The 124243-nt window shown below is 51.7% G+C and overlaps 3 protein-coding genes and 1 long non-coding RNA gene across 13 annotated transcripts; 3 read left to right on the top strand and 1 right to left on the bottom strand.

The window, feature by feature from the left end:
* Positions 1–58874: 58874 nt before the first annotated feature.
* CXCR5 (C-X-C motif chemokine receptor 5) lies at positions 58875–70142 on the top strand. Its single transcript, XM_045797612.2, has 2 exons — positions 58875–59047; positions 67667–70142. Exons 1-2 carry the CDS (start codon positions 58991–58993, stop codon positions 68732–68734), a joined length of 1125 nt encoding a protein of 374 aa, XP_045653568.1. The 5' UTR covers positions 58875–58990; the 3' UTR covers positions 68735–70142.
* Positions 70143–70283: 141 nt separating this feature from the next.
* Positions 70284–98348, bottom strand: BCL9L (BCL9 like). 4 transcript variants are annotated; one of them, XM_045797937.2, is made up of 10 exons: positions 97598–98348; positions 91166–91223; positions 82666–82767; positions 81016–81401; positions 80227–80346; positions 77469–77679; positions 77221–77305; positions 74831–77120; positions 74108–74389; positions 70284–73674 (listed from the first exon to the last, which is right to left on the bottom strand). In XM_045797937.2, exons 3-10 carry the CDS (start codon positions 82689–82691, stop codon positions 72581–72583), a joined length of 4494 nt encoding a protein of 1497 aa, XP_045653893.2. In that variant the 5' UTR covers positions 82692–82767; positions 91166–91223; positions 97598–98348; the 3' UTR covers positions 70284–72580. The 4 variants fall into 4 exon arrangements, with proteins under 4 accessions (XP_045653893.2, XP_045653897.2, XP_045653895.2 ...); XM_045797941.2 differs by lacking the exon at positions 82666–82767; XM_045797939.2 differs by lacking the exon at positions 91166–91223.
* Positions 98349–101120: 2772 nt separating this feature from the next.
* Positions 101121–113706, top strand: LOC123792635 (uncharacterized). Of its 6 annotated transcripts, none has more exons than XR_006779747.2 (6): positions 101121–101280; positions 102886–102988; positions 105263–105499; positions 106006–106129; positions 110299–110345; positions 111133–113706. It is a non-coding gene; the product is annotated as an uncharacterized LOC123792635 (long non-coding RNA). The 6 variants fall into 6 exon arrangements; XR_015726997.1 differs by lacking the exon at positions 101121–101280 and adding an exon at positions 101991–102769; XR_015726999.1 differs by lacking the exon at positions 102886–102988 and having other exon boundaries at positions 101123–101280; positions 105267–105499.
* A 4670-nt stretch (positions 113707–118376) lies between these two features.
* On the top strand, positions 118377–123043 carry UPK2 (uroplakin 2). 2 transcript variants are annotated; one of them, XM_087868374.1, is made up of 5 exons: positions 118377–120617; positions 121092–121226; positions 121413–121551; positions 121787–121857; positions 122206–123043. In XM_087868374.1, exons 1-5 carry the CDS (start codon positions 120542–120544, stop codon positions 122340–122342), a joined length of 558 nt encoding a protein of 185 aa, XP_087724500.1. In that variant the 5' UTR covers positions 118377–120541; the 3' UTR covers positions 122343–123043. The 2 variants fall into 2 exon arrangements, with proteins under 2 accessions (XP_087724500.1, XP_087724499.1); XM_087868373.1 differs by lacking the exon at positions 118377–120617 and having other exon boundaries at positions 120831–121551.
* Positions 123044–124243: the final 1200 nt, after the last annotated feature.

Genomic DNA, 124243 nt, shown 5'->3' with positions numbered 1-124243 from the left:
CCCCCAGTGACGGAGACTCGAAGGGGAAATACGGGTTCCTTTCTGAGTGGGGAGGAGGGCGAGCTTTTTCACAGCTGAGGAGAAATGAGTGGGGAATGGTGGCCTGGAAGAGTCCACCCTGCCTTCGATCCCCGCAAGTGGAAAGCGGGGGTTGTGACCAGAGGAAGAGCTGCTTGCTCCCGAGCAAGGACGCGTTCCGAGAACGAGGCGTCCGGGTCGCGGCTCGGGGACGGGGAGAGCTGACCTGACGTCCCCCGCGGGCCGCGGAGGCTGCTGCAGGACCGCGGGGGGGCGGGGGGGGGGGGCGCGGCCGAGCCCCTCCGGGCGGGCCTCGGTCCTGGAAGGCGCGGAACTAGTGGCCCGGAGGCGCCGGCGCGCGCCCAGGAGTGGGGGCCGGAAGAGGGGCGACGGGACGGGAGGGTGGGGGCCCGGGGCTGCGACCTTCCCGGCCCCGGAGGACCAGCCTCCCAGACAAGGCGGGGGGAGCCGGCCTCCCCGACAGGAAGGGAAAGCTGCTGAGGAGTCACTTCTCATGGAAATAGGAACCAGAAGGCAGCCGAGGGCGATTCTTTCTCCGGCCTGATACTCACTAGAAAGCTACTTCTGTGTGTATCTGTAATCTGTCCCCATTAAGTACTTGTCATGTCCTAAAGTCTCCGCTATCCTTAACAGAAGTATCGGGAGCGCTGTTTGGTCCCAGGTAAGACAAAAAATCCGAAGCTAGGAAGCTGGCCAGGTCAAGGGAAAAGAAAAACCTGGATCTCACCCAGCTGAGAGACTGACTGTACAGGACAATGGCCACACCGTGTGTGACAACACAACTCCGACCCCCCAATCTCTGCGGCAACCGGACCGGGGCAGCCAGACCACGGCCTCCGCGGGGCTCGGCCCAGAAGGAGCAACACTCTGCTCATTGACTGCCAGCTTCCCCAATTTTTGCCCCTGCTTCCAACGCGGGGCCAATCAGAGAAAGCCAAATATGTTGCCCAAACCAATCACATCACACGCCCCGCTTTTAGTTAGCCTGCCTCCTGCTTCCTCATGCCAACAACCTCCAACCAGAGCGTGCCTCGAGACTTCCTGTTCGCACCGTCTGCCTTTGGAGTCTCTAACCAAACTAAGTGAAGGTGGCCGGCTCCCTTGCTTCGCGAGCTCTGAATAAACAGCCTGTTCTTGCTTGGTCGTCTTGGTTTGTTTCCACACAGCCAATGGAAAGGTGGTAGAAAAGTGTGAAAAGCCTGTTTTTGAGACTATCAAGAAGGTTCCGCTTACAATTTTTTAAATTCTAAACTTGTAGCATGTCATCGCCCACCCGGATTTTTTTACACCACCACTCACGTAAGGGAATAACCCTGCACCTTGTGCGCATCCTAGAGAGAGGATGGCTAAGTTGTTAACAAATTGTTAAAATGTGAGGCCTTGTTTGCCTCAGTCTTTCCAAGTAGTAGGAATGTGAGGGGAAGGAGGGTAGGAAGTAAGTGGGAGGGAGAGGAGCCTAAGGATTTAAAGCGGGCCACTGCCTGGTGGTGGGTTTCTTTGCCTAGGCCACTCAAGAAATGAGACGAGGCAGAGGAAAGGGGTTTGCGTTCACAAATAAGTGAATATCTTCAAAAGGGGCCTGATTGAAATCATGACCAAAAACAAAAGGAAGGAGGAAATATGAAATACTGGTTCCCACTCTCACCTAGGAATCCTGCCAGGGCTAAAACCTTTAATCCCGCATAATGTTCTTGCAAGACACTCAGATATCCTTACAACTTAGCCCTTTGCAGTTTTCTGGTGAGAAGCATAGATGGTGCAGAATTAAGCTATGAATCCTCAGATCTTTCTATGGGGTTCAATTTAAGTGGTTGGTATGTTCAATCCCAGTATCTCAATACATGTTTTTCCTTCTTAGTTCAAACAGATTAACGAGGATCATAGAAAATATGACACTTTAGGAATACAGATGAATTCTTTGATAATGTACACAGTATCTTTATATTTATGAATTATATTTAAAAATATCACACAGGGGCACCGACTCTTGATTTTGGCTCAGGTCATGATATCAGCGTTATGAGATGGAGCCCTGCATTGGGCTCCGTGCTGGGTGCGGAGCCTGCTTAGGATTCTCCCTCTCCCTCTGCCCCACTTTTCCCCCCACCCCTGCTCTGCCCCTCTCTTTAAAAAAAATCACACAATTCTAATCCTTTGGCTTTTTAGTTAATATTGAATATAATAGTTTGGATGATCTGTGGTAAATATGGCTTCTGGAGGGTGTGTTGTTCCCAGGGAGGTCACCTATTAATTGTAGTAAAGCACTTCCCAAGATGTATTGGTCATTTCTATTTTGTTTTTAGTCACCCGCTCTTCCCTGGTACCCTACTTTTTGGGTTTTGAACTATGAAGCTGTTAGCTAAAATGTTGGGCCTGCATTGCTGGCAGGCTCCTAGAGAACTGGTCTGTAGGAAAGATATTTTTAAAAAGAAAAAAGATTCATGCATAGAATTGAGGTTTTCAGCATCTCTGTTTAAAATACAACAGAATTTTTTTTTTTTTGGTAAGTCCTGAACTGCGACTAGAAAATGCTATTTGGAATTTGATCACAATAATGGGTCCTCCCAGCAAATATTGTTTGCCAGTCTCATGTCCTGTCCTCATTTACCTAAAAATAACCAGAAGGGAAAAAAATCACAGGTTAATTTATACTTGATTTCATTTAAACTTCCATTTAAAATATTTAGAATCTAGAATTCCAAGTAATTTCAACCTGGAATATATACATCTGTGATACTATCTTAAAAACCCCAAATGTTTTCAACATGCTAAAATGGATTTCACACTTTTAGCTTTCTATGAGTTTTTTTTTTTAAAGGAAACATGATAGTTGGGTTTTTTTTTAACTCAAACTACTTCATTCCTTAGAAGGAAAAAGATTTGTCCATACCATATCCTCAATAACATGTTTATATCACACCTGCCCAAGCTTTATAGTACAGCGTTTCTCTCTTTCATGGTTTGCAGGATAATATTTTGATTTTCCAAAAGAAGGTTCAACAGATAAACTTTTCCAAATATGCTTAAAGCAACATCTGGTAGTCGCTAACCAAGACTAAAAGCTAATGAGCCCAAGATGCCAAGTACCATTTTCTTTGGACCCATCGCAGGTAAAAATTGCTGCTTTAATGTATACACCTGAAGGAAATGAAGCAGCATCAGCCTACTGAGGGCTCAGCAAAGCGATCCTCAGAGAGGCACAAGTACTACACAGAAGTTAATGCATACTAAGCAGATGTCTTTAATCACCGAGAGACCACACCAGGCACATTTTGTTGGAATAAATGTTCCACTTCCAGAATAAACTGAAGTTGAAAAGTAGGAAAGCAATATTACAAACAGAGAGGGAAGTGGGTGGGTTAAACACATTTTCCCCAAACTGCCAGCTTTAGTTGCAGAATTCATATTCCCTTTGACAGAAAAAATCTCTCCATTCCCAGGGTACCACCACCAGCTAGCTCAGCTCACCAGATTTCTTTTGGTCTCGTTAGGTTCCAGCATTGTTCTGGTCACCACCCAGAGAATCCTAGCTATTCATTTTGCCTCTACGGTTCTCCTAAAATTACGGTGCACCAACAATTTTAACTTACTGATTAATTTGAAAATAATGTGTGGCTAGGAAGACACTGAAATCTGAAGACCAGTTCTTTAGGTATAAATTTAATTTGGTCGACTCAGATCAAGAAAGAACTTACACCATTCCATCTATGATGCCTTGATCCCCTTGGGTACTTTCTGAATTAGTGCAGGGGTGATCGCTGACAGGTAACGTTGATGGGGGGGTCCATGGCAAACTGTGGAATTGTCATGATATTGGTATGTGTACAATGTCTCCTTTGTACCCAGGACCTTGTAACAAAATTATGTTTCTTTTTTTTTTTTTAAAGATTTTATTTATTTATTTGACAGAGATAGAGATGGCCAGCGAGAAAGGGAACACAAGCAGGGGGAGTGGGAGAGGAAGAAGCAGGCTCATAGCAGAAGAGCCTGATGTGGGGCTCGATCTCGTAACGCCGGGATCACGCCCTGAGCTAAAGGCAGACGCTTAACCGCTGAGCCACCCAGGCGCCCCCAAAATTATGTTTCTGAATAACCTTCTCTCTCTTTTTTAAATTTATCTATTTATTTTAGAGTTAGAGCTTGCACGTGTGGGGAGAGGGGCAGAGAGAGAGAGAATCCTCAAGCAGACTCCCCACTGAGCAAGGAGCCCAACACGAGGCTCGATCCCATGACCTATGAGCTCAGGGCCTGTGCCAGACGTCCAACTGACTGTACCATGAGGCGCCCCTGAATAACCTTCTCTTGCAGGGGTAGCAACAATCATGACAAGTGTCCCACCGTGATTTCCTGCCACTAGTCAACTTGCAGAACCTTTTATTGGTCTTTGAAAATAGATTGTGATCTTAGGTATGAGCTCTGGAAAGATACCTGATAGTGAAAGAGTGGGTAATCTCCTCAGTCCTGAGTGCCAAGGTTGGATTAAGTACCATCTGTGGCTACCAGGACAAGACAGGGAACACGGGGAGAAAACAGCATATCAGTATGGAAGTCTCCCTGGTGACTTTACCTGCTTGATGAAGTAGAACCATTGCTCTTCATCATGTCAGGCACCCCCTACATAACCCTTTAATGTCTCCTGGTTCCTTTTTCCACCTGGAGTCTGTACTCCATTGACAGATTGGGACTGCCAGAAATGTGCCCACCCAATTTGATTTCCCACTCTTCCTCCAATCCATTTGGGGCTCTGGTCTCTTGATTGGAGACCCATCCCCTCACCTTCCCTTGAGAAACCCTCCCATTTTCTTTCCTCTGAGCCTATCTAAAACCCATTCAAAACCCAGTAGATTACCACAAACTCCTACCCTTCCAACCTTCCCACTCCCTTGCTCCTACCCAACCAGAGCTCAGGTTCCAGAGTCAGTCAGATATGGGTTCAAATCCCAGTTCTGCCACTTATTAACTCCATAAACTTGGGAACCTTTTTTTTTTTAAATATATATTTATTTAAGTCATCGCTACACCCAACATGGGCCTCCAATTCACAACCCCGAAATCAAGAATCACATGCTCTTCTGACTGAGCCAGCCAGGTTCCCCAGGAAACTTTTCTGGGCTTCTAAGCTTCATCTTCGCCATTTATAAGATGGGGATAATAGGACCCAGAGCTATGTAAGAGTGACTGAGAATTTGTATAAATCCCTTATTTTAGTAGTTGGTAGATAGCACTTAAAAACTTACTTGGTATTGCTATTATTATTTTATTAGATTTTGTCTGAATCTGTTCTTATTCTTTCTTTTTTAAGATTTTATTTATTCATCTGAGAGAGAGAGAGCAAACATGAGTGGGGGAGAGGGGCAGAGGGAGAAGCAGACTCCCCACTGAGCAGGGAGCCCAACACAGGGCTCGATCCCAGGCTTAGAGCCTTACCAACCTCAGATACACAAGCACCAAGCTCTAATCCCACAGCTTCTTCTCCAGGAGTGTTGGTGCTGGAGAGAGGCGTGTAACCAAGCTGATTGGCTCCACAACGAATTCCTGTCCCCACACCTCAGCTGAGCCCTTTCTGCAGCTCTGCAAGCCTTAACTGGGGGTTCCCAATCATGACTACTCATGAGCGTCAACACAGGCGCTTTAGGAAACACTGGGGCTGGGGCCCCAGCCCAGAGGAATGAAATCAGACTCCTTGGGGCTGGGGATCCAGCATCATTTCTTGTCTTGAGGCTCCCAAAAAGATCCTAATGTGCAGCCAAGGATGAGAACCACTAACTCTTATAGGACATTTTTTTCCCTACAGCAGCATTCCAGATCTCTTCTATCCATAGCCCACCTTCAAATCAAAGCCTTACCAAAGAAGCTTCATTAACTTTCCACCTCCCTCACACAGACTTCTGATTAGTCCCATCTTAGAGGAAGTATCACACCCCCTGTCTCAAGCTAACCGGGCCCTGACATCTATCCCTTTCTAAATAACATAGTCCATCGGTTACCACCTTTCCCTTACATTTTAATATCTCCCTCTCAGCTGGTTCTTCCCTTTAACCTGGATTCACCCCCAACTTTTTCTCCATTCTAAACAACAAACAAAAACAATCTTCCCTCACTCCTATTACCTGCAGCGTGGGAGATCAGGGAGGAACTAGCATTCACTGAGGGCCTCCTAGGGACAGGCATCAGGCTAGGTGACATCCGTTCTCGCTCTAGAATATTACTTCCGTTTCTGTTTTTCCGCTGTGACTGCCTTCTCATCCCAAACCCCACGAGTGGGAGGTTGGCCCTACTGACCTTCAGATCACTGCTGGGATAAGACTACTCTTGTGATTTTTTTTTCTTTTGTCTTTGAATTTCTTGGTCCATCTTATCATTCAAGTTTCAGATTAAATGTTACCTCCTTTGACATGCCTTCCCCTGACCGTGCTTTTTATTTATTTATTTATTTATTTTTAAAAGATTTTATTTATTTATTCGACAGAGATAGAGACAGCCAGTGAGAGAGGGAACACAAGCAGGGGGAGTGGGAAAGGAAGAAGCAGGCTCACAGCAGAGGAGCCTGATGTGGGGCTCGATCCCATAACGCCAGGATCACGCCCTGAGCCGAAGGCAGACGCTTAACCGCTATGCCACCCAGGCGCCCTGACCATGCTTTTTAAAGTAGTCCCCCCTACCTCACTCTTTCTTTACCCCATTAAGCTACCTGAAATTATTTTGTTTACGTGCTTATTGCCTGTGCCCTCCCTTGCAGCAAGCCCAGCTCAAATCCCCTTCTACCCTGGGGCTTCTCTAATTCATCCCAACTGTTCTTTTGTGTTCCCACCACTTCAAGGTCTTTCACTGCTAAAGTGATACAACCTGGGTTGTTCAGAACAGTTTGGGTTTATGCTTGGGTTTGTCCTCAGTAATTATTAATGGTGCTCTTGTTGATTCTCAAAAGTATCACAATTGGGACAATAAGTTATATAACCGCTGTATTTATAGCCCTGAATCATAGCCATTTGTACACATGCCTAATTTCTAAACTCATTGAGGACAGGAACAAAGTCATGTTCATATTTCTTTCACCAGTAACACCCAGTAAGGCACTTTGTATAAATGTAGTAGGAGCACAGAAAGTGTTTGTTGAATCGGATTGGATGATACATCAAAATGCGATCATGTATGTGAAGAGTCTGGTACAGTATCTAACACATAGTGTGTTAGGTTAAAAAAAGATTCAATTGATCTTACTTTTCCTTGCCCCAGATGACGCCACATGTCATGTCTTTAAACCTCTTTGTTTGTAGACTGTGCCACACAGTTTAGTCCCCAAGCACACTCTGGCTAGTTTGCTTTGAGTTTTTGTGGTCTTACTTCTGATTTCTGCTAGATTAGAAGCTCTTTGAAGACAAGTATCATGTCTTATAGCAGAACTAGGTCTTCTGTATAAATTGCTTGATATTGACATGCTCAGTACTAATTGTGTTATTTTGCAGGAAAGAGTGAAAGGATGACAATGATAGGAAATATTAGGTTACGTGTCCACAGTCGGTAGACCTAAAATCAAAAATTGTTGTCCCAACTTATAGATGCATGCCTCTTCCTCCAGCCAGCAAAAGTAGGAGCTCCAGATTCCTTTACTCCTAACATTTTCAGTAACTAAAAGGGCGTAGGTTCAAATGATCAAGTAGTGTTTATGCAAAAGCATAATGTCTTTTGGAAGTGAGGAAGAATGAAAACTATACATAGTGTTGAGATCTGACTTCGGAATAAATAGACCTGGGTTTAAATTCCTAAGCCATTTAGCCTCCTGAAACCTGTTTTCTCATCTGTAAAATCAGGATGATACATCTGCCTCTGGGGTGATTGTAAGAAGAGTAAAGGAGAAACATACGTAAAATGCTTAGCATAGGGCATGACTCATTGCAAGCCTCAGTGCTATTTATTTTTATAGTGTGCTGTCTGGCCTGTTTCGATGTTAAAGGTAGGGTGGCTAAAAATATAATTGTTATCAAATTTTCAGTTAAACCTTGTTTCGAATGTCAATGATGAACTATAATTCTTGTCCATTCATTCAACCACTATTCTTTTGTCCATTCACTCATTATTCATTCATTTATTCTATGCCAGGTACACAGTAAATGCTTATGAAATGCTGTTGAATAAATAATAGAGTGATAATAAGTAACTTGGGGGAAATTCAGATTTGAGGGGTGGCAGGGTGCCTGGGTGGCTCAGTTGGTGAAGGGTCTGACTCTTGGTTTTGGCTCAGGTCATGATCTCATGGTTGTGGGATCCAGCCCCGCGTAGGGCTCTGTGCTGAGTGCGGAGTCTGCTTCAGATTCCCCCTCCCTGTCACTCACACACTTTCTCTCTCTCTAATACATAAATAAATAAAATAAAATAAAATAAAATAAAACAAAATAAAAAAAGATTTGGTAGACGGGGATATGCCCAGGCCAAGATATCAGTCTGGATGACAAAACGTCCTGGGACTAGACCCAGGACATCACACTGGAGGCTGAAGCTGCAAATCCAGCCTCCTCACCTATGGAGAGCACAACCAGAAATACATAGCATTCCTTCAAGTCCTCTGCTACGTACGCACGGCCGATGACTGCCTCGTTCTTCATGGAAAAAAATCAAGGTCATGGCGCTCAGTGTTCCTCAGTTTCCCTTCCCCATTTCTAGACTCATCGTCCACAGACCTAGCCTTACCTTCTTCCCTGACACCTCTTCCCTCCAGTACCCCAGGTGGTGCGAAGCACTCCCACCTCGATGCCAACGCCGCGCAAATTTCTATTACTGTGCAAATCAATCGGTATCAGAGTTAATTTGGCTGTAGGCTCGCCTTCCACAGGGACTGGGTGTACCTGTGCCTTACTGTCCTCTGTATGCCCAACACCTAGGACATGGCCTGGCATCTGGGAGGTGCTCAGTAAATGGTTATTAAATGGGCTCCTGAGTCCACGGCACCTTCCCTTTTGTCTCCTCCTCAAAAATAATCCTGCCCAAAGGCCCACATATTATCTCAATCTCTGCTTCCTCATCTGAGATTTTCCCCTCATCTCCCGTATCCAGTCCATCACCAAGGCCTCTGGGTTCAACCTTTAAAATATTTCCTGTATCCGTCTCCTCCTTATTACCCAGTGCCTCCGTCTTCATCCACAGAGTTGCCTTTCCTTGGCCTGTTGACTGTTGCAGTGCCGAACCTAGGCCCCTTCTTTACCCCCTCTTGCATTACCCTAATCTGTTTTCCACACCGACTTACTGATACATTTTTAAACGTAAGTGAGAGCATCACTACCATCAATTTTTAATAGCTTCTCAAAGAGCTGAGAGTGCGCTCCACAGTCCCAGCCCTTGGTCGGCAAGAACCAGCGTGATCTGAATCCCGCCTACCTTTCCTACTTCGGCCCATACTGCCGTAGCCACCGCGGCCCTTGGGACTTCTTAGATAACCTAAACTTCTTTCCCACCTCAAGACTTCTGTACCTACTATTTTCTCTATCTGAAGCTCTCCCCCCACCTTCTCACACGGTGGGCTCCTTCTTATTCTTCATATCTCCAAGTAAATGTCATTCCTTAAAGACCTCCGCCCCTCACACAACCCCATCCTCCATCACAGGACCACCAGATCCCTTTTCTTCACAATCCTTATCATAGCTCTGTTCATTATTTCTTCATTGGCTGACTTGTTTACTGGTCACCTTCCCTGTTAGAATATAAGCTTCAGGAGAGCAGGGACCATGTAATATTTTATTCCCCCTTGTACCGCAAGGGCCTGGTATAGTCCCTAGAGCAGAGAGTACAACAAACAGAATTTGCAAGTGAATCCATGAATGAGTACCCTCATTATCTTTAATTGCAAACTGTCTAGTTCTTCTGATTCCTTTCTTTCAACTTGCAAATTGGTGTAAGGGTCCCCAGACTAAAGACAGGCTACCCTAGACTTTGTCTTCCCCCTGCAGCTGCTGCCCTGTTTCTTCTTTCCTGCGAAAGAGTAGATTATCTGTCTAGGCTTCATCAACTCCCACTTGATGAAACAGCTCTCATTAGTATCATCAATGACTCCTTTATCATTAAATCCAAAGACATACGTTCCAGTTCTCAGCCTACTTGACCTTTCCGTGGCCACATTTCCTCAATTTTGTTCTGCAAAACACTAGTCCCTTGAACTGCTCTGGTGAAAAAGTGTGTCATGGTCCTCCTATTAGACGCTTTTGTACTACCCCGTACTTCAACTCTATGGCATTTAGCGCAATGGCAGTTAATTAATTTGTTTAATTAGTTAATGTCTGACTTTCCTGAGGAATGTAAGTTCTTGAGGACAGGAATCCTGTCTACTCTATTACTGCATTAGCCCCATAATTCCAGCACATAAAAGATGCTTAATTTTTATCGAAATGAATGAATAAATGTGTTCCCCTTTGGGAAATTTGCAATGTGGATTAATATATTAAATGTAAAACCTTGAATGAAAGAAATGTGTTCAAATTTGTTCAGCACAGGATTTTTCAAGCTGGATTGCCCATAGCTCTCTTTGTTCTCTCACTCCCAGCAGAATACCACCAAACCTCCCAAGGGATTTTATAAAACACACATTAGAACGGGTCGCTCTCCAGCATTGGATATTGTTACACACTATTTCTCCTTTCTTTATTTCAGTATTTCTTTCTTTTTCAATTTCTTTCTGTTTCAATCCTTTCTTTCAATATTTTCCTTTCTTGGCTCTCAGGACTCTACTTTTCCTCCTTTTTCTTCCTTTTAGGATGATCTCACCCATAATCACGAGGTCAGCAGGCATTAGCGTGTGGACAAGCACTCAGATGCATAGCCCCCAGCCTTGTGTCCCCATCTAGTCAGTCTGTACTATTCTGGGTGTCTCATCAGCTCGTCATTCTGGCTGTGTCTGAACTCCTCAACCATCCTGCCCCTGTTGTCTTGTGTATCTTGTTTAATGGTATTACCAGCCATCTAAGCCAGACACTTAGAATGAAGTCTTACCCTTCATTCCTCCCATTATCTTACTCCTCTGAATTAAATTGATCATCTTTATTGCAGAAATACTGTTGGGGGGGCGCCTGGGTGGCGCAGTCATTAAGTGTCTGCCTTCGGCTCAGGGCGTGATCCCAGCGTTCTGGGATCGAGCCCCACATCAGGCTCCTCCGGTAGGAGGCTGCTTCTTCCTCTCTCACTCCCCCTGCTTGTGTTCCCTCTCTCACTGGCTGTCTCTCTCTGTCAAATAAATAAATAAAATCTAAAAAAAAAAAAAGAAAAAGAAATACTGTTGGGAACCTGGATGGCTCAGTTGGTTAAACATCTGCCTTCGGCTCAGGTTATGATCTCAGGGGCCTGGGATCCAGCCGGCATTGGGCCCCCTGCTCAGCAGGGAGCCTGCTTCTCCCTCTGCCCCTCCCTACCATGCCTGCCCATGCTCTTTCTCTCTCTCAAATAAACAAATAAAATCTTAAAAAAAAAAAAAGAAAAGAAATACTGTTTACAACTTAGCTTTTTGGTCTATACCCACTGCCATTATCTCAGTGTACACATTTATTATCCATTGCCTGCATTACTGCAACAGTCCTCAGAATGTCCTCTCATATCCAGTCTTTTCCCCATTCCAATCTACCCTTCACCCTGCTCTTAGAACTGGCTTTTTTTTTTCCCAATATTTTATTTATTTATTTGAGAGAGAAAGAGTGCACAAGTAGGAGAGGAGCAGAGGGAGAGGGACAAGCAGACTCCACACTGAGCATGGAGCCCTACATGGGGCTCAATCCCATGACCCTGAGATCATGACCCGAGCTGAAATGAAGAGTTGGACGCCCAACTGACTGAGCCACCCAGGTGCCCCAGACTGGCTTCTTCAGACAAATCTGTCCAAGTCACTCTCCGGCTTGAAGACCCTACTACTTCTAGTTTCCCACAGGGTGAAATCCAAACTTCATAGATTGGCATACAAGGTACCTTCTTCTCCTAGCCTCTCCAAACTCAGCTCCCACCTTCATTCTATCAATATTCTCTCTCCCTCCTCCTTCATGCCTCACCTGCAGAACGGCAGCTCAGTTTAATAAACAATAACCGGACATCCACCACGTGCCAGCAGTGATACCTGTCTCTGGGGAGTGAATATGAATGAAAGCAGATGGCTGACCTCAAGGAGTTCGCACTCTAGTAGTAGCAAAGATAGACATATTAATAAAATAATAATGCACTATATTTTTTGAAGATTTTATTTATTTATTAGAGAGAGACAGCGAGAGAGGGAACACAAGCAGGGGGAGTGGGAGAGGGAGAAGCAGGCTTCCCGCTGAGCAGGGAACCTGATGCGGCTTGATCCCAGGATCCTGGGGATCATGACCTGAGCTGAAGGCAGATGCTTAACGACTGAGCCACCCAGGTGCCCCATAATGATGCATTCTAACGAAAATATGTACTAAGGAGGAGGAGGAGGAGGAGGAGGAGGAGGAGGAGGAGGAGGAATGTACTAAGCCTGGAAGGATTAACGAGGAGGGAATAATTCATTCTGCAAGGGGGCAGGAGTGTGGTATTTCAAGGAAGATTTCAAGATGAAATTCTGAGCAGCATTGTGAAGGTTGAGTAGGGATTGATCAGAGGGGCCAAGATGGGAGAGTGTTACTGGCACAGTCAATAACAAGTGGACTAGGATGGGGAATGGGGTCCCCCAAGTAGCTTAGGTGGGTACACATGTGCTGGGGAGACAAGTGGCAATAACTGAGGCTGGAGAGCCAGTCAGGAGTCACTCTATAAACAGCCTGTATGTCGGGCATTAAAGTTTGCACATTATTCTATAGGTGAAGGGGAACCACTGAAGATTTTGAAGATGAGGGTGACTTAATGGGACATTAGGGCTATAACTCTGGAAGCCGGATAGAGATGGATTTTAGAGGGGCCGAGGAGATCAGTTAGGAGGGCTCTCATCATTTCTCACTTAGACTGTTGAAAACACCTCCTAACTGGTCTCCTTGGTCCCTCTAATCCATCCTCTACCTAGTGTAAGGGCTGAGGAAGAGAAAGCAGATTTGAAAGATCAATAGTAAGTTAAATGCCAAAACACAGAGATGGGTTGGATTTGGGAAAGAAGAGTGAAGAAGGGAGAAAGGATGATGTCCAGGTGTCTAGGTCTATGGACCTGAAGAGGTTGGAGGCAACACCCACGGTTAGAATCTAAATGGCAGATCAGGTTTCAAGGTGGAGATGGTAAGTAGTACTTAATCAGTTCAGGCTGCTATAATACAAAATGCCATAGACTGTGTGACTCATCAACAAGAGAAATTTATTTCTCACAAGTCTGGAGACCGGAAGTCTGAGATCAGGCTGCCAGCATAGTCAGATTCTGGTGACAGCTCTCCTCTGGGCTGTGACAACAGTTGACTTCTCATCGTATCCTCACATGGTGGGAAAGAAAGCTAGCATCTTTTTATAAGGAAGGACACTAATCCTGTTCATGAGGCTCTACCCTCATAACCCAATGACCCCCCCAAAGACCCCGCCCCCAAACACCATCACATTGGGAGTAGAGTTTCAACATATAATTTTGGGGAGACACAAACATTCAGTATATTGTAGGCATCCACCTGGAGATATGGAACTGGAGGGCAGGGGAGAGGTCAGAAGTGGAGATAGGAAAGATGTAGTCTCCACAAGGATGACAGTCAAATGGCAGGAGTGGATATCACCTCCCAGGAAAGGTGAATGGAACTGAGGCAGGAGGAGAAAGGATAAACTCAAGGAAAAGCACATTGCAGGGGCGGGTGGTCAGGCAGAGGAAGAGGATGTGGCAAAGAAGGCCTAGAAGAGACAGGTTGAGGACAGCAAGGAGAAAGTGGGGATCCAGCAGCCAAGGAGAGAAGGAACTTCAAGGAAGAAGTGGTGTCAAGAGTCACAAAGTCCAGTAAGATGAGGACTGAAAACTACCCTTGGGTGTGGCAACTTCAAGACCATTGCTCACCTTGGCCACAGCATCTTTGGTAGTGTGCTGGGCAGAATATAGATTTTAGTAGCATAACACTAATGTTTGTTGAATGCTTTTTATGAGCCAGGCATGTGCTAAGTGTTTTATGTGAATGATCTAATTTACTGCTCACAGCAACCCTCTGAAGTGCGGCAGGCACAGTCATCTCTTTTCACAGGCAAGGAAATTGATGCCTAAAGAAAGGAAACACTATGGGTTACTAATGGCAAGAGTCAGTTTGGATGTAAACCCAGCCATTCTGACAGCAAAATCTATACTCTTAATCACTATTCTTTATCCTATCTTTCAAATGAATGGAAAGCGAGGGACTGGGTATATACTCTTTCAAGAATCTTGGCTGAGTAGGGGAGAAAAATAGGGCAATACGGAGAAGGGAGAGCAGGGCTGACAATTATTTTAAAGGCATGGAAGGCTAGGGTGTGCTTATGTGCTCAGGGTAGATATGTAAAACTAGTGAGAGGACTAACGACTTATAAGGAAGTCATTTCTCCGCCTTTCCTGTAGGGAATGTGTTGTACCGCAGCACAGACTTAGAACTGTGCTTCTCGGGGCGCCTGGGTGGCACAGCGGTTAAGCGTCTGCCTTCGGCTCAGGGCGTGATCCCAGCGTTGTGGTCTTGAGGATACCTGTCTGGCGCAGTCGTGGGAGCATGCAAGTCTTAATCTCAGGGTCGTGAGTTCAAGCCCGACGTGGGCATGGAGCCCGCAAAAGCCCTGAGGCAAGGTGGAGTTTGGCAAATTTGAAGTAAAAGTAGTTCAGGTTGGCTGGAGGACAGAGGATGGAGAGAGGTGAGCAGGGGCTAGATCTTGAAGGGTCTCGTGGGCCAGCTAAAGAGTTTGTACTTTACCCCAGAGCAGTGGGAAGTCATGAAAGCAGGGGTCAAAAGCTCAGATGCCTTCAGGGAAAGGCAGGTGACCTAAATGACTGTGACCCAGGAAAGTGTGGTGGGGCCTGCAAAGTACTTGTACTGCAAGAGTATAAGCTCACCTGAAAGCATTCAATCCAAATTTTAAATCCTGTGAACTTGGGAAAGGATTTTATGCAGTGGAGTGTCATGATCACATTTGTATTTTATTTTTTATTAAAAAAAATTTTTTTTAAAGATTTTATTTACTTGTCAGAGAGAGAGAGCACCAGCAGGGGGAACAGCAGGCAGAGGGAGAAGCAGGCTCTCCACTGAGCAAGGAGCCAGATGCAGGACGGGATCCCAGCACCCTGGGATCATGACCTGAGCCGAAGGCAGACACTCAACCCACTAAGCCACCCAGGCGTCCCGATCACGTTTGTATTTTAGAAAAAGAAACTGGTGTGCATGGAATGGAGCTAGATTAGAGGCAGGAAGACCAGGAGGAGATCCAGAGGAGAAGTAAAGGTGTGAGCTAGGATCAAGTGTGGAGGGAAAGAAGTGGGAGATTCTAGATATGTTCAGGGGGAAGAATCGATGGGCCGTGGGCATAAATTTGATGTGAAGCTAAGGGAGAAGCCAAGATTTCCTTATTATGATTGTTATTGCTGTAATTGCAATGAGGATTCCATAGGACGCAAGTGAAAGAGATGACACAAAGGTCAATGGTAAGTGGAGCCAAATGGAAGGAAATACAAAGAAGTGAAAGGATGAGGGATTAAAAGAATATGTGACTCAAAAGAATGGCATTTGGATCTTTGGCCGCGGATGCCGAGTCATGGAGGCCATTAGAAGCCTGAAAGTTCACATTAGCGTTTCCAGTAAGATGCCAGATGAAGCATACATTTAAAAATTCCCCACCCTTTCAAAACTTCACTGAAATGACAGAAAAAGGACAAAGAGAACAGGAGAGGGGATGAATGGTAACTGTGTTAGCAGAACCTGGGAACCTGTATCCCAAACTATCAGAGAAAAAACCAAGAAGCAACTTATTTTCACCACAGAACTCTGAAAGGCTCAGGAACTGAGGGCACAGGAACCCCACGGTCGTGGGGCAAAGGGACTACATATAAGAGATTGGCTCAATCTTTTAACATGCAGTTAGGTACACAGACCCTCTCTCCAGACCTGCTCATCCCTTGTCCCTCATCCAAGCAGAAAGCAGGTAAAACAGATGAGACCTGAAGATACCACCTTTGGATGTTCCTCCATTGAAACAGCCTCGTCAGATCAGTAAAGTGCCCAAATGATAAGCCAACACTTCCCCTCCACCCCACACATGCACATAAACACCCAAGAATCACTAGGTAAATGAAGAATTCCTCTTATATGAAGGAGAGACCAAAATAAACAGGAAAAAAGTTAAACAGACTGGGTAGAAACCTAGTGCCTGTCTTCCTTCCTCCCTTCCCTTCCTCTTCATGAATTTAGTCCCAAAGCCACAAGCAAGGTAGATATCTATGTAGGGGTTGGTGTGTGTGTGCGGAGGGGTATCAGAGCAGCGTGAGCAGGACTTTGGTGCGATGAGGGTGGAGGGGGGTGACTCTGATGTGACCCAGGTGTGAGCTGTTGCAGCAGAAGTAGGGTGCCAAGGAATCCACACAGGTATTGAGCCCAAACAGGGTAAAGATGGTGCATGCAGTGAGGGTGGGGATGCCAGCCTGGCAGAGCATGAGAGGCCAGATGAGTCAAAGAGGCCATCGAACATTGAGCGGTAGAGCGCACTAGCCCCAAGCCTTGATGTCAGAGCTTGCGCAGCGCGGGCCGAGGCAGCCATACGGCTTGGGAGATCAGGGTCTGAGCAGAGTGAGGAGTCATCCCCACCATCAACATGGTATGTTGGAGCCCAAGTGGAGGGAAGATGGCATCTGGGGGGGGGGGGTTGTGCACGTGCGTGTGTGCGTACACTTGTATGTATACTATACACACATACACACGTTCCCTAGCTTTATCCACTGAAAGAACTTGGAGACAGCAATACTCCAACAGCGATGAACACCCCTAGTGCCCAAATCTTGGTCTCTAAGTACCATTCTCCACAAAAGAAACCAGGGACCCTTGGAGAAATGATTGATTTCAGGGCTGATATGGGGAAAGTACAACATAAACCTGGACCATCTTTCTGTGCAGGAAAGTAAAGACGTGCTTAAAGAATGGTCGAGACATGTCAAAAGGATGTCAGAGGAGTTAACCACCAACCAAATCTGAGCATCAAAATAAATGATAGTCCATGGTTATAATCCATTGAATAAAACAGGAATTTATACGTCCATAGTGATATAAATAAATGAATAAGTAAATAAATGGGGAGAAGAGACAAATTTTTCCTTACAATAGAATGGCAACTAATACATTTAGAAGGAATAATGAAAGTGGAAAGTCACCATTTGGCAGCCATTGGTCGAAAAAACTAAAATTACTGAGTAAAAGTTTGATGAGGAAGAGGATACTTGCATAATCTCAAATTACCTCCCCACATAATTCTTACTAATTATAAAGGGCAAAAGAATGACTTCACAACGGAGGAACCTAGCAAACACCATTGTAATCAAGTAATTAAAGTTAACATTCTCAATAATGGGACAAATTGAAATCAGTTACCACCTAATAGGAGGCAATAAAAAACACACACATCACTTCTATGCTATTCCTGCCCCCAAAATGCATAACCTCGAATTCAATCATGAGGAAACTCAAACTGAGGGACATTCTACAAAATAGTTGGCCTGTAAAAAAATTGTCAAGGTCCTGAAAGTCAAAGAACACAGAAATAATTGTTCCAGAGTAAAAGAAACCAAAGAGACACGACAATAAATGCAAAGTACAGTCCTGGATTGGATCCTGTTATTATAAAGGACAGTACTGGGACAATTGGAGAAATACGACTGGGGTCTGTGGACTAGATGGGGGTCATGTGTCAGTATTAATTTGTCGATTTCAATGATTTTATTAGGTAGAAGAATGTCCTCGTTTGAGAAAATTCACACTGGTACTGGAGATGATGGGTATCGTGTTGGCAATTTACTCTCAAATGATTCAGGAAAAAATTTCTTTAAACTATTCTTGCAATCTTTTGGAAATTTAAACTTCTCTCATAATAAAAAGAAAACTTAAATGAGAAATCTATCACTAATATCTCCAGAGAAATGAGAAGCTATCAAATGAGTGAAACAAGAATGCACTATAAAAAGAAACATTCACAAACAAGAAAGAACTCTTGCAAATTAAAAAGATGTTAGAGAGGGTACCTGGGTGGCTCAGTTGGTTAAACATCTGACTTCGGCTCAGGTCATGATCACAGGGTCCTGGGATCGAGCCCTGCGTCGGGCTCCCTGCTCAGTGGCAAGTCTGCTTCTCCCCCTCCTTCTCACCTGTGCTCTCTCACTATCTCTCTCTCTCTCAAATAAATAAATAGAATATTTTAGAAAAAAGACTCTCTCCCTTTCCCTCTGCCTCCCTCTCTACCCGCACCCCCTCCCCGTTCATGCTCTCTTTTCTCTCTAAAAAATTGATAGAGGGGCGCCTGGGTGGCACAGCAGTTAAGCGTCTGCCTTCAGCTCAGGGCGTGATCCCGGCGTTGTGGGATCGAGCCCCACATCAGGCTCCTCTGCTATGAGCCTGCTTCTTCCTCTCCCATTCCCCCTGCTTGTGTTCCCTCTCTCGCTGGCTGTCTCTATCTCTGTCGAATAAATAAATAAAATCTTAAAATAAATAAATAAATAAATAAATAAATAAATAAATAAATAAATAAATAAAAAATTGATAGAGATTTTGAAAAAGCACTCAAGAGACTGCAGCCATCTGAGGAAGGGTGGGGGACTCCCTGTGCCTTATCCTTGGGGAGCTTGAGCACCAGAAGGACCAAGGCTCCGTGGTGAAGGCTGACTTGTGTGGAAGAAAGTGGATCTACCCCTGTTAGAGCAACACATGTGGGAGCAGAGGAGGTACCCACAAGAGAGGGACAGCCGCCAGTAAGAAATGGCATTCTTAACAACCGTACCCCCCAACCTGCTCCTGAGGCCAAGCCCTCTGGAGATGAAGGAGCTGCTGTAGATTAGAAGACATCTTCAGCCCCCCGCACTCCCCCCCACCAGGAGCCTGCAGGAGGCCAAGCTGTGGGGCATTGGAGGCCGAGCCTTGAGTAGGAATATGGACGGTTCTGGAAGGTCCTCTGCATAAAGGCCCCAGTGGGGAAACCTTGAAAAAAAAAAATAATGAAGAGAAAGTTTGCAAAATAAAATTGAGGAACTCTTACAGAGAAGAAGACAGATAGAAAATAGAGGGATAAAACAAAACAAAATAAGCCCTAAGATAATTAGATTAGACCAGGAGATCCAGTATGTAAATAAAAGGTACTCAAGAAAAAGAGAACAGAAAAACCAGAGCTGAGGAAATCACCTAAGGAATACTTAAAGAACATTACCCAGAATTAAAGGATGTGAACTTCTGGATTGAAACAACCCATCCGGGGCGACACAGTGAATGAAAACAGACCCACAACAAGGTGCATCAGCAAGGAAGAAAGCCTGTAAAGAGAAAACGAGGTCTGGAAAGGAAAAAACAAAACTAATCTAAAATAGGCCACATAGGAATTTAAGAAACAAAACAGAGGGGCACAGGGGCAGGGAGGGAAAAATAACATAAGACAAAACTGGAGAGGGAGACAAACCATAAGAGACTCTTAACTCTAGGAAACAAAGTAAGGGTTGCTGGAGAGGAGGTGGGTGGGGGATGGGGTAACTGGGGGATGGGCATTAAGGAGGGCAGGTGATGTAATGAGTACTGGGTGTTATATCACTGAACTCTACCTCTGAAACTAATAATACATTATATGTTAATTAGTTGAATTTAAATAAAATAAAATAAATTTAAAATAAAATAGGCCACATAGGCTTAAGAATCAAAAAGGCTTTAGAACTATTAGCAGCCACACTGGGAGCTACAAGACAATGAAGGGACACCTTTAAGATTCGGATGGAGAATTATTTACAACCTAGAATCCCAAATATAGCCAAGCTGTCAACAAAGTATGAAAGCAAAGACATTTTGGGGGCACCCGGCTGACTCAGTGGAGCGTAGGACTCTTGATCTTGGGGTGTGAGTTCGAGCCCCACACTAGGTGTAGAGATTACTTAAAAATAAAATCTTTTTTTTTTAAAGATTTTATTTATTTATTCGACAGAGATAGAGACAGCCAGCGAGAGAGGGAACACAAGCAGGGGGAGTGGGAGAGGAAGAAGCACGCTCGTACCGGAGGAGCCTGATGTGGGGCTCGATCCCACAACGCCGGGATCGCACCCTGAGCCGAAGGCAGACGCTTAACCGCTGTGCCACCCAGGCGCCCCTAAAAATAAAATCTTAAAAAGAAAAGAAAGCAAAGACATTTTCGAGCGTGCAAGTTCTCCAAAAATTTATTGCCTAACTACACTTTGTCAGGAAGCTGCCGAGGGGCACTTCAGCAGCGATGAAGAAGTAGACCCAGGAGGAGAACACAGGATGAGAAGGTGCAACTCAGAACGGGGGTGGGGGGGGTGGGGGGGTGGGGGGGGGGAATCTCAGCGAGAAGTTGAAGGGACATCCTGGGAAGACAGCTGTGTGTCAGGGCCAGAGCAGCCAGTCTGGACCGGAGTGGGACAGGCAGCTCCCATGTCTGCAGAATGAAGGCAAGAGGGTCCTACCCAAAGTACCTAGTGCATCGAGTGAGGATTTCACAGCTGGGGGAGAGTTTGGGTCTGAATTAATCAGTACACAGAAAACAAAGCATTCAAACAAACAAACAAAAAGGGTAAGTATGAACTTTGGGAAAGCTAAAAGTTCTCCAAGAAAGGAAAAGCATTTACATAGTCTTAAGGACTTAATGAACTTCATAAGACTAAATAACCAAAATTAGGGCAAGAGAGGGGGGACAGGTAAAGGTGTGGTGGTGATGTGTGTGAGGGAGAGAGACCTTTCCATCTTCCATAGTGGAGAAGCCGGTAGATCGTACCTGGAACAGAAAAGTTAGTAAGCAGCAGTCTGTGTTTTCAAGATCTGCTGGAAAAGAGAAAGGAATCAATTAGAAGAGTACAAAATGAGGAAGTAAAGTGGGGTGGAGGAAGCAAGAGACTACTATTTTTTGTTTTTTGTAGAAAAAAAGAAGGAAGGAAGGAAAGAAGGAAGGAAGGAGGGACAGGAGGTCAGAAGAACATATCTTTACCCATTGGGAACAGAATGTTCAAATTGAAACTCCTTTGAAAACTTGTTTTGAAGGTCTTTGTTTTAGTAAATCTGTCCCCTGGGGCAGTGGGGCAGTCCTGGGGCCCCTACTGGCTGGAATCTTTCTTTGAATGTTGGAAGTTTCTGGCATGCGGGGTGCAGAGGGTGGAGTCTGACCTTAGCAAATCTGTTCCCCAAGTGCTCATGAAAAGGACATCTTCAGGTCTGTCTCTATCTCTCAGCTGTTTTCCTGTGTGTTAGACCCTTTTCATGGGGCAGTGAGGTGGCCTTGGGCAGCTCCAGGTTCGTCTTTTTTTTTTTCCTAGCATTAAGCTAAACCTCAGAAGAACTGCTTTCCTGAGCACTCTGACAAAAGTCCCAGGACAGGTACTGATAGGCCCAGCTTGGGTCATGTGCCCGTTCCCCCAAACCAATCATTGGTGGAGGCAGATGGAATATTCTGGTTGATCAGGCCAGGCCTCGGGCTATGACTGACACACCATGGTGTCAACAGCAAAGGTCAGATGAATACTTTATAACTGGTGAAGTGTGGTGCAAATGTAAGTAACACTTATCAGCCACCCGTAGCCAATTAGAAACCATTAGAAGGGAAGAGGGTCTGTGCTAAGTAAATTCTACCCTAAGAGCAAAGAGAAGTGGGACCTGATGGGAGGGAAGGTAAGAGGGAAAACTGTAAAAATCTTACATAACACTTTAGAAGTGCAACATTCTGAGACATTTAGGGTACAAATAGTTTTACAAACTTTATTATACCCCATTGTTACTAGTTTAGAAAAATTTTATATACTTAAAAAAAAAATAGTGCTTGCCTAAGTATTTCACTTGTCTTTCCAACATGAATTTCTCAAAGTTCCCAGATAGCTGGTGACTTAACAGGGACTCTGTCCTAGTGGAGAGTTAATCTAGTAGGAAGATGGTGTTGATTTATTACAAAACAATGTACAATGAGAACTAAATTAGTCATTCGTATGAAAGCTCTACATAAAATTAAGTTTTCGGTTCCAATCTCAAAGACAGAATATTAAATTGGGTGCGTCCATTGAAATAGGGTAATACTCATGTTTTCGTGTTAAGCTCATTTGGCCAGAACTTACTACCCTAAAAATATACTCACTCTACCTACATATAGGATGTAAACACCTCTCACTGCAGATCTGTGCTTAATCTTTCGAGTTCTCTGCTGTAGTTTAATCTTTAGTAGGGCACCTGTTGGCGGAACCTGCTCCTGGCAGCACGAGGCAGAAGCAGGTGCTTAACCCATGGATTTTCATGCAGATAGTGCTTATCACAGTTTGTGAAATGTTTTACCCACTTTCCCATCTCACAAATGGCTCTGACATTACATTCACCTGCTGCTTCAGGGCATTCCAGGAGCTTCTATTCAGAGATGGGAATCTCCTCCCCAGCTGAGCTATATTGCACCCCAATAGGAATGCCACACTTCATACAGTGTGTGTGATCACCTATTGTCCCAAGTTATGACTATATTAGGTTGAAGAGAGAGAAGGAAACAGAAGGAAGGTTTAACACATAGTTCGTTTATGAGCTTTCCAGATTACGACTGTTCCCCTCAATCTATTTCTTCTGTGTTTGGGCTGCAGAGTAACCTAACTGTTTTTTTCAAAGATTTATTTAGTTATTTGGAGGGGGGGCAGGGAGGGGCAGGGGGAAAGGGAAGGAGAGTCTTAGCAGACTCTGCGCAGAGCGCAGAGCCCAACACGGGGCCCGATGCGGGACTCAGCGCGTGGCTGAGATCTCATGACCCTGAGATCACCACCTGAGCTGAAACCAAGAGCTGGAGCTTAACCGACTATGCCACCCAGGCACCCCCAGAGTAACCTAATTCTTAATTTTATGTAGGTCACTCGTTCTGGATCATTATTTTGTGCCAACTTGTATACATCTTACTACTTCCTTGATGCTCTGGGCCATTTATATTTCTACTCATAAAAATGTATTACTATTTCCTTATACAGCTATTTAATAGAAAACAAAATGTCAATACTCAAGGTATTCCTAATGCCAATCAATATATATTGGACCAATATATACCAATATTTATCTATCTATCATCTATCATTATATTGACCAATCAGTATAACTCCATTAAAAAAAAGTCTTTGCAGGAGCCAATCCCACTGGTGAGAGGTAAGTTTGCACACAGAATTTCTAAATTGGGAGGCCAATACCCACAGCTATGCACACACTCACGTGTGCTATCACACCAGGGAAGAGAGAGTTTGGGAGAGAAAGTTGGGGGTGTGGGGAGTAGGCAGGTTGGTGGGAAAGGCAATGGCGAACTGCGGTGTAGTGAAGTAGAGCCCAGGGTGAATTTAGCCATCCAACTAGAGGAAACCAGTTGTATTTATTTATGTCTCCATGGCAACCAAAGTACCTTAGAAACAGGAAATAGGCCAGGTGGAGAAATAAAGGGAAGTGCAAACCTCTGAATTATAACATCCTTAACTGGACTTTAGGAGGGCTGGCTACAGAGTTTCTTTGCATTAGCTTTATAGAAATCACTTGTTTGTAGTTTTAATGTTGCGAATCTCCCCCCCCCACCCCACCCCACTACCTCCACAAGATATCTTTTTTGTCTGGGCATGTTAAGAGCTATTTCTGAAGGAAGGGGCCTGTATTGTGACTTCATTTCTACCCAGTCTTGGATTCTGGAAAATAGATGTAACACGAAGTGGAAATGCCCAAAACACCCTTCTTCATCTTTTTAATTTCCTTTTTGTAACAGGTCAGGATTCACCTCCTCTAAAAAGGTTATCCAGACAAAAGTTGGTCACAGCGACGTTACTGCTGACATGTTAACACAAATAGACGCCTGTCAACTCCGATTTAAATTGTTAATCTCCTCATCACAGGCTGGATGTTTTCACTCGCCCTACACCCTCCCCGCGACCAACCGTCCTTCTCACTGACCACTGGAGTTGTCTTACACAGAATTTTAAGGACACTCTGTTACCTACAGAATAAGGGACCAAACTCTTTAAATGCATCTAGAACCCTCCTCAATGTATCTTTATAGTCTCATTTCCCATGATATAGTTTATCCTTCTCCACCTCTTTATCCTCAAAGCCTCAGCTCAAAGCCACCACCTCTCTGAGGCCTTACGTTTAGTTGCTCACATGCCCGTTTCCTGTTTCCTCCATTAGAACGGAAGTCCCACAAAGGCTGCTTTCTGCGTGACCCAGTTTTTAAATCTATCACTCCTCCATCTTTTCCCTGTGCCTTTCATTCCTCCATCCATTCAACACCTACTGATTGTTTACTCTATGCCAAGCAAAGAGTATAAATGAGTCATTTTCCTGTTTTAATCATTGTAAAGACAATGATTAAAAAAAGAATAATGGTTAATGTTTCTTGAGCACTTACTATGTATCAAGCGCTATGAGAAATGTTATAGTTTTAAAAACTATTTATTTTGAAATAGTTACACCACAGAAAACTGAAACAACAGTACACAGAGTCCTGTTTGCCCTTCACCCAACCTCCCCTAACGGTAACATCTTATATAATTGTAGTGCAATGTGAACGCCAGGACACTGACATTGGAACAGTATTGTTAACTAGACTACAGACCTAATTCAGGTTTTGCCATTTTTTGTATGCATTCATCTGTATGTGCGAGGTCCCATGCGATTCTAAATTGTGTACAGATTTGTGGAACCACTATCACAATCAAGATCAAGAATTGTTCTATCACAACAGATCTTCCTTGTGCTCTCCCTTTATATTTTTTAAGTAATTAATTTCAGAGAGAGAGAGTGCATGAGAAGGAGAAGGAGAGGGGCAGTGGGAAAGGGAGAGAGAATCTCAAGCAGATTCTGCGCTCCTGAGCGCGAAGCCCAATGTGGGGCTCGATCCATGACCCTGAGATAATGACTTGACCCAAAATCAAGAGTCAAAAACTTAACCGACTGAGCCACCCAGATGCCCCATCCCTCTACATGTGTGAGCAACACACACACACACACACACACACACACACACGCAGTCCTCTAACACCCCCGATCACTTCTCCATCTCTATAGTTTTGTCATTTTGAGAATGGCATGCAAATGGCATCATTCCAGTGGTTGACTTTTCTCACATTTTACATAGAAATTCATGATCCATTTTGAGTTAACTTTTGTATACGGTGTGAGGTTTAGGTCAAGTTTTTTTTCCCCTCTTTTGCATATGGATGTCCAATTTCTCCAGTGCCATTTGTTGAAAACACCATCATTCCTCTTTTGCATTGTTTTTGTCTCTTTGTGAAAACGCAGGTGGGCTTATTTGTGGGAGTCTCTTCCTGGGTACCCCAGTCTGTTCCACTATTCTATGTGTCTATCAGTCCACACTGTGTTGATTACTGTAGCTCTGAAGTGAGTCCATAGTTATATGGTAAACTTTAACATGACATAGAGTGATTCCTCCCACTTGATTCTTCCTTTTCAAAATTGTTTTAACTATTCTAACTCCTTTGCCTTTTCTAATTTTAGAATAAGCTTGTCTATACCTTCAAAACCTCTTTCTGAGATCTTAAATTTTAATAATTTTAAAAGTTTTCAGGGTGCCTGGCTGGCTCAGTTAGTGGAACACGCGAGTTTTGATCTCAGGGTCATGAATTCGAGCCCCACATTGGGTGTAGAGGTTACTTAAAATATTAAAAAATAATTTTTAAAGTTTTCTTCATTTATTTTGTTTTTATTAATGTTTCTTTTTATGGGGTGCCTGGGTGGCTCCGTTGGTTAAGTGTCTGCCTTCAGCTCAGGTCATGATGCCAGGGTCCTGGAATCAAGTCTTGTGTGGGGCTCCCTGTTCAGTGGGGAATCTTCTATTCTCTCCGCCTCCCCCGGCTCATGCTCTTCTCTCGCTGTCTCTCTCTCTCAAATAAAATCTTTTCTAAAATGTTTCTTTTTATTATTTATTCTATTGTATGTCACACAGTCAGAAGACTTCAATTTTCCTGGGTAGATAGGACAAGCCCACTTATAGCATAATGTTCACCAAACCATTCCATATGTTATCTTTACATGTGTTCTTTAAACTTTACAGTAACCCTAAGAGAAAGATACTAGCATGATTTCCATTTTACAGTTGAGGAAACTGAGGCATGGAGCGATTAAATAGTGTGTCCACCACCTCCTAGCTAGTAAGTGTTAAAGCTGGGATTTGAACCTAAGAAGTCTCGTTCTAGAACACACACTCTTTTCCTCTGTGTTATGCTGCTTTTCTTTGTAAACAGTTATTTCACTCAAGAAGTATTTACTGAGTGTCTGTTATGTGCCAGGGACTGTTCTAGGTGCTGGGACTACAGCAGCCATGAGTAAAATAAAATAAAGCAGTGAATAAAACTAAATCCCTGCTCTCGTGGAGCTTATTTTCTGGAGGGGGGGGGGGACCTATGGAATGAATGCAATAATTATTGTTTTGTTAAAGTATTATTTTATGATTGGGTTTATACTAGGGGCATAGCCACTCTTGGAAATAGAGGCTGGGATCTCACCCAAAAGATATATCTGTTTACTTCATCATTTACCATAGTCCTACCAGTCTTCTGGGGTCTGGAATATCTTTCAGCTGGGACTCAGGAATTGGCTGGGAGACCCAGGGAGATGGTAAGCTAAGCCAAAAGGACAAAACTGTCTAGACTTTAGCTCTTCTGTGGTGAGAAATAAGATTACATCTGCTCCTAATATGTGTTCAAAGGCTCGGGAAAACAGGAATGCATGCAAAGGGCTTGGGCATTTGTCCAGTCCGAAAATGGGCATCGTCCAGTCCGAAAGAGTGAGCGAGCTATAGGACGAGTAGGAGGACAGAGCTTTCTGTACTATTTTCTAAAAAATATTTTATTGAAGTAGAGTGTACATATAGAAAAGTGCACAAATCGTAAGTGTATACCTTGATGAATTCATGTAACCAGCATCCAAAGCAAAGAAATAGAATATTGCCAGTGCCCCAGGAGACCCAGTGCCCCTTCTAGTCGCTAGCCCCAAAGACAGTTATTATCTTGACTTCAAACACCACTGATTTGTGTCGGCTATCTTGGAACTTTTGGTGAATAGAATCACACGGTATATCCCCTTCTGTGTCTTCCTCGATTAACGTTGTGTTGCTGAGATGCACCCATTCTTTGCACATAATTGTGGTTTGCCCATTTTTGTGCTGTGTAATAAATATTCCATTGTGTGAGGATACCCTAATCTGTCGATTTTATTGCACGTGGACATTTAGGTTGTTTCTAATATTTGGCACTTACAGAAGGTTCTAAGACCCTAGCACATGGTTTTAGTGAGCAGACGTACACAAAAACAGCACACTGGGTGTGTTCGGGGAACGGCATCGCTGGGTCATCACCCATAAGTAGGATCTCGATCGGCGGCAACATCAATTTCCCAAGTCACACCATTGCTTCACAGCTTCCAATGACGTCCTTTTGTTCTCCCTTATTATGTAGTAAAGTCTTTTGTGGAGGACTCCAACTCATTTCACCTACAAACAAAAGTTTAAAAATCTACGTTTGGGCTAGAGGATTAGCAAGGGAACAACAAAGGGAGGAACCCTGAGGGGAAGGGAACCTAGGACAGAGGCAGGACTCTGGTCAGCCACATCTTCCTCTCCAGATGTTCTCTTCCAAGAGCTAAGCTTCGGAGGTTCTGATTCTGCTTAACAAAACACAGTGTTCCTTTACATAGTTGAATTGAATGGTTTTTCAATGAATACTAATTAAATTGCCTCATTATTTCTTTTAGGTTAAATCATTAAGCTGTAAGCTTAGGTAGTAAGAGACCTTGCACGTTTTTCAACACTGTAGCCTCAGACATAATAGAGGTTCAATAAATCTTAGGGTGAGTAAACAAAGAACTGAACAAGTTTCCTAAAACTTCACAATGAGGCATCATGGCGTCATGCAGCGGGCTTGGTTCATTATGCAGATATTCGTCCTCGGTCTCAAATTCAACGATCCAGGCCCTTCTCCCAATCTGTCCTAAATACCACGAGGCCGCATCTGAGCTCTCTTGGGATTATGCATGTAGGATCCGTCAGCTGGACAACTATACTCCCGCAGGTGGTACGACCTGGCCCCACCGTCCTAGAGAGCACGGTCAAAAAGCAGAGGTGCGGAGAGCGAGCACATGAAAGAATACTCAGGCGCAGAATGGTGCTATCACTTAACTGTTTGTGAGCATGAACAAGGGGCTCATTTACATAGAGTATCACATTTAATCCTCTCGAAAGCCCGATGGGGCATATTATTCATGTGTTCATTGTAGAAAATAAGGCAGTTCAGAGAAATGTGGTGATTTGGCCATGGTTACAATTAGTAAGTGGTAAAGCCTAGATTTCACTTAGGTCTGTCTAAATCAAGGTCCTGAGATTTTAATGATTATGTGTGCATAGACATTTAAAAATTAAAGTTGCCTTGGCTCGCAAGTGCGGTGGGGTTTTGCATGCGATTTCAATTAAGTTAAATACGTTCGGTGCCTGCTATGTACAGAAGAGCTGTGTGCGACTTAAGCTAATATTAAATTCTATTTACTTTCTCTAAACACTCCTTCAGCTTCCCTGGTTTGGAGAAAGCTGGGCCCTGAATGAAAATTCTTGTTTGATGATCATAGCAGAGATGAACCAGGGCCCGAAGGAGTGGGTCTCCGGGTTCAGAAAGGCTTTCCAGAAGGAAGATACACAGGAGTATGATGGACGGGAGGAAGATGACCTAGCAGAAAAAAAAGCAGGAGAGAAGGAAGCCTGAAAATATTTTCCCATCAGAGCTCTTTGCTTTGTTTTCGTGATAGCTATACACTTCTGGAAGGCCAAAGAAAGCAGAACAAACTTGAGGATCATTGGTAGGTCCTTGCATCACGGGACTGCAGAGAACATAAACGCTCTGGGTTACAGATGACGTGGCTGGCCACCTCAGCCAAAGTTCTGCTCTCTGGGTCTGGGCGATGCCAGCTCCTTGGCAGCATTGCAGGCTGCTGTGACCCTGGGCTCCGGGGCAGGGGGAGGGGCAGAGCAGCCGGTGAGGTGACAACACTGCAGTATACCGCAAAGCTGCACTAAGAGACCCACTGTCCTACAGTCCTGCGGCAGGCCAGGGGACTGCAGGAATCCCAGGGCGGGGGTGGGGTGGGAGGGGTAGAATATCACTGTTGCATGGCTCTAGCCAGGAAGAAAATGCTATAAAATTCTGCTTCCTGGCCTGGTTCCCAGCCTAGCTAATGCTTGGAACTGTCCAGTTGCCTGGACGGTTTCAATTCTTTATTATATGCACCTCGTGCCTTGGTGTTCAGTTTTCTTTTGCCACTCAGTTTCAGATGGCCCACTGTGGCCCGGGCTCATGATTCAGACTGAAATAGCGGCCTGCTTTGCATGCCAGTTCAAGCTACATTTCAGTTCTTGTTTCTTTGAAAAGGTCCTGCCAGGGATGCAATATGAAATGTCAGGTTCCGGTCTGGTATTCCCCCACTTACCTTCAGCCTTGCAGTGTGACTTTTATGGGATTCCCACTCATACCCAGAATCCCTGCATGTTAATGGGCTTGTCTAATTTAGAAAGGGCTGGATGATGTGATGATGTCATGGCCCTATGAGATCAGATATTTGCACCTTACGTCATTTTCTGCGGACCAGCTGGAATTCACATCATTTAGACCATCTCATTCTCTACTGGGACATGCCTATTACAGACAAAGAGTTATCGAGGCATTATCAAGTTCTTCCTACAAAGTAACCAAAGAGGCTCGTACAGATTTTCTACGATCATCTCTTGACCAGGCTCCCACCTCTGACAGCTGGCTAGTCCTTACTGATACTACCTCACAACTGTCCTAAGGCAGTTTAAGTTTAGACTTTGTCTTCCTGTGTTCGGCATAAATAGATAATGGCTTCCCATCACTTTTGCAATGTCCCCACCCACCCCCTTGAAGGTTTTTCCACATATAAGACCACTTAGATCTCCATCGTGGCCCTGAGAAGCTTAAGTTACATGTAACACACTGGGAACTCAAACTTGGAGATGAAGTAATCCCTACACCCGAGGTGGGGCTTGAACTCATGGCCCTGAGATCAAGAGCCGCATGCTCCACTAACTGAGCCAGCCAGGCGCCCCTTAAACTTGGAGATTTTTAAGTATGAAAATTCTCAAGACCTTAGTGATTTGCTTAGGGCTACATTTGTCAACTTTTCTGGCCATTAGAGCTGATCAGAGAAGGCTAATATCCCTTTCAGAAATGGGTATTTTTACTCTGATCCCATTTTCTCTTCCTTCCACTTTCTGAAGAAGCACCCCATTCAAGATTTCTATATATTCTTTAATATCCTCTTTATTCAGAAAACCCCTTTCTGGATGTTCTCAACAAATGACCCAGGTGTGTTAAGAGTTTGTTACTGATAGGAAAGCCAGAATCCAGAGTAATCAGTCAGAATTAGTCAAGAACCCCACTGAAAAATAAATGAACTTGAACAGTTCACAAAAGAGGAAATATACAGGGCTAAAAGACACGTGGGAAAATGTTCAAGTTCACTAATAACAAAAGAAATGCAAATTTAAAAAACCAGTTACCCATTTTTTATCTATCAAACTTGCAAAGTTAAAAAAAGAAAAGAAAAAAAAGAAGAAGAAGATCCAGCGTTGGCAAGCGTGCAGCGCAGTGGTTCTTCCTATGCTCAGCTAGTGGCGGTATATACACTGATACTACTTTTAGAGGGACCATCTAGTGATGTGCATCAATTCTGTTCCTGTTCAATTATCCCAAGAAAATCATCCGAAATAGATACAAAAATGTATTCACAAAGATGCAGTGTTATTTATAAGACTCAAAATGGGGAAAAAATGGAAACAACTTAGATGTCAAAAAAGAAGCAATTGGTTAAATAAGTTTCAGTGTATTCCCACAACAGAACATTAATGCAGCCATTAGAAAAGATGTTTCGTAAAGTTTCTAGTAATATGGGGAAATGTTTCTATTGCAATGTTAAGGAAAAAGAGCAAAATACTATATTGTGTATACGTTATAACCTCAGATATGTTAAAAAATAAAAAAAAAAGGAAACAAGGAAGGGATAAAATATAGTAACTCATTAACAGAGTTATCTTGCAGTATTGGAATCATTGGCAATTTTTCCTTCTTCTTCCCCTTTCCCTCTAATGTTCTATAATGATAATATGCTGTCTTTATAATAAAAACTTGATTTAAAAATAGTAAGTAGCTACAGAAATCGAGACAAGCAGTACTGGCATGAGAATAGACATACCAGAAGAAGAGATTGGAGAGTCCAGAAATAAATTATTACATTTACGGTCTATTGATTTTCAACAAGGGCACTAAGACAATTCAAGGTGGGGGGAAAGAATGGTCTTTTCAATAAATGGTGCTGGGTCACCTGGATATCCACATGCAAAAGAATGAAGCTGGACCCCTTCCTCACGCCATGCACAAAAATTAACTAAATGGGATCATGGACCTAATTATGAAAAATAAAACTATAAAATCCTTAGAAGAAAACATAGGAGTAAATTTTCATGACCTTAGCTTAGACAAAGCCTTCTTAAATATGACACCAAAAGCACAAACAACAAAAGAAAAATGGATAAATTGGACTTCATCAAGATTAAATATTTTTGCGCTTCAAAGAACATGACCAAGAAAGTGAAGACAACCCACAGAATGTGGGGAAATATTTACAAATCACATATCTGATAAGAGGCTTGTAACTGGATTATATGAAGAACTCTTACAACTCAACAATGAAAAGATTAATAAGCCAATTGACAAATGAACAAAGATGCAAAAACACATTTCTCCAAAGGAGATATACAAATGGCTAATAAGCACTTGTTCATTTCTTATTGCTGCCATAATTAAATTACCACAAACTTAGTGGCTTAAAACAATACCAATTTACTGGGGCACCTGGCTGGCTCAGTCAGCGGAGCGTGTAACTCTTGATCTCGGAGTTGTAAGTTCGAGCCCCACATTGGGTGTAGAGATTATTTAAAAATAAAATATTTTTTAAAAATTTATTATCTTACAGTTCTGGAGGTCAGAAGTCCAAAATGAGTAGAAATGGAGACCGACTGACTCTTCACGGGTAACAGGGTTTCTTTTGGGGATGACAAAAATATTTTAAAATTGATTTTGGTGATGGTTGCACAACTCTGTGAATATACTAAAAACCATTGATTTGTGTGTATACTTTAAATAGATAGATTGTATATATGTAAATTATATCTCAATAAAGCTGTTAAAAAATAATAAGTGAATCCTAAGTAGGGTCCCATAACAGTTTAACAAAAAATCCAACTCAAACTGGCTTAAAGAATAAAGGAAATGTATTGGCTAATTAACTGAACAGTACAGACTAGGGAAAGACTTCAAGCGCAATGTGGTTTGGGTAGAGTCCCAACTGTGCACACCGCTAGCCAAGGCGGAGAGGGTGGGATGGATGTTGTGGAGATAACACCCACTATGGTCCTAAGGGCAGAGAGAAGATTACAGAAGGTGAAGTTCAAAGATAGGGACTTTGGAACTGTGTGCACCAGGCTGAAGCTAGGGAGGGAGAGATGCACTAGACTGAGGCTTGAGAAAACCAGCTAAGGACAGTGATAAAGACACTTTAAAAGTATTTAAGATTGACCGCTAATGGGTATGGGGTTACTTTAAGAGGGCACAAAAATGTTCTAAAATTAGTTTGTTGTGATGGTTTCACAGCTTTGTAAATATAGTTTGAAAACGCTAAATTATACCCTTTAAATAGAGGAACACTTTAAGTGGTATGTGAATCATATTTACACAAGGTTGTTTTTTAAAAAAATGTTTAGAGCAAGAAGATAATTATTAATCTAGCACTTGGGCATATGGTGCCAGATTTACAAGTGACAAGAGAAAACCATTCCTCTCCTATTCAGTGCTCTCCTAAGGTGACTAGAGTTAAATGTGAATTGAAGTCCAAGATTTAGGAAAGATAATAAATGAGCATCTGTGTATTTTAAAGGAGTCCAAGACGCTAGAGCCCAGATAATTTACCTCCTAGGGCACTGAAAGGACTTGTAGTATAGTCATTATTTATTCTATAATCTGTGAGAAATTATGGAGAAGTGGGAAAGAGAAGTTTTAAGACAGTCACACATATAGATTTATCATAAGTGACATGGGTAGGGTTAAAGTGGAAGGAGTCCTCCCAGAACCTTTAATAAAATCACACCTGTTTCAAAGAACATGAACTCTATAAGGCAGAGACTCCATCTGCTTGTTCATAACTGTATCCTTAGCTCCTAGAACATTCAATATTTGTTTAAGGTTGAGTGTTGACTCTTTCAGGATTGGTTGTGGGGAAGAACCTTGGTACACAGTGAAAAGCATGGAAGCTAGGCTATACGCAAAGTGAATCTTGGACAAAAGAAATCTTAGTGAGAGTTTTGTTGTTATTGTTATAAATTGGTTTTGGATTTGGCCAAATGCTTTTTCTGTGTGTATTGAAATAATCATATGGTTTTTCTCCTTTATTCTGTTACCATGATGAATTACATTAATTGATTTCAATGTTAAACCAATCTTGCATTCCTAGGATAAACCCACTTGGGAATGTTGTGTTATCCTTTTTACATATTGTTGAATTCAATTTGCTAATATTTTGTTAACAACAAAGCCATCCTGGGCCTAAGGGGAGATTTTTCATTACCAATTCAGTTTATTTAATTGATATAGGACTATTCAGGTATTTTATTTCTTCTTGAGTCAGTTATGATCATTTGTGTCTTTCAAGGATTGTATCCATTTCATCTAAGTTGTTAAATTTTTATTGATGCAAAGGTTTTCATAATATTCCATTGTTTGTTTGTTTGTTTGTTTATTTATTTATTTATTTATTTAAAGTAGGCTCCATGCCTAGTGTGGAGCCCAACACAGGGTTTGAACTCACAACCCTGAGATCAAGACCTGAGCTGAAATCAAGAGCCAGATGCTTAACTGACTGAGCTGCCCAGGCGCCCCCTGTTGTTGTCTTTTTAATGTCTATAGAGTCTGTAGTGAAGTCCTCTCCCATATTTGCACCAAAACCTTAATCTTGATCCAAAGGAAACAATAGAGTGCAGTAATAGGGAACAAACAAACAAACAACCCCTATATCTTGGGACCAGGGTAGATTTGAAATTCTAGGCAAATCGCAATTGGTTGTTAGGTCTCTATCATCTCCTATGCTTATTTTCCTTCCATTCCCAACCTTGGAGGATCACTTTTAGATTTAATGAAAGCCGCTAGGAAGAAAGGTAGCCTCCAGAAATAACAAATAGCAAGCCCGGGGTTGATCTTGGGTGAGATTCTAAGATGGATTTGTGAGCAATACAAAACAATTGGTGATCACTGAGAGCTGTTTTATATTCACTAAGAATAATTTTGCTTTATTTCCTAATTGTTATAATATATACCTCCCTTGAGAGTTGAGATTGTTTAAACTGGTATTTACTGTGGTCCTATTTTGTACCAAGCATTGTGCTAGGTGCAGGCAAAACAGGGGTGAGAAAAAAACACACTGGCTGCCTTTACCATGTAGTGAGGGCGATAGTCACTAAACCAGTAAGTGCGTGAATAAACTACAAGCTGTGGGAAGCACTGTGAAGGAATTGCGTGAGGTTTCTAATTTAGATTTGGTGGTGGGAGGGGGAGGAGGCTGGTCCAAGCAACGCCTCCAGAGGAACTCCTGTTTAAAGATGAGTGGGCGTTTGCCTAGGAAATGACAGGAAAAGTATTCTAAGCAAGAGAGCAGCAAGGGCTTGAGTCAGGAAAGTGTTTGGTGAGTTTGAGGAACTGAGAGAAGGCAAGTATTGCTGGAAAGTAGTGGGAGAGTGAGATGCGCTGGGGCCAAAGAGATGGGAGGGTGAAAACTGCAAGCTTTAAAGGGCATGATCACATAGTTGCCTTTTATCCTATGGGCACTGGAAAGCCATCAAAGGAGTTTGGGCAGGAATGTAGCATGATCCAGTTTGGTTTTACTCATTATGAAAAAATTTAAACATGTGTATGGCAGCAGATACAATAGTATTATGACCTGCTATGTACCCGTGACCAGCTTCAAAAATTAACTGACAGGGCACCTGGGTGGCTCAGTCGGTTAAGCATCTACCTTCAGTTCAGGTCATGATCCCAGGGTCCTGGGATCGAGCCCCGCATCAGGCTCCCAGCTCAGCAGGGAGTTTGCTTCTCCCTCTCCTCCCTGCTTGTGCTCTCTGTCACTATCTGTCTCTCTCAAATAAATAAATAAAATCTTTAAAAAATTTTTAAACTTACAGCCAATCTTCAGGATTCCAGAAAAAGAAATAGAAATTCCCAGGGATTCTTGATATTATAAATGATTCTGTATTTTTTGATAACCCTTTATTTACATGTTTTGAGTAATAATGAGTGATCAGGGCACCTGGCTGGCTCAGTCGGTAGAGCATGCAACTCGTAATCTCAGGGTTGTGAGTTTGAGCCCCATACTGGGTGTAGAAATTACTTAAAAAAATACAATCTTTAAAAATAGTAATAATAATAATGAGTGATCATGATAATAAACTGTGCGCCAGTTTTCTGTGATAATCAACAGTGTATACAAAAGGTTTCAGAGTTTTGCTATAGAAAAGGCAGAGTAATAAATGCACATTTATCATTATTGTAAACCTACATATTATGACAAGATTTTATATATCTATATGTATATATATGTACACATATATATACATATATATTTAAATTTTATTTACTTATTTGTCAAAGAAAGAGCATGAAAGAGCAAGCATGAGCGTGGGGGGGGGGCAGAGGGAGAGGGAGAAGCAGACTCCCTGCTCAGCAGGGAGCCAGATGCAGGGCTCCATCCCAGGACCCTGAGATCATGACCTAAACTGAAGGCAGACGCCTAACTGACTGAGCCACCTACGTGCCCCAAGATTATATATTTCAATAACATGTAAACATGATCTCTACTTGATATAGTCATTTGACAATAAAAAACACTAAAAGACAATCTAAAAAGTTAACATAAAATACATCCCAAATAAATACCATGTAAAAAATTGAAAGATGAGGGGCACCTGGGTGGCGCAGTCGTTGGGTGTCTGCCTTCGGCTCAGGGCGTGATCCCGGCATTCTGGGATCGAGCCCCACATCAGGCTCCTCAGCTATGAGCCTGCTTCTTCCTCTCCCACTCCCCCTGCTTGTGTTCCCTCTCTCGCTGGCTGTCTCTATCTCTGTCAAATAAATAAATTTTTTAAAAAATTGAAGGATGATGCTACAAATATTATTTAAAAGTTAGCGTTTTTAAAATGAAAATTTTAAATACGCAATGCATTAATTACCTTGTCTAGTAATTTTTTGTAATTTTTGTTTAATGACAGATAATCCAGGTATAAAAGATATTTCTTATATTTGCACTGATGTCAGTTGTATTACTAAAAACGCTTCCAAAAGCATCTTTAAGGTAGGCATTAGAGTACACATTGCTTCATACAAGCTCATCCCTTTATAACGATTTGGTTTTAGTGTTGAAATTGGTATTACTTTTGCAAATTCTGGTTTTAGATCAGTTTCTGATTTTGTGTCACTGTAGTCTACACCATTCACTTCTCCTGTCTTTGCATTTCTTCTGTGGAAGTATTTACAAATGACTGTAACCCATAGCAAATATTTAAATGTTAAAAAAACACCAATGCACCAATGAACATTGTTGAGTAGTATTCAAATTAAGAAACACTCAGATTTCCTGGCACTACACAGAATCCCAGACTGAAACGGCCAATTTAAGGACTTACCTTTGCCTACGCAACTTGTTATTTCTTGAAGCACCACTCACTGGATTTCTGTAATTTAAGCCTCTAAGCTTATTTATATTTATTTTATTTACAACAATACTCGCCATTGGCAGCAGACAGAGCCACAAACACACACTTGTAACACGGGAGCAAAGAGAAACTGACATGGATAGGTTCAGGCTGTGTTTTTGCATCAATAAATACCATCCAGACAGCCCGGTCCAATGTAATAGTCTCTGCGTTAGAGACTAAAAGCACATCAAGTTTTTGTTGACAGTGACAGTCTGAGTGGAACACAAGGTGGGAATGAGAAATTCAGAAGGAAATAAGATTGAATAGCAAGGGTGGGTGAGGACCCTCAGGAAGGAGAGGGGGCTACAGGGTAAAACGGGCTTGTTTCTGTGTATGAGAAACAGACCAGGAAAGCGAAAGCGGCGGGGGTGCCAACAAGGAGCCCTGATGGACCTCAAGACATCTTCTGGTAGGATTTCATCAGCACTTGCTTGGGTAACTTTCTTTGTCACTGGGAAACCTGTGGGACTTTCTCCTCCAAGATGAGTGCAGCCCAGACACTTGCTGCTTTCGCTTGTTGCTGGGTGGTGGCTGTGTGTGCGATCCGCACTGGCTGCTTCCGGGCACTCCAACTATGTTAATTTAGTGGGAAGCTCTCACATTTATCAGTTGGCTCAATTCGCTTTCACTCTTGGATCACGGTTTTCTATGCTATTTTGTTCCTTAAATAGGCCAGAAGTAAAGCCCCTTCCTTGGTAGAGTCCCTTACTTGCCATTTTACCCTGACTTGTACCCACAGAGCAAGGCTGAGCTCGTCTTACTCCCTCGATGACTGGATGTGTCAAATCCCTTTTCTTCTCCAGGTTACTAGTTTCATGCAGGAACTGCTCCTCTACCCCCCACGCTCATTGGAATGTGCTGGTTAAAGAAATGCACATCCCTACAACAAACTACGATGTAGTCTGTTTAAAGAATGACGTAGATGTATTGATACACTAATGTGGAAAACTCCATGATATATTATTCAGTTAAAAAAAAATCACCAAACATGTAGTGTGTGTGTGTGTGTGTGTGTGTGTGTGTGTTTGTAATTGCATAGAAATAGTTCTGGAGGTGCTGGGTGGCTCAGTCGGTTGAGTGCCCCACTCTTGATCTTGACTAGGGTCTTGATCTCAGGGTTGCAAGTTCGAGCCCTTGTTGGGCTCCATGCTGGGCGTGGCGCCTACTCAATTAAAAAAAAGAAGAAGAAGAAAGAAATAGTTCTGGAAAGATATGTTCTAAGCTCTTGACTCCAGGGGATGGAGTATGTATAAGACAGCAATGAAATACCAATTTTGCTTTTCACTCTGCTTCTGCATTAATTGGCATGCATTACTTTTCTAATTTGAAACAAGAATTTCCAAAATTCAAAACCTTGCTCTCCTTAGATTCACGTGAACCCTAAACTCGGTGGTAACCCTAAAGAAAATTCCTCCATTGGACTTCTGTTCTTGACTGAAAGGGGATTCAAGGAGCACCTACTCTGTGCCAGGTACAGAAAAAAGCGCTGGTGAGTTCAAGGCCGGAGACATCTGTGTCCTTGAAGGACTTCAAAGTTTAGAGGGGGATTGTGACCAGCAACAAGACATTGAAGTGCAGTGTGGTAAATGCCTCAGAGCTACAGCTGGGGATGCTTGGAGAGCAACAGGGTAAACGCAACTGGAGAGAAGAGGCAGGCACGAAATGCTTCTAGAACAGGTCATACATAATCAAGAGCAGTCTTTTACTTTCCCTATCATTTTATTACTCAGACTTTCAAACAGAAAAGTTGAAACATCTGCAGATACACTGCATGGAGTCAACAACGGTGAACATTGTGCCATGTTCCCTCAAGAAGTAGAAAAACCAGATAAATAAATGCTAAACCATTTGAAACTTCGCCCCTAACTATTTAAGTGCCTAACTCCTAAAAACGACATTCTCTTACACAACCGTAATGCCATTTTCAAGCATCAGAATTAACAGTAATCCCTTTTAATTACCTAATAGCTAGTCCATTTAAAAATCTTCCCAATTTCCCCAAAACATCTTTCAGGGGCTGTTTTCCTTCCAACCCAGGATCCAGGCCAGATTCACACGTTGCACGTGGCAGTGGTGGTTTGTACTGTGAGAACTTGGTTAAGCTGGAATTCTCTTTGCCAGAAACACCTCCCCCGGATGGTTTCAGGTTAGAGTAGGTCAAAAGAGGAACACGTTTGAGATTGGCAAGGCAGAAATGAAGCTGCAAGTATTATTCTCTGAAGGTCATTGTGGTTACATGTGGTGAGAGTTGCAAACGTAAGTGTCAGTGAGCTCGAGTTTGTCCTTGCTTTGCTCTGATTAGTGCACAGAAATTCTTCCCAACTGCTGACCCTGTTGACCAACAGTGGCCCCAGGCCCACCTCCAGGGACTTGGCGGGGGGCCCACAGAGGTGGTGGCTCCACGAGCTTTCTCATTACGAGCCCATGCCGGCTACATGGGCTTGACTTCCCATGTTGGCAACTCCCGGTCTGATCCTCTGACTTCTCTACTACTCCTTCACTTCCCCAGCGCCTGTCACAACTGTGGAAGGTCTGATTCTGATAGACACTCCCTATCTCTTAATTCACGGTGGTTGTGCTTCCCTGTCTGATATGCTTATTGGCACTGGCTGTGGTCTCAGGCAAAAAGAATCTTAAAGATGGGAGTCTGGAATTGGTTCTCTAATCTGATTAAATTTAAATGCATTAAGCATTGGGGCGCCTGGCTGGCTTAGTCAAAAAAGCACGTGACTCCTGATCTCAGGGTCATGAGTTCAAGCCCCACGCTGGGTATAGAGATTACTTACAAATAAAATATTTTAAAAAATTAATGCATTAATGATTATTGCCAGTGGCAAAGCGGACATTGGTATTCCACGGCATTCGGTGGAAAAACCGCCCCCATTCTCACCTGCAGTCAGCTATGACAAATGCTTACAGAAGGCAAGCCTGTGAGTGACAAAACATTTGCCGCCATAGAACATTTTGGTAGAAATAGTAGCATAATGAGCCTCATTGGTTGCTTCTAAGTGTGCCAGAGAATTTGGAGAAAGAAAATGACAAGCTTAGGGCTTTAAATTCCAGCTTCAGATCTGGGAAAGGAACCAAAACAGTGTCTTTGACTACCCTAAAAGAAACTCTTATCTCTTGTAGCCTTAGGGTCAAGATTTCTCATATCCAAACCTGAATTTCTACTTACAGGGAACTGAATCCCAATGAATTGTGAATTAAGAACCTGGGAGAGTCTCGTGTTAAAAATAAGCCATTGACTGGGAAGGAGTAAGACCTTGAATCTCAGGGGACATAAGGACAGATTCCGATGAAGCTGGAGACCTCAGAGTACTTGCTGCTGACTTGCCCTCCGCCGGGAAAGTACAGTCAATCCTTCCTTATCTGAGACAGGCAGGGGGGACTGCTGATCTTCCTAGGAACGTAACCCTACCGCTGCTTTTAGATCTGCAACCAGATTCAAGTAACAGCAGGCCACAGTGTGACCCAGGAGCAAATACCACACGCACCACAAGAATATTGAGACTCTGTCAGTTTATGTGTTGTTTCGCTTCTTGTTTTGACAAAATTTCAGCCTTACTGCCAGATTACACAATTGGTACAAAGGATTCTCTTTACCTTTGATCAAGACCCCTCACATGCCAATTTATATTGACAGAAACCCAGGGAATATGTATGAGAGTGGACCCTAAAAGTGTTGGATCGGGCCGGAAGGAATATGGTTTTGGACCGGGCTGAATGTATTCACAGGGGCGTGCTCAGCAGAGATTCTGAATGTAATGTATTTGTTCAGGTTGGTTGGGAATGCTCTAAATAGTTTGCTGTTAAACCCACGGAGGGTTTGTACTGAATGAAGCTGAGATGTCAGAACTTTCAACATGGAAGAGAAGGGTATCCAGAATGCGAGAATGGATTTATAATGTAAAAATTCCTTGGTAGGATCCAGAGGACACTCCCTTCACCAGGGAAATGCATTAGTGGGAAGAACACCAGAATCACTGAAGGGCTCTAAAAGCAAAGCATGATCATGGGAAATGCAGTCATCAAAGTGGGCTCCCTGAAGTGATGGAAGAGGGATGATGGGATGTCAAGGTGTTGGGAGTCAAGTGCAGGCATTTAGTAATGGAGACAAAGTCAGCATAGCTACTGAAATGGGCAGCAGGGCCAACGCAGGCATCAAAGTGGCTTGGTCTGCTGGGCTTCAGCATTGGCTACGTGCTCACAATGTCCCCAGGACAGAAATGCCTAGGCAGCCTACTGAAGTCTTACATCGTTTGTGTAAGTGGGAAGACTGCTGTTGTGGTCTGACTTCTGACAATAGAGTAAGGGTCCTTCAACCAGTTCTTAGATTGGAGCCAGTTCATAAACCCCCGACCCCCTAGAATAAAGGGAAGACTGGGACCACTTGAGGAAAGACCTTACTCTACTGGCAAAAAGTCATACTGTCAATCTTCCTCCTCTCCTTTCCGCTACAGCCACTTGCCAGGTGACTATGCATTAGGAATAGAACATACCCGGATGTTGGCAGATTACCGAACTGTGGCTCCGAACTGATGCTAATCCCTGGCGACACAAAATGCCATTGTTGTCCACTGTCAGAGTAGGGGCTTATGGAAGTCAGACGATCTTTTTTTTTTTAAGATTTTATTTATTTTTTTGACATAGAGAGAGACAGCCAGCGAGAGAGGGAACACAGGAAGAGGGAGTGGGAGAGGAAGAAGCAGGCTCCCAGCGGAGGAGCCTGATGTGGGGCTCGATCCCAGAACGCCAGGATCACACCCTGAGCCGAAGGCAGACACTTAACGACTGAGCCACCCAGGCACCCTGGAAGTCAGATGATCTTTGCTAGTTTTGGCTTGGCTCCATCTCACAGCAAGCCCATTGGTTCCCAGAACCATTCCATTAGTACTTCCTCAGCTCCAGAACACATAGGTGGGTATACACTGCAGCTTAGATATACTCAGTAGGTATCTGAGTATATGTGCTCGACAACTGGTAGACTCCCCACATTGGTCCTCTGACCCATGGAGTAAAGACTATGATGAAAGCAAGGGCCAAGCGGAAGTCACTAGAACTGTGTCCACATACTAAAATGGTAAACTAAAACCAGGATCACATTTCTGGAAACATTGAAAGGATTAATGCCACCAGTGAGGTCTTAAAAGATAGGGGGGTGGTGATTCCTACCATATCTCCACTCAAATCACCTATTTGTCAGAGGTCTGATGGGCCTTGGAGAATGACATGGATTATCCAAAAGCTGGTGGTTTTCCAGTTGTAGCTACTGTACCAGGTAGGATTTCTTTGCTAAAGCAAATTAACATATCCCACGGCACTTGGTTTGCTATTGATCTGGCTAGTACTTTTCACTCTGTGCCTTTTAGAAAAGACCGCTAGATGCCGTTTTCTTTTAGTTGGTCAGACCAGCAATACGCCTTCACTGATTTACCCCAGGGCTCTATCAACTCCCCAGCGTCCGTCATAATCTAGCCTTTGCATTCCACCCGAATGCAAGTCAGTGCTGCTTATTGGCAGGATGCCTCAGTTCTGCAACACATACAACTCTCTACAGAGATGCTTGCGTGTCCTCAAAACATTGGGGGCGGGGGCTCTGTTCCCCAGAGCCATCTAAGAGCAACATCACAATGTCTTCTATGACAACGTCTTCTATGGGGAGCCTGCTTCTACCTCTGCCTGTCGCTCCCCCTGCTTGTGCTCTCTCTCTGACATATAAATAAAATCTGAAAGAAAGAAAGAAAGAAAGAAAGAAAGAAAGAAAGAAAGAAAGAAAGAAAGAAAGAGAAAAGAAAGAAAAATAACTATTTTCTAAAAGGAAAAAAAAGTGGGGGAAAGCGTGGCTCTGGTTTATATTTTTGCAAATCCCTTTTAAGAGTCGGATGCTCAGGGCGCCTGGGTGGCACAGCGGTTAAGCGTCTGCCTTCGGCTCAGGGCGTGATCCCGGCGTTACGGGATCAAGCCCCACATCAGGCTCTTCTGCTATGAGCCTGCTTCTTCCTCTCCCACTCCCCTTGCTTGTGTTCCCTCTCTCGCTGGCTGTCTCTATCTCTGTCGAATAAATAAATAAAATCTTAAAAAAAAAAGAGAGAGTCGGATGCTCATAGAAGACAGCTAAATTCTCATAACTGCTTCTGCCTGATCTATTGCAATATCACACATCACGTAGCCTCTGGATAATTCCATAGTTCATTCGCGAGAAAACGAGAGTGAAAGAGACATTTTAGCATTATTTTGAAAATAGTTTTTATCTCACAGACACTCTGAGAGGGTGTCAGGGAACTCTAGGATTCCCAGGCCACAATTTGAGAACCCCTGTTACAGCATTATGCCACAAGGCACTGTTTTGCCCTACCTCCCATTTTTTTTTGAACTACTAATGAATTTCTGTAGTTATTTTTCCTTAACTATAAAGTAATTAGAGCTCATCAGTTTTGCAGATGATGTAAAGATAGAAGGGAAGGGGATTATCACAAAAGGTGACAGAATAAAAAATTGGCGTTATCTCAGCAGATCAGAATCAAACAAAATTAAAAGTGGAATGACCTGCACTAACATTTTGTTTTATTTTTCATTGGTTGCACGACTACTAGAAACATAGGCTGGAAAGAAGGGACCTGACAGCAATTTGCATGAAAAAGATCTGGCATGGGGTACCTTGGTGGCTCGGTTGGTTAAGCCTCTGACTCTTGATCTCAGCTCAGGCTTTGATCTCAGCGTTGTGAGTTTGGGCCCCATGTTGGGCTCCACACTGAATGTGAAGCCTACTTATAAAAAGAAAGAAAGAAAAAGATCTGGCCGTCTATGTTAACCACAAGCTAAATATGAACCAATAGCTTAAACATAACGTGAAGGAGCACCGGTAGCAGTGTAACCACTGAGCCGTGGCAGCCAGGCGGGGTTACTGACTTGGAGGAGAGGTGGGAGAGCCCCCACCTGGATTCTCAGGAGGTGCGAGGGGAGTGCATAGGAGGCAAGCACACAGCATTCCTGCTCTGCTAACAACCTGATTTGACAAGTTTAAATTAAAGAAAGATATGCTATGTTGCACACCTGAAACTAACGTAACGTTGTGTGTCAACTACACTTCCAAAGCAAGAAACAAGCTAAATTCACAAACAAAAAGTTCTCTTGAGTCCTACCGGCTTTCACAGCCCAAAGAACAAGAACACCCTTCCATGTAGAATCTGCAGGTCTTCACGACCAGTGTCCAGCCCCAGCCTGCACCAAGGGACAGCCCTATCCAGGATGGGGCTGCAGGCTGCCAGTGGGGGCTCTTCTCTGATCACCTCTAGCTCTCCAAACATGGCTTACCTCAGCAGTTCGCTCTGGCCAGAGGCCACTGTCCAGTGGGCCACATGCTTCTGCAAGAAGGTCTGGCTATCTTAGCATTGCCTGGAAGCCTTCCCCAACATCGCCCCTCTGAACTTGATTGGTCACCTGGACCTCAACTCTTCCTGGCCTGACCCCGAAGAAGAAAGGGCTTTGGCTCCATCCTATCTGTTACATTTTTGTGACCTCACTGTGAAGTGGTTCCACCCATTCTTTCCCCCGTGAAGAACCAAGTCCCTCCAAAAGTCAGCAAGGATGGCCCCAGTTGGCACACACTTCACAGAAGCCGATGGCTTCTCCTGCTCTGCTCCAGTCTGAGTCAACCTTGAGGATGGCCTTCTAATCTGGGCTTTCCATGTTAGGGGATCATTAATGACCTTGAAGAATTCCAGAGGATGGTAGAGGTGGGTACAGGCTCTGGAGTCAGTTGTAGGTCCAAATCCCAGCTCTGCCACTTGCTAATTGCACTACCTCTGTATAAGTTACTTACACTCTCAACCTCAGTTTCCCCAGTTATAAAATAAAAATTATAGGCATGCCTGGGTGGCTCAATCAGTAAAGCACCTGCCCTCGGCTCAGGTCACAATCCCAGGGTCCTGGGATAGAACCCTGTGTCAGGCTCCCTGTTCAGTGGCAAGTCTGCTTCTCCCTCTCCCTCTGCTCCTCCCCCCCTCCCCCCCACCCCTCACACCGCTCGACTCTCTCTCTCAAATAAATAAAATCTTTTAAAAAAAGAATAACAATTATAATGTTGTATATTATGAAGATCGAATGAGATAATCCATGTAAAGTTCTTTGCTTAGTATCTGGCACATGATAATTGTTCATTAAATATTATTGTACAAAGTGTATTTTATATCAGATTATTAAAAAGGGAAACAGCATCTGAAGATGACTTTCTGCCTCTAACATAGGCAGTAGAGGAGGAGTGGGGCTCCTGGGCCACTGGTCACAGGCGGCTCCATTTCAGAAGAGGTGCTTTGCTCTACATTTGCATAACTAAAAGTCCCTCAAGAGGCTTTTCTAGAATGAAGGTGGATTAATATTTGCTTTGAAATGACAGTTTTTCATTTCCTCACCATTCCTATTAAAGCTTCAAAGATTTTCAGGTCAAGTGTCAGTGGGAGCTACAGCTGCAAGGGTCTGTGAGGTCCTCACGCTCTGTGCGCCCTACCCTATCAGGGGCAGGAGGGCTCAGCCCCAGGAAGCTCGCTACCCATCCATTCAGCCCAGCCTGCCCCTGACAGAGCCAGACCCAGGGCAGGACCCTAGCCCAGAGATCTCATATTTCAAAGTAGTAAGTCCAGCTAAGAGATTTAGATAAAACATAGTCTATTCTCTGACCTTGACAAATACCCCTTTAGAACAACCTGGACTCACATCATTCTTACTGTGAGTCATGGTCACAAAACGTTTGAAAGCCCCTTTATGGGATGAAATGATAAAATCGAATTGTTCTATTCCAAGTCAGCAATTTTTCCAGCATCCCTCAAAGAGGGGTCTTCTCTTTCAGCACGGATTTATGAGTCCTTCTTTAGCTTGTATTAAATTCTAATTCAGGCAGTCAACAATTTTTTTTTAAGATTTATTTATTTTAGAGGGGTGGGGGAGGAGCAAGGGGAGAGACTCTTAAGCAGACTCCCAGCTTATCGAGCCCCGTGTTCACACAGGGTTCCATCCCACGACCCTGAGATCATGACCTGAGCTGAAACCAAGAGTCGGATGCTTAACCGACGGAGCCCCCCAGGCGCCCCAGTCACCAAATATTTTGCAGCATCTACTATGTGCCATACGTACGGTAGGCACGGGGGAGAGGACGCATGGATTAAAAACACGGTCCCTCTCCTGACTCCTGGAACTTAACTACAAACGCCGAGGCCTGTTTCTGGGTTGTCTATTGCGTGCCGCTGGTGTTCTACGACTTGGTTTCCCGGGGCCACAGTGGTTACCATGGTACTTGCCGTTCGGCTGGTCAGGGCTGGGCGTCATGTTAGGCGCTTTACACACAACATTTCATGCTAATACTCATAACGGGGCCATCAGTGGTATTCTTTCTCCCCCCACTACTGAATGCGGAATCTGAGGCTCCTTCCCAGGGCGGCTGTCTTCATCCACTCGGGCTGCCATCACTAAATACCACCGACCATGTGGCTTAAGTAATAGAAATTCTTTTCTCATAGTTCTGGAGGCTGAAAAGTCCAAGATCAAGGTTCTGATGTTCCGGAAGGGTTTGGTTTCTGGTGAGAGTTCTGTCCTTGGCTCATAGATGGCTGCTCCGTGTGTCTGTTCGCACACGGCCTTTCCTTTGTGGTCATGTGGCAAGTGGGGGGGAATCCATTTCCAAATACAGTCACACTGAAGGTGAAGGCTTCAACATGTAAATCTGGGGGGACACACTTCAGTCTATACCAGTGACATGTCCAGGAAGTAGGGGGGGCCACAGTCAAACTTCCTCCAGACCTGAACATTCTCACATAACACCATTTCGACCAGGGAAAATCCCATCTAATTATGTTTACCTTCTTTAAAAACAACAACAATGTTCTTATCCGTTAACTCTTTCAGATGAACGGCTCATAAATCACCTTGACGCGCTCCCCGTTGGGGAGAACGGATGTCTTCACACCACCGATCTTCCCCGTCCAAGAACACGCTACATGTGGTCACTGTCCACGTGAGGAAAGTCACTTACTCCTCATCCGGGTCTCACATACATTTCTTATGAAGGGCTTTCCAAGGTGATTTCTTTTAGTTGAGTGCTTCTCAAATTGTCACATACAGTCAGCTAGGGATCTTCTGCAGAAGACTCAGGACTCAGCTGCGGGGGGTGGAGGCCAGGAGCCTGCGTTTCTAACCAGCTCTCCAGCGCTGCCATGGCAACGCTCAGGCGCGCACTTGGAAAAGTAAGGTTGCAGTTGTGCTGGTCTGAATGAGACGGTTTAGTCTAATATTTCAGAACTGGCTATTGTGATTATCTAGAAAAGCTACTCATTTTTATTTGACCAATTTTGCATACCATTTCCTTCCTGAACCCAGCAGGTTTGCTCATTGCCATGGAGACCAGGTGGTGCTGCCAGGGTCTGGGGAGAGGGGGGACGGTCACGCAGGTGCTCACAAGGTGCTCTGGCATCTGGCATCCATGCCTAGAAGTCCGGGCAACCAGGCAGCAGCACCCTTCCCCCTCCCCACCCTTATGATGTTACCGTTCTGCATGATTTAGACTCAGACTCAAGTGCTTTGCACATCTTAACCTAGAGCAGGTGCTCAACAAACACCTGCTGGGTATACGAATCTAGAGCAACCCCCCCATTGTTCTGGCAGATAGGGAAACTGAGGCCCAGAGAGAAGAAGCCTCTCTTTTGGAGCTGAATTATGGGCCTGGTGGGAATGAGATCTCAGGTTTCCTGTCTTCTACTCGTAGGTCCACCTGGTGCTATGCCTCGAGAGAGACATCAAAGGAACACAGTCCAAGACGAGGAAGGCTCTAGAACCACAGAGCATTAGACCCCGGAGGAGACAGATCCTAAGACCATCTTATCCAGGGTTTCTCAAGCAAGGTGTGTGTCTGAACTACCATACACACGCCTGGGCCTCACCCCAGAAGAGTCGGATTCAATAGGTCCGTTGTGGGCGCCACACGATCTAAACCATTCCCAGGTGGGTGACTCGGTACGCAGCCAGCTTTGGAAACCACTGTCCTGACCCAATCTCCTTGTTTTACTGAAGATGGAGGTGAGGCTGGGAAGGGTTGCAGCTTGCTGACGGCCGCACAGAACCATTCCACAGGTAGACCTGAGCTTCCAGAAGTCAGGAATCACGTTTAGTCATGGGCTTCCTGACCAGGAGAGGGGGAAGGGGAAGGGTGGCAGAGGCTGAGTTTGAACTGGCAGTTAGACCCGGCATCCCCGTTCTCCGAGCATGGTGACAGGCCAGAAAAGTCCTGTGTGCGAGTAGGAAACGCAGTGGTTTAAGGGTTGTAATTTGAGAGACGTAGCAAGCTTTCTCCCCATCTTAAGAATGTTGTGCAGGTCACATGGCAGAGTGATTAACAAAGCAGAGACCTCTCCGAGAGTCAGCGAGAGAGTTCTTACCCCAGCTCTGCCTCCAGTATTAGCAAATTACTTCACCTAAGCCTCAGTCTCCCCACCTGTAAAATGTGGCCATCAGCAGGACCCACCCCTCTACCCTAGAGGCGAAGCACCTGACACGGGGAGCCAGACGGGCTGGCGCAAATCCCAGTTCTGCTGCTCGTTGGCGACGTGGCTTTTGGCAAGTGACCTCTTTATGCCTCGATTTCATGACTTGTAAGACGAAGACATTAAAAGTAATTTCCTCAGAAGATTATTGTAAGCATTAATGGATGAGTAAAGGTCCTTCAGCTCAGAACCCGGTATGCCTTAGGCCACAGTCCGTCTCTGCTCTGTCTCCTCTCCTCCTGGGCTGCAAATACCACCTGACTAGTGCCAAATGTGCATCTTGAGCTCCTTCCTCTCCTCTGAACGCCACCTCTGAACAGCCAACCACCTGACAGACAGCTCCTCACTCTGCTCACCTCAGGAACAAAATCAGATGCACGGAAATGTGTGCAGGCTGGTCTGGGCCCCCTCTGCCCCATCCCCAGGCACCTTCCCCAGCCACGCTCTTTCCCCACCCGCAGCCCTGAGAGTCCTCTCTTCGCCGCTGACCAGCGCTCGGCCGCCCGGACCAATCTTCAGGACAGTGAGTTCACGGCCATCGAGCCTGGGCCAGTGTCCAATTTCCACACACTGGGCTGGTTCGTCGGGCTCAGAGTATTGTGGCTTCCGAGGCCCTACCCCAGGCCCGCAAGGGCAGAAAGCCCCAGTTCGTTTCTGGGGCAGCCGTCCAGCAAACGTTGATTGCCTGGCTCTGAACTCTTGCTTGGGGCGTCTCCTCGGCACCCAGCGGGGGCCCTGGAGCAGCACGGGGCTGGGTCACCTGTCCAGAGGACTAGAATTCTTCTGTCCGAGGTGGACCATTAGTAACAGGGACAGCTTACGTTGAGTTTCCAGAGCACCTTGCTTACTCGCAAGTCGGATTTGAAACTCCAGAGACAATGGACTCAATGACATGCATGTGTTCATCCCCCATCCGCCAGCGTCTGTGCACTGCTGACCCTGCCCTATGTGCCCGGCGCCGGGCGAGGTTAGAAGCTCGTAGGAAGGAATCTACAAGGACACGCACGTCTCTGCTACAAAGAGTAAGGCAAATGCCCACCAGGCCTCTACTCCCACCTGAAAGAAGAGGCTAAAACATTACCCTCACTTGGGTAACTGGTAAACACACTTTACTGAGCACTTACCAGGTACGGGGTGTTTTCATGTATTGATCACATACTGATTCTCATGATAATCTTTTGAGGCAGGTGTTATCTCATTCATACATGAGGAAGAAGACAGAGGCTTGGCCAAAGCCACGCAGCTACTGAGGAACAAAGCTGAGAGTGAAAGCCTGTGCTCTTTCTCCTGACCTTGTGGGCAGGCCCGGGAGAAACACCGCATCCTCGGGCACAGAGAGCCATGAGGGAGAGCCAGAATCCCCCTGGGCCCGACCCCAGACTTCCTGTCACTTCTACACTGACCCCTCCCCTCACTCCCTCACCAGTCAGTCAAAGACAATTCTCAAGCACCTCCTGGTGCAAAGCTCTTGGGGAAAGAATGAATTCTGTATGACGATTGTCACGGAAAGCTCTCGGCCCCATAGGGTACGTAAGTAACGACAGGGCAGGGTAAAAGTTAAGAAGTACAGCCAAAGTGCTAGACTAATTCAAGGGCAGAAACAATTACTTTGGGGGCGCCTGGGTGGCACAGCGGTTAAGCGTCTGCCTTCGGCTCAGGGCGTGAACCCAGCGTTTTGGGATCAAGCCCCAAATCAGGCTCCTCTGCTGTGAGCCTGCTTCTTCCTCTCCCACTCCCCCTGCTTGTGTTCCCTCTCTCTCGCTGGCTGTCTCTGTCAAATAAATGGATAAAATCTTTAAAAATAAAAAATAAATTAAAAAAAAAAAAAGAAAGAAGCAACTACTTTGGCCATCTTGAAGAAGAGGAGGCACCGAGAAGGGCCTTGGGAATGTTTCGGTCTGGGGCCGCGATGCGGGGAAAGAGCTGCTGAGGTCTGGGAAAGGGCTCAGGGGGAGTAGGGAAGGTGGAGGAGTCCCGGGGGTTGGAGGCAAGCGCACCTGAAAGAAAATAGCAGGAAGTTAAGTTTGGAAACGCACGGTGAACGTTCGATAAATATTTACCACCTGGAAAACCAAAACAGTACATCTGGGCCAGATCACAGGGGCCTAAACCGCCAAGCTACGGAGTCTGGCACCTGCTGGTTTACAGAGAGCCACTGATGTGATTTTCTGATGTCCCCCTTGGGCAGGTACGGGCAGGGGCGGCTCCCTACCAGCCTCTCCCGGCCTCCTCGCCAGAGCTGGTCCCACAGTGTCAGCAACCCTGTCCCCCACTGCTGTGTCATCATTTACTCCCTTTCAAGTGCCTGGCCCACACCCAGCAGCCCCCACACTGCAGCCCAGAAAGCTTCCTTCCTGGGGCAGCGGGGCCGAGTCATTTGGAAACCTCTCTCTGATGAGCTCCGCCGTGATCAAGGTGCTGATACGGCAGGTGGGCCGGCCTCGCTGTGTCCCCAATCGCAGAGGTGAATGCGGTGGTGAGTTTCGTTGGCCCATCACCTCCGCCTTGGGCCTGGTACACTTTCACTGCCGGAGATGGGTGTGGATGCCTTTGACAAATGTCATGTCACCATCCTGCTTCAGCCGTTTCCTGCCTTTGCCTGTCAAGGCGGCTCTGTCCGGCCGGCCCCGCTCTGGGTCATCCAGTGCCGGGCGTCCAACCTACCCCCCTCCCTGCTGACCACAGCTCCTCCCTCGAGAGGCTCTGAGAACATGGACATGGACAAGATGAACTTTTTGCCATTTTACTTGACATCTCATCTAGACAAGCAGGCTAAGCGACCCACGGGGGGGCCAGCTCATCTCTTGCAGCCCACTGGATAAACTCGGGTCGTCCCCTGACAGCTGCCGAGCCTTGGTTTCCTTATAAATAAAAGAAGCTAAGAAATCCTGGTTGGCTTTCTCCCCGGGCTCGAGATGAGGTCCTCCTGAGACAAAGAGTGAGAAAGGACTTCATAAACTATAAATTAATCTGGGAATATTTTGATTGTGGGTTATTAGTTCGTGAAGATTGAGTTCACGCTATTATACTCTCCCAGGGCATCCTGTTCCTTGTCTTCATAGCACTTTCAGATTTTTAGAATTGCAAGTTATCATTATCACTGTGCACGTAAGCTTGTCTAATGCCCGCTTCCCCTCCGGGCTGTAAACTACAAGAGGCCAGGAGTCGTGTTGAGTTTTGTGTCTCGTTGCTTTCCCAGCGTCTGGTTCAGTGCCTGGCATGCAGTGGAGGCTGAAGGAATAATCCACTGATAAGTTATCTGAGGACCCCCACCCCCACCCCGTGCCCACCCATGGTCACTGGAGACATCCATTAGGCCAGCCTGTGTTGTTCACTATAAACCCGGGCACGTAGCAGGCAACAGATAAATGTTTTTTGAAAGTTTGAAATGAACAAACGTCCTTAAACACCCGTTTCATTGTGAAGTGCTCTTGCTTCTGAAGACTGTGACGTGTTTCGCAGCTGCTTGCCGGCAATCCAAATGCCCGACGGGCTCTCCATGCCGCTGGGCACTCGCTGTCCTTGCCTCGTCCTCTTCCCACGTTCTCCCCTGCTCCAGTCCCGACAAAGTGCCCACCACCCTCTCCCCAGCATATATATGCTTGTACTGCCTGCAGGCCTCTGCTGGGCCTTGGGCTTTCCCCTTTCCCTTCCTTCAAAGTTGTGCCTAAACATCCTTCCTTTCCAAGCTCCTTTTCAAAAGCACGTGTGTGGGGGCGCCTGGGGGGCTGAGTCAGTTAAGTGTCTGCCTTTGGCTTGTGTTGTGATCCCTTTGGAGCTCCCTGCTCAGCAGGGAGTCTGCTTCTCCCTCTGCCTCTGCCTGCCGCTCCCCCTGCGCGTGTGTGCTCTCTCTCTCTGCCAAATAAGTTCATTAATTAATTAAAATCTGCTAAAAAAATTAAAAGCGTGTGTGTGTGTGTGTGTGTGTGTCCAACAGCACTTTGTAGCCATGGAAGATTTCTATCTGGAAAAGACCTTCGCATACGCGATATTATTCAAGACAAACAGTAGCAAGATTGGCAGTGTAGGCATCTTACAAGTGTACAGATTAGGAAACTAAGGCTCAGAGAAGTTTTTTTTTTTTTTGGAGGGGGAGGGGGAAAGGGAGAGAAGCAGACTCCCCACTGAGCGTGGACTCCCACCCGCCGCTGATGCAGGGGCTCCATCCCACAACCCCGAGATCATGACCTGAGCCGAAATCAAGAGTTGGACACTCTGGGGCGCCTGGGTGGCACAGCGGTTGAGCGTCTGCCTTCGGCTCAGGGTGTGATCCTGGGATTCTGGGATCGAGCCCCACATCAGGCTCCTCCGCTATGAGCCTGCTTCTTCCTCTCCCACTCCCCCTGCTTGTGTTCCCTCTCTCGCTGGCTGTCTCTCTCTGTGTCGAATAAATAAATAAAATCTTAAAAAAAAAAAAAAGAGTTGGACACTCAACCGACCGAGCCACTCAGGCGCCCCTCAGAGAAGTTCTATTTGTAATGTGTATCCCTGGGACTGTGACTTGTTCGTGGATCTATGAAAGCAGCTTGGTTGAGCGACCTCCGTTAAAGAGAGAAACAGATTGAGAGGGAGGGGGGTAAGCGAAGAGTAAACAGGATGAGTTATGTCACACGTACCAGGAATAAGCATTATTTGTGAAACGTGTGAGTGCACACACACCAACAAGGTCGTGATGTAAAACCTACCTGTTTCCGGGGGCCGTGGTCAACGTGACGGGGTCACAGGGCAGGCTGGCGGTCACCCAGCAGCAGTGGTCAGAGTGGAGGCCGCGAGCAGAGGCCGAGAGCAAGCAGGGAGGCCCCGGGGCTGAATCTCCGCAGGGCCCGCGTGGGCCGCCGGGAGGCCGGGTGCTCCCGAGAAGCCCGCCGTGGGCTGTTTGCCGGCTGTGTGCGGCGTTACCGGCCGTCCTAGAGAGGCCTCAGCTACTAGCATTTGTGGGGAGAGGCTGAGAGCGGTGCAGGGCTGGGTGGGGAGCACCCGTGCGGGACACCCGCTGTGTCAGGGCACAGCCCACTGTGGGTACCAACCCCGCGTAGCCTGGGGAGCGGTTCTCAAGGCGTGTTCCCAGGCCGGTAACATCGGCATCCCCTGGATGCTTGATAGAACTGAGAATTCTCAGGTCCCACCCAGGCCTCCAGAATTAGAAACTCTGAGGGAAGGCCCAGCAACCTGTGTTTAACAAGCCCTCCAGCTGATTCTGAGGCCCAACGTCTGAGACCCATTTTCCTAGGGACACTCTTTGGCACTCTGTGCTTGGCGTGTCTTAAAGGGCTAGGCAGGGTCCCGTCTAAAAGCAAGCTTGCTGGAAAACAGAAGTGCTGGGTCTCCGATGTGGACCTCTTGGTATAAAATCCAGAGTTCTTTCAAGGTTTATGTGGCACATTCGTGCACCGCACTCGTGTGTGAGGGAACGCTGGGTTTATCCTCCTTGCTCAGTCGCCTTCCACGCTGCTGGCCTAGGCCCGCACGGGGTTCACTGACACGGTACATTCATACATACCGCTTTGAAAACGCTCTCCAGGTGCGTGTGTTTATGAATGTGCAAACTTGCGCACACGCATCCGTTCCAGCCTTCTCTGTTCAGCAGTGTGCTCCCAGGACAGAGCCCGAATCCTGCCACCCTTGATCTGCACATTTCCCTTCTGGTGGAAGTACAGCTCCTTCTCAGTACGCAAACACCTGATCGAGCCCCCGACACCCTCACCCTGGCCACACAGCCCACCCCCCGGGCCCCGTTCCCAAGCGCACTCATGGCCCCTATAACCTTGAGGTAACCTTGATGTGCCTACCCGCACCTGCAGCCCATTTCCTCCCTGCAGGACTCCTACCTGTTACCTAATGAGAGAGGAGCTATGCGTGGGTGCTAGTTCCCCGCACTGAGAACCTTACCACCCCACTTCCTGTGTTGATTTGTATTGTGCTTCTGGGTCCCCGGTGCCTGAGTGAGCTGTTAACACTCACAACTACTTCCTACTACTGCCTGGAGCTCAGTTTCCACATGTGTGATAATGTGATAAAAATACCTAACACAAGACTCTTCAGAGGAAGGAAGGAAATAATGTGTGTGGATTTCGCACACTTCATGGCACGTCGTGAGTACCCGATGAGCAGACCATGAAGAGTGCAGGCCGTCTTCCCTCTGGATAGCCCGACGAAGGGCCTGTTTGCAAAACCACCCCTGAGAGAAGGGGCTGTGGTCTGGTGGAGAGATCCTCGGGTTTGCTGTCCACGGAGTCGGCTTCTGACCCTCACTCTGCCAGTTACTCTCTCTGTCATCACGAGCAAGGAACTGAGCCTCTGTTTCTTCATCCCCCCCACCCCGGCCCCAAACCATGGTCAGGGGATGGTATCAGTATCTCCCACACAAGGTGTTTCGAGGATTAAATAGGATTAAATGTGAAATCAAGTTAAATACAAAGTAAAATTAAATGTCAAAATTGCAGAGCTTTGTACATCAGTAAATGCTATGCAAATGTCACTGTTGTTCTCCTTTGGTGCCTAGAGAGACACCCAGGACTCCCCCAGGCCGACTGGCTAGGTGGGGACCTATGGAGCTCTGTTCTGAACAGTTGGGAAAAACTCAGAGAAAGAAGAAGACAAGATCTCTGCCCAGATCAGAAGAGAGCGTTTCAAGTTAGTGGAAGAACAGGGGAAAATCCCCAGCCCATTCCCTGCACCCAGCACTCTACAGAACAGCTTCATTTTTCGCTGGGATGTGGGAAATGAACTCCAAGACAAGTGATTGTCTCTGGTTCCCGGAATAAATAGAAATTTAATCTAATCCATGAGCTGCGAAGTAAAATCACTGAGAAAATTCGCCCGAGTTCATTGATGCCGAGCAGCTACTGGCGAAGGCTGACGCAAGCCCACTCTGGGCAGGACCCCCAGCGGTCATAAGCCTGGAAAACAGTTCAGCCTCGGGTAGCTGCCTGGGGTGGGGGATTGGGAAGCCACGTAGCAGGAGTATGAACAAGTGGCACGTTGAAATAAAATTGGGGCTGCATGATCTGGAAGCTCTCCCCCACCCAACCCCCATCATCTGATTATCACACACAGGTGGAACCCCTGCTATCTCATCTTTAAAGTCGAGGGATCACAGCCTAGGCATCGCTCTCTCTATTGGGGGGAGGTAGTCTGGCTTTACGGGTTTGAAAGTCATAAGATCATCTTTTCTACCAGAGGCAGTTACTCTCTGAACCTTCAAAGGCAACATTAGAATTCAGTCAGGAGGTATTTATCCATTTAAGGCAAACTGAGTTGACCATCAAAAGTCAGGGCTGGGACAAGGGGGCCCTGGGGACCGACAGTATGTCCTAGCATCTGGAGAGACGGGAAGGAACGTCTGAATGGGTCCATGGTGCAAGAAGCATCAGGAAGTCAAGGGCCTGGAAAGGAGTTTGGGTGACAGTCACAGGTTCCTCTGCTCCATAAAACCCAGGTCAGCCATTGAGAAGTTCACAGATACCTCTCTGCCCCACACCATCATAGCTGAGAAGCAGCCCTGAGCCTCCTCCCGGACCCCATCTCTGGACCTGCAATGCATCAAGGGAAATGGGCAACTGCGAGAGAAGGCCGCAAGAGCAATTCCTATCTTGTCCAGTGCACACTGCAAACTCCTCCTGCTTCCTGCTGCACCCTGACATCATCACCGTCATCGTCGTCACCGTCATCGTCATCACTACCATAACCACACCCCTGCATCTTGAGTAATTCTTTCCACATATTTTTTCATGCAATCCTCATTATTTCCCACACTCCCTAACCATGCACCCTCTCCTACAGGCACATCAGATCTTCGGTCTATCCCAACCTTTAATGTCCAGCTCATGTCCTACTTCTTCCATGGAGTCCTCCCTGGCCTTTGAGAACAGTGGGTCTCTAACAGCAGGAAGTGGAGCTCTGTTTCTGGCATCGTCCTGCCAATATTTTCCGGGATAGACTGAAGAATGGTACGCTTGTCTAAGCTGTTAACACAGCACAGATGACTGAACCAGGATTTCAGAAGTTCCCCTTCGTAGGCTGAGGTGATGCTCTGGAACCTTCAGAGGGAGGTTTGTTAGGCGTGTTGTCAAGAGGAGTGGGAGCCCGAGGAAAGACCATTTTAATCACAGTTATGTACATACGGAGTTTTGAACAAGGAAATTCTTGTCTTTATATGTTTTGTCCTAGTCAAATAATATGTGGACCATTAACCACAAATCACCCAGAGGCTGACGAGGGACCCAGAAATCATGTCCTTTGAAGGAATCCGACTGAAGACACCCAGAATGTGTATTTTGAAGAGGAGAAGACTAGTGGGGACGTGGGTTCTGTCTTCAGAAAGTGCTTATTAGACAATCTGGACAGAAGTCAGTGCCAGGACCTCTGGGATGAGTTACAGGGTGACACACTTTGACGCAGCATGAGGAGTAAGTTTCTAACGATTAAATCATCCTACCTTAAACACAATCTCTTAAGAGGAACAAGTTTCTTACTCCTGGTGATGTTTGTCTAATACCGGCTAACCTTCTGATGAGGATGTAGTGACAAGAATCTTGCATTTGCTGGGGGCAGGGGAGGGACAATGAGGAGGGACTGGTTTATCTCCCAAATTCCCTTCCAATTCCTATATGATTCTGTATGCTATATTCCTTCCTTTTGTGGGGGGAGGGGCAGAGGGAGAGGGAGAGAGAGAGAATCTTAAGCAGGATCCACTCCCAGAGCCGAGCCCAATGGACGCAGGGCTCCATCTCACAACCCTGAGATCATGGCTTAAGCTGAAATCAAGATTCCGATGCTTAACCTACTGAGCCCCCAGGTGCCCTTATGTTCCATCCTAATCAATGTCCTTAGAGTAACAAAAACGAATGGAATGTATCAGTGGTTTGGAGGGGCAGGGGTGTTCGGGTGTGGGGCTGGAAGAATGGGGAGTGCTTAGCAAGCATGGGACACATGAAACATTGGGGCAGTTTCCTCCTGAACGTTTCAGCACTGGAAGTACGGAAGAGGAACTCCTACCCCTTGTCCTGGGGTTCTTCCTCCTTGAAAGCCGTTGCTGAAGCTAGTGAGTGAATGAAGAGGGGAAAGACGGGCCCCAACAGCCCAAACAGAGGCCAAGAACTCTTCAAGTTGTTGAAGCCCAAGAAAGCTGTATTTGCTGGGGGCGCGGTGGGGGTTGTAAGCAAGGTGTATGGAAGGGAAAGAAGGGGGATGAATACGCAGGAAAAGATGAAGGAAGGCACTGGAAAGGGAAGAGTCCCAGCAAGTGGTAATCTGGCTGGAAGGGAAGACGATGACAAGAGCAAAGAAGCAGTATGTCCCGTGTGGGTATCCCGGCGTGCTGTCACTATTTTTACGTTGTTGTGGACCAAAAGAGGCAATGCCCTCTCCTGGAAGAAAAGGCACAAAGAGGAGACGTGGAGGGGACATTGATCAATGCCTACAAAGGGGCTTCTTAAAGGAAGGGGGCTCAGACAGGACAGAGTTGAGGGAAAGGAGAGGGTTGCGTGAGCCCGTGGGAGTGGCAGCCTGGTGTGGAGAAAACACTGAGTAGGCAGTCTGGAAAGCTGGCTTTGAGGCCCAGCTTTGCCTCTGGTTAGCCGTGGGTTCTGGGGTTATTCCTCTCCCATTCTGAACCCCGGGTCCTCCTGTGAAAGCATCTACTCCAGCTGGGTAGCCTCTGATGTTGATAATTAGGTGCCAACCAAGTTCATTCGTAGTTAGAACATCATTCTTTTTGAGTCAGAATGTGATTCTGTGACTACTTATATTTTTGTGCTGGTAATTTGGGTAATTTCATTTTTGACTTCCAGTAATGTTTTAGTGTTGTTCCCTTTGAAAATTTTTAACCTTTCTCTCCTGAACTTAAGCTGGAAAGGGAAGGGGTTTTGCCCCTGCCTGGGCCAAAGGATGGTAGCAAGTAGGGTGACCAAGTGTCCCCATTTGCCTGGAGTAAGGGGTTTCCCAGGACAAGGGACTTTCAGTCTGGGGCGAATCGGATGATCCGTCGCCCCAGTGGTGAGCAAGGTGAAGATTTGAAGGCGGCTGGGAGAAGAGGTCCTGGAAGGGCTCTCCTCCTGTTCCCTTTCTATGTGGACTTTCCCTTGTTGCCCCACTGACTGGTGTGGTGGTTTTCATTATAAGGTACGACTCCCTTATGGGGAGGTACAGGGAGGAGAAGCCAGGGGCAGCCGTCACACCCGTCACAAGCCCCATTGAGGCAACCATTGCCAGGAAAAGGGCCGAAATGCTTGACTAGCACTGATGCTGTGGGGATTTTCCCTTTTTCTTCAAAAAAAAAAAAAAAAAAAAAACAGAAAAGACCCAGTGGAAAAAAAAGTGATGAGCTGTGAGGCAGACAGTGGGTCCTACGCAGCCCCAGGAGACAGTGCGCAGCTCATTTGTTTAAATTTGCAGCTGTCGGCTGCCACCTCGCTATAGGCACAGGGAGCCTCTCCACATCAGTCAGTGACCAGCCCGGTTGACATCCGGCTACAAGCATGAACTACCCCCTAACCCTGGACATGGATCTTCTGAACTACAACCTGGAGGACGTGGTGAGTAGAGACAGATGGTCGCCCAGGCCCTCCTTGGAATTCTCAATAGTCTGTGCCCGGGGCCCAGGGAAGAGGGGCTAGCTGTGGAGCCCCCTCCCACTGTGGGTTCGCAAAATCAAGGAGGCAGGCCCCATGGTTCTTGCCTTGTCCGACTGTAGTTTCCCATTCCTTGGAGGAAGCAGATAAGTAGAGCTGTTGCTTGAAATAGACATTCTTTCGGGGGAATTGGAAGTACGGGTTCCGGTCCTGCATCCTCCCTGACTTGCTATGTGACCTGGAACGGTTCACTTTGCCTCTCTATTCTTCAAAAGAAGATCCTCTCCTCATCTCTTGGGGCTGGAATAAGGGCCCAGATGGGAAAGTACTTTGGAGGTTTTCTTACTGTCAGGAACCTGGCATTGCTCCAGGATATTTATTCGTCTCTCGCTCTACAATTCTCTCTTCGGGGTACTACATTTTGTGTTGGATGGAGAAGTTGAGGATTTGGTCCTGGCCCTCAAATAGCTTACAGTCTATCCACAAAGGAAAAAAAAACCCCACCCACTAGAAGCTCAGACAATAATTATGAGCTGAACCGTAGAAGCGTGAGACAAGGTGGTCAGCAAGGGAGAGGACCACACACTGGGTGAGAATCTGGGGGCACAGGGATGCCAAGTTGGTGGGAGAACTCTGTGTTAATCCTAGAAATGTTTTAAAGCATGTTGTGACCCCCCTCAAAAAACTGGAATCTCTAGAGATAAGGTATTCTTGGATGGGCTAAGAAAATGGTCCCAGCATCACTCTGCCACCCACCCAAGTCCCTCCTGTGAACCAGAGTGGTTCAGTTGACCCGGATCCCAAAGGATGTGTGTAGGGAACAGCTTAACAGAGACCCAGGGCTCCTGTGTACAGGCAGGAGGGGGCTGTTCACGAGGATCTTTTGGGAACTTCTTTCTTCCTTTCTTCCTTTTCCCCCATGGCCAATGGCACTCCTAAGGAAAGGACTTCTCTTTGAGCTGCACTCTGGGCTGGATTATAAACGATCCAAATCCTTTCTCCTATACCAACTGGCTCTCCTGACCCTAAACTCACCCTGAGATGTTCCCCAACACCCTCTAGCTCCACCGGCTGGAGTCTCTTCTAGAATTCTACCAACCATGTTCCCAGACTTGCTTGGAAAAGTCTGCCTCTCACTTGCCCAGATCCCAAAGCTTGGAACTCTAGGTAACACAAGGGGAGAAGGTGGGGGGGAAGAGTTGATTCCCGAAAGTCTGGCCTCTCAGATCCAATCCCCAGATAAAAACAGAACCATCCGTCTAATCAGACCTGCTGCGTCACCTGTGGGACCCAATGTGAAATGAAAATGCAGGGCTCCTTCTTCAAAAAGTATGAAGATTTTCAAGATAGCAACAGCAGAGCATTAAATCAAGCATAGAGCTCTTCTAAATGTCGGGTCACCTGCCCATGAAGTTGACCCCGAGGGTAATCACCGAGTTTGGGCTACACCCTAGACCAGACTAGAATTCCACCGCCCTGGCAAGGCACCGCGCTCCCACCCTGGCTCCCACCCTGGCCCCTGGCCTCACCTGATTAGGTTAGTGGGTGTTTTCCTCTGCCCACAGCTCCGAGCTGACCACGAACCCTGACCCAGTTGGATAACATCGTAACCTACCCAAGACCTGGCCGGTCCTGGCTTCTGAGAAACCTCAAGAGTTTCCCCTAACTGCATGCCTCACTCCACTGCGTGACCTACTAGAGACAGGTGGTGGCAGAGGGCAAGGGACACGGGCATGGCCCATATATGAAAGAAAACCGACAGCCCAGGGAGACAGACCTGGCTCCTTGCTGCATGTCACAACTCACATACGTGGTCTTGGGCCAGGCATCCCCACACGCCTGACCTCCCTCGATCAGTCTAGTCGGGAGCCGGGGAGTCCTGGGACCATCCAGGCTCTGGAGTTCTCCCAGCAGCTCCCAGTGCCTCACCCTGCCCTCCCTTGCTCCCCGTACACTCTTTCTCTCCAGGGCTCTTACCCCCTTGGGAGCACAGACCTTCTCTCTCCCCACCACCCACTCACAGCAGGGTGATGCACAGTTCTAACAGCCACCTCGACAGTGTCTCACGGCACAGAGACCCTGGGATGGCAGAGCAGTGAGCATAGTAGCTTGTACCTAGTAGCTTCTCAATACGTGTTTACTGACTTGGGATGTATTAAAGGTCCTAGCCCGCCATTTCTCTCTGAAGTTAGTCTCGCTTCTACGCTTTTTACTTCCTATTCCCTTTCCTGCCCTCGTCCAAACCAAGTATTGGTTCACTTTCCTAGAAGACAGGATTCACCACTCTAATGTTAGGTTAAGAACTGAGGGCCCTTGGCCATAGCCAAGTGTTGGTCATCCTGTCTTCCCTTCCACCTCCTGAATTCTAAGATCAACTCTAGCCACTTACAATGTCCATTTTTAAAGGTGAGGTGCTAATTCCCATAAACAGTGGACCCCTATAGATGGCTAAGCACATCTATATAACTCTAGATGGCTAAGCACAGGGAGTAAGGAGCCAGGTCCCTGGGGTGGGCCTACCAGGGACCCACCCTGCTAGGAAGGCAGATCTAGGCAGACCTAGAAAAGTCTCTGTTCATAGGAACCCTGATCTGGGAGTGCAGAGCCCCCCTTGACAACACTGGGGCCTGGGCTGGGGTACCTACAGGGTCCAGGCAGAAACTGCGCCTCCAGCCTCACCCTGCACCCCAGCCAGGAAAGGAAGCTGCTAGAGAGCAGAGCAAATCTCGCCCGGCCCCGGAACCTGGCTCCCCCAACTCCTCCTCAGTGATGATCCCCCAAAACCATTTCGCTGTGACCAGAGCACCACAGGCTGCAAAGCCTGTCCACATGTACCATCTCATTTCATCAAGAAGGGGTAAGGAAGAGGAACCAAAACCGGGCTGTCTCTGGGGTAAGCCTAGGGTGAGGGAAGGAGCCCCCCCTCAAAATAGATCAAAAGTCCCAGAGGAATCCCAGGGGAGGACGCCTCAACTGGAAGGGGAGTGACCTGAGGGGTGAGAGATGAGGGAGAGACCCATAGCCAGCCTGGGGAGAGGTCAGTGTTGGGGTGAATCTGGGCTGGGCCATACAGACCTCAGTCTCCATCAGGAGTTCTTGCCTTAAGGACCCAGATCCCACCCTTCTGGCAGAATATCATAAAAAGTGGCCATGGATTAGGCGCTGAGAATCAAGACACAAGACTGAGTAGTCTTTCAGGAATGACAGGACGAAATCTTTCACGTGGTTACTGACCCAGGAGATAGTTTCAAGAGTTGGCTGTAAACACCTAGGATACGTGTCTACCTATCCTTCAGATGGTGTGACTGTCCCCAAAGCGCAAACTGATTTTGGGGCGCCAGGAGAGGACCCCCCCTTAAACCTAAAGACTCAGTGCAAAGGTAGGAGTAGCTTCAAGTCTCCCCCCAGAACCACATGCAGAGCAGTACCGTGTTCCTAATGGCCTGACCCCAAACCCCGGGTAGAGAGGAAAGAGGAGCCTGGCAGTTTGGCTCCTGAAAGGGGGGGGGCAGGGGGCAAGGGGGTGTTGTGACGAGTGGCAAGCTGGAGTCTCAGATGGTCTTTTGGGAGTGTGAACCCTCAAAAGGAAGAGTGAGGTTAGGGACGCAGGCCCCCATTTGCGCCCTTAGCCCGGTCTCAATCCTCTAGATCCTCTCCCCTCCCAAGCCATGGAAGGCTGGAAGGAGAGCCGGCCCGGCTGGCCCCATTCACAGTTCCTGACTCTTGGTTGGGAATATCCAGACAGGGACATAGAAGGTGATGGAGCCTGCGTGTGCTCCTTATGTCCAGGGCGCTGACTTCCATCTGTGTGCAGATGCCTCCTACAGCCAGGATGACTCAGGCCCCTGGCGTCGTGGGGTTCTGCTTGGATGGGCCCACACTCTGCAGCCCTGCCTTCGCCTGGGCGCTGAGCAGCACGGTCCGTCTGGGGCATTCTCTGGCTACAGGACAGACGAGCTAGGGAAACAAAGCCCCCACGCAGGTGCTGAGCTCGACGGGGATCATGCTGAGAACACGCTCAGCCCTGGGCAGAGCAGGAGAGCCAGAGAATCCGAGCCATGGGAGCTGCGTGTGAGGGGCATTTGAGGGCAGGGCCCAGCCTCCGGTCCAGGGCAGGAATCCCTCCCTGCACACCTGAGCTCAGACATTCCTCTTCCTCCCAGGGGACCCAGCCCCCTGCTGGAGAGTTCTGCCTGGGAGAAGGTTCTTTCTCCTTTAATGGAAACACCCCGGACCCCAACCTCCGACCATTCCTCCCGCTCTGCCCTATGGAACTTCCCACGATAAGCCCGTCCTGCCCTCTTGCCCACGGCCGCTCTTCTAGTCCTCGAAGAAGGCAGTTCTCTTGGACTCCAGTCTTCTTCTGCCCAGACTCCACAGCCCAGTAAAACTTCCTCCCAGGGCGGGGATTTCCAGACCCCTCAGCAAACTGGTCACCCTTGTCCAGACCAAACAAACCGGGGTGGTGTCGGCTGCCCACCTACGGGTTTCTGTTCACCTAGGGTGAGGTGACAGCAGCCCTTTTAGCAGCCACGTCACCCCATGACTCATCTGAAGCTGGCGATCGACACATTCTCGGGTCTTTTTCCCATCAACTGTCGGTAAGCCAGGTCTTCCCTAAACTTGTCCCCAGACAGTTGAAATTTTACGCGCGGGTCTCGGTCTCTCCGTTGTTCCCTACCAATTCCATCTGGTCAGTTTGGGCCTCCAGTTCCAGGCTGTGGAGAGCTCTACATTGTGGAAGTGCTCCCCAGCCATGTCACCCAAGACGGGGAGGAGAGGCTAGGAGAGGAGGGGGTCCAGGATGGACCCCCAGGACTCCCCGTCAGCCCCTATCCCACCTGCTCACACAGAATCCGGTCAGCAAACGTTTGCTGGTCTGCCCGCCGGGGGGCAGGGCTGTGATGCACTTGCCCCCCCTCCCCCCGCCCTCTCTCCTCCTCCATACCAGGACCTGGAACATTCTAACTCCTTCTCCTGCCCTATCCCCAGTGCTCACAGCAATCTCCTACCTAGATTCCTGGCTCAGCGCTCAGCTGCGTCCTGCTCCTCGTGTTTGCTTGCCTTTTTGGGGTACGAGTCCCTGGCTTCTGTGCACGCTCTTGTCTGCCTAGGCCGCATGCTGTCATGGCCGACCTGGGCACGTGGCTGTCTATACCAGGTGCACACTGCTGTCACAGCATGAATGTGCGTGAGGGCCTTGGGCCCCTGTGGCTTTTGATGTCAAAGAATGAGTAAGCACTCGGCCAGATTGTCTGCACTGAGCTCCCTCCGGGTATGACTCTTGGAGGGGTCCATTTTGTGCCCCGCTCCCCACACTAGATAGGACCCATGATCCCTCTACTTCCCCCCAGAGCAGAGCCAACCTTGCTTCACTACCTCCCTCCACGGTTTGCGGAGGGGTGGAGGTGACCGACCCCCTAGGTATGGGAAGTGGCTTTGACATATACCACTCCCAAGCCCCCAAAATGTCTGTTTGACACCTCCTGCCGAGATGTACTAACAACTCCCAGCACCCCTCAAACCAGCTTCTTCCGATGTTCCCCTCCCTGCCTGAGCACTTTGCCGAACAAATAGCGCTTGGCGAGGAGGGAAAGATCGTTTCCCCTCAACCGCCTTCTAAACCTGGGTTCTCAGGAGATGGGCTTCGAGGGTCCCGGGGGCACATCCCACTGTCCTGACTTCAAATGAGCAATAAACCAATCAGCCTGGCTGGTTTAGAGGGTCGGGACTTGAGTGGTTCTCATAAAGGGCCTTCTGGGCCAGATAGGCTGGCCGTACCTAAGCCCTCCGCACGGGGCTGCAGGACGGCCAGGCTCCTCCCAGAGACAGGTGCAGTCCTGTCCCACTGACGGCCCCAGGCCCCCGCATCTCTTCGTCCTGGGTCTGAACTGCTTTGCTCTGCATGGAGACTACTCCTCTCGCTGTTTCCCCGTTCACCTCCTGCCGAATTCCAACATGAGTCAAATGTGGGATTTGATGACAATATTGGACATAGCTCCCAATATGGCGAGAGAACCCAAGACAGGCGCTAGGCTGTCAAGGGCATTGGGAAGAGCCGGGAACGGAAGAAGGGGGAAAGGAGTGTCTGAGTCTCCGCAGAGGCCCAGAGAGGGACTTGAGTAAGGTGTCAGAATACAAGGGCACCTGGTTGTCTCTGGGAACCTGCCCTCAGAGCCGTTTGGCATATATCTGTTGCGTGCCTGCCATGCGTGAAACACACGGCCTTGTCAGGGGGACAGAGGGCTTGCCTTCAGGAGCTCGCCGTCTAGTGAGGGCATGCACACGGCAATGCCCAGTGCCGTACTAAAGACAAGCAGATGAGACCATAAGAAGACACTCTCCTCCCAAGCTAGGCAGGGGGGGCGTGGGGGAGGGCTGAGTGGGACCTTGAAGGAAGCGTTGGCCTTAGCCAGGCAATCACGGGGAGCTCCGTACAGGGAAGAGTTGGAGCAAAGATTCGGAGACAGGGGTGCGTTGGGGTATTGGGGGCAGACAGCCACCAGAATGATGAACCTGGAGGACAGGGTGCCCAGTAGAGGATGAGGTTTGAAAGGTTTGAAAAGTCAGGGGAATATCTTGTAGCCATTTCAAGCCCCCACAGGGGAGGGTGGACCTCATCCTGCCAGTCCATGGTTTTCAAATGAAAGTAGAGTTGTTTTTCTTAAACAAGAGCTTAGGTGTGAAACACCACATAAGACAAGACTGGAGAAGTCTGGTTTGAAGGCAAGGAAAGGAGCCGAGGCCCCAGGAAACCCTGCGAAGAGAGTCCAGGGGATCGTGCTGTGTGGAGTACCCCACAATCGGGTCTGAAATGGGGCGCTGTGTGCTAACCATCTTTCCCTAAGAGAACGTGCAGACAAACCTTCCTTTCTGAGGACCACATTGTATTCGACTGCATGAATGCACTGGGATTGGCTTACTCCAATCTTCTATTGGTTAATTTTATCGCACGACTTCTTTTTATAATTGGCTTTGCTATTAAATGTGAAATTGGGGGGGGCTAAAGATGAGAAGAAAACCCCGTGCTTACAGGTAATGGGGAAACAGTGAAGGACTTGACGCAGGACACTGATGGGATCTGTGGGTTGGAAAATCCCTGCTGAGGGTAGGGGATGGACAAAAGTGAAGAAGTTGCTGGAATGGGGCCATGGAGAGACAGTAGTCCTGGGCAGTAGGGTGAAGGAGGGCTGGACTGAGGCTGTGGTGGAGGGACGCTGGGGTGGGGGGAGGCAGACGGCTAGGTCATCGCACAAATGTATCCCCCACCCCCTTCTCCCAGACCCACTTGCCCCTGGGACCAGAAGGAAAGACACAGGCTGGAGAATGGTTCTGCCCACTGAGAGTGAGTGTGTAACCCACAACTGGGGTCCCCGGGTGGCAGTGCAACCACCCACTGTTTGTACAAGCCCCTGGCTCTCCTGGAAGAAGGGCAATGTGAGACCAACTAGAGCTTCTGTGCAGAGTATCCTTTCCCATCCTCTCCCTCCCTGGGGCTCATCATTTATAGAAGTGTCTTTTTCAACCCACAGAAGTTGGTTATAATTGGTTTTGAAACCATGGGGAGGGGTCTGGGGGAGGGGGCAGGGGGGAGGGGGAGCACAGGGCTGGGAAGTGAGGAGGAGCAGGTGTGGAGGGACAGCTGTGAGTGAAAGGTATGAAAACAGATACCATGTCTTCCTTTGCGGTTAGCTGGGTAAACAACCTGAGCACCGGTGGGGAGGGGCGGGGCGGGGAGGAGGGAGGAGGAGGGAGGAGGAGTTTCCGGGACGAAGTGGGCATAGCATCTTCTCTTGGAAGAACACCACCCCTTCCTCACTTGCTTCTGGGGCAGAGAAGAAAGAAGAGGAGAGAAGTGCGTGGTGATGGGAACTAGCAGGGAGGGAACCCCAGAATGGGCTCTGGAGGTGGGTCAGTGTGGGTTCAAACACACCCGACCTACCGTTAGCAAGACACATTGGTAGGATAGGAATATTACACACCCAAGCTCGTCGCACAGATTAAACAAAACAGGCTATTACTACCATGTCGGTGATAATGAAGACATTCAGGAATAGAGAGATACTCCACGAAGAAGCCAGGAGGCCACACCAGCAGCTACCCAACCCCCACCCCCCAGCAAGATCCTAGTCTTTAATGCCCACTGCTCTGTTCAGAAATGGCCCAGATGGCTCCTTGCCCCAACCAGATCCATTCCCCAAACTGAAGCTCCTATTCCAGCCCGACAGCCCGCAGCCTTCCATATCTGAGGACACGTAAACACAAAGTAACTTACAGGTGCCCTTCTGAGAAGCCTCTCCCCACTGTACACACTACGTATCTCCTTGCATCTGTGTCACCACCCTGCGAGGCATTAGTCCCTTTTACAGATGAGAACTGAAGTTGGAGAAGGCAAAGTGATTGGTTCCCGGACACACAAGGGGAGATCGGGATTTGGTCAGCGGGACATATTGGGAGTACAGGGACAAAGGCGGCATGGGGGGTGGGGGGACAGGAGGAATCTACAGGGGCGTCAGGGCCCCTGTGTGTGGGGGGAGAGACGGGTCCTCAGCCCCCCACCCTGCTGTCTCCTCGCCCTCGCAGTACAGGGAACTGGGCAACTACAGCGACATCACCGAGAGCCCCACGGTGGAAAATCACCTCTGCTCCACGGTCGAGGGGCCCCTCCTGACATCCTTCAAGGCCGTGTTCATGCCGGTGGCCTACGGCTTCATCTTCCTCCTCGGCATGATGGGCAACATCCTGGTGCTGGTGATCCTGGAGCGGCACCGGCACACGCGCAGCTCCACCGAGACCTTCCTGTTCCACCTGGCGGTGGCCGACCTCCTGCTGGTCTTCATCCTGCCTTTCGCCGTGGTCGAGGGCTCTGTGGGCTGGCTCCTGGGCACCTTCCTCTGCAAAACTGTGATCGCTCTGCACAAGATCAACTTCTACTGCAGCAGCCTGCTGCTGGCCTGCATCGCCGTGGACCGCTACCTGGCCATCGTCCATGCCGTCCACGCCTACCGCCACCGCCGCCTCCTCTCCATCCACATCACCTGTGCCACCATCTGGCTGGCAGGCTGCTGCTTCGCCCTGCCGGAGATCCTCTTCGCCAAAGTCAGCCAACCCCATCACAACGACTCCCTGCCACGCTGTACCTTCTCCCAGGAGAACCGGGCAGAGACCAACGCCTGGTTCACCTCCCGCTTCCTCTACCACGTCGGAGGATTCCTGCTGCCGATGCTGGTGATGGGCTGGTGCTATGTCGGGGTGGTGCACAGGCTGTGCCAGGCCCAGCGGCGCCCTCAGAGGCAGAAGGCAGTCAGGGTGGCCATCCTGGTGACAAGCGTCTTCTTTCTCTGTTGGTCACCCTACCACATCGTCATCTTCCTGGACACCCTGGCGAGGCTGAAGACCGTGGGCTATAGCTGTGAGCTGAATGGCTACCTCTCCGTGGCCATCACCATGAGTGAGTTCCTGGGCCTGGCCCACTGCTGTCTCAATCCCATGCTCTACACTTTCGCAGGCGTGAAGTTCCGGAGCGACCTGTCGCGCCTTCTGACCAAGCTGGGCTGTGCCGGCCCTGCCTCCCTTTGCCAGTTATTCCCTACGTGGCGCAAGAGCAGTCTCTCTGAGTCCGAGAATGCCACCTCCCTCACCACCTTCTAGGTCCTAGTCCCCTTTGTTTCTGCTTTTCTTGGGGGATGCGGTGTTGCTGGAACCCCTTCCAATAGGAGCTGGGATCCTAAGAGCTCACCTTGGCCAGTATCCTCATACGGGGCAGCTAGAGCCAAGCCCTCTTTCCAGGACATCCCCACCAGCTCTTCTTCCAGCCCCAGGGCTAAGCTGTAGTCCAGGGAGGGGAAGCAGCCAGAAGGCAAAGCAAAGGATGCCTATGCCCATCTGTATCCCCTTCTTTCATCGTAACCGTTGAAAGCTCAAGAAACAACTTTTACTTCTGCCCCTGCCAATTGGGAAAGTCAGTCCCCTCCCAGAAAGCACTCCGTCATCTTCTGGACCACGGACCTCCACAACTACCCACCTCTCCTCTCACCCCTCCTGCTGAAAGAAGCTAGAGGCTGAGCACAAGGGGGAGAGATGGAGGTCAAGGCAGAGGGAAGGCCAGCTGACAAAAGAATGTGTCCTTAACATCTTGGTCCCTAACAAACACAGACATCCTGCCAGGCTACCAGCCCCGCATCTTAACAGAGCAGGAAACTCCGACCGACCCAATCCAGGAAGCCACTCCTGGCTCTGACCTAAGTGGCACCAGGCCAGCCCCATGTCACCGGGCCCTAGGACATCTGCAGACTGAGGGCAGACTCCAGGCACCCTCAGAGATCAGCCAGCGCGCTAAGGAAGAACTAAGGCCAAGCCCGCGGAGAAAAGCCACTGAAAGAAAAGATTCTCCTTCCTCAGCCTCAAGGAGGGACAAGTAGAGACCAAAGCCAGCTGTCTTCTCTGCCCAGGGTGGAGAGGTCCCAGTATGGGCCAGGGGCAGTCGGGTCTGGAGCCCTGGTAGGTCTGGGCACTGATCAGGAAGGAGGCAGACTGTTCCTTCCCGCCCCCCTCTCCACAAGCCACACAACCAGGAGAAACTTGAGCAGCAGAGGGGTCCCAATCACCCAGAGGGAGCACTTCGCTAAGTGTCAGAACAGAGATGTAGACCCCCAGAGAAGAACGACAGACTGGAAAGGGCCTCTGGGGGTCATCTCATCCAGCCCCCTGCCTGCGGGCCAGACCCAGAGCTTGCCACCTCTCTGGGCCTCAGCAAAAGCCACGAGGCATCCCCTCAGGCCGGGCAGGGTGAGAAGCAGGGAAGTCCCCAAGCCCCAGGAAGCTGAGCCCCGCCCGAGAGGGTACCACTCAGATGGAACCAGAGGAAACGGCTCCGTGCCTGCCTTGCCTGCCTTCCCCGGGGAGGGCTCTCCCACCCTCCTCCGCAGCCCTGGCTCTGGCTAGGGTGGGATGTCCAGGACCCCTGCCCTTGCCGAGGGCACATCTGGGGGGCCCAGTCCCACTCAAGGGCAGCCAGCCAAGCCCCCTGGGAGGTCCCCATGGTGGAAATCAGAGCTGTGACCCGGGGGAGGAGGGGGGAGGCTGTCTCTTCACCGTGGAACACAGGGAAAGCCCTGAGGGGCCCCCCTTTTCCCTCCCAGCATCCAACAGTAAGCTGGGCAGTGGAGTAGCCAGACACGGAAGCAAAAAGGCAAGAGGCTGGATTTTTAATTTTCTCTTTTTAATAAAAAGGCACCTATAAAACAGGTCAATACAGTACAGGCAGCACAGAGACCCCCGGAACAAGCCTAAAAATTGTTTCAAAATAAAAACCAAGAAGATGTCTTCACATATTGTATTTATATATTTATATTTATATATATATATTTATATAATGGTACAAAATGGCTGGGGGTATGGCCATGGATGGAGGGACGTAGGCTGGCCTGTGGAGTTCACCTTGGAAAGCTAGTCTGGTGGCGGAGATGGGGCAAGAGGAGAATGGGGAGGACACTCGGCCCTTTGCAGTCTGACCCCTCTCTCCTCTGGGCAGGAAACACTTAAAAGAGTCAGTTTGGGGAGCATTGGGTCAGGGGTGGGGGGGCTCACTGGCCCAGATTGAGGCAGGGTGGGCAAAGCGCCTGGCAGGATGGAAGGCAGGTGGCCCCCAACCACAGGTGCTGGGGCCCTGGCCCCCGGGGCCCCAGGGAGGTGCTGGGGAAGGCAGGGGCCTGCAGCCAGCCAGCCCCAGAGGAAGCGCTTGACCTGGCTGACGGTGGACTGAGGACAGCACCAGACTGGGAAAAGTGGGGCAAATTCCCTTTGTAACACAGCTGCCAATGCAAGGCCAGACCCTGCAGATCAGAAAGGCTGGGGACGGGGCCATGGCAGAAGACACCTTGTCTAAAAATGGCCCTTGGCCCTGGAGTTCGGGCACAAAGGCCAGGGAACTGCCCTGCCACCTCACAAGGCAGGAAAGGAAGTGAGAAAAGGAGAAGTGTTTTACTCCTGGGGCCAAGGGGGCAAAACACTGAGTCTGTATGGCTTCAGCTCTGACCAGAGGCAGGTGGGGAGTTCTGGGAAAGAGCAGGGGAGCAAGGGGAAGGCAGTGGCTGGGCCTGGGCAGGCAGAGAGCCCCGAGCCCCGGGCAGCAGGACCTTGCCAGTGAGCGGGCAGGTAGGATGCGCCCTGCTTCTCCATCACTTTCTCTAACCCATCCTCAAAGGGCAGAGGCTGGAGGGAGACAGATCGATCCAGCCAAACCCTCTTCCTTCCGCCTTTGGTGGGAAGTGGGTGGCAGCTCCTGGGAAAGTCGGGGCCTGGGGCTTCCCCGGCCCAGGGCTGCTGCAGCAGGCACAGGACCATCTGGGCCGCTGGGCCACTGCTCCATGGCCCCGCTCAAGGAGCCACACAGCCTCCACCTCTTCCTCCTTTCCCCCACTCCACACGGGGGATGAAGGACTTCAAGTTCTGGCTAAGGTGTAGCAGCAGCGGATGCCAGACATCCGGAGCTGGGAAGCCAGAGCCCCGGGTCCCCTGTGTGGGGCAAACATGCGTGCCCGAGCACACGTTCTCCTGAATTCATTCAGCAGCAGACTGGCTGCCGCTTTGGCGGGGGGAGGGGGGGTGTCTCAGCTCAGATGGGGCTCTCCAGGTGGAAGCCTCGGTGGTCTGACCTCAGTTTAGGTGCGGGGTATCTGTCGTTTCACCATCTGGGGAAGGGACCGGAATGGTAGCCTTACGGACCCAGAGACCCGGCAAACAGCGGGTGCGTGCGTCGAACTGCGTGGTCCTGAGTCCAGGGGAATGGAAAGGGGCAATAATTTGAAGAAGGGGGAAGGGAAGGGTTTAACCTTTTTTCTTGTTTGTGACTTCTATCAAAACACAGAAATACAGCACACACACAAACCCGCACAAAAGCTCAGCGTACTATTTACAGTCGCGGCTGGCGCCTGCCCACCTAGCCAGCCGCCTGCAGGGAGGGGTGGGAGAGGGGGTCAGCCACAGCAGCAGGGAGAGGAAACGAGGCAGGAAAAGACAGAAGGAAAAAACAGCTGGGAGCAGAGAAACCAAGAGGAGAGTGAAACCCCAGCAACACAGAGCCAAGGAGACAGCGCAGAAAGGGACAGAGTGGGGAGACCTCTCCTCTCCTCCCACTCCCCCCCCAGGATTCTCCCCCCAGGATTCCATAACAGGACTCTGAAAGCATAGCTGAAGAGCGGGAGGGGTGCCGAGAACGAGGGAAAAGAGAGGCTCCATCGGACTGGGGAGGGGTGAGGGAGGGGCAGTCCCCGCGGCGGAAATAGAACCCCAATCCAAAACCCCCCACCCCGCTCTGCCACTTTCCCCTAAGCTGCCAGCACTTCTGGTTTCCACAAACGCCACTCCCCACACGAGCCCCTCCCACCCCTCCACCCCACCCCTTGACCCAGGCCATCCCAACACTGGAGGGGAAGAAACTTCTTTAAGGTTATCATATTTGCAGTATCGCCCCAGCCCTCCCCGCCCCGGGGACCGCTAGAAGGGCAGGTTGGCCATGCTGCCCGGCGCCGGGAGGTACCCCATCTGGCTGTCCAGAGACACGCTGCGCTGCCGCAGGGGGTGGGACACCATGAGGTTCTGCTGGGGCGGGGGGCCCATGAGGGAGCCCTGTGGGGAGAGCATGTGGGGGGGCTGGCTGTAGACCTCGCCCCCCACACCCCGTTGCTTCATCAGCATGAAATTCTGCTGGGCCATGAGGCCTTGTGGCGGGGACATGACTCCCTGGTGCAGGCCGTGGGGCACCATGCCCTGCTGCGGGGGCACACCTGTCCTGCCCAGCAAGGACATCTGTCCGGGGTGGCACATGGACATGTTGAGACCCCGCTGGACGCCCTGCTGGCCCGGGAGGTTGGGGGGCCGGGAGGGGGTCTGCTCCGCCATCATGTTCTGCAGGTTCATGAGATGCAGATTGGGGGGCTGGGCCTTGGGGGGCTGGTTCTCGCTCTTGGGGAAGTATTGGAGGGTGCTGCTTGGCTTCTCAGAGGGGATGATCCTCGATAAGTCGAACTCAGGGATCCCCGTCGGGGTGGGCCGGATCACCTCGCTCAGCTCGGGGTCGTTCAGCACGGATGCCACCCCAGGGAGCACGCCCGGGGGGTAGGCGTCGCTCATGCGCCCAGCCATGCCTTTGCCCATCAGGTGCTGCTGAGGGGGCATGGGGCCCGGCGGCTGGCTAGGCAGGTCCTCTGGGGGCAGGGGCATGCCCGAAGGGTAGTGCTGCTGCAGGCCAGGCCCCCCGCCCCCACCCCCGCTGGGGGCCATGGCACCATGGGGCTGCTGCAGCCGAGGGGGGAAGGGCATCATCTGGGAGGAGCTGGGCACAGGGCCACAGGGGGCACTCAGGGAGTCTGGGCCCCCTGGAGGCAGCATCATCGAGTTCTGAGGGGGCCCTCCTGTCCCCTGCGCATTGGGGTGCAGTGGAATGTTGGAGCCCAGAGGGGTAGGGGAGGGCAACATAGTGGGCGGGGGTTCGTGGGACAGGGGCTGCTGGCCTGGCAGGTTCACGCCCATGGGGCTCTGGGCAGCAGCTGAGTTCAAGTGCAGCTGGCTGGGCTGGTTATTGCTGATCCCTGTGGGGAGAGAGAGAGGGGGTCAGGCGCTGTGTGCACCCGGCTGGGGGAGGCTACAGGACTCAGCTCTTCCCCACCCCCCAGTCAGGCCACGCCAGGAGGGGTGAGGGCCTCCACCAGGGGCCTGTGCTGGCTCAGCGGCACGGACTTCAGGCATTCACGTGAGAAGCCCAGAGACCTGAGTTCTGGCCCAGTCTGCCGTAGGCACCTCACTCACTGGACGCTGGCAAGGCCACTCGGGTGCCCTGGGCTTGGTTTCGCTACACGACAAGTGGGAACCTGACCCGGGACATCACCCGCCCCCCTCCCAGGGCCTGCTGGGAGCACACGAGAGCCAGCAGAAACACGGGAGCGCCTGCTGGCCGTGGCCGCTCTTCCCACGCCCGGTGCCCACACCAGCTCCTCTCCCTGCGGCCCCCTTCCTGCCTCGCACCTGGCCCAGAGCCCTGTGGCGGTGGTGGAGGGGGGAGCAGGGGCCGGTCGGGCAGCAGCTCGTCGTCGGAGGTGGCGATGGTCTTGATGGCGTTGTGGTAGAGCGGGGTGGAGCTGGGCATGGCGTACTTAGACATCTGGGACATCATCAGTGACAGGGGGTTCTGGGAAGGCGTGGGGTCTGGGGAGGAAGTGAATGGCAGGCTGGGGTTCATGAGGCCGCTGGGAGGGTTGGCGGGAGGCGCTGAGGAGGTGCTCCGGGGGCCGCTAGGCGGGAGGGCACCTACAGAAGCGGGGAGACAGAAAGAGCGGGGGTGACAGGGGAGGTGAAGACGAGTTTGGCCGCTCACACGGTGGGTTAGGAAGAGGCCAGCTCCCAAATCTCCTGACCCCTCCAGGCACACCTCTACCCCAATGTTCTGCTCAACCTGTTATCATTATTGCCCACCCGTCTTCGAGCAGTTCCTGCAGCCTCGGGGCCCCCAGACAGTGGAGAGAGCCCAAATGTGAACCCCTCCAAATGCCTGGGACAGCCCTATGACACCCAGTGTGGAATCCCACGCTCGGCTGCTGACATGTGCCCCTCAAGCCGAGCCATTCACCCAGTACGGATGCCTTCACGCGCTCCCCTGCCCTGGCAAGAACACACCCCCGGCACTGCTGGCAGGTTCCCAGTGCCAGAGTCCAGTACCCCCCACCCCCCGGCCTGGCCCAGCTGACTCACCCTGTTCCATGCTGCCCAGGGTGGTAGAAGAGTTCATGTTGAGAGGCGGCTGCTTGTTCTGGGGGACCCCAGGGCTGGGCATGGCTGTCTTGGGCGAGGCGACCCAGCCGGGAGAAGGCACCGCCACGGAAGGAGACTTGAGCCTGCTGGGTGAGCCAGTGGGTGAACGGACACTGAGGGAGGAGCTGAGGACCTGCGGTGACTTGAGAGGTCCCGGCGGGTTGGCCGAAGGCAAGGGCACCATCTGTGAGGGAGTCTGGGGTGACTTGAGGTTGGCGGAGGGTGAGGTGACCAGGGGCGAGTGCACCTGGCTAAGGGTGGGCGACTTCAGGTGCCCCATGCCCGGTGAGCCCATCTGATTAATACTGATGGTGAGGTCTGAAGGCCGTCTGCCCAGCCCCCGGTTAGGGGCTGAATGCACAGACCCGGGAGGATTGGACGCAGGGGGCAGGGGCATGTGGCTGAGCCGGGTGGTGCCCACGTTGCCCATGGGCATTGAGCTCTGGTCGGGACTGAACATGTCTTGAGTATTGCCCATGTCCTGGGGCATGGCTTGATAGGGCCCCTGGCCCCCAGAGAATCCCTGCTGGCCCTGGTTGGGGAACTGCGAGGGCATGAGCATCTTCTGGGGGCCACCCATCATGCCGCCGCTGTTCTGGGCCCGCACCCGGGCCATCTCCTCGGGACTGAGGCCCTGCGGCCCCATCATGTCCCCTGGGCCCCGCATCTTCTGTGACATCAGCATCTGCTGCTGTGGGGTCATCTGGACGTTCAAGTTCATGTTCATGTTCATGTTCACATTCATGTTCATGTTGAGGTTGCCTGGCCCCATGGGAGGGTCCACCTCTCTCAGCCCAGACTGCCCCATGGGGGGACTCAAGAGGCCCCGGCCTCCACCAAACTCCATGCCCATGGGAGTGCCCGCCAGGCCCTCACCACCAGCCATCTGCCCAGGAAACATGGCCGGGTCCATCTGCCGATGCGCCTGCATCATCCGCTCCACCTCCATGCCCTGCCCCATGGCACTGCCTGCCATGCCCAGGGGGCGCTGCATGCCCATCGACCGCTTCTCCAGCAGCTGGTGCCGCAGCAGCTCCTCCCGGACCCGGGGGGTCATGAATCGCTCCGCTTCACCCTGCCCACCTGGGTAGGGCACGGCATTCTGGGCAAAATTGCTGGGCCCCCCCATGGGGGGCAAGTCTTCGGTCCAGCCCATACCTGGCCTCACAGGCCTCTGCATGGCATTCATGGGCACCTCCATGGGCATACCCTGCATGCCTCCAAACCCAGGCACCCGTTGCATCTGGTTGCCTGGGAAACGGGGGCCGGGAAAGGGAGGTCCGCCCCGGAGTTGCATGGGATCTTGGACATCCATGGGCCCCCGCAGCTGTGCCCCCATGCCGGGGGGCCACTGATCCCCAGGCTTGCTGTGGTAGGGAGGCGGTGGCCCCCTCACCATCATGCCCCCCATGCCCATCATGTCCTGCAGAGGGCGGCCCCCGTGCAGCCCGATCTGCTCCTCCTTCCGCCGCTTCTCCTCGTAGTACTCTTCCTGCAGCTTGCGCCAGGCCACCTGCTCCGGCGTCAGGCTGTCCTGGCCCAGCCTCTGCATCATCATGTTCATCTGCTGCCCCATGTCCCCGCCTGGGGGGTGCCCAGGCACTTCGTGCTCCAGCGGGGGGCCCCCCAGGCTCTGCGTCTGTGAGATCATAGACTGCAAGGGCTCCTCGTACTTTTTCAGCCCACTGGGAGGGGCCGTGGGGGGCTGCTGGGGGGCAGGAGGGGCTTGTGCTGGTGGTCCCCCCTCGCCGGCTCCTCCTGGGGGTCCCTTGAGGAAGGGCTCCGTCTCCCCGCTGCGGAGCAACAGCCGCTCAATGTCTCGAAGCGTCTGCAGGGAACGCTCCCGGTGCTCCAGCTGCTCCTTGGACAGCCCTTCAGAGCCCACCAGGCTCCGCTGCCCGTTGCCCGCAGGGGCAGCCTCCCCGAGCAGGGCAGGGCCAGGGGCACTGCTGGGGTCTCCTCCAGGAGGCAGCGGGTTGCTGGAGGCGGCGGCTGTAGGGGTGTTAGGGTGGGTGCCCCCGGTGCCACCACCTGTGCTGGCAGCTCCCACCGAGTTGGGCGTCAGGTCCTGGCCAGCGTCCTCGGGAGGACCGTCAGAAGGCAGAGCGGGTGGGGCGCTGCCCGGGGCCGGGGCTGACGGCGGAGGGAGTGGCGGTGGCTGCGACTGCGGGGTGCCCGCTGACGGCGTGCTTAAGGGCAAAGGTTCTGGGGTAGGTGGCACTTTCGGGACCTGCGGGAGGACAGAAGCAGAGCATGAGACCGGTAAGGGGAGGCACCAGCCAACCCTGTGTCCTCAGAGGCACCGTGGCCGCGCGGGGCGCCGCGCTCACCTGGTCCAGCTTGGCCCGCGGCACGTTCTGCTGGTGGTAGGCCAGGATGGAGTCAGCCCGGCCCTGCAGCACCGCCTCGGCAGCCCTGCGCAGAAGGTCAGGCACAAACAGCTCAGACAGGTGGCCAGGAGGGAAGGCTTGCCCTTGCCCAACCCAGCCCAACCTAACCCTGGCTCCCCGCAGGCGCGCACGCAGCACCCCAGGCCGAGGGGTGCCGGGTAAACGGAGGCCCGCCCTGAGGCACTTACGTGTTGGCCAGGTGGGTGGTGAAGACATACACGTACTGTGAGGGGGGCTTTCCGGGGACACCCCCACCCCCGCCCCCAGGGGCGTCAGGCCGAAGGCCTGGCGGCGGCCCATGCGGGGGTCCTGGTGCACTGCTCTCGCTGAGGGGCAGTTGGGCGGCTTGGCCAGGACCCAGCTGTGGGGCCGCCATGGCTGGATCTGCTACATTACAGTCTGCACGGGAGAGGAGAGAAACGCGGTAAGCGGCCCAGAGTCAGAAAGGAGAGCCAGCTGCCACTCGCCCCCGCCCCATCCCAGAGACGCCCAGGGACAGACAGGCTCCCTGCTTCTCAGCTCAGGCTGGCTGGCTGAGCTGTTGTCACACTGTCGTGGTATGTGTCTGGTGTCCACACTTACTTGCCTTCGAATAGTCCTTGACCAGGACGGAAATTGTGGGGACCATATGGAGACGAAGGGGATGGGAAATGTGACCCTTACAAACAGGTTCCCCTGTGCCTGGCCTCCCGAAGGGCACTTAGAGACGTGACTCCACCTGACCACAACATTCGTGGGAGGAGGGTGTCCTACACTCTGCTTTAGAGAGGAGGAAACAACTCTGGAGGGATGACATTCCTCACCCAAGGTGACACAGCCCATCAGGGACCCCAAAGCCCCGCTCTGAACCTACGTACTACAGTGTGTGTGTGTGTGCGTGCGTGCGTGTGCGTGTGCGTGCGTGTGCGTGCGCACCCGCCAACACTCTGACCAGGCGAGGGGAGAAAGCCAAGAGGCTGCAGAGATTGCTGAGTCAGACGACGAGTGGTTTTGCATTCTAGCCCACCACTAACGGACTTTGTGCCCGTACGGACAAGACAGCTCAGCTCTTTCAGCCTCCGTTGCTTCATCTATAAAATGGAAACACTAACTCCCTGCTCCGCACAGCGGGGCCGGTCAAAGAAATCTATTTTTACAGCAACTTCAGAACGATGTTGCCAACAAAAAAAAAATCACTTAGAAAACAGAGTCAGAAAAGGTTGGCATAATGGGTGCCCTCCCAGCGTAGACTGACCACCCTGAGCACAGAGCGAAGTTTGTCCCTTGGTCACAAAGTGGATGCTAAGTCCTAGCCTGAAAAAGATCTACGCGTGGTCATTAACAGCACCAGGTAAGTCAGGGGACCCATTCCCATGCCAAGGTAAACAAATTTTACATAGAATTACAGAGCCAAAAGCTTGGGGGCGGAGGGGGCCTGAGAGCTGGCCTCAGTGGTGAGGGCTGTCCTGGGAAGAGCAAGGTGTGTGCTCCGTACGCAGACCTAGGACTCCCTGGTCTAAGGTAGGGGAGGGAGAAAGGCTTTATTCCAATAAGGAACTCTCTAGTACAATAATAACAATAATAAAGCTAACAGTGTTCTAAGGGTTACGCGTATGGATTCATTCACTCTTCACACCAATCCTGTGAAGAAATCCATTTCTATGGATGAGGAAACTGGGACCCTTTCCCAAATTCACACAAATAAAAAGTGGGAGATCCAGGATATAAACCACAGTGGTCTGACTGCAGAAGCTGTGCTATTAGCCGCTACATCGGACGGGCCAATCTAAGAACTCTTTGAGAACATGAGGCAAGTACGATTGAAACAGTAGCAATGGCTGCTTTAGCGCTGGGGCTGGGGCTGGGCTGTTAGCACCTTCTCCTTCGTATTTCCCTCTTTCTTCCAACGTTTCTACATCCTGGCAGTTAAAAAAAGCAAATTGGAGTGGTTGGAGGGCTCGTGGGTCCCAGGAGGCAGTGACCAACCCCATCCATCACTGATGGGTTCAGCGGGGCTCATGGACCACCCTGGGGAGCACCTGAGATCAGAGGACTTTTAAAGTCCCAGCCCGCGCGCCCCACCTCCACGGACGGACGTGGTCCGCTCCTTCCAAAAAATCTGCTCAGTCTGTTTCCTCCTCACCAGAATCACACCTACTTCCTAGGGCTGTTGCAAGGATTAGATAAAACAAAGTAGCCAAGGAGCCAGCACATTTTTTTCTTCCTCCTTTCTAGGGTCCCAGCCGGCAAGCCGTTCACAATTTAACATTCTCTGGCTAGTTCCGTCTGCATTAAGTTGTTTCTCCCCTCAAAGAGATGTCAGTTTTGAGGGGAATCACCCAGTAAATGTGTGTGGGCCTCCCAAGGGCAGGAGAGTGTCAGGTTCTCCCCATTACTTGAGCAGGGCCCAAACAGACACTGATCAATAAAAGAATGAGAGGAGCGGGCACCCACCCACACCCACTCCTCGTCCTGGTGACGCACTCCAGGAGTCAGTCAGAGGCTGGGGAAGGGCGCCAGAGACACAGCCACTGTCAGCTCACACCCAGGCTTAGCCAGACTTTGCCAGGCAGAGCCAACCGTCTGGCTCCGAGATGCAGGACCCTCGCCACCCTCCCTCCACTGACCAGTAGGTGGCAGCAGAGGCCAAGAATTCATGGGAGGAGGCGTAGGTGGTGTGGCCAGGAGGGGCCACCCCACCCCAATGCTGTCCCTCGGAAGAGGGGGCCACTGAGCACCTGGAAGGCAGGGGCTAAGCTGTCACGGTGCAGGGAGGGACAGAGCAACAGGTGAGACGGGAGAGAAGTAGCCTGGGCCCCGGGCCCCTGACCCCTGCTCCCTGCTCAGACTCAGACCTCTGAAGTCCTAGGTGAGTAGAGGGAGGCTCCCTCAGGGCAGCCATCATCCCACCGCCCCCCGCCCCAGGGCACCTCGGGCCACAAGAGCCTGGCATTGATGGGCACTCACTGTGGGTGGCCCCAATGGGCTTGTCGTCCTCCTCGCTGTCGGGTCCTGAGCACCATTCGTCCCCACTGTATGGCTGCTTCCTCTCCAGCACACACCGCCGCTTGCTCCGGGGAGCCACCTCTGCGGGCCAGAGCGGGCAGGGGTCAGAGTGAGGGCCCTGAGGCCCTGTCCTCCTGCACCCAGGGGCTCCACAGGCCCAGGCTCCCAGATGCCCCCCCAAGAGGGCACTGCCCAGGCCATGGTGGGCATTTTGCCAGCCCCTGGCCCCCACCACACCATTTGTTTCTGATTTCTCTCTCCAGCCCCGCTGCCTGTCTCCCTTCCCCCACCCAGCACCAAGCACAGCATAATCCCCAACCACAACTGGTTCTAATTAGGGCTGGGGGGGTGGGTGAGGGAGGGGGAAGCCACTGCTACCCTTCCAGGCCCCCGAGCCTGCTCAAAGGCTCCCACCAGCTGGGATACCAGGAGGTTCCTACGAGGTGTGTGGGTCCGCTCCTCACCCCAGAGCGCCTCCCTCTCCCCCTCTGGAGAGGAATGAGGCTGACCGAAGCCCCATCACGCTGTGTGGCCCTTCCGTGTGTGCCACCTAAGGATGAGAAGTCCCCGCCCTGGCCACCCCCACTCCTAACAGAATGACCAAGTCAGTGGGTATAATGGGGGTAAGAGAAAGGTGACCCTGCATAAATGCTGGAGAGGAGCAAGGGACAGGGATGAGGCAAAGGGGGCAGCAAGCTTGGGCCTTGGACTGGAACATGCCGGGGTCTTGGGGATCAGGAAATGGGGTACCTTTGGCCTCTGAATCCAGGGATGGGGTCCCAGCCTCTCGCTGCTCTCCAGAGTCCACAGACACGCTCCGCTCCCTCTTCACCTTGCCCTTGAGCGAGCTGAAAGGGGGCACCCCTGCCTGGGGGTTCTTCAGACTTGAGTTGCTGGGTGAGATCTGGTTGGTCTTGGCCCCATGGCTCCCCGCCCCCACGCCCTTCGGGCCCAGGTTGCAGGTGGGTCCTTGGTTCACATTCTGGTGCTGGGATTGGGCCCCGCCATTCCCTGTCTTGCCATGATTGGTCAACTTATTTTCTGGGTGCATTGGCTTGGCTGGGGCCGGGGGGCAGTGGCCGCGCGGGGACAGCGGCGGGCTCCCTGGAGCTTCTCTCCTCCTGGGGTGGGGTAACCTGGGACAAGGTGGGAGAGACAGGAAAGTTCATCTTGCTAGGCGCCTAGCACGCCTGCATTTTAACTGCCGCATCCTGCCTCACCTAATGGTAGTGGCGGTGGGGGCCGAGGAGCGTCTGCAAGACCACCAGCTATTCCCTATCTCCCCCTCTGGCTCCTCAGACAAGGGCTGACGCCTTTCTCCACCTTGGGCAGTGAAGATAGGGCAACCCTCTCCACCTCTCAGACCCCACAATTCAAGTGGAAACCAGGGCCTTGAGTGGCAGAATCCGCCCCCATCCCCCCAACATCCATCAGACTGAGAGCCTCCACGCCAGCCCCTCCACCAGCACCTGACCAGCACTTAAACAACCACTCTTTTAGGGTTTGCTGTCTCCAGTCTCCTTCCAAGGTCCTCACTGTCAACTTTCACGTGCCCCAACACCAGCAGGTAAGGGGCACAGGACCTGAGGGTCACTGCTCACGCCCCCGGCCCCATTCCTCTGGGGACATGGGGACAAGCACACTGGAGAGTGGTACCCACTGGTCCAGACAGCTCCCCAGAGCAGGAGGGGAAAGCCTGAAGGGGGTCCACCGGCAGGCCTGGCAGGCAGGCAGGAGCAGGAGGAAAGGGGGAGGGGAGCGGTGTGTTGAGCAGACTGGAGCGAAGCTGGAAGCCAAGGATTCCTGCAGCCTAGGCTGCGGGCCCTTTAAGCTCCAGCCCGCTCCCCCCACCGCCTCCCCCTCCCCGGAGACCTATTAATAGCCGCTGGAAAGATCACATCACGGGAGAGGATATTTATCCCCCCTCATTCCACACCAGCTCAGATTTATTTCAGCTCTGCTGTCCTGCTGCTGCCGCCTGGCCCTGTCTGCCGGCTTCTCCTGGGGAAGGGGAGGGAGGCAGGCACCGCCCCTCCCTCCAGCTCCCACCCCCAGCTAGACTGAGGCCAGAGGGCGCCATTGGACCCGACGGTGGGGTGGGCGGGGGTCGGCTCAAACCGTTTTTTAGGAGGCAAGGGCTGGAAGGGACTAGAGCAGCAGGCATAGCTGATTGCCATTGCCCTCTGTCCCCTGGGCCCAGGCATTAAGGCTGTGGGCTCCTGCCTCAGGGCAGGCCTTCCCATTCTGACCCCCCTTTAGCCCACCGGTGGCCTTAGAAGCCAAGTGCCCATAGGGCTCACTCTCCAAGCCAGCACAGCTCAGCCCCATGATCACTGGGCCCTTCCCTTCCCCGCACTCCACACACACACACACTTCCCGCCCTCCACGACACCCACACACCTTGTCTTGTTAGCCAGGATCCTCATGGCTCCCACACACAGTGGGGCTACGGCCCCTGTGCGTGCCCAGGGCCCAGCCAGGTACTCGGTACTGGAGCACGGACTGCAGCAACAAGCCCCAAAGAGAAAACTTGTGACTTGGGGAGGGGGTGTAAGAAGGGGAAGGGAGAAGGGAGGACCCAACAGCCCTGGGACTAGGGAACTAGACAGGGTAAGGTGGGAATGGAAAGGGAGGACTACTAGGTGGGGTCTCTATCCTAGAGGCCGATTGTATCCCGATCCCTCCCGCACCTTACCCTCAGGGAGCTTGCAGTCTCTAGCAGGGCCCCCCCCTCCCCCGGGCCGCAGAGGCAGAAATCACTAAAAGGATAGGTTGCAAAGGTGCCCGCGTGGGGCGGCCGTGAGTTCTGCTCTGGCCCCCTGGGGGACTCCCGCTCCCAGGCACGCCCCTCACCCCTGGTGGGGCATTCCTCACGCCCCGCCCCCAGGGCGCCCCCCGGCGCAGAGGCGGCCGGGGGTAGGGGCAATGCCCCGCCCCGCCCCCAGCTCGAGGCCTAGCCCGTGCCCATTCCAGCAGGCCCGGGCGGGCAGCGAGAGGCCTGGCGGGGCCCCGGGGCTGCAGCTGGGCTCTTCTGGAGACCAGTAACGCTGGCTCAGATTCCTCCCCGACCGCAAGAATGCAGGAGCCTCCCCTCCCCCCCCGCCCCTGCACCCCACCCCGCCCCCTTCGGCAGAGCCCGAGCGGAGAGGCAGAGCGAGCGAGGGAACCAGCGAGCGAGCGAGGGAGCGGGAGACGGACAGGACTGCAGCATGCCTCGCCGGGCCCCGCACGCGCCGCACCGACAGACACCCGGCCAAGTGCGGCGAGGGGCGGGGCGCGGGCGGCGGCGGCGGGCCGAGGTTCGGCCTAGCGCTGGGCGCCGCCTGGCAGGGGCTCCGAGACCCACAAGTACCCGAACTCTGACTCACACACACTCACAGCTCACACGTGGACAGGGAGACAAAGACACGCACGGAGCCCAGGAAACCAGAGGCGCGCCCACGCCGACCCGCGGAGGCGTGCTGGAGGGCGAGGGAGGCGCTGGCCCAAGCAGGAGCACGGAATCAGCCTGGGGCACCCGCAGACGCCCGGGCTGCCCGACGGCAGAGAGGGAGCGCGCCGACTCATTGAACGGATGAAAAGACTGAGGCCCGGCCACAAGGGAACCGGAGAAAGTTGAGCCTGGTAGTGACAAAGGAACACACGCGCGCACACACACATACACGCGGGGCCATAGATACACCAACAAATAGACTCACACAAACACCGAAGCCTCACCCAACCGCCCCCTGCCCTCCCCTCCCCCGCCCCACCGATCAGGGTGGGGGAGGGGAGGAGACTTGGGCCCAGCCTCGCCCTCGTGATCCGCCCAGCCAGACGTCGGTGCGCACTCCCGCCGCTCCCAGCAGGGCTGCCGGAGGCTGGGCTGGACCTGGAGGCGAGGCCACCCCCCACCCGTGACCCTGTGGGAGTCTAACCCTAAATTAACCCCAAGCATATTGGCCTTCCCTGCTCTAGCTCTGTCTCTGGGAAGAGAGGCTCCTCAGGGGAAGGTTCCAAAGTCCAGGGCCCGGCTTGGACGCCTCCCTCCGCCAGCCCCCATCTCCTGCAACAGGTTAGAGCAGAAGCAGTTAAGAGCGGGGCTGGAGAGGGACCTGGGCTTAGGGACAGGCCTGTGGCTGACGCGTCTCACTCAAGCTCTCACCTTCACCACCGCGCGGCTCCTCAAAACTACCTACCACCTAAAGGAACAGTATTATCATCCCCATTTCACCAGGATGAGACTGAGGTGTGGGAAAAAGAAGCGACATGCCCCTGGGTCATGTGACCAGTGCGTGGCAGCGCCAAGACCCCGTTCCTGCGGTGTTTCCCCGCACTGCAGTGTCTTGCCCCCCCTCTTGGAGTCAGGACTCCTCGTCTGAGCCTGCACGAGAGAAGTGGGCTTCCAGGCACTGGGCCCGCCCCCTGTGCGGCAGAGAGGCGGGGCAAGGGGCACCCACTACCTCCTGTGTTTACAGTTTCATATGTTGGGACCTGTAATAATTTGGGAAGGGGCTGTTAGGAAATTCGTCCTCTCCAGTGTCCCCAGTCTGACCAAGGCTCCTCCTCAGAAGAATCTTGGAGTGGCTCTCCCCTCTCCAACTCCACCCCCTCGCTCCCACCCGGCCGCAGGGCGAGCTGAGTCAAGCACAGATGAGTCAGGACTTTCCCATCTCATACCTCCCCCCTACCCCTCAGGAGTTTGCCCAGGCTCCCAAAGACCCCTCCTCCTCTACACACTCAGGGCCCCACCGAAGAGACCTGGAGGCCTGGGGATGGGCGGTGGGGGGGGGTGCTAATTCCTGGTGGGTGCAGTTTTTCACCAGTGAGTGAAGGGGGCTTCTCAGCACCCGAGCAGGAGCCCCTGGGATGAGTGAAAGGAAAGGCAAGGGATTCTGGGCACATTGCTGTGGCTCCCTCGGAGAAAGTAGGGTGGGGAGTGATGACTTGTGCTCACGAACTCGCTGCGAGAGTCCCCTGAGCAAAGGGCCAGGAGCACAGCCCAGGAGGCTTTGAAACAAAGAGCCAGAGATCTGCTGCTTCCCCATCGCCTTCCCTGGGGGTTGAGGGGAGCCTGTGGACCTGACCCCGGCCGGGGGAGGGAGATCAGGAAGGCTTCCATGGATGCCTTCAGTGGATGCTCAACACAGAACTGCCACAGGTGTAACGGGCATTCACACACCAGTGGCAACCTGCCTGTTTCCAGCTGCCCCACGCTGGGAGCCCCCGCTGCGTTTGCCAGCCTGCCCACCAGCCTCATTGCCTAGTTCGAAACCACTCAAGAGAGTCAGTGAGAAAACGGTTTGGAGGCTCCACGCTCCCAGGTAAGGTGGGAAGACACCTCTAGAGAGAAAATGGTCTGCTCGGGCCCTCCTGGAGCCATGGGGGTGGAATTATTGTCCCCTGGCTCAGGGAGATGCAGCTCCCAAGACAACAAGGGCTGGGTCCCCCTTCTCCTGGATGTCAGGACTCCTTGGTCCCTAGAAGCTCTCCTCTACCACCCAGGTCACTTCCTCTTCCTGAGGTGGTGGTGACTCAGCCGAGTGGGGAGGTCAAGGATTCATAGCCCAGCAGGAAATCTGCTCAAGGACCAAGGTATTGCTCTGGGACCCTCTATGTGGGGACCCACAGGCTCAGAGGCGGTCCCCTAGCCCTGGTTCCTAGCAGCTCTCCCCACTTCCCGGCCCCTCCCCACCTCTTGCCAAAGGAGACCATGCCGATCAACAATTTCTGTCTGGTTGACAAACCACCGCACCCCACCTGCAGCCCCAGGGTAATGCCAGCCAACCCCAACCCTGCAGTGACGTGGGAACTCCGAGTCCCAGACTACTCCAGTCTGGGGTCTCTGAACAAGGTGCTTCTGGAGGGAAGGGGGGGTTCTGCCCATTCTGGTGCCCACTGTCCCTTCTGGAGGCTGCAAGACAAATGGCATTGCCTAGACAAGCTTGAAGTCACCTCACTTGGCTCCCTCAGCCAGTGCCAATGCGGCCAGGCCTTGGGACGCAGACATGCCTTGGCAGTGGGGTGCCCCCAAAGGCCGCTGCCCAATCCCTGGCTGCTCCCTCCCTCAGGGGGGAGGGGGAAGGGAGGGTGGGGGGCACAAGGAAACAAGACAGGGCAGGAAGCCCAGGCAGGCGGCGGGCACTCTGGGCCAGGCACAAACAGCCAACACAGGAAACCACAGCCCACCCCCGCCCACCCCACCCGCCCAAAGCTCTGGGAGAGAGGAGCTGCCAAGAGCCTGGTACCCCCAACCGGGGCGAGGGCCCAGGGTTAGCCCGGGGCAAGGCCAGAGCCAGAAGTTCTTCGGTCCTCTCTCTGCCCCAGACCCTACCTGGGGAGGGGGAGAGGAAGCCAGGCTGGCAGGGATGGTGCTGCCTCTTTAAATCCACCGAAATCCTGAGCTAGGCCCAACCCAGCTCTGGTTTCACAGGAAGGAAAGGAGCTCAGGAGCCAGTAGGGCAGGCGGTGGTGGCTGGAATTAGCCCCACCGGCCCAAATATATCTGGTCTCCGCCTGCCACCCCACTGGCACTTCCTGCCCCCTGGCACCTGCACCACGGTGGGGGTGGCAGAGGGTCTAGGTGCTACTCCCTCCCCAGTGGGAGACCCCAGTCTCTGGAGTCAGCCGGTTGCTGGGGACACGTGGGTGGAAGGTGACTTCCCAAAGCCTGGAGTCCCCAAAGGGAGGAATGGGCAGGGTAGCTCCCTGTGGGCCCTCACCTGGCCTGTCCTCCAAGGGGTTAATCTGGCCCCTGTTTGGGGGGGGGTAGGGGTGGCCTAGGAACCTCCTCCAAACGGCCTGGCGGCTGGGAACAATGGGGCCATTGTGGGAGGACTGGAGTGCGGGCAGACTGCTGGCACAGCCAGCCAGCACCACGGGGCGGGCCCTCACCCAGCGCCCGCTGCTCGGCTCTCTCCCCCAGGTACCGCCAGCGGCCGACACATCCTCCCAGCCCCCTCACCTCGCCTGCCCGGCCCAAACCCCTGGCACCAGCAGCACCTGGAGGGCCCTCCAGCTCTGCCCACGTTGACATCCAGACGGCCGTGACCCTACAGGAAGCAGGAGCCTGTGGGCCAGGACGGGGTGGGGGTGGGGACTGAGAGACAGGATGTGTGCCTGTGATCTTCCTGCAGGGAAGACAGGAAGGCCAAGCAGGGTTTCTGGTGTCAGTCCTGGCACCCTCAGGCAAGAAGGGCTTAGGGGATTGGGAGACCAGGGACAGGCAGGGTCCCCTGCCCCCAGGCCTCCTTTCCCACACTCATTCCAGAAACCTGCTCCCTGAGGAGATCCTGCCCCAGCGGCCTCACCTCCTGGGGTTGGGACACCGGCAGGCAGTGCAGTGAGGGCTGGGTTCGCAGTCAGGCAGACAATCACATCCCGCCCTGTCTGAGCTAGGGGACTTGTCCCTCTGAGCCTGTTTCTTCATCTTCAAAGTGAGGATAAATGTATAGGGTGAGATCCTCTTAGAGAAACAGGGTGCCTATGACACTCAGCCCTCAAGAAACCACCTCTGGCCACGATGTCCCCTTCTTTACCCCCGTATGGCACCCAGATATGTGGGCATTTGCCCCTGGAGTATCCAAGGGAATGGGGCCCCCAGACGTCATATAAGGGGTCCTGAGTACAAAGGCTTGGCTCTTCCTCTGCCCTCCAGCTCCCTCAGCTCACTCTCCCCTGGGCATCACTAAGTTTACTGACATACACCTGAACCCAGAGTGTGAACCCAGAAAGCGGTTATCCACTCTCTTAGCTTCAGGTGCATGTCTCAAAACCTCAGGAGGCAAGTGAAAGGGGGTTTCTCGTTCACAGTGGCCCACGTCCCCCCAGCCAGGCAGCCCTCTCCCCGCCTGACCCCTTGGTAGTCTCTTGCGGGGTTTGGGCTGGAGGAAGCTGGAGCCTACTTTCCTGCCACGCACGTCCTTAAAGAGTGAAAGGTCTGAGAGGGCAAGAGAAGCAACTGGCGCAGGAAGTTCTAGAAAGCAGGGATCCAGGGAGAAGACCCGTCCTCTTCTCAACTGGAGACGGCTGTCCCTCTCAGGGTGGCTCTGCAAGCCCCAAAAGGGTTAACAAGGCCCTAAAAATAACCTGCTCCCAGCAGGACCCTCCAGCCATCTGTTCCCATTTTCTCCTGTTCACATTGGAACATCTGAAACCAGCCCCAGAGCCCCAGCCCAATCCCAAAAATAGCCCCAGCCTGCCCAAGGAACAGGCCCCAGGGGCCGGGCATAGGCGGCATGGCCAGCCTAGCAGTGAGGCATGGCCCAAGCCAATCCTGAGCCCTCACTTTCAGGCCCATAGAAGGGAAGTGTCCTCTCTGGTTCCCGAAGGAGGGGATGCGTAGAGCCAGGGGCTCCAACCCACCCATCTTGGTACCAGGCCAGAGAAGGTACCTGCTAGCCAAGCCCAGGTCTCAGACCCAGGAGCCCTGGGATCCCAGGCACTTCTGCCACGTCTTATAATCCACTTTCCCCTGAGATTTGGATACTTACTCCCCAGAACATCCAAACCACCTGTCTGCAGAGCTCCCCTAGTTGTGGGTACCCCAGCCCTGCTGTCCACTCCTGGGCTCCTCATCCAGAAGTTCCCAAGCCTCAGCTCCTGCATTATCCCATCCCCCACGCCAGGACCTTCAGGAGCCCTGCTCATGCAGTGTCCCTCCCCTCCCTCCCCTCGGCACTCACCCTGCCCCAGGGCACACAGGGCTGAAGCAGAACTCTTTCCAGCTGGCCCACACTTACCATGCAGCCCACAAAAAGAGTCCTCTGGCCACTGTGGATGCTGATATGACCCACCCCTCCTCTGGGCTTCAGGAGGCCTCCTCCCTGCCCCGTCGTGTGTGGCAGGTGCCAGGCATGCCCATCTGGGCTTCTATACATATCACAGGCCTGGGCACTGCTCTGCCACATTCAGGGAAAATGCCCAGGCAGAGGGTACAGGGAATCCGGGGGACCCTGGACCCTGGGGCAGCCCTAACAGCTGCCATCCATGTCACAGCTCTACACTGCCACTGTTCTCCCCAAGGAAGGTCCCTGACCCCTTAGGCCAGGAAGGAGAGGAGGCAGCCAGTTAAGCCATTTAAGGACAGAATGTTGCGTTCAGCCTGGTGAAAGAACAGAGCAGCAGGGATGGAACGGTGGGGGGGGCTGAAGTTGATCTGAGCCAGCAGCCTGGGGGAGGGGAGCTCAGCCTGAGAAGTGCCGGCAGGCGGGGAGGGACATGTCCTAAGGCCCCCAGGCCCCTCTCTGGGCCTGTGGCTATTTGGTGAACTTGCAATCAAGATGTCAGCTGGCTCCAACAGTGGGGAGACTGACGCAGCGAGGTGAGTCTGGAAGGGTCTTAGAATCTACGAATCTGAAGTACTGGAAAGGTTGTCCCCTTCAACCCCCCAGTTCTCCCACCGCCAACAGTTCTTCCCTGCCGAAGCCCCCTGGGGTGGGGGTGTTGGGAGTCCCTGCAGAAAGTGATGGCTAGGAACAGAGAGAAGGATCTCTGCCTCGTATGGAGCACTTACTCCCACATCAGGCTGTCCTGAAGGCTACGCATGCCCGATCTGATGGAGTCCTTAGGACAGCACCACACGAAAGCACTTTTACGACCCTCCGCTTCAAGGCACAGGCAAGTTCAGTAACTTGCCTAAGTTACACAGTCCAGAATGAGAAGAACCGGCATTTGAACCCAGACACACCAGCAATTGGGTTCTTAACCATTTCGTGAGACCAGTTCAGCCTGCATCAGCCCTCTGTGCTCTGACAAGAGAATGGGTGCCCCTCACTCATTCCACACACACTCCCTCCACGCCCGATGTGCCCCAGGTCCTGGCTAGAGGCCACAGTTCCTGCGCAGGGAAAAGATCAAAGGGAGGGCACCACTCCCCACCCCCTCGGCCCAGGTGCCCTGAGAGCAAAGTTCTCGGGGGGGGGGGAGGGGGCCCAGTCCTACCCACCCCCAACCCGCTACGTCCTCACCCATCCTGGTCCCTAATAGTCGGAAGAGAGCCAGGCAAGTTACCATGACAACAACACAGGGCCCCTGCTGAGAGAGACCGGTCTGCTGGAGTGGAGTCTGCCACCCCTCTCGCTCCCCAGGTGGGGGTCAAAGGTCAAGTGGGACTCGCTAGTCAAGGGTGGAGTCCGGGCCCTGCCCCCACACCTGTTCAGCCACACCTGTCACAGCTCCCCACTTTTTCATTGCCTGAGCTGGACGCAGGACCACTTCCTACCCGTCCCTGAGGGGTAGTCGCCTCTGGGGCCTGGGGAAGGAGGGTGGGGGATGAGAAGCCCCTCCCTCCCAAGGACAGTTTAAGAGAAGTGCCTCCTCCCTGTCCTCAGCCTTCTGCAGCTTTCCCTAGTCAGCCCAGGAGCCTACAGGCGTGTTTGTTGTGAATTCAGGGAGTTGTTGCTAAGTAAGGAAGGAGGGGAGGGAGGAAAGGAGGGGGGTGGCAGTAGGGAGACAGCCTCCGTGTGTGTGTGTGTGTGTGTGTGTGTGTGTGTGTGTGTGTGTGTGTGTGTGTGTGTAGAGGCCAGGGCAGAAACCACATTACGGTGGCTGGTAGCCACCCTGGCTTTGACTCAGCCGGCGGAGGCCAAAGCCAGGACAGAGCGGGGCAAGTATGGAAGGATGACCAGGAAACCGTACCTTGCCCTCCAGGGGTGACCAGGCAGGAGCTCCCCACCTCCAGCTCAGAACAGGCCTGGGACTTTCACTGGAGAGGCGCTTTAACCCTTCCTGCCCCACCCCCACCCCCAGGTTCCAGGTAGGAAGGCTGTTAGCTCCCCTCCTCTGGGGGCAAGAGAAGGAAAGAAGTGGGGGCAGAAAGCTAGGACGAGGGCGCCCAAGACAAAAAGCCAAGCAGGAGACTGGCAGACAAGAGGGCAGCGAGGAGGCTGCGGAGGGCACACACAAGCACACGGGCTCTCACCTCAGAAGTAATGTGTGCTGGGCTCAGGCTCAAAGGTGTGGTCTGGGAAGGGGGCTCCCTGTGGAGAGAGGGTCACAGCTAGAAGCCCCAAGCCAGCAATCTAGGCCCCTGCTCCTCCCATAACCCCAGCCCCTCCCCCAACATGTACACCACAGAAACGTGTACACACACACACACACACACACACACACACACACACACACACACCGCCTGCAGCTCCAGGAAGTCTCTGAGCTACTCGGACACCACCCCCCCACTCCAGGACTTCTGTGGATTGGCCGGGAGCCAGGCCTGACCCAGCTGCGGCACCACACTGCTCCCCCTCCCTATCCTGGAAGCAGGAAAGGAGAAGGCACTGGAAGATGCCTTCGAGAGAGGCGGGGCCAATCACTCCCATGACCTGGCCTGAGGTCCTGGGGGAAGGGATGGATGGGGAGACCGGAGGATCCTGGCTTTCAGTGCCAGCCAGCCCCAGAGTTATCCTATGTCAGAGAAAAGAATGGTGCCTCTCCCGTGTCCCTGTGTGGTCCCTTTGGTTATACACCTTGTCCCCTGAAGATGCAAAGTCCCCACCGGCCTGGCTGGGAGGGCCTGGGGTGAGAGGATCTGGCTTAGCAGTTCAGTAGGAGGGGGGCTGGGTGAAGCTCCCACAGGCAGGCGGGAGGGAGGCTGGTGGCTGGCTCAGTTTGTACTGGGGGTCAAAGGGGAGTTCTTTTCCGAAGAATTCTGGGAGAGACGCCAACTAGAGCAAGCTGCTAACCACCCCTCCCTCTCTCTCTCTGAACTGGGGGTAGGGGGGTGTCCCTGCCAACCAGACTTAACCCTGTCCGGCCTGTGCTGCTCCCAGGCCCAGGATGGGGGAGCTGAGTAGGAGACCTCAGGCTGGGCTCAACTTCCAGTTCAAGGGGGCAGGTGCAGGGCGTCTTCTGCCAGAGTGCAGCTGGTTCCACGTAGCCCCATCTGGTAGCGCCCTGCCCTACCGCCACATAGGTGACTTTTCTAGGCTCATCTCCTGAAGGTGTCTGCAGTGACGTGTGTGCGTGTCTCAGAGACAGAGATTGAGAAACAAACTGAAAATTCTTTGCCAAAGCCCTCCCCTTGCTGGGTCACTGAGCACTGTACCAACCTGTGCCTCTAGCCCTCCCTTCCTCCCACTGTGTCCTGGGACCAGAGGCCACGGGGTGGGAGGAGGGACAGCTTATCCTCTGCCTACCTCCTGCTGCTGTCTCCACAGGCCCTCGACTCCTACAGACAGCCCCTTCCCCGGGCCCTCTTCTTCCTCACTGATCTGACCCAAGTGCTTCTAGAGGAAAGCATTCAATCAGAGCCTGAGATCCCAGGATGGGAAACTGAGTCATGGTGAGATTATGAGGGGTTCCGGTGCCTGAATCCCATGCTAACATAACTCTGCTATCACCACCCTTGTTTTGGCAAAAAAAATAAAATAAAATAGAATAAAAAGTCCCCCCTGGCATCTTCCCCCACTGCAGAACACTGTCTAACTGCAGAATGAAATTAGACGCGAAGGACTTCCCAAGATCCAGGCTACAATGGCAGCTGGCCCCACCCCAAACGCCTCATATTTCTGGAGTGGAACATCACCCCCTTAGGATTCCAGCCCCCTCTCTCTTCTGTGAACACTGGAAATATGAATGTCTTGTCTTGTTTTGCTGTCTGCCCCTAGCCAGAGAAGTCAACTTTCCTGAATCTTAAATTAGCCACCAAGATCCCAGGTATGATGTGGGTGGCCTCTTCTTATCCCCAGTGAGGCAAGTGACTGGGGTGGAGGGTTAACTCCCTTTCCTAGCCCTTCCTTTAGGGCACTAGCCTCTCTATGGTCAGCCACCACTGTATCATGAGGTCCAGAAGAGGGTGCTGGGACCCCTCAAGGTGCTGGGTGTCTGTGAGGGGCAGAGGAAGAGAGCCCAGCCCTGGGGGACAGTTTATCCCAAAGTCTCCCCACTCTACTACTTTCTCTCCAAGGACCACGGAACTGCCAGAAGCCTTGGCCCCACTCCAGGAAACCTTCCTATCAAGGGACAGAGGACTCCATGTCCCAGGTTGCTGCGGGGAGACCTGTGACTACAGACCCCAGACATGTTCAAAGGGAGGAGGAGAGAAGCAGAACAGAAGCAGAGCACACACATGTGTACACACACACACACACACACACACACACGCACATAAACTCATCAAAGAGACACAATCCCAGGCATACACACTCCTCAGAGACACTCCCGGGACATGCAACTGAGACACAGACGTGATTCCCAAAGATACACATCCAGGATATCTATCTCCAAAAAATAACCCCAAACTCCCCAAGAATGCCTCAAGACCCACAGAGGCTGCCACACGCCCAGAGAACGAGTAGAGCTCCAGAATCACAAAAGACACAGGCCGGTCACACACAACTGCTGACAGAGAGAAGATACACCCACACTGGGATACGATACACACTGACACACTGGCTCCCGCGCTTGCACGCGCGTGTGCATACACACACACAGTAGTATGCACGTGGCTGAGTTCTAGCACTCAAACTCACACACACAGACCCTGGCAATGCACAGCATGAGGTCAGATTAGAGGACTAAGTTCTGGGCTAGTGGGGAGGAGGGGAGTCAGAGGGGGTGGAGAAGTACTCCAGGATTTCAAAACAATCTTGGTTTCGAAATGCTGGAAATGCTGGATTCAGGGCCATTCCCAGTTGAGGCTGGGGGTGGAGAGTAAGGGGGAGGGGAAGACACGCCAGCGCAGGGCCACCAGCCCTGGAGGAGGGGGTGAGACAGAGGGAATCCCAGCCTCCAGGGAGGGGGCCCTAGAAGAGACACCAAGGTTAGGAGGCACAGGCGGTCCAGGGCCAAGCAGGAAGGGCCTGGGGTGGAAAGGAGGCAAAGAAGGAGAGGACTCCGCTTTGGCCACTGACTGAAAAAGTAAGAAGGCAAGGGAGGCTGCCCTTCCCCTCAGGAGTGAGAGGAAGAGAGAAGCTGCCTGTGCCCGCTTCCCCCATTTATGGGTGGTGCTCAATACCTTCTCCCCTACAGAGTAGCACCCCGCCCGGCTCCTCTTCTCCACCAGCTAGCAGAGCCCCAAGGTGGGCCCAAAGCTAAGGGATCCGCAGGGGTGGGGGAACAGCAAGGGCCCGCAGGGCTCAGAGATCCTCCGTGGGACCCAGGACTCCCCATACTCGGAGCAGGGTGGGAAACAGCTCCCTGGGAACCAGGGGCTTCCCTCTTCTTCACGGGGAGGGGGGCCTTTGGGGAGACTGAGGCAGTGCAACATACCCTCACACCCAGGAAGTCACCCCTCCCCTCCCAGGGCAGCAGAATGCCCTTACTGCCCCTCCCCCAACCTCCAGGGAAAGTCGGTGGTTCTCTCCCAGGGAGGGGAGGTCAGGCCAGGCTGGGGGTGGGGCTCTGGAGGCCTGGCCCTGGCACCCAGCAGAGGAAATTCCAGGCTGCAACTCCAGACTGCCTTTAGGGCCGCCCATTCAAGCGACATGCAGCACCTCAAGAGCCCTCTCCACCTAGCCCCTCAGCTCCTAGCCTCTGGCTACCTAGCCCTCCACCTGGCCCAGCCCAGCTCTGGCAGTCAGAGGACAGGACCTGGGGAAACTCAGCGCTCTCTAGATGAGCCTCTACCAGACCCATCCTGGCCCCTTGGCCACTCGGAGCCTCCTTTTCCCAGATCCCTGGGGGCAGCCCCTACAGTGTGGCTATGGTGGGCAGCTGCCAGGGCTGGCAGGCAGGGGCACAGATGCCAAGCTACCGCCGCCAGGCGCTCAACAGGTTGAGCCAGTCCCTGGAACAGCCAGCCCCACCCCAGGGAGAGCGGGCCTGGCAGAGGCTCTCTGCCCGCGGCACCCAGCCTGTACCCGCTTGGCTCCCACGGCTGCCCACTTTCCCACGGTGCCATCCCCCTCTGCCCCCTCCCCCCAGGTCAGCACCCGGGCAGTGCCCAGGGCTCCTGGCACAAGAAAGGGATGCCATTTCCCCATCACCCCTGGGTACCCAGGCTCTTGGGGTGCCTCACCACCAGCAACCAAGGAGCCCCAAGAAGAGTAAACATGGCATCAGGACAAGAACCCCCAAAGTGCCCCCCCACCTCCTTGCAGGCTTTTCCCAGTCCTGGGAAGACTGGACACTCAGACACCCTGGCTCACCGAAGCTGCCCCATCCCCTGGGCACTGGGGCAGAAGTTCAGCCTGTGGCGCCAGAGGCAGTGTGGGGGTGCCCCCAGCTCCTGTCTTAGACTCCCTGGAGGAGGGGCTGCAGAGCTGGGTGAGTGCCGGCTCTTTCCGCTCTTGCCAGAGCTGCTGCTACCTGCAACCCTGGTCCTTTTCTTCCACCACACTCCTGGGCTACATGGAGCTCCATCCCAGCCACTCCCCCACAGGCAGGCATCCCCCCTTTGCAGGCATCTCCTTTAATCTAAAGCAGGTGCCAGGCATTCCAGCCCTTGCTGAGTCGACACTGCCACCCACTAGGCCTCTGCCCAGAAGGCTACTGCCCTGCTTGTACAGGGAAGCTGAGTCTCCAGCCCAGGGCTTCTGCTTAACCCAGGTACCCAGAAGCTGGGGGGCAGGGACCACCCAGACAGAGGCATGGGTGCCCGGCACAGGTTCAATAAGCAAGTTCACTAGGCCCTACATTACCACTGCTGTGCTAGTCCCAGATTTCTGTGGACCACCAATCCTTCTCCAGGACTCTGTAATCTCTTCCCGCCTTGACCCTCAACCCCAGTAATTAGAGACTCATTTTGAACCTCCACATGGACCTCCAGAACCCATCTCCAGCCATGGGGCCCCTGCTATCCCAAGCGCAAGAGTTACCCTGGATGGAAGATTATAGGTATTCTAACTCCTAACCAGCACCCTTTCAAACATTAAACCTCTCCCCACACTCCTGCCCCTAATCAGGAGCAATACAGGTAAGCAGACAACCTCTAGAGGGAGGTGGCTAGAACCTGGCCTTCCAGGCCTCGTTCTCCAAGACCAAGGAGTCTGATCACCTAGGGGAGGCAGCACCTTCCTTCTCCACCAGACTTCCCTTACCCTTCACCTTCCTGGCCCATTCGCACTGCGTCCTAAGGCTTCTATCACCAGGCGCCTCACAGATGACACCAGAAAGACAGGGCCTGATCATACTCTTCCCCCGGGGGCCATGAAATCGTGGTCCTGACCCAGAGAAGGCAAGACCGTACTGGGGAGCAGCAGAAAAGCCAGGCCCCACAGAAGTGGCTACTCTCTGGAGAGGCTGAGGAGTGGGGAGAACAAGACGAGTGGAAGCCCACCCACCCTGGAGGTCACACTCAGAGAGCTGCCCAGAGGTATCAGTAGGATTCCAGGAGATACAGTGTGAAGACTGCTTTCCTAGGTAAAACAGGAAACCAAGGCCAAAGATCAAGTGGGCCTCGAGCCCCTATCTCATGGTTCAGTCACATGCCCAGCTCACCTCTCCCAGAGCAACACTTTTCCTCCCTGCAGCAGAGCCCCCCACCCCCACCCCCAGACACAGACACACACCCCAAGCAGCAGACAGACTTAAGGAGGCGGGAGGAGGGGGTGTCAGAAAAACCCGGAAGGAAGGAGGCTGGACAGACAGACAGAAGCAGATCCTGGCTTCACTGCTCCAGAGAGACACCCTCCAGACTCCCAGACTGTGAGGGACACACTCCTCAGCAACCCAGAAGGAGAAGGGGAGAGTAGACTTCAGTGTCTCCAGAAACCAAATTCCAGCAGCCCAGGGATAGGACATACCCCAGACAGGCAAGAAGCCTTAAGTCTCACTTCTCTTCCTCATATTCCTCCCCCAAGAGCTCCCCTGGACCAAGGCAGGGGGAGCCTCCCCTTAGCAGTGCAGGGACACCTCCAAGGAACTGTGTGACTGCCCCACCCCCCAGCCAAGCCCACACTACTGAGAATCCTTGGCCAGGGAGACTCTTCCAGTCACAGCCCCTATCGCTTCTAGGCACTGCTTAGGAGCAGAGGGTAACCTCAGCAATCCCCAATCCTAATGCACCTCCTTCTGGAGGCTCCCATTAGCCAGGGAAGGAGTGCTGGGGTGCTGGGACCCAAGGGGTTGGTGAGCCTGGGAGGGGGACTACATCTCCCAGAAGCCCCCAGGGCAGGGTTGCTGCTCCAGCTGGCCCAAGGCCGGCCTTGTTCTCTGCGCTAGGGTGGCAGGGTCCCCTGGCTACCCCTAAGCCCTCCCCCCTGAGCTCTGGGGCTGCCAACCTGATTGGGGGCCCAAGAGTAGCCACCACTAACCCTGGGGGCGTCCCCCACCCCTTAAACAGCCTGGGGGTGCGTGCCAGAGGGCAACAGACAATCAGACTGTGTTCCCCCTCCCCAGTTGGAACTGGATCTCCCTCCTCGCGCCTCTGCCTGCCTGGCATGACTTTCGCCCTCGGCCCCAGCCCACCCCTCACCTCGCGCGGGTCGGGGGTCCTCACGCCAGGCCGGAGCTGGACGCCATGACCAGGTCAGGGTCGGTAACTGGATTGGGGTCCTCCGGCTTGCCAGTTGGAGGTGCGGAGGGGGGCGGGCAGGCGGTGATCTTTTGATCCTGGACGCCTTGATCTCAATACCAGCCCGGCCCAGGAGAGAGTATCCGGGGGTCGCTGGACGCCTGGGTTCCTGCCTCCCAACCGCCGAGCATGGTCGTGGGCGCCGGGCAGCGGCGGGAGAGCGTGCACACCCGCCCGGCCAGGGGCTCGGGGCTAGGGTCTCGGCCCCGAACCTCACGGCTCCGGCTCCGGCTCCTGCTCCTCCTCCCTTCCTTCCTTCCTTGCTTCCTTCCTTCCTTCCTCCCTTCCTTCGCCTCCTCCTTTCACTTTCCCCGAGGCCCGCGGGGACGGCGGGCGCGGGGCGGGGAGGGGGCTGTCTGGGCGCTTATTGTTGGTCGGACGCCGAGGGTCCGGGTCGCAGCCCCCGGGCGGCGCGGCGCCAGGGGACCCAGGCGTGCGGGCGTCCGGCCGGCTGGCTCCGGGCGGCGGCAGTGGTGCAGCGGCCCCGGGTCCGGGGCATGTCCGGCCACTGGCTCCGCCGCGCGCCGCCGCCTCCCCGGGCTCCCCTGCGCTGCCGGAGCCTTGCTTGCCCCTCCACTCGGCTCCTCTCCCCAGCCTGAATAAGCATCGGGGCTCTCTGGCTGCCTCCTTCTGCCTTCATACCAGAGCCCGGAGAGGCCCCTGTCAAAATAAGAGCTCCCCCATCTCGCTCTCCTCCTCGCCCAACCCGGCTCCCCCAGCCTCCCAGTGGTCTGACTCGGTAAGGCGCCCGGCCGGCTAGCGGGGAGGCAGGTTGGCCCGGGGGCGGGGAGGGGGCTTCCACCGGTCTCTCCTCCCCAGTCCTGAAGACTAGGGAAGAGACGCGCCAACAACATCCCAGGCTAGACAGAGGTTTTACAAACCTACTCTCCAGTCTACACCGACTGGAAGGGGTGGGAGTTGCCTGGACTCCCCTCAACCCCCAACACACACACACACACACACACACACACACACACACACACACACACACACTACTGGGTCCCCTTTTCACTGTACCCACCCACATTCATTATGCACTGAACGTCTCTTTATTCATCTTTCTTTCCTAGTAGACCATGAGGTTCTTGAGGGCATAGACTGAATTTTTTCATCACAGTCGTTAGCACAAAGTGGATGCTAAGAAAATGTGGAAGTAAAATCTTCTCAAAAGAACTCCTAACCTCAAAGTGCTGCACACACACACACACACACACACACACACACACACACACACACAAGACCCTATAAGAGGATAGATGCAATGAAAAAGAAATTGTAAAGCACTTCTTAAAAGCATTTCACAAATGTTATTTCAGTGTTTACTACAAACCCGTGAGAAAGAGGTTATGGCCCCATTACACTGGTGGGGAAACTGAGCTTTACAGTAGTTAAAGACTTCCTCGGGGTATACAGCTAGAAAACCGTAAGCCCAGGAGAAGAATTTGGGACTCCTTATCCCAGGACACCTTCCCTATATCCTACCGCTCCCACCCAAAGTTAATACCAACAAGTAACAAGACTGCTTCAGAAATGAAGACAGGGGTGCCTGAGTGGCTCAAATGGTTAAGCATCTGCCTTCGGCTCAGGTCATGATCCCAGAGTCCTGGGATCCAGCCCCGCGTCCGGCGGGGAGCCTGCTTCTCCCTCTCCTTCTACTGCTCCCCCTGCATGTGCTCTCTCGCTCTCTCTGTCAAATACATAAATAAAATCTTAAAAAAAAAAAAAAACAAAGAAATGAAGAAGACAAGCCTGTTTGCTCCTGATATTTGGTTCCACTGCCCTCTCCCCTGCCCCTCCTGGATCCCCAGGGACTCCTAGCTCTTATAGACCACCCTCTCTTTGGACTACCTATTACATCTATGCCACCCAACAGAGTACCTATTTATATGTTTTGTTTCTCCTGCGTGTGTGTGTGTGTGTGTGTGTGTGTGTGTTTGGTTGCCCCAAAAGACTCTTGAGGGCCCAGACTATGCTTCCTATGTCTCTCTATTCCCCACAGCACTCAAGTGCTGGGTTCATATAGTAGGGCTTCTGTAAATACTCACTTGCTGGGGGGGGGGTGCTCACTTGATGGGTTAATAGTGCCAGCAGCTGGGCACTGGGCAAGGTCTGAGGAGGCACAGGTGGTGATGGGGGACAAACCCTAAACAAAGATCACATAATAACCCCTGTGTGTGTCTAACATCAGTTTTCAAAGCATCTTCATACACATTATCTCTAGATCATGTTTTGATCCGATCAACAAAACTTCCCCAAATGCCTACTAACTGCAGTGCCAAACACCAAGCTGGGTTAGGGGTTGAATCATCACAACCTCGTGAGGTAGGTGTTCCCACGGAAAACTGAAGCCCAGAAAAGCTGAGCTCTGGTGTGAAAGATCCTAGAACCTAGGATAGTACCCGACCCATGGAGGTAGGGTTTAATTTCCTCTCCTCTCTCCAGGGTCTGATGGATATAATATGAGCCACAAGGCAAAAGGGCCATTTCTCAAACAGGATGCTTGTTGGGAGGAAGGGTCCACCCCATTTATGTGGATCAGTCTCCTGTTACATACATGACAAACCGCATGGGCATGTTATGATCTGTTTGGCACAATGCCCGGTTCACAGGAGGTCCAGAAAACAGTGTTTGCCCGAGTGAGTGATGGCTCTGTTGCAAAAGGTCTGTTCAGCGCGGTACACATTAAGTTCAAGCGTATTCGGCACGTCCTGCGAAGCAGCCATGTAGAGCGCTCCCCTGGGTGGGGCTGTGACTCATTCACCCAGCGTAGGTTCCAGGTTGGGTTGCGGCGCTGAGCTCTGGGCAGCCACGAGTTCTGGGTGGAACCCTGGAGTGAGCGAGAAGAGGAGAAGAGGGGCTGGCGGCCCACTGCCGGCATCGAGCGGCTCCCTCTACTGGCGAACTTGAGGAATCGCCGGGTGTTTCCATGTATCTGTGTGTCACTGTGTCACGAGGAGTGTCACAGGTGTGTCAGCGAGTGTTGGTGGAAGTGCCGGCATGGGCATAGGGGTGTGAGGGGGCCTGTTCGTGGCTCAGGGTGGGTGTGCCAGCGTCATGCGGGCCTGGCTCTGGAACCACAGAGTGTACACACACAACCACATCGTGCAATACAATTTACTCCGGGACTGGAGGCAGGGGTGGAGGGTTGGGCGGCGCGGCGCTAGGGCTCCTGATTGTCTGAGATTACTTCGCGAGGTGATTAGGACGCAAGGATCCTCCAGCTGGGACTCCTCACCGACCTCAAACAAGTGGGAGGGATTCAGGACTGCAGAACAGTTCCTGGGAAGGGACTCTAATCCCCTAAAGCAACTAAGGACCCAAGAAAGGGTTAACTTTGAGCCCTACAGTGACTTCAATCATTGGCTCAGAGCACTGTCAGTCAGCGTTCTGGGGGCGGGGTTTTCGGGGCCGCCTTCGGACTGCCCAGGGCCCCTCACTTGCCCCTCGACCCCCACATCATTTCACTTCTGGGCAGAGCCCACACCCCCATCTTGGTGGAGATACCTTCCTGGGCCTGGAGGAGGAGCGGATCCGGGCATCCTGGCTTCCCCACTCACTCCAGCTGCCTGGCTTCCTGATAGATGGTGATTATTATATAATAGACCTGCTGGACAGAACCGTGCCAGCGCTCGGAACACTTTGCCCCCTCCTCGAAGCGTGCCCCAAAGCCTGGCACCAGCCGCCCAGAGTCCGCTGCCGAGCTCTGCCGGCGCCCCCGGCACCACCTCCATCCCGGGGCGGGAGACCCCTGGCCCACCTTCCCGGGTGGACCTGGGGCCACGTCTTGGGATGGGGCGGGCGCCAAGGCTGGGAGTCGGGCGGGCGCCCAGCAGGTCTCAGTGTCGGCCTGAGGAGTTTGGCTTTACCAGCGCCTCGCCAGGACTATGGGACCCACCTGGCCCCTCCAACCTGAACTTGGAGCTTGGGAGCCAGTAGAGGTGGGGATAGGGGGCGCAGGGGCCAGGATCAGAAAGGGAAAGAAGTTTGGGAAAGGTGCGGGGGCAGGAAAAAGGCTGGGAGAGGGGGCCGGCGGGGGCATTGGGGGGAGGGACTCTTATCCTGACAGGGCTCCCGCCTTCCCCGACTGGAGGGTTTGGAAAAACTGAGCAGGCAGCCAAGGCTTGGCTGGAAATCCTGCAGCCCACCCTCCTGGGGACACAAAGCTGGAGGGCGGAGGCAGGGCGGGGGAAGAGAGCACGACCCCGGGGAGGGCAGGGCCTCTTTTGGGGCTGGGGGCCCAGGGGCCAGGTCCCTGGGGAGGGGGTTCCTGGCGCTGTCTCCCTGCAGTCTGCTTCCCCCTTCTTCTCTCCCCCCCTTCTCTCCCCCCTCCTCCCCCTCCCCGGCTCCAGTCTTGCAGATTGCGGGCAGACTTAACTCCTTGAGTGCCAGCCTGGTGGACTCCGAGGTGGTGACGCTGGGAGGGAGGGAAGGAGGGAGGGACTCCGGACCCCACTCCCACCACTGTTTAACCCCTTGTGGCCCGGAATGCAATCTCGGGATTTGGGCTGGTCAGAGCCCTGGAAGGCTGGCTGCCTGGTACTCCAGGAGAGACGCACAAAACCCGGCACCTGAGAGCGTTGTGACCTGGCCCATTCTGTTGCCAAATCTTAATTGTCTACACTCCCGCCACCCCAGTCCTCTGTGTCTTTCCCTCCACTCTTTGGCCACCCTCCCCCCCCCCCACTAGTTGTTACAAAGGTCTCTGACAGGCGGAAGGCTGCGGAGAACCCGGAAGTCTGGCTTCTGTGGCTGCCCCAGCATTCTCTGTTATCCCCGGTGCGGCCCCACGCAGGTGACCGCAGCCCAAGCCTCTTTTGCCTCCAGGGGGCTCCTTCACCTTTCTGCGGAGAGAGCTCCCGACTGAGGCAGGGAATGCTGGCCTCCGCCAGCTCCGGCTGGGACAAGGGCCTGAACAACTGGAAACCCTGATTTCGTCTCCACCCTAGCCCCTTTCTTGGGCAACACCCCCTGCACCATCAGAGTTGCCTTCTCTGAATGACTCTGCCTGAGGGAAGTAACCCAGGCTGGGCAGGGAGGGGTTAACGGGGCTACCCGACTCCGCGTGAGAGCCAGGTGAGGCACCGCCCATCTCGGCCTTCAGGTGGGGGGGCGGGGGAGGGGGTGGGGGGTGGAGGTGGAGGGACACTGACCTAAGGGCTGCTTTTTTTTTTTTGCCCCCTGGTGGCTAGATCTGGCTTAGCAGTTGCTGGCGCAAGCTATGCTCAGGTGGGGATGGGTGAAGAAGGACTTTGGAGACAGAGTACTGCTCCCGAAAGAATAGCACTTGCGGAGGTAAAGGGAATCCTCTGGGAAGACTCGGGGAAGGAGGGAGCTCCCACAATGCCTGCCCTGTCACCCCCACTCAGCAGGCTGCCTCAGCCACTTCCAGAGCTTTGCCCAAGGGGACTCTCCTTGTGGGTTCCAAGTGCCCAGGGACTGGAGAAGGACTGGGGGCGACGGGGGACAGAAGACATAGCCCTGTCCTCCCAGGGCCTCAACCTAATAGAGGGGGTCAAAGGAAGCTGCTCCTCACCTTCTTTTTCTTTCTGTGCCCCCAGCCTTCCCAGAACGCCCATTCCCTCCAGACCCCAGCATCAAATTCAGACCTGTAGCCAGGCTTCAAAGCTCCTACCAGTTACCCTGCTGCACTTCAGCTTCCCTCCCCTCCAGCCAAGCTGCCCTCTGGGTTTCTCCTCCTAAAAGAACCCCTCTTGAAGGATTCTGGGTGCTCACAACCACTTCCCTTTCTCACCCTCAGGGCTGAGACCCTTCCTCCCCTCCACCCAGAAGCCCTCCCAGGTTACTGAAGGTCATGCTCTTGCAGGCTTCCTTCCTTCTTCGTTTTCCCTTTCAGTTGCCTTACTTCCCTGCCTCTCCCCATTTCCCATTATCGTCTAAGACTTCCTTTTTCTAGGGGCACTTCACCCAAACAGGGACAATTCTGTCCTCCTTTCAGGCTGTGACACCTGCCTCAGCATTTGCCTTTTCCTCCTGGAATCCTGCTCTGACCAACCCCATCTACTTATTCATTCAAAAACCCATTTTGAGGACCTACTATGTGCCAGGCACTGGACCATACAATAGGTATACGTCGGTGAACAGCACAGATACTGTCCTTGCCCTCAGAGCCTGCAGTCTAGTTGGGGACAGACAAGCAAACAAGTGATCTCAATTTGTTGTCATAAAGCCTTGGGGAGTACTTCAGAGAGACCCCCATCCTGGACTTCGGAGTCTGGAAAGTTTCCTCCAAACGCGGGGAGCAACAACTGAGCTGAGATTTAACCCACCTAAGGTGTGGTTCTGTCCAGGCCGACAGGACATTCCCTGGAGGCGTAAAGATAGACCAGGATCCCAGCAAGGGATCTCACCAGCCTTTACCAGGGAGGACGGAGGGACCTCTAAGGCTGCATTCCCAAACAACCCATTTCTTCTCTTTCTTTTTATTTTCTAAAGATTTTGTTTTTTTGGTAATCTCTACACCCACCCGAGAACAAGAGTTCCATGTTCTACTGACGGAGCCAGCCAGGTGCCCCCCCAAACAATCCCTTCCCGATGAATTCCCCAAGTCCCCAGAGAAAGAAGACCGACCAGAGGCGGAGAGTACATGACCTTGGCCAAGTCACGTGTGACCCTGGCCTAGTCACACCCTGTCTCAGGGGCCTTAGTTTTTTTCAAATGTAAACCAAAAGGGTCGGATGAGTTTATCTTCAGTCTCTTTATCAGGAAGATAACAATTAAACAGCAGGCTTGGTTAGTTGAGAGAGAAACACACCTAGCTCTGGTGGGCTTGGGGAGGGGGATGGTGGCCTCCGAAGCCCAGGAGAGGCTACCAGAGGCAGGGGCCCAGAGAAAGCCACATGTCACCTCCTACACCTCACCGCCTCACCTTGCATGGTGCGGAGCAGTTCTGAGGCCCGGGAACATTCTAATTTCTGCCATCACCTGAGGGGCAAGAGCCTTTCTGAGATTGTGGGAGGGGCAAGCATGGGGAGAAGCACTCAGGTTACTGCATTCATTTGCTCTTCTCTGTAGCACTAGAGAGCTTTCGTTTTTTAAGAAAATATTCACAGGTGGGGGCGCCTGGGTGGCTCAGTCGGTGAAGCCTCCCACCCTTGGTTTCGGGCTCAGATCCTGATCTCAAGAGTCCTGAGATGGAGCCCTGCATCAGCTCCGTGCTCAGTGCAGTCTCCCTAAGACTCTCCCTCTCCTTCTGCCCCTCACCCCCCATAAATTAATTAATTAAAAAAAAACAAACCACTGTTCACAGGTGAGGAAACTGAGGCCCAGAATGGTGATAGGGTGATGGCTGGCAGTGGTGCCCAGGCCTCCTGACTCCCAGCCCAGACCCTTCCCACACATCATTGCAGTGCTTGCTTCCAACTTTCCATTGGACTTCTTCCTGTGTCTGGCTCCTTTCCCTGCGAGGCCACGCGATCTGGGAAGGCAGGCTTCGCCTCCTTATCTGGACATCCCCCAGAGCCTGGTGCAGGACTCTGAACACAGGGAGGGGTGCTCAGCTGCCCCTGCACCCCCCTTCTCTCTCATCAGGACTCTCTTTACATGCAGGTAGCTCTCTGGCCCAGTGGAAAAATGGCATATCTGGACTGTGGACCAATCCCCAAGCCCGGCGTAGTGCCAGTCCAGTGAGGCCTCAAACCTGCCCTGTGACTTCGAGCAAGCTGATGGCCTTTCCTGGGGCTCATGTTCTCCATCTGTCAAGACCCATAACCGACTCTAACTGCTAGGGCATTCGGAACTTGAAGTCCCAGATCAGGAGATGGGTTTACAAGACATGCCGCTGAGGTAAGAGAAGCCTAACGTTCCCGTCTTTTGGGCAGAATCCCACAGCCTCGGGACCCCGTCTGCTTTGTCTGCTGGGACTGGGGTCCTGCCTCATGGGGTGCCTACACCCTGGGGTCCTGCCTCATGGGGTGCCTACGCCCTATGCTGGATCCCGCAAAAGTTGCAGGATCTAAAACCTGAATATATTCTGGGACCCCACAACCCAAATAATTTCCCACTACCAAAAATCATTTCAAAAAGGAATCCCAACGTTTACTTGAATCTCCTGGTGATCCAGTTCGTAACCTACGGCACCGCTTGTTAAAATTCCCTTTCGTCTTCCTTCTATTCTGCTACCCCTTACAGCGGCCCACTCACTCTGCGGCAAGCTCTGTCCCCGGTAGTCCGGTAGTCCGGTAGTCCGCACAGCTCTCTGCCTCTCTTTGCCCGCTCTCCTCCCCTTATCATATGGACTGGTTTAGCCTGTCAGGCTTCATTATTGTCCTTTTCTTTCACCCATTCCCCAGATTCTCCCTAACACACAAGAAAACTGCCTCGCCCCTGCCTCCTGTCTCTCACCTGCTGTTCTCCCAGTTCTGTATCACAGAAGCTCTGGAATTGAGCAGGCTAAGACAAGATTTCCAACAACAGGTGAGGGATAAAATTATCTTGGTGGGGGAGGGGAGGGGAGGGGAGACAGAGGGAGGCTGAGAACAGTCAGTGATAAAGAAGTTTTGATCCTGTAACAGTTACAACAGGCACCTGCCCTCAAGGAGCTCATAGGTGGCACAGTTAAAACAATAAAAGATGCTCCATAATGAAAAGGGGTGGGCTTGATGGAATGTGTTCAGGTTGCAACCTCGGGGAGCCCTGCGGAGAAAGAGGAGACTGACCTGGGTCCGGGGAGCACAGGGCTTGGTGAGGGGCACGGAAAGAACAAAAGCAGGAGGGATCACAGATTTTGGTGGGAAGGGGCCTCAACGAAGACCAACTACCTGGTTCAGGTTCTTTCTGCCACGCACACCACCCCCTCCAACACCCCTGGCAAGCAGTGTGTGACCATCTTGAACACCTCCAGTAGCGGGGAGCTTCCCGTCTCCCAAGGCAGCCCGTTCCATTTATGAACACTTGTGGGGGTTTTTTTTAATTCAAAGTTTTATTTATTTATTTATTTATTTATTTATTTATTTATTTATTTATTTAAAGTAAGCTCTAGGCCCACCATGGGGTTTGAACTCACAACCCTGACACCAAGAGTTACATGTTCTGCTGACTGAGCCGGTCAGGCGCCCGAATGAACGAACATTTGTTTTGCCTTCCTTTGAGCTGAGCCCTGTCTTCCAGCGGTCTGCCCTTGTTAGGCCACACACTGCCTCCTGGGATCACACAATGTGAGTCTAACCCTTCCTCCCCATGATAGCCTTTCACATATTTGAGCTTTAATGGCTCCTGACCCTCCTCTCCAACCTCAACATTCCCAGTTCACTAAACAGACACCTGGCCAACTTACAGTAAAGCAGGACTATCAATCCTCTCCTTTATTCCAAACACTATATCTCTGTTCATATGGCCTGACATTGAGTTTACTTTTGGCAACCATATTATGCTGATGACGTAAACTGAACTTACTAAACCCCTCGACTCTGTGATTCTGTTTCACCTGAATTGCTGCTGCTGCTTTTTTTTTTTTTTTTTCACCTGAACTGCTTCTAAGCCATGTCTGGTCCATTATGCATTGCTGAGATCTTACATAGACCTCCGATCATTTCATCTTGTTAAGTTGGCCTGACATTCTTTGCATGGAGATGATTTTGGGATCCTTATCTTGTCCTTCAAAGTGCTTACTATCTCTCCGGCTTATATGTGTGAAACGTGATACTGTGTTTTCATATAAGATAGTAATAAAAATATTTAACAGGACAGGGATGAAGACAAAACCCTAAAACACACAAATGTTCTCCTGGTTGGTACCAATCAGTGTCACATCGAGAAGTAAGAAGACACATGGCTTTGTAGGGGGGATGGGGTCACATCATCATGAGTCTCAAAAGCCTAAAGGAGGAATAAGAAAATTTAGAAGGTTTTTGAGTACAAAAGCCTTATGGAAGCAGGTTGATATAGCCAAAAAATAAAGCAAAACACTAACTTTGGAACTTTACAGATCCAAATTTGAGTCCTAGCTCCGTCACGTTCTAGTTGTAGAACTTTGAGCAAATTACTTTAGCCACTCAGAATCAGTTTCTTCTCCTGTAGGATGGGATAATACCTACTCTATAGATTACCGTGGCAATTAAATGAGATGATATATATGAAAACCCTTATACCTAATAGGCTGTCAATAAATTAAGAAGAAAACGCAGGGGAAGGAAGGAGGAGAGAAGAAAGTCGTGTTTAGGACAGGTTTGGTTTCTGGGGGTCTACATTTATGATAGACCCGAGTAAAAAGTCCAAGTGTGAAGTGAACCTCTAGCGAGGCCCAGATTGACTTTGCTCGCTGCTTGGTCCATGGCCACATCTACGAAATGGTAGAGGGCTAGAAGCAGATGTGATGACGTTTCAAAAGGAGAATAGATTCACCTTGGATGATGTGGGGAATGACAGAGAGAGGAGACGCGGGCAGCAACAGGGAAATACATAGAGGGGTGATGAATTAGGGAGGAAGGGTGCGTGTTTAGAGTGGTGGAAGCAGGCCGGATAGTAGGACATCCCAGTGGATCTGACCGGTGAGCAGGTGGAGATCTAAGTGGAGCTATGGGCAGCAGGAGAAGGACTGGAGGAGAAAGTGCCCAAGAGGGCTTTCCCTCCCCCTCCCCCCCCCCCCTCAGAGCCAAACAGATGAACACGACCTTATGTTCACCTTGACATCACAGGCCTCGGTCCAGAGCGCACTGGCACCCAAACCCCACCCCTCCAGGACTCTCTGCTCCATGGCCCTGCTATCAGAAGGACTCAAGTTCTTGTCTAGCCAACAGCCTCTAGCTTGTTGCTACAATCAGAGGCTTGAAAAGGGAGAGACAGGAGGGGAGCTGTAAAAAGAGAGATTTGGACAGAAGCAGGGCGGGGACAGAGGGAGAGCCAGAGAGGAACAGAGAAGGAGGGGGATAAAGCGCAAGGTGAGCACCATGAGTATGTAGAAATGCAGGCTGATGGAGGAGAAAAAGAGACTGAAGGAGGGGGCAGAAAAAAAGATTTGCCGAGAAACTGATGAAGTGCAACTGAGAAAACTGTTGCCATGGCGACGGGTCCAGAGGAGGGAGTAGGAATAGAAATCGGATTATGAGTTGGGGGAGTGGGGAGGGGGTCGTTCAAGACCCAGAGGCTGTGCCCCCACACCAGGCCCGCCCCCCCCAGCCCTCCCCCTGGCCTGAGGACTGCCTTTCCCAGAGGGCTCCCCAAGGCCAGTCCAAGGAGTGCAGACAGAACAGAAGCCTGGGAGGGGCTGGGGCTCTGGCACTTTCTCTGCTCCTCTCCACCCTGGGCTGACACAGAACAGATCTGTACCCCACCCCCAGTGCGCCTCGCTGGCTGGCTCCGGGACAGCTCTCTCCATCCACCCTAGTTTCTGTCCTCCTACCTCTTCCTCAGAGCACCCCCCACCCCGTGAAGAGAGGGGAGGGGACTTGTTGTAAGAACCTACCGTGTGCCAGACCCTGTGCGGGCCGCTCAGGCCGGGATCTCTAAGGCCTCACCACAGCCCCTCGAGGAGGGGTACCGCCTCCATAGACAGAGAGGAAACTGAGATCAGGGTCCCAAGCTGGAAAGTAGCAGCTCGGGAGCTGGGGTGTGTAGTCCTGGCTCGTCTGCTTCAAAGCCATTTACTGCCATCCTTGCTCCCCCTCTGCCCCCCCACCCTCCCACCCCCTGCCTGCTACCTTCCACCACCCGCTTCCCACGCCCAGCGTTCCGGGCACCCTTAGGACAGGACGGGCAGGAGGGGAGGCGCCGGGGAGGGCCAGTTCAAGGCTCTCACTCCATTCTTGGAGATAGAGAACTGGGGACACTTGAGGCAAATGCGCCACAGCCGAGGCAGCCCACGTGGCTCTAGGCGAAGTGGGGGGAGCAGGGGAGTGCAGAACGCAGGGCTAGGGGAGTGGGGAGGAAGGGCTGAGGGGGAGAGGCTGGTGGGGGTGAGGGGAAGCTCTGAGGCAGGCGTTTCCGGCAGAGCTGAGGAGAAACTTCCAGCAAGGCCGAGTGGGGAGCACTCAGGCTTGCAGCCTCTGAGCTGGTGAGCGAGTGTGACTGGGGGCAGGTCCCTGCAAGTGCGAGTGGCTGTGGGGGGGGACGCGGTCTCGCTCCCCCTCCCTCGGGCTTCTGTACAAATAACCGTTTTGTAAAGGGCACCGGATCTGCTGTGCATAGCAAACAGGGCCCGAGGAGATGGGAGAAGGCAGAGTTCGGGGCTGCGACCTCGGGTAGCTGTGCCAGAGGGTGGGGTGGGATTCCGAAGGGTTCGGCCCCATCCCCTACCCTTGCTTTTCCTCCTAGCAGCCACCTTGAAACACCTCCCTGTTCTCTCTGGGGACTGGCTGGAGCCACAGCCTGACCCGGAAGTGGAGGGGGGTCAGCCATGGCTGGACCCCAAGAGTGGGGGCTACAGGGCACAATTCTGTTGGGTCCCCTGTTCCCTGGGCTTGAGCTCCCAGGTCCCTGCCCCACACCCCGGTAGAGGGGGAGGAGGGAATAGAGCTCCTTCCTCCTCCTCGGGCCTGAAGGGAAGGCTGCCCCAGACCCGCTTACTTCTGCGTCAGTTCACCCCTTCTCCACACTCCACCAATATCCCAGGAAGCCCCTCCTGACCTCCTTCTCTGTGCTCACCATAGGTTCCTACAGACAACCAGGAAGGGGACCCAGCCTGAGGTACAAGTGGGTAAGGAACTGTGGCAGTGGGGGTGGAGGAGAAGATTCTTCCTACCCTCCCCCTTCACACCTGCCCTCCCTAGGCCTTTGGTCTCTTAGCCCTTCAGGGAATCCCAGACCCAGCTCCACCCAGAAAGTCAGTCCCTCAACACCCTCGTGCCCACCCCAGTTGCCCTCATTCACACACCATCACTCCCAGATGGCAGCAATCTCCATGACGCCCACTTGCCCGAGCCAAGGAGCACATTTCAACTCTCTCCCATTCCTGTGAACCAGTTTGCTGGGGAGCATGGTCCCTGGAAGCATTCTTCTTTGGGTACCTGGGATACCACGCCCTCCTGGCTCCTCTTTTTCCTTTGAGGGAAGCTTCTCGGTCCTCTTTGCAGGCGCCTCTTTCCCTTTGACCCTGATGGTGCTCCCCAGGCGCTGACCTTGCTCTTGTCTTCTCACTGGCCGGTGCTCCTCCCCGAGGCAGGCCGGAGCTGTCACACCTGTGCCGGAAGCCTTCCTGAGCTCCAGACCAGCATCCAGCGCCTTCCACACATCTCCCCCTGGGTGTCCCTCAGGCACTTCAATTCAGCGAGTTTAAAAGTGACAGATCTCCAACCCCTCCCCACAATTTCCCTCCCCCTCACCCCTGGAACCCCAGCTAGTGACAGTGCCACCGTCTGACCCAGTCTGCCCAGCTCCCCAAGCCGGGCCTGGGAGGCATCCTTCACTCTGCTCCCCACCCTGTCCCATAGCCCTCCCGATCCAACCATCACCCCAGAATTCCCTCTCTGGTGTTTTTTTCCCAGAATCGTATCGCAGCAGTGTGTCAAGAGACATCTAGAATATCTCCCAGCTACTCATCCAGCACAATCTCTACACTGCAGCAAAACCGCCTTTTTAAGATACAGATTTAATCCTGATGCTCTCCAGTTTAAAACCCTTCAACGGGGGCACCTGGGTGGTGCAGTCCTTAAGCGTCTGCCTTCAGCTCAGGGCGTGATCCCCGGCGTTATGGGATCAAGCCCCACATCAGGCTCCTCGGCTATGAGCCTGCTTCTTCCTCTCCCACTCCCCCTGCTTGTGTTCCCTCTCTCACTGGCTGTCTCTCTCTCTGTCAAATAAATAAATAAAATCTTTAAAAAAAATAATAAAACCCTTCAACGGCTTCTTTTTATCCTTAGGATAAAAATTAAAATTCTTTTTTAAAAAATCAAAATTCTTTAAAGGGGCTTACAAAGCTCTTCATCTGGTCCTGGCTACTTCTCCAATGACTTCCCCAAATTGCACTCGAAACCTTCCAGTCCTTTACTGAGGCTTTGCAGCTCTCTCCGCCTAGAAGAACCTCCCCTCTCCCCCTTCCCTCCCTCCATCTTCACCCTTCAAACTCCTGCTCAACTTTCAGAACTTCGCTTATTTACTATTTCCTCCAAGAAGCCCTCCAGGACTGCCCAAGCCCATTGGAGTTGCCCCTTCCATGAGGAGCCTCTTTGGCAAGTCATTTAATGTTTCTGACCTTAGTTTCCTCATTAATACAATGAGGATAATAACAGTACCCATCCCCCCACCCCCCTGGAGATTGCAATGAGGATTAAGCAAGAAAACAAATGAAGGACTTAGGGCAGTGCTTGACATGTGGTAAATACTCGGTAAATAATAACTGTTAGCATTACTTTTTCTACTAAAGTCCTGCTGCAGTGTAGTTGAGTGGACTCCAGTATTTCCCATTATACCATAATTTCCGGGAGAGCAATCTTGTTCACCTCTGAATGCCCAATACTCAGCACAGTGACTGGTGCAAAGGCATTTAATAAACATTTCCTGAATAAATTAATTCATGTTAATTCGGCCACCATTATTTCTTGGATGGGTTAGCTCTCCTTCAGGCCTAAGGAGAGGATTAATGACCCCACAATGAAGCCTCCACCTTCTCCCACAATAATCTTTCTCCAACCAAACTGAATTTTGCCCCTTCCCTACTCCAGCCCCGTCAGAGGCTCCTCACTGTCCGCGGAAAACATGGTGTGCCAGGCCTTTGCAGGGAAGTTGCTTCTTTGTGTCTGTTCCTCCTCTCCCTCCCCTTCCATCACAAGCCCTCCTCGCCAGGGCTCTGGCCACTGGTGACACCGAACCACTGGTTGCTTCAACAGCCCTCCAGACTCTATCCCCTCAACCTCAAATATCCTTCCTCCTTGCGCTCTAGCAAAACACCTACTCCTGTTCTTTTTAAGACTTTATTTGTTTGTTTATCTATCTATCTATCTATCATCTATCTATCTATCTATCTATCTTTGAAAGAGAAAGATAGTGAGAGAGAGCATGAGCAGGGAGTAGAGGGAGAAGCAGACTTCCCACTGAGCAAGGAACCCGACATGGGGCTCCATCCCAGGACTCCAGGACCATGACCTGAGCGGAAGGCAGATGCCCAACCGCCCAACCGCCTGAGCCACCCAGGCGCCCCCACCTTCTCCTGTTCTAACACCCGGTCCCAGATGACACAATCTGGTGTTCCCAGGGCTGAAGCTGTCTTCAAAGATGTTTATTGCTGGGCTCACAATATTTTATAATATATATTAGTTTAGATTTGAAAATAAGAGCATGTTACCTACAAATTCAGATGTCTGGCCTCTCTTGAAAAAAAAAAAAAAGAGGAGGCACAACTGTCCTAGGCCCCCCTTTCCGCAAGGGAACGCTTCTCCTTGAACCGGAGCTCCCGCTGCTATGCTCTGTCCAGTTGGCCCCAATTTCACTCACCTTGTTTTACTGCTTTTGTTATCTGCCTGGCTCCTGGAGACACCGGGGTCTGCGCCATTGGCCTCACAACTTCGTGCTCCATTCAGCTGCAGTGAGGGCCTCGGCTTGCTTTCCCCGGTAGCCACCTGGATGGCCTCCACTCTCTGTCGTCCTGTCCCCGCTCCCCCACTCCTCCTCTCTGTTCACATCTTTGTTCGACCTTGACCTCACTCTTCAGTGCTCCTTCCCATTGCATCCATCACCCCTTCTCATAACCAGCCCACATCTTCATCTCCAGCCCTTCACTCTTGGCAACACCCTGCACTTTCCATGCCTTGGAAACCTGAACCTTGAGTCAGTACAACCTGACAGTTTTATTATCTTTGCACTCAAGCTGTTGTATAATTTGAAAAGCTCCCCAAATGTCAAGGTCAGTGTGATGGTTAATTTTATGTGTCATCTTGACTGGGCCAGGGGGCTCGGATAGTTTGTCAAACATCATTCTGGATGGCTCTGTGAAGGTGTTTTTTGGATAAGGCGAACATGTAAATCAGAGAACTTTGGGTAAGACAGATTACCCCATGGTATGGTGAGCCTCATCCAATCAGTTGAAGGCCCCAATAGAACAAAGATTGACCTCCCCTCTTGCCTCCCCTAGAAAGAAGGCATTCAGCCAGCAGACCACCTTTGGACTCCAGTTGCAACTCTTTCCTGGGTCTCCAGCCTGCCTGCCTCCCCCTTCAGATTGTGGATTTGCCAAGCCTCCACAACCACATGAGCCAATTCCTTAAAATAAACCTCTCTCTATATACACATCCTGTCTGCTCTGTTTCTCCAGAGAACCCTGACTAACGCAGCCAGCGCCCCTGAAGATGAGCAGTCCCCAAGTTCCTCTGGGCTGCCACCAGACAGCCTTCTTCAAGGCCCTTGGTAGCCGTGTCCTCCTCTCCCCACAAATAGCTACTCAAACTCTCACACTTCCTCCGAACCCAAACCCTTCTCCCCAGTGAGTTTCCTACTTCCCAGAGAAAGTGGAGACCATCAGAAAGGAGCTCCTTTAATTTGCTTCTTTCCTCCCCTTTTCCTTCTCCCCCACCTTCTCCCCACAATTTCTCTGCATTGTTGCCCAATCTTTTCTCTCTGCTGAGAGAAAGAGTCATTCCTGTGGCTAAAGTCTGATGCCCGCACCCCTGATCTGAACACCATTTTCCCCCTCCTCCAGAAGCCTCTACGTCAGTCACGCCCCTCCCTCTCCTGCACCTTTACCTCTAAAAACACAGCAGGTGGGGCCTCTGGGTGGCGCTGTCAGTTAAGCATCCTGACTCTCGGTTTCTGGTTTCTGCTCCGGTCATGATCTCAGGATTTCAGGATCGTGGGATCAAGCCCCATGTCCAGCTCTCGCTTAGCGCAGTATGCTTGAGATTTTCTCTCTCTCTCCCTTTCCCCTTCCCCTCCCACTCGTGCTCTCTCTCTCTTTCTAAAATAAATAAATAAATCTTAAAAAAAAAACACAAAACACAGTAGGTGAGCCTTTCCCATACCCCAAATTCCCCTCCAGTTCCCTGCCTCCTTCCCTTCCCAGCCAAGCTTCTTCAAGGAGCAGCCCGCGTGGTTCTATCCCCACCTCCTCCCCTGCCAGTCATCTCTAGACTCCTGCAGTCCCGCGTCTGCCTTCCTCACCTGCAGGAAGCTGCTTCTAAGGTTGCATGACCCCCGAGATGCCAAGCGCAGTGGACATTTCTCAGTCCTCACCTTCAATTCTGACCTTCACACCATTTGACACCTCCTTTTGGAAATTCCCCATCCACTCCCTTGTGGTTTTCCTCCTCACTCCCATTCCTCCTTCGTCAGCTCCCCTCTGCCCATCTGTCCTTCTGACACTGTGTCCTAGTATCCTGTCCTCTTCTGTCTTCTCCTTCCCTTCTCCTCGTCTCTCCAAGGACTGTTTCCCACATCACAATTTTAACCATTGCCCACCTTCCCTCTCTTTGTCCCCCACCTCTGTTCTGTGCCCCAGACTCAATACACCCAACTATGAAAATGTCATTTTCATCTGAATTTCCCAAGATATCTGTATGAGTTGTCTATTAGTGGCTTGTAAAAACGAATATTATTCTGAGAATCAGGACTCTGGAAAAGACTTAACTGGGCAGCTCTGGCTCCAAGTATCTCGTGAAGTTGCAGTGAAAGATGTCGGCCTGGGCCATAGTCATCTGAAAGCTCAACTGGGGCTGAAGAATCTGCTTCCAGGCTTGCTCATTTTCATGGCTATTGTCTGAAGGCCTCAGTTCCATGCTGGATGTTGGCACGAGGCCTCAATCCTTTGCCACGTGGACCTCCCCGTAGAGGTGTTCCCATGTCCTCCAGACTGAGCTATCCAAGAGAGTGCAAGGGGGAAGTCCTTCTCTGATCTAGCCTCAGAAGTGACCATTGCTTCTGCTGGATTCTACTGGCCACACAGAATAACCCTGACCCAAGGTGCCAGTCCCTTACCCGCTGCCAGTCCCTTCCCACGCTGTTTCCAAAATGTTCTTTCCACAATTCAAACTCTTCAGAGGCTCTCTGTTTTCTTCAGGGTAAAACTCAAGCTCCTTAGCATAGGACACAAAGCCGCTGGTGACCCAGCTGGTGGCTGGAGGTCTTGTCCTGCTCATCTTTGAATGCTTCTTTCTAGCAAGATGTACTTGTTCATGGTTCCCAGAAGGTGTCAGGATAATTCACTTCTCTGAGCTTTTTCATATGCTGTTCTCTTTCTGGAATATCCCCTTCTGCTTATTTTAACTGGTTCATTCTCCAAAACGCAGCAACTTGAGAGCAGGAGTGGTTTCTTGTCCTCTCCGTATCTCGTCTGTCATGGCACCCACCACCGAGGAGCTGTTCAACAGATGTCTACTGAATGGAAACGTGAGTGGGCAGGCAGTTCCTGTGTGCCTGGGGCCCCGGCGGCGTGCTTGGTGTACAAGGTACAGCTGGCCCACATCTCATCGCTTTCCCCTTCAGTCTACCTTTCCTGACCAACCATTGCCCTCTGTATCAATGACAGAGTTGGAAAACCAAATTCTGATTTCTGGGCTTTTTTTTAAGATTTTATTTATTATTTGAGAGAAAGCGAGAGCACTAGGGGTAGGGGAGAAGGAGAGGGGGAAGCAGACTCCCTGCTGAGCAAGGAGCCCCATGCGGGGCTCGATCCCACCACCCTGAGGTCATGACCTGAGCCGAAGGCAGACACGTAACCGACTGAGCCCCTAATTTCTGATTTTTAAAATTAATTAATTTATTTATTTTAAGTAGGTTCCGTGCACAGTGTGGGGCTTAAACTCATGACCCTGAGATCGAGTCACATGCTCTACTGACTGAGCCGGCCAGGTGCCCCCAAATTCTGATTTCTTTTTTTTTTTTTAAAGATTTTATTTATTTATTCGACAGAGATAGAGACAGCCAGCGAGAGAGGGAACACAAGCAGGGGGAGTGGGAGAGGAAGAAGCAGGCTCATAGCAGAAGAGCCTGATGTGGGGCTCGATCCCGTAACGCCGGGATCACGCCCTGAGCCGAAGGCAGAAGCTCAACGACTGCGCCACCCAGGCGCCCCCCTCCCAAATTCTGATTTCTATCCCACGTCATTAGCTACTAGCTCTGTGACCTCGGGAAACTCATTTATTGCCTCTGAGCCTCTAGTTTTCATCTGTAGGAAGGGTTAAAGGAGAGGATAAGATGAATTACTTAAATTAATATTTATTGAACCAGAGATCGTGCTAGGCACTCTTAAATAAATTAGCTTGAGTGATGGTCATAATACCTCAGTGAGACAGATTTTACACCCTTTCTACAGAAGGGGAAACTGCAGCTCAGAGTACTCAGGTGGGTAACACGGCCAAGGTCACAAAGCTGGAAGAAGATTTGGGGTAAGTGGTTGCATCATAGGGAGCATTAGAAAAATTAAAGGAGCATCCAGGTCACTTTCAACCCTGCATGACTCAGATTTTTTTTTTCTCTCTCAGCCTTTTTCTCAGATCTCAAGGATAGAGGCTCTGCCATTTCCCATCAGACCAACATTTGGTGACCACGGCATCTTACTTCTTGGTCCAAGTCCCCACGGTTCCCCCAGTCTGCTCCTACCAATTATGACAATGATCTCCAGCATTCCTTCTGCACCTTTATTGTAAAGCATTTTTATACCTGTCACATCTTGCTAGATGACTGAAAAGGAATGAGCCTTCCCATTTCCTAGGTGAGAAAACTGAGGTTCAGAATGACTCACCTAAAGTCGTTTGGTATCGCTTACCAACAGGAAGACAGTAGTCCCCATCAGAGGCTCACACTCCCATGGAGTCAAGTGGACATGGTTCTTCTTCTTCTTCTTTTTTTTTTTTAGATTGTATTTATTTATTTTGAGAGAAAGAGAGAATGAGTGAGGGGGGGTAGAGAGAGAGGAAGAACCAGACTCCCCGCTGAGCAGGGAGCCTGATGAGGGGCTTGATCCCAAGACCCTGGGATTATGACCTGAGCCAAAGGCAGCTGCGTAGCCGACTGAGCCACCCAGGCGCCTGGCCCAGTGGACATGTTTCTAACCGACTGGCAAGCAGAAGAGCTGCATCACGGAACAAAAACCTCTGGTATACCCGACAGACCTGGGTTCTGATCTGAGACCTGGCGACAAAACTACCACCGGTCAGGAACAAATACAAAGTACTATAGTTGAGAAAGAGTAGGTCAGTTTGGGGAGCTAATCTTTGAGTCCAGGCGGAATAGAGATTAAGAACTCTCTGGAGGCGGAGACTTATTTTGCCTTAGTGCACCTGGTGCCTAGCACAGGTCGGGTTCTTCATAAATGTTGACTTGGGTGTGGGATGTGGTAGGAAGGGGGCAGAAGAGGAAACTTGAGTGAGTTTAGAATCGAGACTCCGAGGGGGAGACAGCCTAGAAAGTATGGGTCCAAGAGAGAGACTCCAGGCATTTGTGGCCCTGGTTCCTTTCCTCCAAAGCCGCGAGGACATCCTCCAGAGGCCCAGGGTGCTGTGGCTTTAAATGACTTCAGCGTGTCAATGAATCTGCTCAGCTAAAAGAGTTATCCTCTTGCTCCTGCGCTTGGCCTCCCCCTCCTCGCAGCTCCCCAAACCCTTCTCGGCCGCTGTGATGGGATAATTAGATGCGAGAGCTCAGCACAGATGATGCTCCAGTTGCTTAGCAACTAATGGTTTCCATGGAGACCGCAAAGCACAGCCTCCAGAGCAGCCAGTGAGCAGCTCGGCAGGGCAGGGAGAAGACGCAACTCTCAGTTCCTCCAGAAACCTGGGGAGGGCCGGGGTGGGGAAGGGGGGCTGGTGGGGAAAGGGAGGGCTTAAAGGCACAGGGCCCTGTTATCCCTTTAAAATCTGGTCAGAGCTCTGCCCTGCCCTACCCTACTCTGTCCCACTCATAATTTCAGATGGGATGTGGGCTGAGGCGTGGACCCAACACACCCCAGACTACAATACACCGAGCCCCCTCTTTCTGCTTCCTGGTTTGTGGCTGAAATGGGAAGAGATACCTCCCGAGCCCAAGTGTGCACATCCCTCCAGGTTGGTGGTGAGATTTGACGAGCACCAGGAAGATCCCCTCAGCCCAAGATGCCACCACCTAGTCTGTTCCCTCTCTCCAAAGTTCTCCTCAATGTGCAAGCGATCCTCGTTCCCTTTGTAGAATGAGGGTGGGATCCTACCAGAAAGGGGACAGAAGCCAAGGCACAGGAAACAATTCAATTCTTCACCCCAAGGCAGCCCATCCTGGGAGACTGGGGGGGGGGAAAAACCTGCCTCTGATCTCCACCAAAGAGGATGGTGTGTGTGTGTGTGTGTGTGTGTGTGCGCTCGCGTGTGCGTGTAGGGGGTGCAGTGCAGAGCATGTGGCAATTCAAAGTCTGGGCCTCTCACACTAGCATCAGTCGACGTTACCTGGAAGCTCGTTAGAAATGCAGACTTTCAGGCTTCACCTTCACCTCAGACCCACTGAATCGGAAAGAACCTCTCAGCGAGATCCTTAGTGACTCACAAGCACAGTCAATGAGGACAAGGGCTGGTCTAAGACCCTCCTGCCCTCTGTTTGGGTCCATGAGTTCTTTTTTTTTTTTTAAGATTTTATTCATTTATTTGAAAGAGAACACAGCGAGAGAGCTGCGGAGGGAGAGGGAGAGGGTGAAGCAGGCTCCCCGCTGAGCAGGGGGCCAACGTGGGGCTTGATCCCAGGACCCTGAGACCATGACCTGAGCTGAAGGCAGCCATCCAACCAACTGAGCCACGCACGCACTCCTGGGTCCATGGTTCTATCTTCACCACACCCAGTGCTTGCACTCCAGCCTTGAACCTCCCCGTCCCATCATGGGGTAAGGACACAGCCTGACCCCTCGCTTCCTTTCAGGACCCTGGCCCTTCTCTGGGACTGGGAAGATAGAACAGTTCATGGCCCAGAGATGTCCGTCAGTGCTCCCTGGACAGCTTGGGTGTCTCCCAGCAAAGTCTCCCTCTGAGTCTGTTTCCACATCTACAAAAGGGAGCCGGTGACATGGATAGCCCACGATGGCCGTAAGGATACGTATGTTGGCACATGCCCCATGCCTAGAGCGGGACTTTCTCCTTGTCTCTCCTTGGTTTCTGTAAAAACTCCCTCACTTCTGTCTGATGGAGCACAGGGTGAGAGATGCAGTCAGAGGGGTTCTATCTCTTTTCATTTGCTCCTACGAGGTCTCTCTCGCCTCCCTTCTCAGTCAGCGCAACGACGGTTGCTGACCATGGCTGACTGCCCATCCCCGCTGGACAGGGCTGGTGCCCACCACTCCCATCTCTCTGAAAGTCTTCCCTGGCATCCCTTTGCCCCACTCTCCAGAGGAATCTGACTCCCACACGCTCCCTGGCACCAACACCCCTCTGCCTCTCCCAGAGCAGCCGTATCTGGGCCCCAGGGGACACTGTGGATTGGAACCCTTGCTTCTGCTGCCCCCATTCCCTACTACCAGCCTCAGTGTCCTTCCCATCCTTGCCCGGCCAAGGTCTGTCAGGAGCCCTTCGGAGTTCCTCTCCTTGTCTTGCGTACCAGGACAATCTCAGAACTTGCTGACCTTCTGGAAGACTCCCACAGTCTGTGGGGAGCGGTTCTCTATAGGCCACACTCCAAATGCACGGGCAGGCAGGAGTACTCAGGCCCTAACATGTGGGGGTTTCAGCGGAAGGGGTGATTTCCACCCCACCTTAGCTACCCTCCCCCTCTGCAGCTGACTAAACCATCAAGATCGGGCCAGGGCATCCCCACTTCTGGCCTGAGAGCCAGCTCCCCGTCCTGAAAAACCTGTCTGCGGGGCCTTCCCTGAAGCTGTAGGGCCCAAAGGGCAGGTTGGACAAGATTCCCCTCCAGCCCCTCCCACCCCAAGACAAAATCAGCCACCCCAGGGGCCTGGCCTCACTTGCCTCCGGAAGCCACAGTCTGCCAGCACCCGTTCTAGCTGCCAACCCAGCTATGGCATCCCTGCTGCCTGTCCGGACCTTGCGCTTGATCCTGATTCTGCTGACTGTCCTGGCCCTGGGGGCTGCAGGTCTCTGCCATCTCTGGTGGGGTGTGGGGAGGGCCTCTGAGGCCCATGCAGGAGGCACTGTGCCTTCCAGGGCCCTCAAAGAGCAGCTGGTCTGGCCAGTTGGGGTTAGGGGACTGGTGATGGCAGTGACCAGGCATCAGTCACTGAGCCCAGGGCACACTCCTGGTTCTCTTCCAAACCTGGGAGGCAGAGACGTGTGGGGAAGGGCCCCAGGCTAGGAATTGGGGTAATGTTGGTCACTGCCCCCTACTGGCTCCCAGAGTCTGGCCGCTTGGTGGATGGCCCAGCTTCCGCAGCCCAAGCCTGCCACCTGGTGGTCAGACAAGCAAAGGCCTGTATTCCGCCAGCCAGCCGTAGAGTGGAGGGGGAGGCGTCTGCATCCTTAGAAATGGCCCCCAGGGGTCAGGGCCAGATCTGATGGTGGGGAAGGAAATTGGTTGCCCCCACCCGGAACCTCCCTCTTGGCCCCCCCAGCAGACTTCAACATCTCCAGTATCTCTGGTCTGCTGTCCCCGGCGCTAACGGAGAGCCTGCTGGTTGCCTTGCCCCCCTGTCACCTCACAGGGGGCAATGCCACACTGATGGTCCGGAGAGCCAATGACAGCCAAGGTTTGCTACCCCCTCCCAAGATGGCCCCCTGGTCCCCAGAGACCCCTACCCAGCACACCACCAGCACCCCGTCTCCTGCTCCTGCCTTCCTATCGACCCTTCCCCTGGGCCACCCATATTATGCTGCCCTTCTCCTTGGGGCCTCCGGAAACACACCCCTGACTTCACCCCCAATTTCCTGCCCAGTGGTGAAATTTAGCTTCGTGGTGCCTCCGTGCCGTGGGCGCAGGGAGCTGGTGAGTGTGGTGGACAGTGGGGCTGGCTTCACGGTCACCCGGCTCAGTGCATACCAGGTGACAGACCTCGTACCAGGAACCAAATACTAGTAGGTACTGGACCCAGGGCACCTGTGGGAGGGGGTGTGGGGGGAGAAGATGGGTCCTGACATTTGCTGGTGGGGAGGGATCAGTCAGCTTGGAGTGAGAAAGTGAGGATACAGCTGAAGGGGTCAACAACGGCACGTCTATGAAGGGGGAGGCCTGGGCTCCCTCCCTCTTTTCCCAAGTCCCAGATAATCACTGAGGAGTCTCCCCTCTCTCTCCCAAACCCCACCACAAAAGCATTTCCTACCTAGTGACGAAGGGGACATCCACTGAGTCCAGTAGAGAGATCCCAATGTCTACGCTTCCTCGTAAGTAAATCAGGGCCCCCAAATCTTCCTTGGCCCTCCCGCCCCATCCCCCCAGCTGCCCCTCCCTGGGCCCCCTTCGCTTCTTTGTGTACTTGTATCCTAGCCCTGAGCCCTTGGCCTTTTAACTGCCTGTTGACTCATCTCATAAACTAAAGGTTCTAGGTCCAATTAATGTCTGTGTCCTCAGCGACCATAGATGTTTCATAAATGTTTACATGACGGATGTGTGGGTCAGCTGATTGGTTGGATGAATAAAGGATGAAGGACAGCCGGGTGAGCCAGAGAGCCTTGGGTCAGGATAGGGACTCCTCCTGCCCACCGAGGCCTCCCTCCTCTCTCTTCTGACAGGAAGGAAGGTGGAATCCATTGGGCTGGGAATGGCCCGGACGGGGGGCATGGTGGTCATCACAGTGCTGCTCTCTGTTGCCATGTTCCTGCTGGTTCTGGGCTTCATCATTGCCCTGGCCCTGGGCGCCCGGAAGTGAGGAGGCCAGCACCAGGCAGGAGGCCTCCGGGAGGTCCAGACACTGTCCATTTCCTCAGGCCACGGCTTTGCCCTGTGTGCCTGCCTCCTCTCCTGAAAAGACTGCCTGCTCCCAGGCTTCAACGCCCGCTTCTTTGGGGCCTTAGCCTCTCCTCCCTGCCCCCTCTCCCCGGAGCCCTTTCCTCCCTCTGCCCTCCCCTAGGTCCCCGGTGCCTCACCTCCCAACACTCCTCATAATCCCCTCAGCCCACTCCTGTCAGAATTGACGCTCCTCCCATTTCACCCCTATAATCACCCCCCCCAACAATTCACCCTTCCCTCAGTGACAGAAATCCTCTCAATAAAGTCTGATGCCACACCCGCCCTGTGTTTCCCTTCTATGGGCCCCACCTGGGCCAGAACAGAATCTGAGTCAGGCAGCAGGTGCTCCCAATCCCCCCCTGCCACACAACCCAGAGTTGCTTCTCTCACGAGGCAGGCGGGGACCAGATGAGGTTAGAAGTCAGGAGTTAAGAGTTCTCAGATCACATGTGGGCTGTGGGTTTTGCACCCCTCTGCAGCAGGCCACCCAGCCAGGGCGTGGTGTACTATGTGGGTGGGTCTGGAGGCCGGAGGGTCTTGGGGTGTTGGTGAAGCAAAGGGAAGTGCTGGGGAAAGGGGTACAGGCTCTGACTGGGGACGAAGAGGGCCACCAGGGTGAGACCCTGGACAGGAAGCTGGGGGGTGGGAGAAGTGGAGAATAGGCTAAGGGGGCCTAGGAGGAGGGAGTGGAAGTGGAAGAACACTGGGTGGAGGAGGACGAGAGTGGTACAGTCTGGTAACTAAGGGAAAAGAGCAGGAGTGGTCCCCTTTCCAATACACAGCCCTTGTAAGGATCAGTGGCCTTTGCATTGATCTTAGAGGAAATACCAGGATTTTTAAGGTGACCTCCAAGACCAGCCCTGGTCTTTCCCCTAAGGGCCCCTCTGTTCTCACTGTGTTCCCTCCAATATCCTGTGTTCCCTCTTGCCTCAGGGCCTTTGCACAGACTATTCCATATGCCTGGCTTGCTCTTATGACTGCCTCCATCCCCACCCCACTCCTATTTGCATAGGTAACCCACCTTCTCCAGGGAAGCCTCTGACCTCCATCCCCTCACTAGGTTCCCCTATCCAGTATTTATTCATTCCACAAACATTAACTGAGCATTTATTACCTGCCAGGTGCTACTAGAAGTGCTAGGAATAAAGTGTGAAAAGACATTTTGTTCCTCCAACATGGAATTTATGTGGAACTTAATGCAAGAGGAGATTCCCAAAAATGTGAGCAAGTAAATAAGTTAAATAAAAAATGTGATAAGTGTGGGCTCCCTGGGTGGCTCAGTTGGTTAAATGTCTGCCTTTGGCTCAGGTCGTGATCTCAGGGTCCTGGGCTCGAGCCCCACATCGGCTCCCTGCTCAGTGGGGAGTCTGCTTCTCCCTCTTCCCTCTGCCCCTCCTCACTCCCTACTTGTGCTCTCTTTCTCTCGCTCTCAAATAAATGAGATCTTTTTAAAAAATGTGGTAAGGGCTATGAAAAACGAGAGAGGAAATGAACCCTGGAACCCTCTTTGTCTGGGTGGGTCTAACGGACCTGAGGCCTGAAGTCAGGAGAGATGGGCAGGGAGGATGTGCCCTGCAGAGAAAATGGTCTGGCTGTGCTCCCCACGCTAACTGCACCAGCCAAGGAGAGGTTTGGGGGCCCGACCTTATGCTGGGGGAAGAGCATCGGACTGGGAGCCAAACTCCACTGCACATTGGATTCATCTAGAGGGCTTTAAAAAAACCCCAACACCTAGGCCATACCCCATACCAGAATCACAAGGACTGGGGTGGCAGCCAGGCATTAATATTTCTTTCAAGATCCTCAGGAGGGTCCAATGCT

This window comes from Ursus americanus, chromosome 16 (assembly GCF_024610735.1).
Source record: "Ursus americanus isolate L20-20 chromosome 16, mUrsAme1.1.p, whole genome shotgun sequence".
NCBI classification, from domain to species: Eukaryota; Metazoa; Chordata; class Mammalia; order Carnivora; family Ursidae; genus Ursus; species Ursus americanus.
The sequence above is the reverse complement of the archived record's forward strand: the minus strand, read 5'-3'. Positions and strand labels throughout refer to the sequence as shown.

Bases quoted from the DNA above. Each gene is read 5' to 3' on its own strand.
- CXCR5 (XM_045797612.2), top strand. From the start codon at position 58,991: ATGAACTACCCCCTAACCCTGGACATGGATCTTCTGAACTACAACCTG. The intron at 59,048-67,666 runs GTGAGTAGAGAC...TCGCCCTCGCAG, and splicing joins ACTACAACCTGGAGGACGTG to TACAGGGAACTGGGCAACTA.
- BCL9L (XM_045797937.2), bottom strand. From the start codon at position 82,691: ATGAGGATCCTGGCTAACAAGACAAG. The intron at 81,402-82,665 runs GTGTGTGGGTGT...ACCTTGTCCCAG, and splicing joins ATCCTGGCTAACAAGACAAG to GTTACCCCACCCCAGGAGGA. The intron at 80,347-81,015 runs GTACCCCATTTC...TCTGGCCCGCAG, and splicing joins CCTGGATTCAGAGGCCAAAG to AGGTGGCTCCCCGGAGCAAG.
- UPK2 (XM_087868373.1), top strand. From the start codon at position 121,199: ATGGTCCGGAGAGCCAATGACAGCCAAGGTTTGCTACCCCCTCCCAAG. The intron at 121,552-121,786 runs GTAGGTACTGGA...CCACCACAAAAG, and splicing joins GTACCAGGAACCAAATACTA to CATTTCCTACCTAGTGACGA. The intron at 121,858-122,205 runs GTAAGTAAATCA...CTCTTCTGACAG, and splicing joins CCCAATGTCTACGCTTCCTC to GAAGGAAGGTGGAATCCATT.